Source organism: Vigna unguiculata, chromosome 6 (genome assembly GCF_037176805.1).
Source record: "Vigna unguiculata cultivar grain cowpea cultivar isolate G323 ecotype 2 chromosome 6, ASM3717680v1, whole genome shotgun sequence".
Lineage (NCBI taxonomy): Eukaryota > Viridiplantae > Streptophyta > Magnoliopsida > Fabales > Fabaceae > Vigna > Vigna unguiculata.
In genome coordinates, this window is record NC_140797.1 from 35,688,018 (window position 1) to 35,803,834 (window position 115,817).

The following is a 115,817-nucleotide window of genomic DNA, read 5'->3' on the forward strand; positions in this document are numbered from 1 at the left end:
TATATGGTATGAGCTTGACGTAATTCCATGAGTTTCTTGGGGAGACTTCATGGTTGTGTTTGTAGTGTATGTAATGGAATAAGGATTCAAGCAAGACCACATCCTAACACTTTAATGAATCAGTCAAACTCACATAGAGTATACTAGTTCAAGTGGTGAGAGTAGCAAGAGGTCCTAGTCTTTGACAGGATAATGGCCTTAGATGATCATGGACTAACCTTGTGTGTGGTAGGGTGAAACTCATTGGCAATGGCTCTGCAGAGCAGTAAAGGCCACCACAAGTGCAAACAACTAGTGAATCCGATCTCATTACATGTATCTGGATAATTGAGTTAGAGGATCTTTTATTGGTTGTTATGAAATGCTTTGTGTGCTTACTGATTTGTCGTTTATAATCTATTTAATAAATTGCTTGCTCATTTACATGTGAAAATGATTTTTCTCTAGGTTACCGTTTTTTTTTGTGCTTGTTTCTGTTTGGCTTTCCTTTTTGCAATGATCACCAAATATTTGGTGTGAGCAGATGTGAAAACTTTGGGTGACCGTGCGAATGGTGGAGATACTACTGTTTAGTTAGGCTTCTTGGTTTTTTCTCATTGTTGAGCCTTTCTTCTTATGAACTGTTTATTTAGTAAATCCTTGCTCGGTGAGCAATCCTTTTGGACAATTGTGTTTTATGTCTAAGTTCTGTTTATGGCATTGTTTGGTGTCTTAGTTTTTCTTTTCAGTATAATTTGGGATAAGTGTAATGACTAATCATTTATACTTCATGTCTCGTACTCTACTTTATATTATAATATATGATGTTTTATTTACTAGAATTTATCTAATAAATGGGATGTCAGACCAGTTCAATAGTATATGTATATTCACCAACTCGAGATCTCGATTTCAGGTTAATAAGTGGTTTAGTCATCTAATTTGTTGGTTTGATTTATTTTGATCTCTTATTTTTATTTCTTTTTAATTTAATTCTCTAATTTTTAAAAATTTTCAATTTGATCTTTCAATTACTTAAAAAAGTTCTTCACAAAAATTATCTAATTTCTCTCTCTCTATATATATTTAAATGGCTTTTTGGCATAAAAAAAAAAGAATGAAATGACATTGATTTTGTAACAAATGTGCCAAACTAATAAATTACAGTATTAAATAACTAATTAAACCTACTGATATCTATTGAAGACATTAAATATATTCTAAACACACAATTTCAATTACAAATTTATAAACAATAATCAAAATATTATGAATATTCTAAGAAAGTTCAAAATTTATGCACAAAACTCAAAATTTGTGACAATGTCGTATATACACTTCAGATCATTTGTTCTAATTTACTATTTAATCAATTTCCCTTACTTTTACAACTTAATCAATATTACACGGTAAAATTCACTACTTTTATAAAAAAAAAGTTAAAGAAATTTATACATTAAATATTTTAATCAACAATAAACATAATATCACGTTCCTAAATTAACATAAATTCATCTTTTATCTTCAAAAACCTTACATACAAAATTCTAATTATGCATCCATTTCCATAAAAAAAATGTCTCTTAATTGAAAATATGTGTTTTGCTCTTCACCAAAATATGAACAACTTGAACAAAATAACATATTTTACAAATAAAATTTGAAAAATGTTATTTTTTTTATATGTTTTAGTTAAATTATAAATTATTCATTTAAACCAGTTTTATTTGTAAACAAATTAATTCCATACTTAGTGTTAATAGATTAAACATGTTACAAGGCTGATGCTGATTCATCATTAATTAATAATATATGTATAGATGATTATAGCACTGTGGTGAATGATGGGATCAACCTCGGTGTTTGTGAGGATTAATTTGGGGAGATGGATTATGGATTTGAATGGATTATTAAGTAAAGTTTGTGTTGTTATTTTTAAGAGATTTGAGGAGTGAAAGTGAGTGAATCTAGAAGTAAAGTTTGTGAGTGATTTGATTGATATGATAGATTTCAAATTAAGTTTAATTGAAAAAAAACAAAATTACCAAATTATCTTTTATGTTGAAAGTAATTTTAAATTATATTTAGATGAATTAGATATATTTTATAAAAAATATTTAAATGAATAGATTGAAAAAAAAAATATTTTAATAAAAAAATAATAAAAATATAATATATTTACATATTCATTTTTTTTGTGTGTAACAATTTAGAAATCTATGGTATTAATTGTTGTTAGTTGTTGTAACCGTAATTTTACAATAAACAAGAAACTCACATGCACATGAATAAAAAGTATAAATGAGTTGAGGATATAATGATATTTTATCATTAATCACCCTCAAATAATCCTACATAAGAAAAGATAAAAAATTTGAGAATCTCTCAATTCCTCCCCTTTCTTGCTCTCAAATATCAAGAGATGAACACTTTTGTCATCCTCAGATCATGTCTACCTAATCCTTCTAAACAATAAATCTTTCCAAGTAAACACAATGTTAATCTATTTTATTTTTTAATGGACAAGATGATTATAATATTTTTTTAATAGAATGATGATAATTAATTATTTGTTTGCAAACTTTGGGTTTTGTCTCTCATATTCTCTGCAATATATTACTCACATTGTTATGTGGAGTGCATGCATTCACTTATTGGGGGGAACAAAAGCAAACAAAACTATTTTGTCTCTTGAAAGTTAAATGTTCCACAATTTATTAGCACAGGTACCTCTATCCAACAAAAATGATGATGTTGTTCTTATCAAACATGTAAAAAATAAAACCTCTACCTTTACACCATCTCCAATAATTCATAATATATATACATATAAAATTTGTATTTCAAATTTATTAAGATAACATCAATAAAAGAAATCATCATATTTAGTTATTTATGGTGTTAAAACTCGAAGCCATATTACAATTTTATTTTTTACATGAGAGAAAGATAAAAGAATTCCAAAGGCAATAATTAGAAAGTATAGTAAGTTCTAAGAAATAATGTAAAAAAAAGTAAAGATGATAAAATAATGGTATTTTGGATGATTATTTGTGTTGTAGGCATGTGGAGGAGATAGGGTAGGTGTTGGAAAGAAAGAGAGTCCAGATGAATGGGAATGAAAAAAAAAATAATGAATGTTTTTGGAGAGAATGGAATTAGTAGAAAGAAGAAGAATATTAAAATGAAAGAATGAATAGGATAATGAAGATGTTAGGGCAGTGGGAGGAGGTAGGAACAAATAGTTTCCATAAATGGAAAGATTCCCTTATCGATTGTGGTTTGTATAAAAGTGAGACAGAGTGTGTGCGTTGTGGGGTTTGCTTTTGGTTGGATCTCCGTTATGCGTGTGTGAGTGCATCAACTCATGTGCGCGCGTGCGAATCCAGCCAAAGACGGATTTTTAATTAAACTTTACTTACTTGCACAGTGCATGCAATTTTAATCACCGCATTGCCTAATCAATACTATATTCATTGTATGTAAGTAAGTAAATTACCTAACTTTATTTGTAAATATTTAACTTTTTATGAATATTTATTTGTATAATTGTTTTATTATTTTTTATATGTGATCATATATGAGTTATGAGATGGCTGGGTTAGTAAAAAGGTTGAATAGTTACAATACGATTTTATTGAGTTTGTTCAGGAATTAGGATATGAATTTATCAAACATAAGACGTAATGAGAAATATAAATATTGGAAAAAGTCCTCTTATTTTCTTTTCTAAAATCTCTAAAGGTAGTTCTCATTGTATTAAAATATCTCTTTTTCTTAAGAGTGAGTTGTCTTTTATATCTCCATGTCAAAGAGAAAAACATACGAGGGTTATTTAAATTCATATTATTTTAAGTATATTTAAATAGATTTATCTTAAATTCTAATACGTATTTTTGAATCTTAAATCCAATACATTTAACTAAATTTGTCTTTGATAATATATGAAATAATTAAATATGAAAATTTAAAAGCAAGGTGAATGTATATCATTTCATGTTATAAAGTGGTAAGTGGGCTAGACTTAGTAAGATAGAGTTAGGGTTAGACTCTTGCAAAGTTGAGTCAAGTTGACTAAATTGACTTACGTTCATGTCAAATTAAGTTGGTTCAAATCTAAGTCGAGTTAAATTGACCCAGATCTAGGTCGAGTTGAGTTTAACCAATTATAAGTCAAATCCAAGTCCAAACAAATCAATATAAGTCTAGGTCGAGCTAAGGTCAAATTGAGTTGGCTATGGCCAAAGTCAAGCTGAGTCAACTTAATCCTTAGTCAAGTTAAGTTGGGCCGAGTCTTGGTCAATTCAAGTTGGCCAAGGACTAAGTTAAACCAAGTATGCTCGAGTCCAAGTTGAACTAAGTCAACCCAAACATAGGTCAAGGCTAGTCAACCTAGACGAAGGTCAGGGTGAGTTTTCCCAACTGTAAGCTTAGGTGAGTCGACCATTGCTTGAATCAAGCCGAGTTGGCCCAGGTTCAAATAGAGATGAGTCGATCAAGGCCAATATCAGGTCAAAAGGAATAGGTCCAAGCCTAGGTTGAAATAACTCGATTTAATCCCTAGTCAAACCAAAATCAGTCTAGGCATAGGTTGAGGCAATTGGACCCCATTCGCTTGAGTTGGGATGAGACTATGTTCATTCTAGTTGGGGCCAACCCATGTTCAACCAAGTAGGGCTAAACCCATGTTGTTACTATTTCGATCAAGTCTAAGTCGAGCCTAGCTCGTTCAATACCACTTCAGACCCAACTCAGTAAAGACCAGGTTGAGTTAGGCCCAAGTCGAGCTGAATCATGTTGTAAATATTATGACAGTTTGGTTGTACTAACTATGTTATTGTACTTCCACAATAGAGATTGCCGTACTAACTACATACTCAATATAACCAAACTACTATAATATTTACAATTTCATAACATGTGTAGCAAAGGAAAGCCTAACTAGCAAACTCTACACCTAGCCATCACATCCTTCATTTCACCTATCATCTTCTTTCAATAATTGAGGAAAACTTCAATTTCCTAAGGCAAGTTAAACATCGACATCGCAGACTCAATATCACCTAATAACTTTGAGACATCTTCATTAACTCCATCGACTAAGGTAACCAATTGGGAGAAGCATTTCTTCTAGTGCTCTATGATCCTATCCTATTCAGTCATGCACTAATCCATTTGAGCCAGTACCTCCAGATGTCTCTTCTCTAATTTTTCTTGCTGTTAACACTCTTTATCCATCTTCTCCTCATAAGTTGCCACTATTTCCTTCATTAGTTGTTCAACTTACTGATATTGATTTTTGAGTCGTGCAACCTCTTTAGTTTTTCATTCGTATCACTTTGAAGTTCTCCATACATATGACTTTTTTGGCACCCATGTGATGTTACACATTCGTTTCCCATATTCTCAATGTTAATTATGTATTGGCTGTACTAAGGTCTTGTTTGATTATGAAAACATAATCCTTATCGTCTCTTTGTTTTTTTAACATCTCTTCACACATTTGTGTTTTTTCCTCATTATCCTACCTAAGGTCTAAGGTCTACATATTTGTGTCGGAGACTCTGGAGATCGTTAATTAGCTTAGCATTTTTTTTTAATTTCATCTTGTCCTTTTATTCTTTTAAAACTTTCATTTCCTTAATCTCAATATGTTATGGCTATTCTATAGGAATTGATTATGATTTGAAAGGCAATTTGACCACTTTAACTCTCTCCATAATTTATTGGAGATAAGATACCTTCTCATTAATTACCCACTGTTTTAGATCCTTTCTTGCACGAGTAACATCCCCAAGCACTCCTAATTTGGTGAAGCAACTCAATGGGGGATTCCCTCTTCATATTGTTATAACAATTTGGTTGTACTAATTAACATTCTTATTTTTTTTAATGCATTAAAGAATCACTTATTTTTAAAATACAATGTATCAATACCATTATCAAGGGGGTGTAAAAAATGTTATTCCGCCTTGTTTTTGGCCCACCAAAATCGGGTTGGGCCGGGTCAGACGAGTCCGACATTTGAAAACAGGTTGGGAGCTTGAACCTGCCTTGCAATGGGTGTGTTGGCTCGCCTTTTTTTTACACATTTAGGGTCAAAGTAGAGTCGAAACAGGGTTTAAGCAAGGTCCTCCTACCTGGATCACTCCACAATTGGCATCGTCGATGTCGCAGGCCCACTTAATCACCAACTACAACAGTGTCCTCCGCGTTGTTCTTGGCCACACACAAAACCTCTAGTGATGGCGTGTCACCACCGATAAAGCCACATAGAAGGAGAAGAAGAAATAATTGACGCAGAGGAAAAGGCTTTCTCTTACGCATAATAATGATACGCAATCTGCAATCCGCAAAAATTATGTGCAACCAGAAATCCCCTTTCACAAAATCATCACAACCAAAATTCCCTAATTCACAAAATTTCCAATTTGCAAAGTCCCCAAATCGTAAAATCCCTAATTCTAAAAATTCCTAATTGCTAACAAAATCAAAGAAGAGAAACAAACCTATGTGTGTCATCGTTATGGGGAAGTCGTCGTTGTGAAGAGTCATCGGAGTCACACTCGATCTGGGAGGAAAAAGGCGTTCTTCTCTATGTCACTGACGTGTGGTGGTTTTTGTTGGCGATGAAGAATGAATAAAGAAAATGGGAAAATTATTAAACTTAGTACATGTTGCGGGTTACAGCGGGTTGACTCGTCTTGTGGCTCGACAACCAGACACAGGCTGACATACCAGGAGGGTCAGACTTTTTCGGGCTGATGGATTCAAACATGTAAACCAACCCATTTTTTTCTTGTTGGATTAACGGGTCAACCCGTCAGACCTTATTCATTTTGATACCCTTACATTTATGATAATAAGTGTAAGGAGGTATTTTAACATATTTATAATAATAAGTGTAAGTAGGTATTTTAACATTTGTTACTTACATGGATAAGTATCAGTGAACTATGCTTTGAATGGATAGGTATTAGTCTTTGATATTTAATATATATCTTCGGAAAATGGAATAATTGTAAAGATTGATTATAATTAAAATTTGTCATACTTGCGTTTGACTCTTTAAATAAAGTGGAAAAGGTATTCCATGTTTAATTGTTTTATAATTTTGATGATGATATATTAACATGTGAATAAGAGATGATGTAACTACGAAATTTTTTTAAGCCAGGTGAATCATTTGACAACCTATTTTTAAGAATAAAATAATCGTTTAAAAAGTAAACATTTATATTTATAAATAATATTTAAAAGATAATATAAGATGGATATAAAAAGTTGTTGGGTGTCAAAATATCGTTCTTTAAATTGCAATTGTTTCATGCATTGACTTAAATAATTTAAATATATATATTACAATACATCCTTTAATGTTCAAAGAAAACTAATATAATTGTAGAAAAAAAATTATTATAAAAAACAATCTGCCAAAAAGTTTTTATATATACTATAATTTACTCATAAAGTAATGAAGGTAATATGGATGTTTTAATGCTCATTATATACTCTCTATCTGCATTTATTATTTAATACATGAACTTGAAAATTCCATTTAACTAAAATGTTAGCAATATGTATAAATAATGTTGGTAAATACTTAACATAAATTCGACCATATATACAAATAATGCAGATAAATACATGCACTGATTTCGATTTTTTGTTAGCCTGTATCTTCTTTGGATTCTGGCCCATGAAAAAAAAACTACGCGGTTTGTGATGCTTGGGCCATATTATTTTAAATTTGTCATGTTTTTAAGAAAATATTTTGTTAGGTCTATTTAAAGAATTTTTGTTTAAAAAAGGATTATTTTAAGAAAAAAAAATTACAATTTAATGCAACTACAATTGTAATTTAAAATCGTACACTTTAACAAATAAAAGATAAGACCAGCTATTTTTCTTATAATAACTTTCAAGAATTATAAAAAAAGTTAGATTAAAAGCTATTGTATAGTTTGATACTGACTGATCCAACCGATTTTTATGTAAAACATAATTGCGTTTCGAAATTATTATTTGATGTGACAATAAAGTTGGCCTGATAAAATACTTTCTTATATAATGAAGTAAGTTTCTAACATTTTTCATGAATTAAAACACAAAAAATTAACATTTTATAATATTGAATTAAATTTAACATTTATTTTCTAAAAAATGGTTTTGTAAAATTGAATTGGCTTAATTTTTTAACATTGTATTAGAGTACAATTACGAGCGTTGAAATTTTGACTCACATTTATAAGTATAATTAAAGCCAAAAATATCATTTAAGAAGGAGAAAAATGAGAGTACAAACAATACAAAAAAATGATGAAAAAGGAAAAAAAAAAAAACATGGCAACTGATCCTTTGGTCTTATTCCACTTTGAGCATTTTCTCCTTTGTTTACTCTGTAAAAATCTTGTTATTAGCCTCCATTGTTCTTCCTTTTGGCATACACAATTCTCTTTCTGCTTTCCCTTCCTCATTGTTCATATGAAGTTGGTAATTTTCTCAACACTTGGGAAGATCACTTGGAGGAGGTAACAAAGATTCATTTGGTCCTTTACCATTGTCCACAACAAAAGCCATTTTCAATCCCCATGTTGTATGAATTTCCAAATGACAATGCATGAACCAGACACCTAACAAAACATAACACCATTTATCACACAATCCATAGCAATGAAAAAGAAAAAAAAAAAACTTTGAATCAAAATTAGGGTTTCATATAAGTAGCTTAGGTGATATGAGTAACACTGATAGCTTTACCAGGATTATCAGCTCTGAATCTGATAGCAGTCCACCCTCCAGCAGGAACTCCTACAGTATTTCTTTCCACAGGATCTACAAGGTTAAATTTCTTGGGGTCTTTGATGGGGTTAAAGTTCCCTTGTCCCCTACCAACAACAAAGAAATTGAAGCCATGGAGATGAATGGGATGATTCTCAGGTGTTATCATTCCAGTATCTTGCAAGACTAATTGAACTGTAGAGTTGTAAGCAAGTCTATATAGCCTTGTTCCATTCATGGTATTTAAATTGGATGGTTGTGTTCCTGTGAAGTTATAAACCACAGGAGGATTTCCAGGGAAATCATCAGTGAAAACTCCCTTAATTTTGAAGAAATGTGCTTGGAGAAGAGAGATTTTAGGCATCACAAAGGTGATGTTGTTGATGTCTGCTACCACTCTGCTGTTATTCACACATGTAGCACAAGGGTTGATACCAAGACTAACAGTGAAGAGCAAGTTGTGGTCAATCTTCAAAGGGACTCTGGCCGGATACTTTTTAGAGTTTAAGCTTCTGAGAGAATCAGTGAAAGTGGTAGCAAGAAGAGTGGAATTTGAGGGAGGAATGGAAGTGAGGGTGGTGAGGGTGGAACTAAGGGTTCCTGAATAGTGTAATGTTGCAGTGGCAGTGTTGTTGTCTACAGCAATAGGAGCATCCATGAAAGTAGAGGCTGCAACCAGGTATTTTCCAGCTGCATGTTTTGTTGTTAGAAGCACATTTGTGGTCTGCCCAGGTGCTATCACAATGGTATCAGTTTTGAAGGGTTTTGTGTAGACTGCATCAACTTCAACAACAGTGAGTTCATGGCCAGCAATTTTAAAGAAAAGCTCTTCATTGAGTGCAGCATTGATGATTCTTAGCAGGTAGGTGTTTCCTGGTTGAACATCCAACTTGAATCCTTCTGCACAACAGAGAAAGGTGTTGGTCAATTGCTTGTGAAAATTAAGGATCTGTTTAAGAAATTGCATTTTTGTTTTCAAACATGAAAAATGTTTGATTTTTTAGTTTTCCATTTTTTTATTTCCTTTACCTTGTGAAGCACAGCCTTGGACAGGTCCTGGATGACCATTGATTGTGTGGGCATCAGAGACATTTGGTGCCAAACCAGATTTCAAAGCTTCATTTATCACAGCCTCAGTATCTGATTTCCACCATTCACCTGAATCACAATCAAATATTGTGAGACCAAGCTATTTTCACATCCAAATTTCTTTTTACTTGCATTTAATATGTGTAGCATGAGAAGAAAAAAAGTATAGTGGAACTTACTTAGTATGATAACTTGTTCCATATTAGGTTTGGGAAAAGGGTAAGGAACCCCAAGCTTGGGTAGGATGACGAAGGCTCCATGGAGAGTGGCCCTAAGCCAGAGGATATGTGCATGCCACCAAAGTGTACCTCTCTGGCCTGTAAGTGTAAAGTTGTAGACATAGGCCTGGCCCGGTTGAATTGGGCATTGTGTTATGTATGCAGGCCCATCAGCCCAACCTGATCTCAATTGTCTCACCCCATGCCTGTTCAATTTTAATTCATTCAATAACCTCTAATAATAAACAGAGAGTGGAAGAAGAAAGTGTAGCACACTCACTCACCAGTGGATGCTAACATTGTATTTGACATGGTTGACCACCTTAATGAGAACAGTGTCATCTTCCCTTGCATAAATGGTGGGACCTGGGAACTTTCCATTTATGGTCACAATGGGTTTGGTTGAGCATAATCTTGTGGCATTCTTCACCACCACCTGTCAAGACCACCATCCATTTACTTTTCTGCAACAACTTTCTTGACCAATAATAACAAGGAAATAAAAAACTGCAACTGCAACTTCTACCAAATTTATGTACCTTCACTTGCTAAAAAGTTCACACTCAATTTGCTGTTTGGTAAAGGCATGTTGGCCACAATGTCACATAGGCTAAACTGAACTAGTTGGAAAGATTTTATGACTTGGCTTCACTTATCCTTTCTGGTTTGGTCAACTATACTCAAAACATATTCCATCTTTTTATGTCTTCACCAAAACATGTCTCAACTCTAAATATTACAGGTGATGTCTTAACTACTAGATATTATTAAACCATGGACCTAACTGTCATATCAACTGTTTTAAAAGAAAATGTCAATCCAGCAAATTAAATATTTCAATTAATTAAAACGAAGATTATTATCCCAAAAAAAAATCCAATAAATTTGACTCCATGTGAGTTTGTCTCTTCAGTTGATGAATATCCTGGACACCAGACCCAAGAGAGAAAGTTTTATCACCACACTTTTGTCAACAGAAAATTATGTATCAGAATAATCATTATTATCTTACAATTATATATATATATATATATATATATATATATATATATATTTATATATTATAAAGAAGTTTCTTTTTTATTTTTCTTATAAACAACAAATTAATTTATTAAAATGTTGCTTAGATCCACTGCTAGCTAACAGTAATTTGTATTTATTTATAAATAAGAACGTTAATTGCACTACAAATCATTAGCTTGCACTTCTTTTTTTCACATCTTCAAATTTTGGTCCACCTAAGTTAGCTTACCAAAAATTTATAATTTCAGCAATTAAATCCCAGTTCATTAACATGCTCGACAAATTTTGTCAGAATTCAGACACAAAAAAACTTCAATAGTTTTAAGAAAAAACTGCTGTAACTTCTCGCATTCAAACGTTTGAGCTACATAGTAATTTAAAATTCAATTGAGTGGAAGAACAAAGGAAAAAAAAAACACAAAAGACACTGATCATCATATAGTTTCCAAAACATGTACATTTTCTTTTGCATGCATGGAGACAAATAGATCAATGAAAGTAAAACACATTAAAAAATAAGACGAGATTTGAACTTTCGACAAAACCAGCACGTTATATCTTGTCTTATTGTCGAATGTTATATGATCTATCAAACTTTAAACCTACTATATATGCTTTGCATGAGTATAACATTAACATGAGAAAATAATGCACCTACATTGAACTTGTAGTGGCGAACCAGAGCTTCAACAGATAGTGGAAGCAAGCAAGCTGCAAGCAATAACACGATTCGAATCCCAAACGCTGCCATAGCCACCCCTTTTGAGTTCTCTATTACAGTAGCTTCTCAGTCTTCAAGGCAGTGCAAGATAGAGAAGAAAGGACAACCTTATAAAGAGCTATACCCTCTGCTGTAATGTCCCTTTTAACAAGTTGGTAGAAGGAATACTTAAGAGTTAAGACGTAAGGTCCATATTATAAAGTACACAGAACTCAAAATAAAAAATGAGAAACCATATCCTTAAAAATTTCTGTTATTTTTTCCTTTTTCTTGCGTATTACATAAAGTCCTTATCCATCAACCAAGAACATCTTTTGAAGCTAAGGTAGTTTATTGAGTTTCTGGGGTAATGTCTATTTTCTGTTCCTTTCTACTGCAATGAGTGGTCGGACTCAGATGCTGGTTTGGTCCACCCATATAGGGTAATGTACAACGATTCTCAACAAACATGTGTACCAGTTTTCGAAATTGACATACATTTTCAACTTTACGGCATGACAAATAAAGAATATACATGTAATCCCTTAAGTGTACATAACGTAGCTTCTAGTTTGTCATTGCAAATTTCAGCAATTAGTTTTTTTAAAATGTGTATTTTTTTTTTCTGGTATAAACCAGATACATCATACGTTTATATAAATAGTGATATAGTAAGTTTATCTTTTTAATATATAAGAATGTATGAATGTGATTGTTTAAATCCAGATCAGTTGATTAATGAAGTTTTGATTTGATGACCATATAAATAATTAATTTTCTTGAAAACCTAAGATATTTATTAAGATGAAGTTTATGTGTAATTATTGGGTTAACTAAAGAAAGGTATATTTCATTATTGGTGAACGATTGTTTTCAGCAACTGTTGAACAATGGCTTTCTTCCTCAAGGATAAAAGAAAAGAAGGTTTGAGGAATTGCTTTCTCGTTGATTTTCTTTTTATTTTTTCTCTTTTACATTTACCTCTGAAATCTTTTTCATTTATCTCTCTCCTTTGCGGTTTTACCTACCATCATTAACACATTTTTCAACAACTTTTTTATAAAGTTTACAGGTTTGGATTTATATTGGTTGAGACTACCATATTTAAATGTGAAAAATATGTTTTTATCTTTGTAAGGTATTAGTAAGAAAAACCACTTATAATATGACTTTAAGATGTTAGAGAAAATTGTGAGAATTTAATTAGAAAATATTTTTTCTTTATCTTCTCCACGAACCCAACGCTAAAAAGAAAAAACAGATAACATCATGCCTGATGTCTCCTTCGTTGCATAAACTTATCGATAAACTACTCATTAAAAAAATAATAACATAAAATAATGTAATTACAGAAGTTTATTCATTACTAGAAACTTTTATATTTTTGTTGAATTTTTTTTTTGTAAATTTATTATAAAATTTTACAATAAAAGATTTTATTTGTTATTTGGTAAGATAATTGTTTTTCATGAGTAATTATTTTTTATAAAATTATAAAATTTAAAAGTGTTTTCTATAAGGTTTTTTTTTTTTTTAAACATTTTTAACAAAATATTTTCCAAAAAAGAAGTTGGTAGTAAATTTTTTCAAACCCTTATTTATAGTAAAATTTTCAAGGGTTTCTAAGAAAAAAATTTCAGAAGAAAATTAATTGAAAATATGTATCAATGAAGTTTGTGTTTTCAATCTATGATCATGAAACTCTAAAACTATTTTAATCCATGGACTTTTTCTTATGCAGATCTTCTTTTGTAAGGTATTTCTTTCTCCACCTTTTTTTTTTCTACAACTCCAAAAACCTTAATCCTCAGAATACCCTTAACTAAAATTAGGGAGGGTTTATCCCTGCATCTCCAAAGAGTTCTACTGCACTTCCAAAACAATTTAAATTTCCTATAATACCCCTCTGAACCCTTTGACTATTAAGCGATAAAAGTTAAAAAAGATTTTTCGGTAAAATCCTTAACCGGCTTTCGAAATCCGGTAAAATCCTTAACTGGCTTTCGAAATCCGGTAAAATCCTTAACCGGCTTTTGAAACCCGATAAAATTCTTAACTAGCTTTTCGAAATCCGGTAAAATCCTTAATCGACTTTCGAAATCTGGTAAAAGATTTATTTTCAATTAGATTAATATTACTAAGTTGTTGTTTTGTTGTAATATATTTTATTAATATTTGTTATTTTTTTAGTTATGAACTTGAGTTTTTTATTTATTTTTATTTATTATTTTTGTTTTAATTTGTTATTTTTTTATTCATTTTATTACTTTATTGTTTTATAAATTTTGTTATTTGCAATTTTTTTTATTCATTATTTTCTACACTTTTCTTAAAGTTTTATTTATTTGATGAATGAGTTTTTTATTTGTTTATTTGTAAGTTTTATATATTTGAAATAAATACAAAGAATTTTAAAATCAAAAAATAAGTAAAGCAAAATAAAAATCGGATTTCCATTTTCAGTTTGTATAAAATAAAATCATTGATTATCGTTACGGCTAGAAGTCGGTTTGTATTAAAAACAATTTCAAAATAAAAATTAAAGGCTTCACGAAATTCTTAATTTTTAAAAGTTTGGAAAACAAATATATAAATTAAATAAATATAAAATAATTACAAAAAATATAAAAAAGTTAAAAATTTAAAAATTGAAAAGATTTATTATAACATTATGACTATCGAAACCCGTAACAAGATAAAATGGATATCCAAATCCGTTTTCTGGAAATAAATACAAAGCATTTCAAAATTAAAAGAAAAATTAAAAAAATAAGTATGAAGTTAAAATATAAAAAATATAAAATTAAATAATTAATACATAAATTATAAAATAATTGAAGTTAAATTTTATAAACAAATCAAATAAAAAAATAAGAAAATTAAAATCACCAACATTATTACGAATGTCGCTTGTAAAAAAAAATTGATTTAGACAATTTCATAACCGGATTTCGAATGCCGGTATACAAAGAAAATTAATTTCGAATTTCGTTAAATCACTTAACCGAACTTCAAATGCTGGTTCACAATTTCAAATCTGTTTGACACTATTCACCCGGATTTTGAAAGCTGGTTAAAGATTTTACCGGATTTCGAAAGCTGGTTAAGGATTTTACCGGATTTCGAAAGCCGGTTAAGAATTTTACCGGATTTCGAAAGTCGGTTAAGAATTTTTTTTAACTTTTACCGCTTAATAGTCAAAGGATTCAGAGGGGTATTATAGAAAATTTAAATTCTTTTAGAGGTGTAGTAGAACTCTTTGGAGGTGTAGGGAGAAACCCTCAAAATTAGGTTTAAGCCTTTGACCTTAACCCATTTACCCACGTCAACACTTCACCTCCTCATCCCTCGCAGAGTTCCCATTTTTTCAGCACCTCCACATTCAAGCTTGTGTAGGATAGTTTGGGAAGTATAAATTTTATGTGGTGCAGAAATAAAATCAGGGAGGTGCAGGAATAAACACCCCTTTTATCTTATAAACTTTTTGGTAAAAATATTTTTTTTTTCAATTTTTGTCAAGTTTTATCAGATCAGTCCTATTTTTTTTTCCGTACTCAAATAAGTCCTAATTTTCATTAATTTTATTCAATTTGGTCATTGTTTGCTAACACTATTTAAATCATTAACACAAATGAACATTGACTTTCACGTGTCACTTCGTGATTTTTTTTATTTAATTTTTTTAAATGTCCACATGTCAACCCAATAGTGTGTCACGTGTCAAAGTCAATGTTTTATATTCAATTTGGTTCCTATATTCGTTAATTTTGTTCAATTTAATCCCAAATTTTGTTAACATGTACCAATTTTGTCTCTCTCCAAATTGAAACTAAATTTAATTTTTATACTAAAATTTACATTTTTTATTAAATGTTTTTATAAAATATATTAAAATTCACATCATTATAACTTTTATATAAAAATTAAATTTGGTCTCATATTTGATAGGGATAAAATGGTCAATTTTAAACAAAATTGTGACTAAATTGAACAAAAATAATAAATATAGGGACCAAATTGAATATAAAACATTGACTTTAACACGTGTACGTTGCTGGATTGACACGTGAGTATTTAAAAAAAATTAAAAATAAATAAAAAAACCACGAAGTGACACGTGACAGTCATTGTTCATGATCGTTAATGATTTAAACAGTATTAACAAAAAATGACCAAATTGAACAAAATTGACAAAAATTATGACTCATTTGTACACAACAAAAAAATTAGAAATGATCTAACAAAACTTGACAAAAATTGGGACAAAAAAATATTTTAACCTTTTTATCCTCACCTATATGAGTTAGGATCAAATTACGTCGGATATCAAATTCACACCTCTATTTATATCTTAAGATTTTTATAAATTATATTTCTATAAAGGTTGGTTTGCCAAAAAACACTACTAGAAAACTTGTATTTTTTATTAATTTTGTTTTAATTTTTTTTTCATAGAAAACATTTATAAATTTTCTTATAAAAAAAGAAATTGCAAAAAATTCTACCAATTTTTTTGCAAAATGCATTATATAAAACATTTTTTACAAAAAAATTTATAAAAGATACTTATAAATTTTATAATTTCGTAGAAAATAATTATTCATAAAGGAATTACCTGTCGATTAAATTTTTTATAAAAAATAAAAAAAATATTTTCTTGTAAATTTTTTTAACAAATTTATTAAAATAATATATCATATGAAATATAGTGATGAAATAAATGAAATTCTTTTTAAAAAGTTAAGGATTGCATTGTTTATTATTATTATAAACATTTTATTTTTCTATATTTAGATAAATTGAACTATAATATTTTTTAGGTTTAAATAATGATTTGGTCATAGTATTCGTTTAGCTTTTTCAATTTGCTCATACTTTTTTTTACAATTTGATGGTAATATTTGTCAATTTAATTCAAATTGATCCTTTTCGTTAACACTATTACAATAGTTAACGAATTGTGAACGAGAACTTGTGTCATTTTGTGATTTTTTAAAATTTTTAATTTTTAATTTTTTTTTTTAAATTATTATTTTGTATTTAGAAAAACGTCCACATGTCAAGCTTATATCATGCCACATGTCATTTTTGTAATTTTCTTTGATTTTTTTAAATTATTTTATTTTTAAAAAAATGTTCACATGTCAAGCTAATATCATGCAACGTGTCAAGATCAGTATTTATATTTAATTAATATTCATTATTATTGTTCAATTTAGTCCTAATTTTTTTTAAATTGGGCAATTTTGTCTCTCTTCAAATTGGACAAAATTTAATTTTTATATAAATGTTGGACTGATATTCTTATTAAAATTCATATTTTTATTAAATGTTTTAATTTAGAGTTAGAGTTGGTTTAAAACTAAAATGAAAAAAATTTAAAAGTAGGGAATAACACAATTAATTTAAAATCTTAAGAAGTTAAAATTACTTAATATAGAGAATAACATCATTAATTTTAAATTTTAAGAAGTTAAAAATAACATAAAATATTAAAATTAAAAATAATATGAAGTATTTTTAACCTCTTAAAATTTTAAATTAATGGTGTTATTGTCTACTTTGAAATTTTTTGTTTTAATTTTAAACCAACTCTAACTCTAAATTAAAAATATTTAATAAAGATATGCATTTTAATAAAAATATCCATATAACATTTATATACAAATTAAATTTTGTCTCAAGTTGGAGAGGAACAAAAATGCTAAATTTAAAAAAAAAATTAAGACCAAATAAAAAAAAGAATATTAAGACCAAATTGAATATAAAAAACTGACTCTACATGTGACATGACACGGAGAAGTTAAAAAAAAATCACAAAATGACACATGTCAATGGATATTTTTTTAAATAATAAAATTATTATTTTTAAAAATATTAAAAAAATTATAAAATTATAAAATGACAGTGACAATTACCGTTCCAATCTGTTAACTATTTTAACCGTATTAGAAAAAATAACTAAATTAAATAAAATTAACAAATATTGAAACTAAATTGAAAAAAGAAAAGTAGGGCCAAATTAAAAAGAAACTGAATAAATATTATGACCAAAATCATCAGTTTAAATCATTAGTTAAGCCTATTTTTTATTTTCCAGAGAAAGAAAAATATATTTCTCAAAATAAAAAGGAATTGGTCTCAAACTTCAATTAAAATTAAAATTAAAAATTAAAATATTATTTCAGGAATACAATGCACAAAAGTGCATAACATTACAAACCAACAAACATGCTCTTCAAATATAAAAGTGGGGATAAGATATGTGGTATGGGTCAGGAATTATAACAAATTCAGCGGCCGTTGTGATTTTCCTAGGGTTATGGGTTCACATTATCAAGAATAACTAATTTGATTAATCATGCACTTAACTTTTGTCATTTTATCTTTATAAATAACTATATTTTATTCTTTAAAATGTAAGTTTACAATTCATAAATTTAAATTATTTAAAAAAAAACATATGATGATGTACATGTACATGTAAATAGACATCAATGGTAAGTCAGTAATTTCAGTATATAATAGTTTCATGTATTAATAGTAAAGATAATTAAAATACTTTTGTTTCATATATTAATAGTAAAGATAATAGTAAACAAAAATACTTTTGTTTCGTATTTTTTTTTAAATAAATTTGTAACAGAAATCTAAAGTACGCAAAATTTCAAATATAGTATTAATTCTAACGATATTATTTCAAAATATTTAAAATTAAAATATTAGTCTCCAAATGGTAATGATGATTAAATAATTTTTCAAAATTTTAAATTATGAATATTAAATTTGTTTAATTTATAATTTTATCTTTTATTTAAGTTTATGATCTGTTTGACCATTATATTAGATTTCACTTAATTGATACTCTATTTTTGTAATATGGGATTAATCTTATTTGAAAGTGTTACATGTAAAAATTTAAATCTGTTTATTTCAAAATTTGGATCATCTTCTACCTTTGATTATCTCTGACTTTAATACGTAATACATTGATAACTCAGATTTTAACACGTTCTACATCCAAATTTTAATACATGTCAGATCCAAATTTTAATATATAACACTTCTAAAATGCATTAACACAAATTTAATGAAAAAAATTACACTGAATTTTTTTCTTTTACAAAAATTAGGAGAGTCTTTTAAAAATTTAATATCAAAAACTTAATTGAATTAAAAAAATATAGTACCAAAATGAATCAAAATCAAATATCTAAATGTAGAAATCAAATTACTAGTTAATCTATTAAATTTAAAAAATCATTATCAAAATTAAACAAAATCCAATTAGAATAAAAATAAACAAATTGATATAAAAAACACATCTATATAATAAATGTGTCACTTATATATATTCATCTTTATACTCTCTAGTAGAGATTCGCACCCAACCACCTCCATATTTTCATAGGCTTTGCCACATTTTTTAAAATAAAATACTAAAAAAAATTTACATTAAAATATCATATATAACTTTAAAATTTAGAATAATGAGTTGTTTTTATTCTTACATATTCATTTTTGTTTAACGTAAACTTTCAAATTCACTTAACTTCGTAATAGTATCTCTCTCTATATAATTTGAAATATTTTTTAAGAGAATACTATTATACCAATATTTTTCTCATAATTATCATATATATATATATATATGATAATATTTTAGTTGTTATTACTTTTGTTATTATATAATTAAATTAAATTTGAAAATACATATTACTTTTTTTATTTTACAAAATATTAAATTTATATAATTTTACAAAATGACTAATTTAATGATAAAAATGTTAACATAATAATCTCCAACAACCTTTATGGATTTCCTAAAAGCAAAAAGAAGCATAGAGTGGAAAGCAAAAAGAGACCCAACTCTGCCCCTAAATTTATGTATTAATTAAATTTATTCCCACATGATTGTATCACTATTTGAGTTGAATCCAAGAAGAGTTTAAAATGAATTATTCCTATGACCTACCCAAGTTCATGCTAACAAAGAATATTCAGAGTCTTCTTCTACAAGCATGTGGCCACAGCTTTGTTTGAAGTTTGAGTCTTGTACACATTGTTTTGTTGTCACATGTTGCCTTGTTGTTTTCAAAGTGACGTGTTATCTGTTACTAGCTGAAATTGAAAGTTGAAACCAACCATGTTCACATTAATATCAGTTATAGTGATATTAATAAGTAAATATATTATATACATATATATAAGACATCCACATCCATATACATATGACAAACAAACGTCAAATTATATTTACATTTATCGTCTTTCAAGTCAAAATCATATCCACATCCTATCTTAATCTTACTAATAAAACTTCAAGTTTCTCATAATTTTAATGATATGATAGTGATGCAATTTTTTAAATAGATGTTCTTTTCTTTATGTTTGAAATAAAGTGACATTCACACCTTTTTTTTTCATTTATAAACAATGTATTAATTAAAATTAAAAGAAAAGTGTATGAAAATTAAAAATTAAAAATATAAAACTTACAGGGAAAAAGTTGAATAATTTAACTATAAGAATGGTTACATTATATATTTTTAAAGTTTTCTTTAATAGTATTTACACATTATGAAACTATTCATGTAATGTAAGTATGTTTAAATTTGTGTAAACTTAGTCTAAACCTTAAAAACTCGTTATATAATATTGAAAACAAAATAAAGTTATTATAAAAAATGACATTACGGGGATGATTAGTGACCTCTTATACTATTAATACGGTTCATATTTTCTTATTTTTATTTATAACTATTGAAACCATATATACATATAATGATAAGTAAATAACTACAATTATAAATTTTACAATTATTTATTCATTTTATATTAAAATAATATTTTCTAAAAAATATAATTTGTTATTATATTTTTATAAGAGAATTTCAAATTTACTAAAACATTAATTTTTATAATATATTTAACATGTAATAATAACATAATTCAAGTTTTTGTTTATAGATATAATAATATTCATATTTGTTACTGTTTTAATTTTAAATTTTTGTAATTATTATTTAAATTTAATTAATATGGTATTTTTATGTAAAATAAGGAATATGACATTACTCTTGACTTCATACCTTTTATGATCTTAGCATTTATAATAATAATTTAATATTTTTTATTAATACCAGTCTAAAAAAATCACATTGATTCCTTTTAATAATTATTAAGAACATGTTGAATAAAAAAATATATTACATAATTACTATAAAGGCAAGAATCAAAAGAGATATTAAAAAAAAGTGGATATCTTTTATTAATAGCATAAAATATGAAAATGTTTGATAAAAAAACTAGAAAAAAAATGTGATTATCATTTTTATTAAAAATGCAAGAAAAATACATAAACACCTATTTTAAAACTAGAGGAAACACAAGTACTCGTGCAAATTCTCCTTTTTTAAATCACACGAAAATCATATATGTTTATGTTTTACTTTTATATTTCTATTGACTGAGAACATTAGTTTCCATAATTGTTAACCACCTGTGTTTGTCAATGATGTATATGAGAATATGAATCTTAATGATTTATATTCCAAAGTAATTATTATGGCCACGAGTATTTTTCTTTTAAAAAAGATAACTTTTTACGAACAGTAATGGGAATGCTTATCCAAAAGAAACTTTTTTTTTTTCCCTCAAATTGCTAGCCATTTTTTCTTTGGAGAAGCAAACATTTTGATAATAATATAAACAATAATGGGAATTTTGCTTTGGCTTCTAACACCGTTGCTGTGTGTTCCCACGGAATCTCATCCACATAACGCTTCCCTAGTCAAAATAGAAACCAATTTCCATTTTTCATAACAGATCTGAGATATTATTAGTTGTAGAACAGTTACGCTTGACTCAGCAATAAAAAGTCAAGCTCACAGAAATGGCGAATTTAAGATCCTACTTTGCCTAATTTTTCGCTGCAGAGAACTATGATCTAGCAGCTGAAAGAGGGTAAATCCTAAAATCACATGTTAAAGATTTTTTTTTCATCTTTTTTTTAGTCACATCACACGTGAGACAAGTCAACAGTCTCCAGCAGATTACTTTGTGGCCTATATCTGATGAGGAATAATAGCAATACTCTTAGATACTGATTAACAGAAGTTAAATATTATAAATTGTGTAAATCTCATTTTTTTATTTACTTTTATATGATTTTTAATAGATTTTAACTAACGGTAAAAACAAGAAGACGTGTCACAGGGTGTGTAACCTATCTTTGCTCCATCAAAGTATATATACACATTGTTCTTCAGTATGGTTTGCCCAATGATGGATGATGCTTGATAAAGTTGCCAACTTTTAAGGTTGGAGATGCGCTTCTTTGATTCCGTGCCTTTTGCTTTTGAATTCTGATCTGGGGTTTATCATTATGAGATTTTATCAGCGGTTTGCAGTCAAATTTAAAGTCTTTTTTGTTTTTGTTGTTCTTTTCTTTTAACTTCTACTGATTTATGGATTCGTGTAATTGGAATCTTGAAACTTTCTGTTATTCTTGAATAGAGTGCTCTGTTTTTGAAGTGATTGAATATAACCGAACATTAGAATCAAAAACTGGTTTCTGGAACCTTTTGAGGGAAAGACCAGCAAAGTGTTGAGGCGCAGTTATAACTGAGATTTCTCAAAGAAGTGTCTTTTTCTTTAATTTGAGTTCAATTTTGACCTTTGTTTGTAATTTGTTATTGTTATTCTCCGTTGTTGCTGTTTCAGTTTGTGAATTTCTGTGCTGGTTGGTTGGTTGCAATTGCAAGCGAATAGTGTGGACGAGTGTTGAACCACAATGGCAGAGGATGATATATACACCAAAGATGGAACAGTGGATCACCGTGGAAACCCAGCTAATAAAAAGGAAACTGGAACCTGGAGAGCCTGCCCCTTTATCTTAGGTATTTTTTGGTGTTTGTTTAAGTCCTAGGTGGGATGACATGTGTTTGAATTATGTTGTGTGTGAAATATTTATTTATCATTTTAAGATTCCATTCACAGGAAATGAATGCTGTGAGAGATTGGCTTATTATGGGATGAGCACAAACCTGGTGCTTTATTTTAAGAATCGGCTACATCAGCACAGTGCTACTGCTTCTAACAATGTCTCTAATTGGAGTGGAACATGCTATATCACACCATTGATCGGTGCATTCTTGGCTGATTCCTACCTCGGAAGATATTGGACAATCGCAATTTTCTCAATAATATATGCTATTGTGAGTATGGTCACTTCAACCTGTCTTTACTGGGAAACTTTATTACATGGTCCAGGACTATCATGATCTAGACCAGTTTTCATATGATATGTAATTAAGTTCTATTGATTGTATCTTGTAAATTGAAAATTTTGATTATGTGTTTGGTAGAAATTGGTCGAACCATAGACATATGATGGTTCTAAATCATGTAATAGTTTCTCCCAAACCAGACACCGCATAGAAACTTCAAATAATTTTAGATGCAATTTTATAGCTTTTTACTCTTATGTTTCAAACTTCTTTTATGTCAAAACTAATCAGAATATCACAATAATAAAATATAAACTTTGCTGTTGTACTGCATATATATCTCAACATATTCATATTTCCTTGATCCCCACTACAGCCGCACACAAATGTTTAATAGTTTATTCTGTGAAGTCATTCAACATTAAAGTTTACAATGGTGTGAAAACTGGTCTAACTTTTTTATGAATCTGTGTTGTAGTCTGTTAAACAACATCTAATAAAAGGTAATCTTGTTGATGTATAATAGGGAATGACACTGTTGACATTATCTGCATCAGTTCCTGGCATTAAACCAACATGTCATGGAGGCGAAAAGTGTCATGCTACTACTCTTGAGAGTGCAATCTGCTTCCTAGCTCTTTACCTTATTGCTCTTGGCACTGGAGGGATTAAGCCTTGTGTCTCATCCTATGGAGCAGATCAGTTTGATGACACTGACCCGGTTGAGAAGGAACACAAGAGTTCTTTCTTCAATTGGTTCTATTTCTCAATCAACATCGGTGCTCTTATTGCTTCTTCTCTGTTAGTCTGGATACAAGACAATGTGGGTTGGGGATGGGGCTTTGGAATTCCTGCTGTAACCATGGCCATTGCTGTGGTGAGTTTCTTTTCAGGCACTAGATTGTACAGGAATCAGAAGCCTGGAGGCAGCGCCCTCACTAGAATCTGTCAGGTCATATCAGCATCCATAAGAAAGTACCATGTTCAAGTACCTTCTGACAACTCTCTTCTATATGAGACTAATGATGGTGAATCTGCTATAAAAGGAAGCCGAAAGCTTGATCACACAAATGAGTTAAGGTAAATTAAGCAATAGCAGCAAATTTCTAGACAACCAAGTAGTTCCTTTTTGCTTACTCATAATCAGAAGCAATTTTGATGTCACACTTGCATTATATGGTATACAAGGCAAACCTTCAGTCCAAATTCATGCCATTTAACTTGAAATCATATTACAATATGACAATCTTATGATCAACCAGTTTTGCAATTGTTCCCTAAGAAGTTGAAAACATTATCCTTGCAAGTGTTTCCTTTAGATGCTATATCTTTAAGTGTTTCTGATGCTGTTCTTTAATCTGATATGAGCAAAAATTAGATTTGATTTGATACACTTTTCTTATTCTGTGTAATAGGTTTTTGGACAAAGCAGCAGTGGTTGCACAATCAGATAAAGTGAGAGAATCACCAAACCCTTGGAGACTTTGCACTGTAACTCAAGTGGAAGAACTAAAATCCGTTTTGAGATTACTTCCTGTATGGGCAACTGGAATCATATTTTCCACAGTGTATGGTCAGATGAGCACCTTATTTGTGTTGCAAGGGCAAACCATGAATACTCATGTTGGGAACTCCAGTTTCAAAATCCCACCAGCTTCCCTTTCCATCTTTGACACCCTCAGTGTCATATTTTGGGTGCCAGTGTATGACAGGATCATTGTGCCAGTTGCAAGAAAGTTCACAGGGCACAAAAATGGCCTAACTCAGCTCCAGAGAATGGGAGTTGGCCTCTTCATATCCATATTTTCCATGGTAGCTGCAGCAATATTGGAGCTCATAAGGCTCAAAATGGTGAGAAAGCACAACTACTATCAACTTGAGGAGATACCAATGACAATATTTTGGCAGGTTCCTCAGTATTTTGTCATAGGTTGTGCAGAAGTGTTCTATTTCATTGGTCAGTTGGAGTTCTTCTATGAGCAAGCCCCTGATGCTATGAGAAGTTTTTGTTCTGCTCTATCACTCCTCACAGTGGCTCTTGGACAGTACTTGAGCTCTCTGCTTGTGACAATTGTGACAAAGATTAGTACTAGGAATGGAAGTCCAGGGTGGATACCCGACAACCTAAACTATGGTCATATAGATTATTTCTATTGGCTATTGACACTGCTAAGTGTTCTCAACTTGATAGCATTCCTTATAGTGTCCATGTTTTATACTTACAAAAGACCAGTGGGAACTCTGCGCTGAAAACTTCGTCTAAGTGTTGTACATTGGAAGTAGTTTCATTTCATTATACATCACATTGCAAGTTTCCTTCACTACTAGTCTTCTTCTTTGCCAACACTGTTGGATATCACCAATTTTATTTTCACACTGTAATCTCTGTCAAATCCTTTCAGCTTTTCAAAATTCTGTAAAACTGTTATTATCGCCACTGCTTTAAGAAGATTGCGTTCTGTAAACATTCTCGTCGTTTTTGTGACCTTTACTTTTTTTTTTTTACTTTTTCGTATGTAAAATCCTCACCTTATAATATAAGATATAAGATAATTTTGTAAAATTGAATTAAGATATAAATTGATTTTGGAAAATTGAATTTACTTTAAAGTTTACGATATCTAACATAACATGCAACCTCTAAGTTAACAATCACTGATCTGTTTTGAAATCGAAGGATATAAAATTTTACAATATAACACATTTTTATTCTATTCAAATTTTAATATTTTTCCTATTTTTAGAGTGAACTTAAGAACTAGAGATTTTTACCCATTCTTATTCTCATATAATCCTCGTCATTGAATTATAATACAAATTAAATTATTATTTATTATTTATTATTTAGTATAATCTATATCTAATTATCAAATAGGAGAAACGCAAGTTATAACCATAAAGTGTAAATTTAAAATTTAAAGAAAAATGAATGTGAAAGAATCTATTTAAAACTTAATTCAAATTGTATGTTTATAATTAAATGAACTAAATTTTAAGGAAATGTATGCTCATAATTTTGTGAATCAAACTTTATGAATTAAGTTTCCATTGACAAAGAATAGAAAACACAATAAAAAAGAAGAAAATGATAAAAGAATAGAAAAAGAAAATATAAACGTATTTAGGTTATATATATATATATATATATATATATATATATAAGTAAGATTATTTGAAATGATAATTAAAAAGTATGTTTAACATACAAACTTGATGATAAAGTTGAAAATATTAAACATAACTCTAGATTTAGAATTTTATGAAATTTATTGTTGAAGGAAAAATTGTTACAGATGACATTAGCAGTCCATTATCAAAGACCAAGTGAGTCGAAAATAAAAATTGTGAAATTCAATTAATAAAAATTGTAATCATCTTTTAAAAATTATCAATACTTTTGCACTATTTTCTAGGTCGTTATAAATTATATTATAAAATAAAAAATTTACCCATTCTTAAATTATATTTTAGTTTGTTTTTCTTTCAAATATAATTTAATTTCAATATTTGATTTAATAATTTTACTCAGATTTTAATTTTAACTTTTGATGTTTAACTTTTCCTCCTTTTTAAGAAAATATATTTTATTTCTTTTAATTTTTCTTCTCTTTTTAAGATAAAAACAAAATAAACTATAAAATTTCTCGAAATTCGGTCTTCCGGATTTGGAGATTTCTTTTTTCAAAATATGTTATTTTAAGAAAAAAAAAAATCAAATTTCGACGTGTTTAGTTGTTTGTATTAGATTCATTGTTATATGAAGTTGTCAACCACACCTAAGTATCTTCGTTGTCAGGTTTTGATTCTGAAAGTTACCCTCGACAAATAAACACCCCAAATCGGCACATTCATCAAAATTTAACTATTACAATGTTCCGTAAGCTTTTTCGGGACTCCAAAACAGGTACTTTTTTATGTTGTATTAAGTTTGCAATTTCACTCGAACCCAGGTTTTGCTCGTCAGCTGTTTGATGAAATGTTTGAAACAGAAACTCAAACTTGTCTTTTTGTTACATTGCATATTCTTTATATACTTATCTTCGACTGCAGGTTTTCATCTGCTTAGTTCAATGAATTCCAAGAAATACCTAAAAAACATTGGATTGGAAAGAGAAGACTACTACTTTTTGAAACATGTTGGGAAGGGCTTGCTTTGCACCTATGCTGTGCTTGGGGCTCTGTGGCTCTACACTGAGAAGAATTCCTCACTGGGGTGGGGGAAACTGAAGCCAAGGCTGAAGGAGCACGAAGAAGCATTGAAGGATTTCATAGGCAAAGGAAGGATGATTGGAGACGCTGTTAGTCCAAAAGGGATGAGTGAGAGTGATAAGGATGGGAACTATAACAACCAGAAGGAGACGCAGAACAAGAATTTTGATGAGGAAGCTCAGAAGCTGTGGTTGAGACTGAAGCATGAGGTCGCAACTGAACTAAAGCAGAAGGGTTTTGATGTTGAATAACTGTACGCTTTACACTTAATGAATGCCAGTGTCATTCCCATGATACATGACCTGATTGTGAGGCTGTAGTTGTAGTACATGTTAGGAATCTTATGTATGCTACATGGTAAATAAGTAAGTAGCATTTTGCTGTGTGAAGTATTTGATAAAAACCTGAATGATGATAAAAGGAAGGAATGATCAGTCTGCTTGCTCTTTGTTGAATAACCAGGACACTCTTCCATTACCCAACAACTGAAGTGCTCGTTTGATTGAAGTCTGAAAACTCCTTTTGATCTTTCTTCTCAGTTCAAAATTATTTAATGTTTCGGGGTAGGGACCAAGAGCCTACTGAAAGAATTCCTTCACTTCGTGATACCTTCCTCCTCTCCAATGACTTCAGCCAAATCCACTCCTTAGCTCGATCGGTTGGGATGACGATCGTGGTACCTGTCTAAAATACTCCGATGCTTAAGTCAGAAGGGACCGATCGGGGTGTCAGATTATCCGTTGTAATAAATGCGCAATTAAGATCCTTACCAACTTACCTTTGGGTCCTATTTATAGCTTTTGGCATGGGCCTGTAATTAGGGTTTCTTAATCACGGCCTAATGATCCCTTAATGACGATTATCGACTCGTTTAACCGATAATCGTTGGCTTAAGTTATATGACCGTGCGACCGATGGTCGCTTGGCTGGGTTAAATGACGATGTTTTCGACAAGCTAGTAATGCGTTTTACCGATCGACCGTCTTGTGTTTTTATGAGGTCTGTCGCTGTTGTTTTACCGGTTAACCGATGGACTCTAGAGGTCAGAGGGTCCATCGTTGCTGTTGCACCGATGGACCGATGGACCCTTGAGACAAGAAGGTCCACCGCTGTTAATTTACCGATGGACCGATGGGCGTTCAAGGCTGGAGGGTCCACCGCTACTGTTCTACCGATGAACCGATGGACTCTAGAGGTCAGATAGTCCATCGTTGTTGTTGTACCGATGGACCGATGGACTCTAGAGGTCAGAGGGTCCATCGTTGCTGTTGTACCGATGGACCGATGGACCCTTGAGACGAGAAGGTCCACCGCTGTTGTTATACCGATGAACCGATGGGCATGGGTACAATTAAATCCTTATGTTCGACCGTCTGACCGATGGTCCTTTAATGATGCTACATGGTTGTTCGCTTACCCGTGAGACCGATGATCCCCTGGGGGTCAGTAATGGCCGATTGACCGATTGGACATACTGTACACAAGCCCTCCCAGCCTCGAGCGATAGGAATGAAGCGAAGAAGTTTTATCCAGACCGTGGTGCCGATTGACCGCTGGCGTTTCTCAACGGTTACATTGCCTCGTGGAGCGTGCCTGGCAGTTATGATCTGAAGCGTCGCGAAGCTGGGACCGTCGATCCGAATGTGATCGTAGGGTCCTGGGGCTGCCACGTGTCACATGGTCCCCCCTATAAATAGGTTTGTGTGGCTGTCGTTATTTTCACGCTTTCCTTTCTCTTTCTAGCCGAGCTTCCGATCGTTTTTCTCTATCTGCAGGTAAAAATGTCTTCAAGCGCATCGGGTTCAGAGGGTTTGTCGGGTGGAGCGGTCAGGTATTCTGGGGGCGCTGGGTCAGTTTCCGCCTTGTTTGAGTCGTCTGAGTCGGGAACTTCGCTCGGGGGAGTGTCGAGCGGCACGAGTTCCCTAATTCTCCTAAGCGGCAGTTCTGAGGCCGAGCCCCCGGTCGCGGAGGCGGTGGAGCAGGTCGCTGCTTCTGACGAAAGCGGGGACATCATCGGGATCGACGTTGGCGACGAAGGGGACGAAGTCAATTTGCCGGAAATGTCGGGATATGATTGGGCCCCCTATGAGCCGCGTACGCTCGCGACAAGGTTTCGCTGGGGGAACGACCTGGGGGATCTGGTCGAGCGGACCAGAATATTCAGCGAGGAGGTAGAGGATGGGCACCTTCGGGTCAAGATATGCGCCGGCAACGAGAGAGTGTGCCACGGGAAGGGAGAGGCGAAGCTAGACTTCTTCTTCGTGTATGCCTGCCTTTTCCATGATCTAGGTTTGAACGTGCCGTTTGCCGACTGGCAGATGGCAGTCCTCCGCCAGATCCAGTGTGCACCGACGCAAATCCACCCGAACGCATGAGCGTCTATGCAGGCGTTCGACGTCCTTTGCCGAGCGGCCGGCCTGACGCCCACCATGTCTTTGTTCCTTCATTTCTATAAGACGCGACCGACGACGTCTAAGGGTTGGGTTTCGTTCCTCGGGGCGAACAAGAGCTTGTTCACCCTCTATCTTGCCTCCTACAAGGGTTTCAAGACCGGATTTTTTAAGGTCGCGATTCCCCGCAAGGGAAGGAGATATATCTTTGACGAGCAGGATCGTCCTAAATTTCCACTTTATTGGACGGCGTTCCCACCTCCCACGGATGCTTGGGCTGAAGAACAGTTGACCCCGGCCGAGCGGACTGACCTGGCCGTCCTCAAGACCCTGCCTGACAAGATCCACCCGCGGCCGCTGATCCAATGCATCCGCTCCCCGGACTTATCGAGGGCGGTTTATGGTTAGTTGTTTTGATATTACCGATCGTCAATCTTGGTCGCAGTTTAACTTATTTGCTTTGCTGTTTTGCAGATATAATGGCTCGGACGACCGCTGCTAATGCCGAGTTTGTGGCTCGTGCTAAGGCTCGACGGAGGGGGGAGGATACTGCTGTGGAGGCGGTGCCAATAACGACCGTCCCTGCAGTCCCTCAGGCCGATCGAGCTCCTCCTTCCATCGCCCCTGCCGGGACTTCGGGCGCCGTCTCGCGGCCTCGCCTGATTGTGAAGCGGCCCGGTTCAGGTGCTGGCGCCGCTGCTGCTGGGGACAAAGGGAAAAAGTCTAAGAAAGATGACTCCCCGTCCGACCGACCTCTCAAAAAACAAAAGAAAGGGGAGGCGTCTGGATCCCTGGCCGACGCTTTCCTCGGCGGCGGCGTACGCCTTGATGACGAGGTTTTTCTTCAGTTGGGACCTCGAATGACCGAGGCGCTGAAGGACGTGTCTGAAGAGGATGCCTTTCGGACCGCCGGGGAGCTCACCCTCAGGCTAGCTGCCCTGTACACCAAGTTTCCTCGCCCCGAGCGGAGCAGGATAGAGGATTTGGAGAAGGAACTGGCAACGGCCAAGGCTGAGCTCCACGAAGTGAAAGCGTCGGCGGCTGACCTGAAGGCCCAGTTCGATCGGCTCAACGGTATTAAAGCCGAGCACGCCAAGTGTGTCGGCCTATTGAAGGCTGCAGACGATCGAACGAAAGCGGAGCAAGCGAAAGCAGGTGAAGCCGCTGATGAACTGCGCAAGCTTCAGCGACGCTTCGATGATCTTACTCTGGAGCACATGGCCGCCGCTGGTTCAGCTGCCGACTGGCAGAAGAAGGCGAAGGACTTGGAGGCCGAGCTAGGAGTGGCCGACGAGTAAGTATTTGCTCAATATGAAGCGGGCTTCCAGAGTACCGTCGACCTTGCTGTCTTTTACTACAACTGCTCTCCCGACCGGTTCGATGTTCATATGGGGGTGGTTGATGGGAAGGTCGAGAAAGTGTTCGACCGGCTGGATGAGGTCAACGACCCTCATGTATAGATTTCATTTTTTCTTTTTGATATAACCGATCCAACCCGATCGACCGTTTGATTGATCGCGTTCGCTCGGTTATTAGGTAATTTTTTGATAAACACTTATGTAAATTTTAAATTCCTCTCTATTTATCTCATCTGATAGTTCTTTACTTCTTTCGTTCGCTTATTGCTCCCTGTTGGCGACCGGCCATACCTCTATTGTTGGCTATCGTTGGCGATCGGCCACTTAATTGTTTAACTTGCTAATCTCGCTTAGTTGTGCTTATTGAGCTGATCGATCGACCGGTATGCAAACGTTAAACTTGACATCTTGATTACCTGTTTTATACAGCTGACATGTGCATTTGGTTCGTTTTTTAGATCGTTGGTGTTAAACACCGATCGACCAAGACAGCTCGTGTCACTTGTTTACCCGTAGGGTGATTAGATCTCTAGGATCGGTGCTGACGGAGCGGGGCTTCCTCTTGGAAGTCCCTGTCTCGATCGGTCAGGCTTTGCTTGGGTCCCGCAGGGACGTAGGGTAATTAGATCGCTAGGATAGGTGCTGACGGAGCGAGACTTCCTCTTGGAAGTCCCTGTCTCGATCGGTCAGGCTTTCCTTGGGTCCCGTACGGAGCCCCGTCGGTTAGAATGTTAGATGGAGTTGTATGAAACGCTCATTTTATTCATGATTAACTGTAATACATTTTGAGGTGTGACGCGTTCCATGTGTTGGGTATTCCTTTGCCGCTCAAGTGTTCCAGCCGATAGGCTCCATTCTGCAAGCTCTTGGTCACGCGGAACGGGCCTTCCCAGTTTGGTGCTAACTTTCCCTGTATTGACTTCTTTCGCGCGTCGTTGGTCTTTCTCCAAACTAAATCTCCTCTGACGAAGTTTCTTGGTTTGACCTTGGCGTTATACCTCCTTGCTACCATTCTCTTGCACGCTTCGGCTCGCACGGCTGCTCGCTCTCTTCGCTCGGTCGTCCAGTCTAATTCCTCACGGAGTCGTCCATAATTAACCTTGAGATCCTGCATCTCCCGCCGAAGGGTCGGCTCTCCTACCTCGACTGGCAGCATAGCGTCTGTTCCGTACGTCAGGTTGAAAGGAGATTCCCCGGTCGTCCCGTGTGGCGTGCATCGGTAGGCCCAAAGGACTTGTGGCAGCTCGTCAACCCATGCTCCCTTGGCCTCTCCCAATCTTTTCTTCAACTCAGCCACTATAACTTTGTTCATGGCCTCAGCTTGACCATTGGTTTGGGGATGCTCGACCGAGCTGGTAACATGCCTTATCCCTACCTGTTTATAGAAGTCCTTCAGTTTTTTGTCGATGAACTGACGACCGTTATCCGTGATGATCGTGTGGGGGAGGCCGAAGCGACATATAATGTTGCGCCAGACGAAGGAGTGAACCTGCTGAGCGGTGATATTAGCCAAAGCTTCCGCTTCGACCCACTTAGTGAAGTAATCTACTGCTATGAGTATGAATTTCTTCTGCGCTCGGCCAACCGGGAAAGGTCCAACGATATCCATACCCCATTGGGCGAACGGCCATGGAGCTGTTAAGCTGTGTAATTCGGTCGGTGCCTTCTTCACATCATTTCCATGGGCTTGACATCCTTCGCACCTACGTATCATGGCTTCGCAGTCTTGCTCCATGGTCGGCCAAAAGTATCCCACTCGGAGTATCCTGGCTTTCATGGTTCTCCGACCGGTGTGCATCCCGCAGATGCCGTTATGGACCTCGTTCATGACGTACTCCGCTTCGTCTGCTGAGAGGCACTTCAAGAGCGGCGCTGTGAAGCCTCTCTTGTATAGATCATCTCCGATGATTACGAACCAGAGCGCTTGCCTTCTCTCCGTCGGTCTGATCTCTTCTCCAGCCTCGCACCTCTTTAAGAGCTCCCGTATGTCGCCCATCCAATCGGCCGATCGACCTGCCGCAGCACATTCACCCGCTGAAGGTCTCATTAGGGTTTGCTTGATGATTGTCTTTAATTGACCCTTCTCCTTTCCCTTTGCCAGTTTAGACAGCCTATCGGCTCTGGCGTTCTCCGCTCGGGGAATGTGATGGATGGTAACCTCTTCAAGTTTATTCATGGCTTCAACGGCCTTGTGATAGTACTGAAGCAGCAAATCATCCTTAACCTGGTATTCACCTTGCACCTGCCCGACCACGAGCTTCGAGTCCGTGTTACACTTCAACCTCGTGGCGCCCAAGTCCTTGGCTAGTCTCAACCCGGCGATCAGCGCTTCATACTCTGCCTGGTTATTCGAGGCTTTAAACTTGAACTGCAAAGAGTGCTCCACCGAGAAACCGTTCGGTCCTTTGATGACAATTCCTGCTCCAGCATTTCGTCTGTCCGACGACCCATCAACGAAGAGAATCCATGTTTGCTCGGACGCAGGGGTCAGTCCGTGAAGTTCGGCTGCAAAGTCGGCCAAATGCTGCCCTTTGACAGATCCTCTTGGTTCGTATCTGAGACCGAATTCGGATAACTCAACCGACCACGCGATCATTCTATCGGCTAAGTCAGGCTTCCGGAGTATCTTGGCTATAGGATGATCGGTTCGGACGATCACCTGGTGGCTCTGGAAGTACTGACGTAACCGTCGTGCGGCCGTTAATAGCGCCAAGGCCATCTTCTCTATCAGCTGATACCTTGTTTCTGCACTCTGTAAAACCCGGCTGATGAAGTAAATGGGTCGCTGCTCCGGGACTTCTTGTATTAAGGCCGCACTGATTGTGTCGTCCGATACCGATAGGTATAACTGCAGGGGTAATCCTTCTACCGGCCGGCTCATTATCGGTGGACTGCTGATCATCTCCTTTATTTGCTGGAACGCCACCTCGCACTGATCATCCCACTTCTCCGCTGTCTGCTTCTTCATAATCTTTAGGATCGGCCTAACCTTCTCTGTCAGTTTGGGCAGAAAACGTGCCAGAGAAGTCAGCCGCCCCATTAACCGTTGAACCTCCTTCAAATTTTTTGGACTTCTCATCTCAACGATAGCGGCGCACTTGTCTGGATTCGCCTCTATGCCTCGGGCGGTCAGCATGAAACCTAGAAACTTCCCCGCCGGCACTCCAAAGACACACTTCTCTGGGTTGAGACGCATGTTATACTTGCGTATCTGTTGAAAGACCTCGCCGAGGTCACGTACATGGTCTTCGGCTATCTGCGACTTCACGACCATGTCGTCCACATAGACTTCCATGGACCGACCGATCTGCCCGCGGAAGACCCGATCCATCAACCTCTGATAGGTAGCCCCCGCGTTCTTCAGACCGAACGGCATGACCTCGTAGCAGAAGTTTGCTCGATCTGTGATGAACGCCGTTTTAGACCTGTCCGGGCCGTACATAGGGATTTGGTTATACCTTGAGTATGCGTCCAGAAAGCTCAGGAAGTTGTGCTCCGAGGCCCCGTCTACCAGCCGATCGATGCTAGGCAGGGGGTATGCGTCCTTTGGGCAGGCTTTGTTCAAATTAGTGAAGTCGGTACACATCCTCCACTTCCCGCTCGGCTTCTTCACCATGACCATGTTAGCCAGCCATGTCGTGTACTTGATTTCCCTGATAAAACCAGCTCTTTCTAGCTTTCTGACCTCCTCCTCGACCGCCTTCCTTCTTTCTTCTCCCATCTTTCTTTTCTTCTGAGCGACCGGTCGGGCTTCACGGAAGATGGCTAGCTTATGGTACATCACGTCTGGGTGGACGCCTGGCATGTCGGCGCTCGACCACGCGAATAGATCTTTGTTTTCCAGGATCACGGCGCCGACGAGCTCTTCCTCTTCTGTGCTCAGGGCTCCCCCGATCTTCGTAACCTACCCCGGTTGACTTCCGATTAGGATGTCCTTGATTTCTCCTCCTGGTTGAAGCCGATCCTCTGTATTCGTCCGGGGGTCTAGGTCTGTCATCGCTACCTCCGATCGGTGTTGTTTACGCGGTCGGCTGTGAGGTCTGATCCTCAATCCTGCAGCATAGCACCCCCTAGCGACCTGTTGATCTGCATGCACCGTGCAGATGGTCCCCTTGTCCGACGGGAACTTCATGGCCAGGTGCAGGGTAGACACAATCGCTCCGAAAGCGTTCAAACAGGGTCTCCCTAGCAACACATTGTACGAAGTGTTAGCTTCAACCAGAAGGAATCTAACCCTTACCTCTCGGCCATCCTTCCTCGACCCGATCCTCGTGCGAAGATCTACGTATCCCCTCGTGTCCACCCGTTCGCCCGAGAAACCTACTATCTGCTCGTTGTATGGCACGATCAGGTCTTCGGAGAGGTTCATCCTTTGGAAAGTCTTCCAGTATAAGATGTTGACTGAGCTTCCCTGATCGACCAACACCTTCCCGATCCCATACTCGGCCACTTCTATTGAGATGACCATCGGGTCGTCATGATCAGGATCGGGCGCCTTGAAGTCGTCGTTCGTGAATGTGATGGGAGGCATCGATCGGATCTTCTTCTCAACCAGATGAACCGACTTCAACGCCCGAATGTGCCTTTTTCGCGCAGCGGAGCTTAACCCTCCTCCGGCGAACCCCCAGAGATGGTATTGATGTAACCCCTCAGGGGTCTCTCCTGGCTACGACTGCGACTCCTTCTTGGACTGCGATGTGATCGGGATGGTCCTCTCCTAGGCTTCTCGCGCTCGGGCTCCCTTTTCTTCTCCGATCGGGTTGGGGGGACCCTTCTCCTCGGGCTTTGGTTCCTCGCCGGACTCCGCTGGGGACGATCCTGTCGAATGTATTTCTTCAAGTGTCCCTGTCGGATGAGCTCTTCTATTTTGTCGCGGAGCGTGTGGCACTCCTCGGTGGTATGGCCGATAGTCCGATGATACTGGCAATGCTTACTCTCGTCGGCGTCGGGTGGTGGAGGCTTCTTCCTGATCGCAGGGAGCGAATCGACGCTGAAGGCCTCCTGCAGGATCCTGGCTCGGGGAACAGCCAGGGGAGTGTAGGTCGTGAACTTCGGTGGCTTTCGTTCGGTGGGTCGACTTGCAGGTTTGCTCGGTCTAGAAGCGATCGGCTTCGGGAGCGCAGCATCCTCCTTCTCCCTCTTCTTCACCCTAAACTCCTGCATATCCTCCATCTGTATGAATTTTGCCGCGCGTTCCCTCATCTCCTCCATCATCTGCGGCTTCTTACGGCTTATCTTGTCTGCGAAAACTCCCGGTTGGAGTCCGTAAGAGAAGTGATGTCGCGCAATCTCGTTGCTGAGACCCTTTATCTTGACCGACATTCGATTATACCGGTCGAGGTAACTCCTCAGCGATTCCCCATCCTCCTGTCGGATATTCACCAGATTGTCAACTGTCAGAATGGCCGGCTTCAGGGGCGCGAACTGTGTGCTGAACCTTGCCTTCAAGGTGGCAAACGAGTCGATACAACCGGCCGGTAGCTCGGAGAACCACTCCAGCGCCTCCCCAGTCAGCGAAGTTGAGAAGACTCGGCACCAGATGGGATCGCTGACAGCGTGAAACATCATCTGATGCATGAAGACCCGCATATGATTGTCTGGGTCGGTCGTGCCGTCATATTTGTCAAAGGTCGGCATTTTCCACTTCTCCGGTAGCGGCGTCTCCAAGATATACGAGGTGAAGGGGGAAGACCGCGATGCAGGGATCGGTTGTCGTGATGGGCGGCCCCCGTCGTTTGCTCCCGAACTCTCTGCCACCGTGCGTGATGCATTTCCCCTCGACGCTTGTGTCCTTTCAACTCGAGCAGGTTGTGACTGCTCATGTTCTGTGGGGGGAAGGCGGCTCTCTACCCGTTCGGCGTCCCTGTGCTGCTGCACACGACTTAACCTGTTCGGGTCCGGTACGGTCGGTGTGGAAGGGATTCCGTCCTCCTTCTGCCTTAGCATGGCATTCTCCTCACGTAAAATCTGCATCTGCGCTTCATAGTTCCTCTGCATCTCGTCCATCCTCTGCTGCATCACCCGTATCATCTCCCTAGTATCCGCTTGATCATCTGCTAATCTCCCTCTGTCCATGTTGCTGTTTCGATTCCTCGTGGTCACCATATGGGTATATTTTCCAAGGAGACTGCTCGGCCCCACGGTGGGCGCCAAAAATTTTTCGGGGTAGGGACCAAGAGCCTACTGAAAGAATTCCTTCACTTCGTGATACCTTCCTCCTCTCCAATGACTTCAGCCAAATCCACTCCTTAGCTCGATCGGTTGGGATGACGATCGGGGTACCTGTCTAAAATACTCCGATGCTTAAGTCAGAAGGGACCGATCGGGGTGTCAGATTATCCGTTGTAATAAATGCGCAATTAAGATCCTTACCAACTTACCTTTGGGTCCTATTTATAGCTTTTGGCATGGGCCTGTAATTAAGGTTTCTTAATCACGGCCCAATGATCCCTTAATGACGATTATCGACTCGTTTAACCGATAATCGTTGGCTTAAGTTATATGACCGTGCGACCGATGGTCGCTTGGCTGGGTTAAATGACGATGTTTTCGACAAGCTAGTAATGCGTTTTACCGATCGACCGTCCTGTGTTTTTATGAGATCCGTCGCTGTTGTTTTACCGGTGAACCGATGGACTCTAGAGGTCAGAGGGTCCATCGTTGCTGTTGCACCGATGGACCCTTGAGACAAGAAGGTCCACCGCTGTTAATTTACCGATGGACCGATGGGCGTTCAAGGCTGGAGGGTCCACCGCTACTGTTCTACCGATGAACCGATGGACTCTAGAGGTCAGATAGTCCATCGTTGCTGTTGTACCGATGGACCGATGGACTCTAGAGGTCAGAGGGTCCATCGTTGCTGTTGTACCGATGGACCGATGGACCCTTGAGACGAGAAGGTCCACCGATGTTGTTCTACCGATGAACCGATGGGCATGGGTACAATTAAATCCTTATGTTCGACCGTCTGACCGATGGTCCTTTAATGATACTACATGGTTGTTCGCTTACCCGTGAGACCGATGATCTCCTGGGGGTCAGTAATGGCCGATTGACCGATTGGACATACTGTACATTTAACATCCAATTAACGCATATCTTCTTTTAGAATATATACAATATGATAAGGGGATGCACAATGGATAGTTTTTGGCCGTTCAACATAATGTATACATTAAATTGCATGATTTTATCTTGAATCCCAGTGAAGTAAAATCCGCTTTAACATAAATTATGCCTACAAGTGCAAAGCATTCTATCTGTTCAAATCATTTTATATTTAGTTCATGAATATCTATACTATTGTTTTCATTATCACTGTCACTCGTGCTTTTAAATATAGTTTTACTGTAAAGAATGAACCAGGGATGGAGAAACAAAGATAAGTATTGCAAATCATGAAAAAGACCCGTTGTGAGTGAATATAAAAAATGAAACTTGAGTTCGGCTACGATCCTTCAAATTAAAGTCAAAGCATGCGCTTACAAAGCATTTTTATATCGAGGATATTTCTTTTCAACTTCATTATGGTAGCCTATGACGCATTGCCACAAGACTAGCAAAATGTGAAACAGCTTCACAAATCTGTCAGAAACTTTCCTCACACAACCTGACATCTCATGAAGCCTGAATAAGTAGAGACACATTCACCTGACTGAGATATAGATTACAAAATCCCAACCGTAACAGCAACATGAAAAGTAAAAGCGACCTTGTCCTAAATTCTAGTTTAAGCCCGTTTCCAACCAATATCCAAGCACCATATAAATTCAACGCGAAACGGAATTTAGAACGGAGATGCCATTATAATAATTCAACGACGATGAGTTGCAATAGGGTGAACACCTCTACTCATCTTTTTGCTACGACAATCTATATATATAACAGAAAACCCATATTTATCCTAACCAGTGTTAATTTCCGGTTAATCAGATGTTATAGCAATGAAATATATATCCTGAAACTATCATAATCATCCCTCACTATTACATCAAGAGCTATAAAGTCTTAATCCAATTTATTTATTCTAATCTCAACTTTATATAACAAGAATAAGAACATTTATTCAGTTAAAGCATATAAGTTTAATTTAAAATAAAGAGAAAAGTTACATACTGAAATAGAATAAAGAAATTAGGCTGGTAATCATAGTAGTTATATAGATTTACAAGAGCTTTTACTCCTTCATGCATCCACAGAAATTGCATGGTTGAACCACAAATTGGCGGAAAAAGATTAATACTCTCTGCTATCTGAGAGGCTTAACAAACTTTACCTACATCTTGTCGACATTTAAAAGCAGACTACCTTATTCACAAGGGTGATGAAGTCAAAAATTACTGTAACATTAGTACTATAAATGTTTTATTCTTCTACCAGCATCATGAGAACAACTACTACAACAAGTCTGATTATCTTTCCAATGTTATGTTTTCCAACAATGTGAAGTACTTTGTATCAAGGACAAGAATCAATTTCATTATATATGTTTTTACAGCCCAGATACACTTCAATTAGTTACCGCCTCAGAAGAAACTTCTGGCCGTTGAATTTGAATTCTTTAAGCTACCCTTTGCAGACCTGCTTCGCCTATAGCTTTTCAACGGTGTCAAATAGAACCTTAACAAGCCACTGTCAACATTACTTGGTGAATACCTAACACTCCGGTTTTTCTGAAGCATAAACTTCTGCCTTCCATTCAAAACATGGCCTTTAGTCTCAGAACCCCCAAAGCCATTGACTAAACCCGAAGTTCTACAAGGATCTCTACAACTAACACTATAGCTACGAATAAGCTTCTGGCTAACTGACTCACTCGCTTGACCGTTAACCACCCTCCTCAGCTTCTGCCAAGACTCTGCAAGTGGCTTGTTAACCGCATCGCCACCACCGTAATCACCTTCTCCCAACATATCTTCCCTTCTCCTCTGCAATAACCCCAACTTACTCCATAACCTACCCCACTTGTGAAACTTGTTCAATCCCTGTTGACCATCTTCAATTGCAACATCACAAGCATCAACCTTGGAACCGGACCCCATTACACTATCAGACGATTTCAAATTCACATCCCTCAAACCGTTCTCAGTGATCAACACCTTCGCCCCATAGAACAACTCGGTTGTGGCTGGAGAAACCTTAGCATTAGATATCACTCTCAATTCATCAACGTCTCCCATAATCGACTTCCTACGAGAATTTGATCTATCAAAACTCCTCCTCCTCCTATGCCAATCGGAATAGTAATGCTTCGTCTGAGCAGAACCACCAGGACAGCATTCTTCGCCATTCTCCAAACTCACGTCTCCCTCTTCTTCTTCCTCGACCAAAACCTTATCACCAACACGAACCATGGGGGAAACCCTAGGGTATGCTTTCCCAATCAAATAACCATCCCAGGAAGCTCGAGGAGCTTCGAACGAAAACCGCGAATCATCAATGGATAACCTCGGATCAGTGTCACACGATCTTCTACCCAACGCGAAACCGTATTCTCCAACCTCCGATTGCGTCTCCCGCAACGACTTAAACCCTAGCTTTTCGACGGAACAAACGTCGGCGCCGGCGACGTCGCTGTGGCGGTGGTTTCTCTTCGGATTCAGCTTCCGTTTCCATTTCATCAATCGCTTGCTGAATTCGGAAGCCGCGCCGCGAAAACTCGCCGCGATATCTTTGAAATCTCTCCCCGCGCCCTTCCTGCTCCGCAATTCGAGATCTATGAACTCTTTCATCGTCTTCCCCTCCCCGTCTTCATCGCCAGAAACCCTAACTGCGTCGCCGCGCTCGCTCTCACCGATTTCTACGCCAGCACTGCCGGAACGGATCTCGGCGTGCCGATTCGTTGGCTTCTTGCTCTTGTAGTCGCGGTTGAAGAGGTCCGACAGCGAGCCACCCGGTGGCGGCAGTCGGACCTCGCAGGACCTGCGGCGGGGCTCCGGGGCCGCGGAGGAGGAGACAGCGCCGGCTGTACGGTCGGAGAAGGACTTAGTGCGGCGGAGGTCCGGCAAGGAGGAGGAGGAATCGATGCCGGCGAGGCGTTCGCGGAGACAGGAGGCACAGAAACCGGTGACAGGTGTGGAGGGGTGACGGTGACAGGTAGTGAAACGGTGCGTTTTGGTAGTCATGAGTGAGTGTGAAAAAAGTGTAGAAGGAATTGTGGTGGGATCATGTTAGGTTAGTTATGGTACCGCGAAAAGTGAAAGCCACTCACCCTGCGTTTCCCACCTTTCACTCATACTATATAATCTTAGATATTAATGTTTTCGACCCTTTTTTTTATTAATTTAACTAGATTTCATACCTATATTAGATTTTCGAATCCTATTAAGTATAATTACTCAATATCTAATGTTCTAATATTTAAAATCATGAAATAGTATACAAATTGACCTACTTAGCTTTAAAATAGATTTATTTTTGTTACGAGTAACTTTTTATTTTTCACTCCTCGTAATAAAAATGAGACTTATAATGTTTATTTACTTTTTTTTCATTTAATGTAGTATAAACGGATGCTTTTTTGGATCAAGTGGTCTATTTTTAAAATATTAAATGAAAATATTTTATATCTAAGGTTAATATAAAAATATTTTTTCTTTTTTTTCGTTTTTCTCTGCCGGACTTTATTCCCTTTTCATCTTTCCTTTTATTTTAATTTTCATACCATACCTTAGTGAAATTGAGTAGTGAAGAAGTATTTTGAATTGATTGAATTTTAAAATAAACGAAGTTCAATTTTTATATGATTTTTTTAATTATTCGTTTTCCACCTTGCATGTAGTCTTTTTTTAGTTACATTTTTTTCTACCTTTTAGATGATATTTTATTCATTTGTAATCTTATTTTTATTTGGGTCCTATTATGTGTGTGGAAATAACAAATTAAATAAAAGAAATCTTGTAATGGATGATTTGTTTTAGGAACTCGAACTAAGGCAAGGAAAGCTAATTATTTCATCAATTTGTGATTTGTATTTGTAATTATATGAATGAAAATTTATGATTGAAAATCTATGATAAATGCATTATGATTGAGAATTAATAGATTTAATTTTTGATTGTGATCGAAAGATTGAAGGTATATAGAATTGTTTGCAGGTGAAATTCATAAAGAGAAAAGAAAAACTAATGTAAGAATTGTGAAATTGAGGAAAGAAGAGAAATTTTGTTTTGGTTTTTTAGTAAGTAATGTGATTAAGTACAATAGAAATGGTACGGAGAAGATTAAGTTATGGTTGTATATATTTCTTCATAAAGATTGAGTCTTTGAGTAGTTTGATGTATTTGAATTGCTCTTTGATATCTGAATTTAATGTACTGTAAAAATAAAAATGGTATTGAGAGGATTGGATTATAGTTAATCTAATCCTCCAAAAGGTTGAGTCATGAGTAGTTTAATGTATTTAAATTGTTTTGTGATATTTGAATTGATTTGAGAATCATTATAAAATAGTTTAAAATGCTAAAAAATTGATATTATTATTAAATTTAAATTAAGACAATTCAAGAAATAAATAATTTAAAAAGAATAAACCATAACTAAGGGTAACAAAAGAAATGAAAGGAATATAAAGTTAACCATTTTAAAATATAATTTGTGAGATTAATGTTACATTAATATAAGAAAAAAACATTGGAAAAAGAAAGGACCATCAACTATGGGACATCATTTGCACCTCCACGCTGTCTAATGCGTGGGAGCCATAATGCTTTGGAACCATCGTTAATTTGAATAAGCACAAGAGAAAGAAGATAACATATAAAAACAAAACAAGAAATTATTGGAAATCTACGAGGTATACCACATTTCCCAAACACCTTTTGGAAATTAGATTATTGGATATTGTGTACATAATGCTCCAATTCTCCCGCTCAATTCTTTTCTTCTATCTTAAGGACAACATTAATTTACTTTTAACAAATCATAGGTTTTGTATTTAAGAATTGTGGGAATGAGAAAAGATGAAAAAATAAAGAGAAAAGGAGTAAAAATTATATTATTTGGATTAACATAAAAACAGTCAAAACAAAGAAAATTGAAGAAAAAAAGTTAATAAAAATAAACTATTCATCACAAAATTACTCCTGATCAATATATAACACTATAACTCTGCATTAACTAATCTTATCCTTTTTTTTATAGAAGTACCAAATTCATTCAACATACATATTTTAGACTAACCATTTCATCGCACTCATCTAATTTCATTTTCCTAAAACCATCACATTATTTCCATCAACCATGGATTGATATTTCAATCGAGATATTGGAATCTAATATTAATGTTTTGTCTCGTTCTTGAATTGATTGGAAAAGACAACAAATTTCAAGTACTCGCTTGCTTAGCATGGTACTATCTTTTTCTTAAAAAAATATCAACATTAAATCACGTCAAAAATTAAAGAATGGAAATAAAAAATAGAATCATAAAATAAATTTTTTTCTTTTATTTCTAAGTTATATTATATCTTTATTTCATTTATTAAGATAATGCTACGTGTGTGGTTAAAAGTTTGTTAGTAAAACTTGTCATAAATGATTTTCCTGATTATAATGGATCCCTCTCTCATTGTTTTTTGAATTTTTGTACAAAAATCTTGAAACAGACCCAGGTTGATCGGCGAGTTTTCGTCTCGTCAATAATATTTTAATAGAAACAAAATAACATGCAAAATTTATTTCATTTAAGTTTAATACAATTTAGGTTTGAAAAATAAAAATAACGTGTACAAGGATATATTTTTTTCATATACTTCTTGTATTGTTTAACCTGTAAATAAAAAAGGATTAGCTTAAGATAATATAAAATATTTTATTAGGTAGAATGAGTTAATTAAGTATGATCCAGCTTATTAAAGAATCCATCTATATGAAAAAGTATTTATAAATCAAATAAAAAAATATAGTACACCATTCATTCTTTTGGAGAGACCTATCCTATAGTTTTGTATAATTTTGTGAAGAAGTTAGAGGAAGTATAAACAGTGTTTGAATTTGTATGCTTAAATGCCTATATATCTCAAGAGATAACAAATGCTTATTATTATAGGCACGTTAAAAAGTTGAGTTTATATTTTCATTAAAAAACACGCAGAAAAAATATAAAAAATGACATACAATGGTTGAAAGCCCTATCAACCATAACAACAACAACCTTGCATAGCCTAAAACACATAAACAACGTAATACTAGGAGAATCTTAGAATTGACAATTCAAAACTCAAAACTCTTCATTCATTGCTAATTGTATCTGGTTTAAATAGAAGGAGTATTCCTGCACGTGTGACCAAACTCCCATTTCTTGCCACAAATGTAGCAGAAATCGCACCCACACCTGAAAACATAACAGTGGAGATAGTAACATAATCTCTTACCTTCATATTTCATGATATATATACAAAGATTGCAAGTCAAAAACCAATGATAACACAATAACCTGCATGTAATGTGTTCACATCCACCAGTACTTTCGACAAAGACGGTGCAATGGGGACATGTCTGCCACTTTTTCTCTATAGCCAACCTCAAAAGCTTCTCATCCAACTCTATTATATCCATCAGTTTTCGGGACACTCTTCTTTGCTTTGTTATCGTGCAACTCTTGATGATGCAGTGAATATATATAATAAGTTGCAAGTCTGTTTACATTCTATTCATAATCCTGCTACGCATTCATTCATTGTTATAGGTTAAACAAAGGATAAATCAAGCTTTGTGATGCGTGCAACATAACATTCTATATCACCCTTTATCTTCTTCAACCTCGGAAACAAAATCACAATATATGTAGTTACCAATGCATTTAAGAAACTCAATTACCAATTACCAACACGCTTTCAAAAGTTTATATCTAACAATTTATATAAGCCTGATTCGGCATAGATTGAAACAACAGAAACATAAATATGCATCCTCATAGATACTATTTTATTTCTTGTCAAATACCACCAATTCATCGTCAACGGCATATATGTCCATACCAATACGCCACCCCACAACCGTAGCAAATTTCGCATCCACACCTGCAAAGACAGAATTTAAGCATATACATATATACCTCCATTGTTACAGTAATGTGGAAACTAATTCCGTAGAGTACTAAAAGTGAAAAGCTGTTAAGTAAGATGGAAAGATTAAGGCTTCAATTCCACAACAGAATTAGGGTCTGGACAAGTCATATTGAGCATATTTCGGTGTATTCGACTTTCCACATGCTTGGATAAGCAGTGAGTGCAAAATGAGTGTTTGTAAAACCTACAATTGCCATCTTTGAAACGCTCAGAGACTGGCTTGGATTCCAAGCATATGCCACAGATGAAATCATCATAACCCCTTTCCATTATGGAGTGGAGGTGGATCTGTAAGGTTGAGACCCCTAAATAATGAAATATATAGTACTGTTATCAACTTTACCTTCTCTTCAAACTGTTTCGTCTTCATCAGTCAACACAGAAAAAAGTAAAATTCAATGTATTTCAAAGGAAAATTATATTTGGACAAAGTTTTATTAACAAACATGTGATAAAGCATATGTGGTAATACTTTAACAGGTAAAATAAATGTTTGATATGAGTTAGAAAGACAAAAAAAAATGTTTGGTCTATGTTAGAAAACAAATTTTGTCCAACTTTGTTAAAAACAAAGTTTGTTAAAGGAATATAATCCTGTTTGAAATATGGAAAAAAGTTGTTTGAAATATGAAAAAAAGTTATTTGACACAATTTGAGGACTATTTGACCACTTGTATAAAGGTAAAATAGTCTTAACAAAAATTAACTTTTATATTTTTAGAAAAAAGAGAAAGTAAATAGTAGTGAAGGGTAATGTTAAATGGTAGTAAAAAAATATTAGTGTCCTTGAAATATAATCGATCAACACCTTCTCTCATCATTCTACGGATACGATATATGTATTACATATGACATGTCAATAATTCGTTTATTTTAAAAATAGGATATGATACGTGGTATATGAATATTGGAAAATATACAATAATTTTTTAAAAACATAATAAATATATGATTGTTATTGTATGAATCCAAATTAAAACTTTTGTAGTTAATGTTAGTGACAAATTTAGAAACCAATTTATAATATAAACTCTTTAAGTTATCAATTTAGAGATCAATTATAATTTTTTGAATTATTTTAGTTGTCAATAATGTTTAGTTTATAAATTCATATAATTAATTAATTATTTTTTGTCACTAAAATTAATAATTATTTAAATATTTTGTTGTAGTCTAATACGAATTCATAAAATAGATACTTCATTAATAAGTATTGATAAAATATTCTAAAATAGAGGACACTGATACGTGTCGAACACAAATACATAATCCAAATTAAAATATCAGTGTATCATAACTAATAACAAATTGTTTACTTTTAAGATAAAAATTAAAAAGTCAATTCAAAAGAACAATAATGGGCACAAGCTGCAACATATTGATTATTTAAAAAATAATTCTATGAGCTGGACTCAGTATTTTGAGTCGAATAGCTAGTTGAGCACATTATTAATATCTATACTTATTAATTTTATAATTTTATATAAAATTATAAAATACAAAAATATAAAATTATAAAATTATGAGATCGTAAAATTATAAAATTATAAAATTATTAAATAAAAAATTTATAAAAATATAAAGTTATAGAAGTATACAACTATAATATAATAAAAATACATGTAATGAGAACTTAACAATAACGCACTAATCACATGTCAATCAATTTGAAAGTAACAAAATTTGTGAAAAACTTAAAATAATAATTAAACCTAAATAAATTGAATGGTAAGAAAGTGTAGACGTGTAGATATAGAATATAACACTGATTTCAGTAGCATATTTATTAGTGGGGTGGTCTTAACAATTTTCCTGTGATATACTTTTACTGATGAAATTTTAATTATAAACATAAATAATATTTATGTTCCAGAATTTTTTATTATTATTTATTTAATTTAAAAAAAATTAGTTTAGAAAAGAGTTAAATAAGAAAAAGAACAAAATGTAGAAACAAATGTGATACCATAATCCTCTTACAGCGAAACTAATCCCAATGCACGCATGCTTCCAAATCAATATCTGACCGTTAAAACTTCTTTATCGACGTCCTTAAATGTCTATTTATCAGTCCATGGATAATGGAGAGGAACCGTCGATTAATATACAATCCAACGGCAGAGATATAATTCCAAAGCAAGCTAACACACCCTTCCCGCTCCCATAAATACTCAATCTCCCTCCAAGTTTCTATAGCATTTCAAATCTGAAACCTCAAATCCCTAAATTGTAGTCGGTAGCAAAGTTTTCCCCAGAAAATGTCAGGTCGTGGAAAAGGTGGCAAGGGATTGGGGAAAGGAGGCGCCAAGAGGCACAGAAAGGTGCTACGAGATAACATTCAGGGCATTACCAAACCTGCAATTCGTAGATTGGCCAGAAGAGGTGGCGTGAAGAGAATTAGCGGTTTGATATATGAAGAAACCAGAGGGGTGCTCAAGATATTTTTGGAGAACGTGATCCGTGATGCTGTGACTTACACCGAGCATGCTAGAAGAAAGACTGTTACAGCAATGGATGTTGTTTATGCTCTTAAGAGACAGGGAAGGACTCTCTATGGTTTCGGAGGCTGAACAATTGCTTAGTTTGTTTTCTTATTATGTACTTCTTTTGAAAGCTTTTACTTCCATGGAAACTTGTTTAGTTTAATCTTTAAGATACATGTGATACTTTTGAGATTTTATAGATTAGGTTTTACCTGGATTGGGAATTACTGTGTTGCAACAATATTTTGTTGTGTATTTAACTGGTATGGGAATCCCACAATGCTTAACTTGATACTGTGACTTTTGTTAGATGAAAAGTGGTCTGATTTGATTGCTTCAGGTGGAGGTTGGAAACCATGTGGAAAATATCAATTGTGGTGCACTTGATTTTTTTTTATCTAATATTTAACTTAGTGGTATTTTTAGTGTTTATATTTGTGCTTTTTATAAGTTAGCTTTTGTAATTTTTAACGAGGAAATTGCGTTTTCATTTTAACTTTTTTTGGGTCATTTTAATTAATTAAAAACATATAAATTAACTTAATTTTATTTTAAGTCTCACCAAATGTAATTTAATTAATTAAAATGTATAGAAAAATTTATGCAAAAATATAAATTAGATATAAATCACTACTTATTAAAATTTGGAGGAATATGTAAACAAATAATGGGAAAAAATAAGTAAGATGTAAAAAGAAAAGAGCATATGAAATTTGAAAACATTAAGAATGGGTTTAATTTACAAAATATTTTATTATAATATTTATGCCCATTTTTATTTTAATTCATTTACTTAATACATATGTTTAACATAAAATATGCAACAAATTACTTACTATATATTATAGTGCTGTGTGAGATTTTTCTGTAATGCAGAATTGTGTTATTTATTTACTCCTTTTTAATATTTTGAAGTTAATGTTCAATTTTTTTTTTTATAAATTGTTTTTAAAATATGAATAAGCATTTACTGTGAATAAGTTATTTTACTAATATCTTAAAATTCTAGTCAATGTATAAAATTATGTACACTAATTGATATTTGATAAAGTAGTGTTCTTCGATGCTTATTCGATAAAGTAGTGTTCTTCAGTACTTATGGAACTAAATGTAATTATTTTTTATTTATTATATCTTTTTAATTAAAACGAGTTAAAGTTAGGTTATTTTATTTGTTTTATTTTTAAAATTTGAATTAATTAAATTTTTAATAAATTTTTTTGGTCTAAATACTAAAATATTATATATTTTAATTGCATATGCCGAAAATCATGATTCACAAATTAAATCTTGGTTGTACATCACTCATGGGCATTTTGATCGTACATCACTCATGGGCATGTGAGCAACAAATATGATCTTCTCTGCAAATCTAAGAGCATTTCGCCACACATAACTACACTCCCTTCAAAGGCATAAGACACAAAGTTGATTCCGGTAAGTATGTCAAACTTCTTCTCTTTCTCTTTCTCCCTTTATAAGAAACCTTTGGCCAGAACCTCAACTCTCATATCACTACTGGAAAATCACGCATTACAAAAAAATAATTTCTTCAAGCGGAAAGATATTCACAAATAAGAACAAAAAAATATAAATGAAAACACACTAAAAATTTACGTGGTTCGACACCTCAAGACTTACATCCAGATATACTCAACAAGAAACGTTATCACTCAAATATAATTTTTGAACAAAAATTGTAAACCTTCGCATAATTTTTTATGGATAAAAAACTGCAAACTCTTAATAATACAATCTTTGTAAACAAAAATTGCAAACTCTTCCTTCAGTTTTTGTAGACAAAAATCGTAAATCATTCATTCTTAATATGAGACTTTGATGAATGCTCACTTAAGAACCAACATCTATTAACAACTCTTACCAGAAAATTGAATACTTTCAAAATAATCAAATTAAACCATGATTTAATGGGCTAGAGTCAATATTTTGAGTCGAGGATACACAGTTGTTAATATATGATATAATATAGAAGTGTCTTTAATTACATCAAGATAGGTATAATTCAAGTTCAGTGGTTCGTATTGTGGGAAGGAATATTGTTTATTTTATAATACAAGTATATTTATCTTTTTAAGTGAATTTTTTTTCTTATTCTTAAAGCATGATAAAAGAGGGTGTTAATTATATTTTAAATAGATTGAATGTTAGGGTGCTGTCTTCGTTCAATTCAAAATTATCAAGACAAAGTCAATGAAGTGAAGGTAGGTAGAGAATATAGGAATATAGCACTATTATTACATTTATTATTAAGGTGTCTTAAAAGTTTTCTCTGCATGAAATTATTATTATAAAAATAAATATAAATATTTTATTTATTTTTTTAATTTATTAAATAACTAATTTAAAAAATAATTAAATAAGAAAAAAGAACAAAGTTTTTTAAAAAATAGACTTAATTACTTTGTTTTGATCACCTAATTTATTGGTTTAATTTATTTTTATTATTTTATTATTTTTTGATTTGATTTAACTTTTCGATTCTTTAAAATAGTTCAATTTTATCTGGCTTGAGTTAACATTAACACCAAATACATGTCATGTGTATTTTCAAAAATTTTCAATTTATTTTTATATTTTTTGATTTTTTTTAACTTTGTCATAAACTCAAAGCTTAATTAAAATTAAAAAATTACAAAAAGTGATGCCACAGAAATCAGCAAAAGAAAGTCGCAATCCGCGTAGCGCTTTAGAATGCGAAATCTGAACGTTGAAATAACTTATCGACGGTCCTTACTTGTTGATTTATAGTCCCACGGATCGCAAGCGGAACCGTCGATTAATTCAAAATCCGACGTCAGAGATCAGATTTCAAAAACACATCAGATTCCTCTTCCCGCTTTAATAAATATCCCTAATTTCCCTCTAGTCACATATCGCAATTGAATTCGAAACAATAATTTCCAAATCTGAGTTTGGCAAGTTTGGATTGAGAAGATGTCAGGTCGTGGAAAAGGTGGCAAAGGTTTGGGAAAGGGAGGTGCTAAGAGGCACAGAAAAGTGCTTCGTGATAACATTCAAGGCATAACCAAGCCTGCCATTCGTAGATTGGCGAGAAGAGGTGGCGTTAAGAGGATCAGCGGTTTGATCTATGAGGAAACAAGAGGTGTTCTCAAAATTTTCTTGGAGAATGTGATTCGTGATGCTGTTACTTACACCGAGCATGCTAGGAGGAAAACTGTTACTGCTATGGATGTTGTTTATGCCCTCAAAAGACAGGGAAGAACTCTCTACGGTTTTGGAGGCTGAAGATTGTTGACTTCTGTTCAATTGTACTTTAGAGTTCATCTTACTCTTCTTTTGATTTGATTCCATGTTTAGTTTTATGGATATCTGTTGTAAAGTATGCTGGCATATTTTATGCAACTTCAATTGAAATTAATCTATGGATATGATTTTCTGGTTTATGTTATTCTGTAAACATTTATTTTTTATATCTTTAGATCTTTAAAATGAAAGCACAGTATGAAGCTAATTTTTCTGAGTTTTTTTATATAACTTGGTTAATTTACTATTTAATTAAACTAGGTATAACAGAGTTAATTTAATTTTGAAAAACCACGTGTAGGTCTAAGTTGTGCTTTTTGTTGACATGAATTTATTGTAAAATTGTTGTGAAAATCACCTACAACTAGTAGAAGTTGTGGCATGGATGAACGACTTCAACCCAAAATAAAGTCGTAGTACCTATGTTTGACATCTTTCAAAATAATGTATAACTAAGCTGCGAAACATCACGGAAGTCGTGTATAAGGAAAATGACTTCTGCAACAAAAATTAACTCCCGAAGAAACCATGTATGTTAGAAGTGATTTCTGCAAAAAATAAATCGAAGAGAAAACATTTATTTAAGTTAAAATATATAGAAATATCAAAGACATTTTTAATCACGTTATATCATAAATTATTTGCAGGTACCGCTTCCTACATTCACGATTTTAGTCAGTTCTTACAGAAGTCGTTTCCGACTTCAGTATAAATTGTTTTGATTCTTCTAAATGTTTCACGACTTTAATGACTTTAATTTTACATTATTTGGAAGATGTCGTCCATAATTTTTACGATTTGTTTTTATATCATGTCACGACTTCTGTTTAATTACGAATTTTCATTGTAAGATTAATTAACCGATTGAAGTCGTGCAAACAAAACACGATTTAGTCCTATCTATAATTTTATTATTTTTTAAATTGACTCACATACATAATTTAAAAAGTAAATTAATCCCGTAGAAAAACAAAATTTTCTGCTACCTATTAAACATTTAATATGCCTCGATTATTTGAGGTGGTGGTGAAGGTACATTATAGGTAGAAATGATTTGTTCAAGAATGTTTGATTAATCTTAGAACTTAAGATTTCGGTTTAGGGTTTTTGGGCCGGTCCATATTTCGTGTGGCTCATCTATTTTATGTTCCAGTTTTATCCTTCTGGCCTGTTGGGTCATAGTAAAGTGTTTTTGTGTTTTTCTTGAAATTAATGAGTAGGACCAGGAAAAAAAAAATATATATATATATATATATATATATATATATATATATATAATTTTTTTTTCTTAAAATTCCTAAAGTATCGGGGTTTGCAGAATTATTTATAACAATAGAAAATGTTCTAAACTAATTTTTTATTATTACCTGTGCTTAGAATATAAATTTTAATTTAATTTAATCCACCAAAAGCGATTTACAAGTGAACTTGTAAATTGTAATTTTAAACTATCTGAACATAGAACAATGAACAAAGTTGTTTGGCTTGAAGACTAAATTAAATAATTTGCCTATTAATTAAAATAATGATAATTATTATAAGACCAGTCAAAGTAGCAAAGAAAAGTCAAACAAAAGCGAGATTCCATTTCCCCCTAACGTTACGTTGAAGTTAATGAAGATAATAGATAGGTCTAAATCAATATATTGTCTTCTTCGTGTTTTCTTCACACATATTTTAATATATTCATTCGTTATATTATACTTTCTGATTAGTTAATTTTTCTAAAATTAACATAACTTAAGTAGGATATGAACTTATCAAATAAGGGAAGAGGCCTGCAAACATATGGTTTTTCTGTAATTTTAATAATTTTGAATAATTAGAAACGTACTAATAAAAATATGTTAGAAAATGTAGTGTTAATAACATTTTTTCTTGAAACTGAGTGAGTAGGTTCACACATGGGTCATAGGTCAATCATGGCAATAACATAGTTTCAGATATTTTTCAGATATGCGCGTTCAAATTGTTGTGTTTTATTTTTGTTTCCTTAGATATGATGATACCTTATAAAACTGGTATAAAACAAACATGAAGATGAAGTCTTGTATCTCCACAATCTTCAAATCTTCGGTCATTCTCTCTCAGAAATAATGTGAATACAAGTTGTTAGTGAGTGACTTTTTCTGTTTTATAAATCACACGCACTTAGAAAGAACAATTTTGTTTGAATCAGAAGCATATTCAACACTACAATTCAAAAACAGTAATGATCTAGTTACTGTTTCGATGACCCTCTTTCGTATATTGACATTGTAAATCAATCGCATGTCATTCTCATGGTCTTCTGCTTCACTTCCGCGAATGTTTTTTCTTCTTCTTACCTAGAATTTCTTTGTCAGTTTCCAGGAATCCTCAAACAATGTCTTTTCTTCCATCACAAGATAAAGAACAAATCGAGACATGTTCTTATTTTCTGACTGACAGCTATGGATCAAACACATAGTATTTTCTTGGTCGCAGTTTTTTCATTTTGGAAAAAAAAAAAAATCATAGTCAACATCATTATTTTCATATGAACAAAATTATCAATAACAAAAAAAACACCAGTAGTAACTATTACACCTTCACATGAAACATCTGCTACTAGTTCATTACCTTCTCCCACTTTCCATTCACAGTTTAAATTGCTTAAATTCTAACTTTTGCTGACTTGACCCATTTGTATAAACAGTGACCCATTTCAAAATATTTGCACTTTAGAAGAAATAAAGGTTGATTACTCATTTCTCAATCATTAAAATCTCATTCAAATACTTAACAGAACCACTTTTCAGAATAAAAAAAAACAGATCCACTCTTAAACATTTGTTTATACTAAAAGTTCGTTTGATCATAATCAGTAACTTGTGTCTTTCATGATACCTCAAAAAAAGACATTAGGAAGGACCCTAGGAAAACCGCGTGCTGACTATGACTGGCACATTCCGGTCAAACTCCAGCTGGCCATGGACCTGGAATGGTTTTAATGCATTTTTTTTCTTAGCTGGTGATCTTTTGACCTGTGGGATGCAAAAGGTAGGACTTTTAGTTATAAAATAATAACTTCAACTTGCAGGAAGCAAATTCACATTGGAAGAACAAAACGCATGAAATGGAAGCCTTTGAGATCATCTTTCTTTTGATATTTGGTGGTTACAAGAGATGATATGCAATAGCATTAGCTTATGCAAATGAAGAAAACACCAGTTCACAGTTTGCATCAATCTAATCAAGGAAAAAGGAACGTTGGTGTCCAAGATAGAGGTGCAGGCAATGGCACCCACAAGCGCAGTGTTGAGAACCATTCTGTTCTGACATATTTCAATTCTGTGAAGAATTTTTTTTCATTTTTTCTATCTGGGAAAAGAAAATTTGCCTCAGAATCCCCTCAGAGTGAAGATGGAAAGACCACACACAAGGTCGGAGGGGTATCGTGTAAGTTTCTTGAATAAAGATCTGTGCTTTCTTCTCTGCAATTTGGTTATGTGAGTTGATTTCATACTGTATCTGTTCATTGTCAAGTCAACCCTTTTTTATCTAAAGATTGTCAATGCTTTTAGGGTATTGTACTTAGCCTAGGGCATATCATGTGTTTGTGAGATTGCGTTGTGATGGGTTTTCCCAAAACTAATTTTTTTTTTTTTGTAATTTGCAGCTTCAGCAGATGTATCGTCTGATAGTTCTAGGAGTTCATCAAAATATGTATTCTCTCAATCCTCTACATCATCTGGCACTTCAAGTAGCCACCTTGGAGTTGGGAACTTCACCTTTGAGGAAATTTACAAGGCAACAGCAAAATTCTCTCCAGACAATAAGATTGGGGAAGGTGCGTTTGGAACAGTGTATAAGGGAAGGCTTTATGATGGATCCCTCGTTGCTGTGAAGCGTGCCAAGAAGGTATGACATAACATAATGATGTTCATCTTTCTAGACTCTTTTCAATTGAAGTTGAAGTGAGAGAAGCATATTCATAATATGTGAGACTGATCATATTTTAGTTTTAGCTTTTATCAATGAGCCTGATATAGGAAAATTTTGTTGGCAGGATTTACAGAACAAGAACTTAGCTGAGTTCAAGAATGAAATAAACACCTTGTCAAAAATTGAGCACAGGAACCTTGTAAGGTGGCGTGGGTATTTGGAGCATGGAGATGAAAAGATTCTTGTTGTTGAATATGTTAGTAATGGAACTCTTCGAGAACATTTAGATGGTGAGCATGTTTATAAAGAAACTCTAATGATTTCAGCAATCCCTCATAGTCTATGTACTGCCCTGTTGTACAGTTATCAAATAGTGGATGCTCCAAACCAGTTTGAAGAATAAACTCAATTTTGTGACATGTTTGGTTGTGTTCAAAGGTCAATTTTTGTCTAAAAGTAGTTTTTGTATAAGCAAAACATGAACTAAGTTTGCAAACTTTAATCCAAACAGATGTGTCCTATATTGACATACAGAAAATTGTCACTTGTTAATGCAGGTGTTCGGGGAAATGGACTAGAAATTGGTGAGCGTCTGGACATAGCCATTGATGTAGCTCATGGAATTACTTACCTTCACATGTACACAGGTATGTGTCATTATAATTAGGTTACAAAATAAGAAATGTGTTAGAACAAATTTTGGATGGCTTAATTATTACTCTGTATCTGCAACTGTTCCTGATAATGTAATAATTTAGTCTTGTTTGTGGTCTTAATCTAGAATGTATGTGTTTGATTCACAGATCATCCAATTATTCATAGGGATATCAAAGCATCAAATATCTTGATCACTGATAAACTAAGGGCCAAAGTAGCAGACTTTGGTTTTGCTCGGTTGGGTTCAGAAGACCCTGCTGCAACCCATATTTCAACTCAAATCAAAGGAACAGCTGGGTACATAGATCCTGATTACATGCGAACGCACCATCTATCTGAAAAAAGTGATGTCTATTCCTTTGGTGTGTTGCTTGTTGAATTGATCACAGGACGACATGCAGTTGAACCAAAGAGACCTCTCAGTGAGAGAGTTACGATAAAATGGGTAAGTTGGTCCAATCTACCTAATGCATATAGAAGAACCGTTTGATACATTTTAGTCTCCAAACTTCAAAAATAAATGAATATAGTTCTTTTAACTTTTTTGACACGTCAAACACGTTTTATGTTAGTATATGAGTTGGTTACACTGTTTGATACGTTCTTGCTTCAATGTTAGCTGAGAGCGTGTTAGCTAAGAAACGCGTTTGGAGACCAAAATATATCAAATTCAATCTCGCGTTAAATTTGTTTAGCAAGTTGAATTAGATTTGCAAACTGTTGGGTTATTTTTTTTTCATATTCTTTGGTTATAGTCATTGAGAGATTGTGGTCGACATATATATGATATTAGTCTTACATATATAAGGTATTTGACACCACTTTTATCCCAAAACTTTAAAGTAATGGTGTCATGAGTCTTTATTTTTATATAATGTTTAACTTTGTCTATTTTATCCAATGTGAGACTTTTGACTCACACTTACTATTCCCAACACAAACAGCATAAAATGCAGAGCACACCAAGCGACTTGTTTTGTGTTTTATAATGACCATTGCAATGAAATTGTGAGAACATGGTACACTTCAATGAAGTCTTAGCTTATATAATTTGCATGGCATGCAGGCAATGCAGTTGTTGAAACAAGGAGAAATAGTGATTGCCATGGATCCAAGACTAAAGAGAAATCCAGTATCAAACAAAGCAGTGCAAAAGGTTCTGAAGCTAGCTTTCCAGTGCCTTGCACCGGTGAGGCGATCACGGCCATCTATGCAGAGTTGTGCAGAGGTTCTGTGGGAAATCCGCAAAGACTATACAGATAGATCATCTTCTCATACTCATAATGGTTCTCACCATTCTGCAAATTTCCCTCAAAGAGATGGCAGAAAGAACAGGCATAAGACATATGGTATTGAAGATGGTAAAGGCTATAAATTTGTATCTGCATAACCAATTTCACATTGGAAGTTTGTTCATTGATTGTTCAAATAGTGAACACTTGTCCACTACAGCTCTTGTTTGTATAATGTTCCTTACTTGAAGCTGTTAGTTTCACAAGGTTTTCCCTCTTCCATTTTGAAATTCTCAAGGTTTTAGATTGTTGAGACTGGAAGGTATGATCTGTTTGTAACCCAAATGGGTAAGATTGCCAAGTTAAGGGACACTCATCAGCTTGAATTTCAGGATATGCTAGCTTTTGTAAAGTCTTTTGTTGTAAACAATAAACAGTGAATTATTTTTTTTTATAGAAGTAAGAATCTATTATTTGACTTTAATAATATGATTGTAATGTAATACCAGATTCTTAAGAAAAGAATTTAAATTAGTACGTTTTTGGTATAGTTGTTAGTTTTGGTTTTCAATTATAATTTTTAAAATAAAATGTCTTAAAAAATGTGCTTGAAATGATTTTTTAATATTGTTTTATACACTTTTGCATTTATTTAAAAAAATTTCGTGAATTTGATATCTTTTTCAAATTACACGTCAATATCTTGAGTCACCGTCATATATACCTTTAAAGTGGTCTTAATAAGATAGAGAATGTTTAAATTTTGGGAGTAGATGTTGCAACTACATTGAATGAATATTTAATTTTTTTAATTCTTATATATTACTTTCATTGCCTAAAATATTATCTTCATCAAATTATAATTTTTGTTCAGTAACTTTTGTAGATAATGTGATAGGAGATAATAGAAGTACTTTGAACAAGACAATTTTTTTTAAACAATTTTTTTATCTTCATCAAATTATAATTTTTGTTCAGTAACTTTTGCAAATAATGTCCTAGGAGACAATGAAAGTAATTTGAACAAGATAATATTTTTAAAACATTTTTTTTATTAATTTTATGTATATTTCAAACATATGGTTGACCATAAAATCTTGTATTATAGATGTCAAAATAGATTTTAATTTTGAGTTGAGAAAAATTAAATTTTTTCAAAAATAAATTGACTCACTTAATCCACCAACATTCTTTTACAATTTTTTTATAATTATTTACTATTTCTAATTGTATAGGTTAACAATTTCATATTTTTAAATGCTAAATATTGTTCAATAATATTTAAATAGTTTAATTATTTAATTAAGTTGATTGTTAAGTTATATATGTTAATACTTTAATATTTAATTGTTATCTTTATAATAAATTACTCAAACAATCATCTTATAGACAAAATCTTCTTCTAAATTAGCATGACAAAAAATATGTAGTTTTTTCATTTATACTTTGTTGAATAACATGACAAAAACCGTGTAATATTAGTCATGTTTTCTTGAACTATATAAACACTTTATTTAAAACAAGTTATCATATATTGGTAGTCGGTATGATGAAGATATTGGTTCTTAATTTTATTTTGATTGTCATCTCATAGATTACTTCAAAAATTATTCAAATATTTGAATCTTTAAAAATATTTTTTTTTCTTTTTTACGTGAGTTAGTGAGTCAACCCACTTAATCCACCAATCCGTAGAGGATTGAGCCGGATTGTAAAATTTTTTGCTCACCATAAAGTGAGTCGAATTGGACTCTTATTTTTAACCCGGCTAGTGACCAGATTGGCTCACTTTTAACATATCTACTTGTCTTATCACCATTCAAACGTATTATTAAAGTGATTATAGTAAGATTTTTTTAACTAATCTATTTCAAAAATATACAATAGAAGAAGAACAAACAAATCTTGAAAACCAAAATCACCCTAAAGTAAACGCTAAATGTAAAAATAGCAATGATACTTAATTTGATCGTACATCAAAATACTCTTAAAATCATTCACGTCTTTTAGTCTTCTAAATAATATAAAAAGTATGGAATACTGATTATGCCAATTTTATCTAATAACTTATTTTATTATTTTGTTCAATAAAAAAATTCGTATAAGATATTATTACTTTTGTTATTTGTAAAATTAATAAGTTAGAAAGTATCAAAATATAAATATAGAAGTTTAATATTTTATTCTTAATATTTTACATCTTATATCTATATCCATCTTTATACGATATTTTTTTTGTCTATAATTGTTTTTCTATTTTATCCTTTAAATAAAAGGTTTTTTAAAATAAAATAATTATTTTATCAATTTTATCTTTTAAATATATTTTTTTAATTTGAATGTTTTATAAAAGTTAACTATTTTTAATTAAAAAATTATGTACAATATAAATAAAAATTATTTACAATAAAATTATAAAAATTATTTATATTTAATTTTACAATTAAAATAATAATAAAAATAATTTTATTAGTTTCTATTTTCATAGGAAAAAGTGGACAAAGATAAGGTACATGTCTTTTGAGTAATACAAGTAAAAAGAGTAAGAGATTCACGTAAAGTTAATTTTCAAATTAATAATTTTGTAGTTTTTTTAAATAACAGAAAAATATGAGACATTGAATAAGTCACAATTTTTAAATTAATAATATATTCAAATTTTTTGAGAGTAAGATAAGTCAAAATATCAATATCTATTTAAATTATCCCCTTTTATTTAAAAGAAAAACAACAAAGCTTTGAGATGCATATCATATAAATTTTAATCAACAAGATATTTTAATCTTTGGTAAATATTTGAAATATTATTCATGCTGATTTCAAAATTAATGATTTATTATGATATAATAAATATATGCATTTTGACCTCCACTTTCACATATATAAAGTTTTCTAGGAAACATGTTTTCTTTCTCAAAATTTAACAAAATTAAACTTAAATGTACGCCATAAATTAAAATATTTAAAAGATAATAAAACATAAAATCAAATGCAAATTTGGTTATCAATTCATCAGGATTTTGTGCGGTACTTATAATAGATACAATAATAACTCTTTTTAAAATAATATTTTAGTTCTACTTTTATTTTTTATCAGAAAAATCTTTTGGTTCTGTTACAGCTATTCAAATTTTAATATTTAATAATGAACAAAAAGAATTCTGTTCAATGCAACGTAATTCAAGTAAGTACTAATATTTTGAATTTTTGAACTCAAATGGTTGAGTAATGTCTCTATAAATAGATGTTGTTGGATGAGCACTAATATGACCTAATGGTAACACAAGATTCCTCAACCCTTTCTCCTATCTCAAAGGAGTTTCTGAAAGTAGCATGCTCTCTCTCTCTCTCTCTTTCATCTTCTGCCAATATAAAAAGTTCCATTAAGAAAGCATCCTTCAACAAGATAGATGGAATGGAAGATGGAGGCAAATCACCGTTATTGTGAAATAGGTATTTTTGAGCATGACTGGCAATATGTAATATCATATTTCATGAATGAATGATTTGCTAGTCATGTTCAAAATTACCTATTTTTCAAAGTAATGTATTAAATAAGATGTATAAAATGTTTTTTTTGTGATGATATTATTTATATTTGGAAGAGTATGATTTTATGTGTTTATGAGTATGGTAAGTGTAAGTTTAAATTTTACATTGAATGAGTATGGTTATGTGTTTATGAGTATGGTCTTGAAAATTCAAAAATGAGTTTAAGTTTCACATCCGATGAAAACCTATAAATCTTTTATGTTAAAGTTCTTGGTTGGAAGTAATATTAATCTCTTATGTAAATTGAGTTTAGGTCACATAGTATTGAGTCTATCCGGAAAGACCCACCCATCATATGGTTTAATTTGATTCCATAATTTTGTAAATTTTTTATTTCTTAATGTTGATCTTCATAATGATATTTAATATTATTGTAGGTGGCATAATCAATTGTCTCGTGATTGAGGCCAAGTGTGTCGGGTCACAATGGAATAATGACGCTAGGACTTGTGTGTTACACTCTTAAGTAAAAAAAGTTGTGTCTTAACTAATAGCTATAAATTTTGGTACCTAGTGGTAAGTGCTCGATTCTAATAATTGGTATCAGAACCAAGGTCACGAGTTTAATTCCTGGTGAGCTGTGTTCTGACTAATAGTTATAACTTTTCTCCTAGTGGTAAGTGTTCCAATTGGGTTTTGATAAATAAATAGTTATTCTTTAAGATTTTACTCTGTTTTTTCTCCTCTTTGGAGGATTTATCAAGGGAATATCGGTATAATGTTTGATTTTGAGAAGATTATATGGATGGTTATGAGATTCCTAAAAGTGCTTAGGAAAATTTAGACATATATTATAATTCAAATAAACGAGAGTTAATATTCACCTCTATTGAATAAATTATTTACATAAGTGTGTTGTGATTGAATATATTTTTAAATGATATGCTACATGTTAAAGTTTGTTACTCATTTTCAATTTATGAAATTTTATAAAAAAAAAAAATACAAAGCATGAAAACTACACTAAATTTATAATGTCAAGAGGTGACCTTTATTCCAAATTCAATCTAACAAAATTGGATTGTAAGGTATAGGTTTATACCTACTTATATATGAGGCACACTTTAGAGTTCTTTTTGGATTTTCTTCTTGATCAATTTGATAACTACGACATTATCATCATACCATCATATTGAATTATTATACCGTTGTTATGTTTTAGTTGTTTACAAGTACGTACTGCTTGTTTGATTACCACAACAACAATGTCACCAATATAAACATATTGTCGATTACTAGTTCCTAGGATTTGAGTACAACAATATCACCAATATAAACATATTGTCGATTACTAGTTCCTAGGATTTGAGTACACTGAAATTCATGTGCTATGTGATTTGAGATTGAATCATACATGAAATTAAACATAGATATGCGAAATTAAATATAAATAGGTGGATCCATAACGTGTGGAATAATACATCTAATAAAAAATAAAATATTAAACTACTTATACTTCCTATAAATAAAAATCAAATTAACTAACTTATTAATCAGATAGTTCTCATTAAAAAAATATAAAACACTTTGAACTATATTATTAAAAACATACTTTTTTTTTGTTTTATTAAAAAAATATTGACATAGTGTTTGATTTAAGAAAATTGTATGGATTGTTATTGAAAGTGCTAAGAAAAATATAAACATGCTTCGATCTAAGCTCAATATAAATAAGAAGAATTAATATTGATTTATATTGAATGAATTGGTTATTTACAAACGTGTTTATTTATAAGTTAAAACAAATGACTTTTATTATTAGTTTAATTAATAATATATTAGATCATCAGTCTTCTTTATAACTTCTATGACCTATCACAAAGTTAATCAAAATAATTAAATGAAAGGAATCGATTAAATTTTTTAAAATGTTAAAATAAAACATAAATTACAAATATTTAAATTGATAAAATATTTAAACTTAACTAAATTTAAACAATATTACAAAAGTATATTTATCAAGTTTAATTATGAGAAAATTTATAATTAAAGTATAAAAAGGATAAATTATCTTATTTATAAGTTAAAATGAATTTATGTACACCCTAAAAATAATATCTTTTGTAAATTAATATTTATACACATTATTTTAATTTATAAAATATTATTATGTTTCTTATATTTTCTTTTTAAAATTAAAGTTTTGTAACATATATACGGAAGCAACTAGGGATTTTGGGAGAGATTAAACAGGCCATTATACCTCCCAATTTTTTTTAAATTAATATATTTATATATTTGAAATTTTTAAATGTTTTAAAAAATTTTAAATTATATGTAATATACAAATAATAATTAATAAAAATTAAATTAAATTTTTTTATTTCTTTTATAACACAACATTTAATGTTAATAAATAATAGAATATAAAATAAATTATAAAAAAGAGTAAAAATATTTATATATTTTTTATTATCTATTGTGTTTATCACATATTGTACTCATTCCACTCTCATATATTTTCTTTTTGTATATGAAGAAAAAAGTAAGTTATACACAAATTCACTATTTTTATTTTTTCTTTAGTTTACTTTCATTTTTGAAGAAAAAAAATTAATTCCTTTTTGTATCACTTAATAATAAAAATATTAGTTTAATATTTAGCATTATTTTTTTAATCTCATGAGACTTTGTATATTATTTTTTATAAATATAAAAAATAATAATATACTATATTTTTTCATAATCGATTTTTGATTGTGACTTTAGTTATCATAAATTTATCTTCTAATAATTGCGCCTTTGAATTTTTTTAATTTGATTATTATAAATTATTTTTTAATCTTAAAATTAAAAAAATATTTGAATGAAAAATAAAGAACAGATTTATTTTTTAAAAGAATATATTCAACTTCTTTACATATTTGGAAGCATGATATTAATAATGTAATTGTTCCATTAGAGAACTCATTTCTTGAGGTTAAAAGAATAATTACAGATCATATTTATTTTTTGGAACATGTGACATGAGAAAACGTCTTCAAATATGCAATTGAAAGCACAGATTAGCAGATAATCACCACCTATTCCATCTCGCTTGAGCGACGAGATTTTTGAATGATAAGTACACTCTTGCAATAACATCCCTTGTTTAACTCACATTATGAGTGGTGTTATTATGCTTCAACCCTTTCACTTGACATAGGGGTCATGGCCCCCTCCCCAAATTTTTTTATATCTATATATTTTTTTATATAATTTTTTTTTAATTTTGATATTTTTAATATATTTTATATTCTATTTTTTTCGTACATCTATATTTTTTCATTTTTATCTTTTAAATACTTTTAAAATTAAAATAATTATTTTATTAATATTATGTTTTAAGTGATTTTTTTTAATTTAACCATTTTTTGTTTGACTATTTTCTAAATTTAATCATTATAAATGAAAATCAATTATAGTAAAATTATAAAATTATTTGTATTTAATTTTATAATTATAATAATAACAATAATTATAATTTTTTTATTTTTTATTATCATAAAAAAAGTAAATACAATGTTTTTATTAGTATATATATAAAATTTGGATATTACTTTTTTGGTTCCTATTTTTGTTCAAAAATATTAAATTCGTCTTCTAGTGTTTTTAGTCTTAATATGATTCCAATTTTTTAAAAAATGATGCAATTTAATCGTTTTTTGTTAATTTTTTTTTATTAAATCAAAATTTTTTCATCAAAATTGAAGTTTGAAATAATGATAATTTTCTTGTTGGTGTAATTAACATAATCCTAATATCATGAAGACCTGCCACGAATTACATGATTATTGACGAAAAACCCCGTAGAAACAAGGATGGGATGGATTGTGCGCATCCATGGTGGCCAAGGCGGCGGAAAGGTGGCTGTGGAATGCCATGGAAGAATGCCTGTGTGAATTGGAGTGTTGGAAATCGATTCTTAGTTTGTTGGAATCGATTCTTTAAGAGCAATGCATACGTGTGTTTTTGAAACTTTAAAAAATGTCTAAAAACAATAATAATAAAAATAAAAACATAACTTTTACGATTATTATTAAAATGAAAATTAATACAGAATTAAACCAGCATGTCAATAAATTTTTAACCATAATAATAATAATTAGTATCTAAATATCTTTTATACCAAATTAATTGTATTATTTATTTATTACTATTATTATTTTTTTCAAAACTATTCATTAACAGATTTATTTTTAAATTATTTTAACTGATCCAAAAATCATTTATATTACTTTTAACATAAAAAACAATTTTGTAATAATTTTTTTTATCTATTACATCACTTAAATTATTTAAAAACTTCCAAAATCAGCCGGTGATAGATTTAAATTCCTCAAAAGAAAAAAAATACATATTTTACTTTCAAATTCAATTAAATTTGTCAATTTACCCGCTCTCCTTCAAATTCAACCTATTAGTTATAAAGGGCTAAAGTAGCATTCAATCAAATAGAAACTAAAAATTTAAATATTGATGAACTAATTTAACAAAGACATAAACAAAACCAATATAATATTTATTTAGAATAAACAATAACCTTTTACATTTATATTAAAATGTTGAGGTAAAGGTATATGATTTGTTAGTGCAAGTGCCTTTCACTTTCACAATGGAGCGACTTCTGGTCCATCAAAATCCAAACAAGGAATATGCTATTGAACAACAAAATGTTCCATTCTTTGAAATATAAAAGAAAAATAATTAAAGAAAATTTTGTATTTTATTCAACAAGTCACCTCATGTCTAAACCCACCTCTTATAAATATACATCAATGACCAATTGGTTGAAAGGGTTATTCATGCGCAAACAAACTTTCACAATACTATAATACAAATGCCACTACCATATGACCAAACTATTCAAATTTGACTAATTCAAAAACAATAAATAAATAAAAAACAATACCATCTAACAAACTCTTTTTCATGTATATTTTAATATTAATTGAAATTTATTAAAAATGTATTTTTTAAAATTTTAATTGATAATAAAATGCATGTTCAAAGGAGGAGCATTTTAGAATAGTAGGAAGATTTATTTTATAAAATAGGTCATGAGTATTCTTCAAACACAAAAATAACTCGTACTAATATAATAAAGTTTAGGGTTAAATATGTTTTTATCCTTCAAGTTTTATGAATTTTAGAATTAGTTTCTTATTGAAATTTTATACTAATTTAGTCCTTCATCTTTAAAAATGCGTGAATTTAGTTCTTCATTTTTAAAAATGCGTGGATTTAGACCTTCTTACCAAAGTTTGTTAAGTCTATTTGACATTTTAAATTCATTTTATAATAATATTTGAGTTAACATTGAAACAAAAATGTGTCAAACGGTGTAAACAATTAAAATACTATCATCAAATGCGCTTCAAACGTCCAATAAATTTAACAAAATTTGGTTAAAAAAACTAAATTTACACACTTTTAAAAATAGAGGACTAAATTAGTTAAAATTTTTGGAGAGGAACTAATTCCAAATTTTACTAAAATTTGAGGGATAAAAACATATTTAACCTAAAAATTAATTTGAATACTCTATTCTGCTACTAATACGTAACTTGTACACGAATTATAAAAAAAACGTATTAGATTGTCTTATTTTATTTAAGAATTTAATGAATATTGAAATACTTATATATTTATATTCATTAATTTCTTGTTGACTTATTTTAAAAAGTTTTACTTAAAGGGTCTAGGTTTACGTTTCTAAAAAGGACACGCGTATTAATTAGAATTAAGAAGTAGGGTGATGTGACTTTATAAAACTCAATGTAGTCCAAATTAAACTACAATTTCAGTGCTTTGGAAATAATATTTATTTTTAAATAATCAATTTGGTAATGAGACTTTCTAAAGAGCTGATGATGATGTAAATTTGGAAGATTAAACTAAGATTTATTTTTCCGACATTATTGAAATGTTAAATCTTGGTCGGTTGAACTATTCCTCTTATTTTGCACAAAAAAGTGCCTATTTTTATAACATTACACAACAGTATCACACATGATCAAATTATTTTTTACAGAAATTTCAATTTATACATTTTATTTATTTATTTCAAAGATTGGCGGCATACCTTATCAACTAAATATCTGGAGTTGAATTAGGTCCCTTTTTACCGAACCCTAACAGCGCCAACGATGACTCATTTTTTCTTTTTCGTTTTCTTAACGAAATTTGAATATTTTTTTTCTACACCCATACTTCATTTCATTTCACATATTTTTTCAACATCCAAACAATTATAAATTCAACAAATTATTTTGAATTCAAAAAACTAAACCTAAATTTCATTTCAAGATTATTAATGCATCATTGTCATCTCCTTTTTTTTATTATTTTTCTCTTGAATTTGAAATAAGACTTGAGTAATCTTTTTTTTCACAAAACAACAAAACTACGATGGTCATCACATAATTTTTCCAAGAATGTATTGTTTTCGATTACGCAAGTTACTCTCTTTTCACATCTGTCATATTTTTTTCTTTTATAAAAAAGTAAAAATAAAATTAATAAACAGATAACATCTCATTCAGTTTTAAAAAAAAAGCTCCACAGCTTTGGGTGTTTCGTAGAAAAGCAAAAGACAAAGACAGGAACAAAAGATCCTAAATTTGAAAGCACATCCAATGCAGTGTCGTCTTTTACTTTATTACCCCTCACTCACCTCTTAATTAAGTAACTTAACAGCAACTCCTTTATGACCTCAACTACTATAACTTTTTCTTTCACTGTTTTCTAACTCCGTTCACCGGAGATGGGTCTCCGGCGGGTATCCATGTCTCTTTTCCTTCTCTTCCTCCTCGTCTCCGTCAGCGTCGGAAAGAAGCACAAATTCTCCGGTCCGATCAAAACCGTGGTGGTGATAGTGATGGAGAACCGCTCCTTTGACCACGTCCTTGGGTGGCTCAAACCCTCGCGCCCGGACATCGACGGCCTCACCGGCACCGAATCGAACCCTCTCTCCGTGGAGGACCCCGCATCCCCCGCCGTCACCGTCTCCGACGACGCTCTCTTCATCGACGTCGACCCCGGCCACTCCTTCCAAGCCATTCGCGAGCAAATCTTCGGATCGAACGAGACAACCCTAAATCCGGCCCCTATGAACGGCTTCGCGCAGCAAGCCGAGACCATCCTCCCCGGCATGGCCAAAACCGTCATGAGCGGCTTCAAACCGGAAACCCTCCCCGTCTATACGAGACTGGCCACCGAGTTCGCCGTTTTCGACAAGTGGTTCGCTTCGGTTCCGGCCTCGACCCAACCGAACCGGTTCTACATCCACTCCGCCACCTCCCACGGCGCCATGAGCAACGTCCGGAAGAACCTCGTCCTCGGCTTCCCCCAGAAAACCATCTTCGACTCCCTCAACGAGAACGGCCTCACCTTCGGCATCTACTACCAGAACATCCCCGCCACGCTCTTCTTCAAGAGCCTCCGCAAGATCAAGAACGCGGTGAAGTTCCACGACTACGCCCTCAAGTTCAAGAAGCACGCCCAGAGGGGGAATCTCCCAAACTATGTGGTGGTGGAACAGAGGTACTTCGACGTGGAGGTTTTGCCGGCCAACGACGACCACCCCTCGCATGACGTGGCGGAGGGGCAGATGTTTGTTAAGGAAGTGTATGAGATTTTGAGGAAGAGTCCTCAGTGGAAGGAGATGGCAGTGTTGATTACGTATGATGAGCATGGAGGGTTTTACGATCATGTGGCTACGCCGGTGGAGGGTGTCCCTAACCCTGATGGGATCATTGGAGCTCCACCCTATTACTTTGGGTTTGATAGGTTGGGTGTGAGGGTGCCCACTTTTCTTATCTCGCCTTGGATCGAGAAGGGTACTGGTATGTGATCGAAAGTTTTGACCTTTTTCAAGTTTTGTTGCTTCATTCAGATTTGAAATGATTGGGGTTTGCCTGAAAAACTGATTTTTTTTTTTTTATAATGATTTTCATGCAAACTTGAAAATTGCTTTGTTCATCTGTTCTAGTGTTCAGGGAACAACGTTTATTGAAATTTTTGAGCTTTTGTGGTTGCATTGGAAATTGAGATGATTTGGGTTTTGTCTGACTTTAAAGAGCTGTTTTTTAAATTATATTTTGAATACTATTTCTAGAAGGAGTGTTTTAAAAATCCGAAAAACGGAAATGGGTAGATTTTTTTCGTCTTGTTTTCAGGGAACAAATGTTAAGAAAATATATATGTGATTGTGGGACAAAACTTTCAGATGTGGATCTGATTTACTCAAAACTAGATGAAATCTCAGCCATTTTTTTTTAATTTAATAATTTTAATATATAAAAGTTTGTAAATGTGTTGAGACAAACAAATTTTAGAAAACAGTAGTCAAACAAGGTCTTGTGCTGTTAATGAGTTCTGTTTTGGTTTTATGGATTCAGTTTGTTGAATGTGCTTTGGCTTTGTTGGGTTGCCAGGGGATTTTGACTTCGTGCCGAGTGTGTTTTTGTTGTTGGACTTGGAATTTCAGTGCAGTTTTTATAGAGTACATGCCCGTGTTGATGTCATTTTGGGTCTTGACATAGAGTTAATTGGCCAGTAGGTGGGTACTGATATTGGAGTTTTGAGACATAATTTTATGAATATACTCACTTTTGCACTTGATGGAGTTATGTGTGTGTACCGTTATCAGTATTAACGGGAATTTTTTTTGTATTACTTCAAACTGATGTACTAAATTATGCTCCTGTGTGTACTTGTGTAATATGCTGAAAACTGGTTTTGGTAATCTTTGTGTATACTGTAGTTCTCACTTCTCAGACAATCTATGCTTGTAGACTTGTGAGTTGTAAGATAATTAGCTTATTGCTTGAGGCCAAATTTTGCAGTGATTCATGAAGCAGAGGGTCCAACCCCATATTCTCAGTATGAACATTCATCTATTCCCGCCACAGTAAAGAAGCTTTTCAATTTAAAATCCAATTTCTTGACAAAGAGAGATGCATGGGCTGGTACCTTTGAAAAGTACTTTCACATTCGTGACACTCCTCGTAACGATTGTCCAGGTTTTCATCTACTTCTTCGATAGTTACATTACGTCTGATTCCAGCATTCTTGGAACTCTGTTATGGTAGCAATCAATGCACTTTGAACTAATATATGCTTTGGGGAATTCATTTGTATTCAAAAGCTTTTCCAAGCATCCAAATTAAGCAGCCTTTTCCTGACCAGAAATGATTGTGTGTGAAAATTTGGTCTATCACCAAAACCTAACTTCATATTAGTATATAAAAGCTTCATAATTTGGTGTTCTTTTGACAAGCAAGCCATGCTTGAATGCAGTGTTGGAAATTTCCTATGTCTTTCATGGTAACTGCATTGAGAAAAACCTAGTAAGTTGCCACTTTTGTCTGTATGTAAACCAGATTTGGAAGTATATTGAAACACCAACCATGTGCATCCAAAATAGAGAACACAGTTTTTTTTAATCTGTTATTTCGCATTAAGAACTGTTTGATGCAAATGATATGCTTATTTCATGCATTATGTTTTTAACATTATTTCCATTATGGTTATATTTTTATACAGAAACTCTTCCGGATATCAAGACACTAAGGGATCATGGACCAAGAGAAGACTCGAGTCTTTCAGAATTCCAAGTGGAACTGATCCAGCTTGCATCACAGCTGAATGGTGATTATGTACTGAACTCTTACCCGAACATTGGTAAAACTATGACTGTGAAAGAAGCAAACAAGTACGCAGAAGATGCAGTGAAGAGGTTTGTGGAAGCTGCAAAAGCTGCTCTTAAAGCTGGGGCTAATGAATCATCGATTGTCACAATGAGGCCTTCCCTCACAAGCAGAGTTGCAGTGGGAGATAACCCAAAACATGTAGAATCATACTGATTCTTTCACACACCACTGTAAATATAGTATATATATATTTAGCTTATTCAATATAAGGTGTAAGAAAAATAATATTGAAATTATTAGAAGTATTTTCAGTTCAAGAACAATTAGCCAGATAATTCATAGATTCTGTTCATCATGAACAGTAAGTCAGTTATTGATCACCAGTTGATTGTTCTTAGTTGAAAAGAATTTTACCTAGAATAGTTGTATTTCCTGTAAACTATTTTTAAATATGTACTAATACTTATAAAGAGGAATCCTAGCACTAATACTTTATATATATATTCTTAATCTGTTACCAAAAATCTATTGGAAGTTACAACTTTTTGTTATTTTTTGTCTTTTTTTATATATTTCATGATTTCATTTTTTCACTCCAATTTTTTAAAATGATTAATTTATCTTTTCTATTTTATAAAATTGGAGGTTTAATTTTTCTTAGATTGTTCAAAAGTTTTTCAAATTGAAGAATCTAAAATAATAATTCAAGTTTCAGTAATAAAATATGTAATCTCTCAGATTTTATAATCCATTTTAAGAACTAAATAAACTTCAAAATGAACGATCTATGAAATTGAGTTTCTTTTTTGTTTTGTTTATTTCTTTTGTAAAAGAATTTGTTTTCTCGTAAGTTTGTGCCTAAAAATTTAGTTTGATCCTCTATGTTTTTATTTTTTATTTTTTAATAAATTATTTTAAGTGATGACATATAATTATTAAATTTTGAATGTCAATCCAACTAAAATGTCATATCTTATAATGATCCTTAATATGATTATTTTTAAAGTTTCAAATTGAGAAATCTATCAACATAATTAAAAATTGTAAGTTTGATAATTTAGTATCTTTTTTAATTTTTGAATTTGGTCACTGGAATATTAATTAAATAAGCAATCAATTCTACTCTTTTTTTACAACTTTGGGCACGTGTATAGAGATTTTTTTTTTGTTAAATTATGGTTGTGTTCTCTAACAAAATATCAATCACGTCTTTTTGGTAACGAATATGATCCTTGTCATGGAAAATTTAATGCAATAATGTCATTCTCATTGGTACTGGACTAACAACTTTAAAAATATATGTATTTATTTGTGATTTTTAATTTTTTAATTTTTTTAAAATTAAGAAAAAAATTGTCATGTATCAAATTGATATTGTATTTTGTGATAATTGTCAATGTCACGTCAAATGTCAATTATCTTAGTATTAATTTGTTTCCTGTATTTTTATTTTATCTCAAAATTTTAAAATATAAATTAATTTCATCACTCTCAAAATTAAAATTAAATTTAATTTTTATATAAATATTATATAAATATTTTTATTAAAATTATTATTCTTATTAGTTTTTTTCTCTCCTTATATTTTACACACTCATTAATATTCACCTCTCACACTTTAGGGAATAAAACACGAAAATATCAGATTTTGAAATCCGGTAATTTTGAAATATGATTTATGTAGATTTCACATCTCGAAATTCAATTAAGAAAATTATCGAATTTCGAAATATAATTAAAAAAATTTTAAATTTTAAAATCCGATTAAGATAATTATTGAATTTTGAAATCCGATCAAGATCATTATCGAATTTTGAAATTCGATAAACGGATTCCAATAAGATGATTACAGAATTTCAAATTTTATATATGTATATATATATATATATAATTTTGATTTTATATAATGTATTAAAAGAATAAAAAAAATATGATTAAAAAAATTAATACTAAATAAATTAAAATTATATATATATATATATATATATATATATATATATATATATATATATATATATTTATTTATTTATTTTATTTTTATATAAGATATGAAGAAACCTCCTTTTTCTCTTTGAATTGTTGCATATAATAAAAACTGATGCGATTAATAATTGTTATTTATAGATAATCCTTCATGTGCACAACTTTCACTCTGACTTCAACGTATATCGTTACATGACAAAAGTAAAATCATTCATTATTTTGTTATTATTATTATTATTATTACATTATAAATAATCCTCATAACAGACACCATTTTGTCAGCGAAAACTTGATTCTTAAAATCACATTAACACGGAGATACAGAAATGGCAAAAGCTTCAGCATTGTTTCCTTGTTTGATAGTTTTATTTCTCATGACATTTGGAACAGGTATTCCTCTTGTTTAATTTTCTTTATTCATTATTTTCTTTAAGAAATCATTAGGGTTCTAATAAAGGGTGAACAAATTTTGCAGAGTTTGCTGATGCATGCGACTTTAAGTGCAACACTGCAGATGATTGTGGAAATTTACACTGCTTGTTACCATGCTGCCTTTGCAAAAAGAGATGCGAGAATAATTGCTGCTTTTGCGATTGTATGGCAAAACCTGGTCAAAATGTGTTGAGAGAAACTTGAATTCACTTTCAGATGTTGTTTTTATTGTGAAATATGAATGAGATGTTGGCTTATTTTATATGTGAGTAAGTGTGTTTATTGGCCTTTTGAAAATATAAGTAACATTTTATGCTATTTATTCTCTAAATAAGATTTAGCATCATTAAATATATTACAATTCAAATAATTTAATTTTATACTTTAGAACAAGTATTAAAATTTTGAAACCTTACTAAAATTCTAATGGCTAAGCTAAGCCTATGTTTGGATCTATATATTCAGTATTAAAATGGGACGATAATAATAAATTTGCATAATTGTATATGTGTTTGGTTTTGAAAATTTGTGACGGTGAGTTGTATGACAAGAAAGGTCCAAGAAATGCACGATGAATTAGAAAACACTTAAACCCTATTCTAAAATAATTAAAAGAACTTTGATTTTATATTTGTAGAGGTAGACTAGTCTAATAACAACATAAGGGTTCAAATGAGTGGACGTGATAGGAATGGTGAAAGTGACGATGAATGGCCCATTGGTGATATTGTGGTGGAACTCTTAGAAAGTGTTAGGAGGGTTTATCCTTATCTTCTAAAACTCACCGTATTGTATAGTTTTACACGTCCATATTTCATTGCGTACTCAGAAAATGAAGCTTGTATTAAGGTAGAAATTTTTTCAATGACAAAAAACTATATATAAATGATTTTTGTTTATGTATTAAAATTATATTTAAACGTATATTTTAAAATTTTTATTAATTAATTAATATTTTAATTAGACAAATTAAAATATTTATTATATTTACATATTGAATTATTTTAGTATAATTAATAATCGAAATTTAATTTGCAAAAGTTAATTATTTACTTTACAATATTATTGTATAATTTTATTTTTAAAATTATATATATATATTAAGGTTATTTTTAATCATATAAATATTTTTAAATTTTAATTTATTAATTAATATATTTATTTAAAAATTAAAATAATTATTACATTTACGTATTAAATTATTTTATTATAATTAATAATTGCAATTTAATTTGTAAGAATTAATTGTTTATTTTATAATATTATTGTATATTTGACTCCTTAAAAGAGTATAATATAGAAAACTTAGACTTTTAAAATCTTTTATTTTAACTTTTAATTTAATCATGTAAAAATTTTAATTATTTTTTTACTATAACATCCATTTTAGTAACATGAAGCTAATAATGAGATATTTCACGATAATATTCATGATAAATAATTCAGAGTGTAAAGTATATTAATATAATTCTACAAAAGATAAGACTGTAGAAATATAACATTTATATAACCATACTAAACCAACAAAACTCTTTACAAAAATTAACCACTACTTATGCTCCCAAGGCCTCCCATAACTCTAACTGATGGCTCCTTATCATCTGTAAACTTGCAACTTCATATGTTCACACTAATAAGGTGATCATTGCAAAAAGAAATATACAAACACACATAAGACAAACAACACAAGATGGTAAGCTAATTTGCAAAAGAAACATCATATATTTATAAAACATGTTATATCACAAAACAATGCAATCGAAACAATCCACTATATATAAACCATATAATCAAATACTTTCCTAGACTCAATTATCCGAATACGTGCATTGATATCATATCCACTGGAGGGTGCACTTATGGTGGCATCTACTACTCTACAAAGCCCTTGCAAATGGGTTTCACCCTACCACACAAGAGGTTAATCCCTTTCGCGCCTTAGGCCAAACAAAGCTCATAGACTAGGACCTTTTACTACTCTTCTCTAAATAACACATTCTACTATATTTGAGTGTGAATGATTATTAGAACGTCAGAATATCTCCTTACTTCAATCCATACATCAATTCATAAACTACAAGAACGTCACTATATAATCTTTACACGAGATTCCTGGAATTATGCCAAACACATACAATGCTCATATCCATTAACAAGCCCACAGAACAAACAACAACACAGACACTCAATGGTGGCGCTCAATGCTAAAGCTTTTGCAAAAACTGATGCTCAACGGCACCTTATGGCGCTCAACGCCAAAGCATTCGCAAGAAGTGACACTTAGTGCAATGGCGGAACATCATATTGACGTAGGAGAGCCACGGCTCCCCCAAAATTTTTTTGAAATTCTTTTTTTATATATATTTAAATATTTTTTAAATTATAATTATATATTATTTATATTAAATTTATATTATGGAAAATAATAATAATAAATAAAATAAAAATTTAATGGAAACATTGATTTATAAAAGAGATTAGGGTTTTGTTTTTACTATAAGATCTTTTTGTCATGTAAGTTATTATGAAAGTATATGAAGAGAAAAAAAATACAAAGAGATAGACGGGGAAATAGAAATTGGAGAACACATAGATTGAGATTGAAATATACATTTTTGCCTAATCTTTCACATATCAACGTTAGTATCTTATAATGATTTATGTATGTTAGATTTATGATTCTTCTTAGTATGTTTATCCCAAATTAGTATAAACCTTATTATGATTTCAGGGATTCTTTTATGTATGGACCTTAATTATAATTTTTCCCAAATTAGTATAACCATTAATTATGAAATTTAGGGATTTTGTGTTTTCTTGCCTATGGTAAATTTTTTAAAGTTTTGAATTTATACATTGTTGTTTATTTAATTAAAGTGGTATGAGTTTTTTTATATTTTGCAATGTGATAATTATGAGTTGTGAATATAAATTTATCATTTTCTAAATAGTTGAAAGGTGATAAATTTATATTAGAAAGATTATGATAAATGGTAAAATAATTGATTCTTTTTTTAAGGAGGAAGGTTTGTCGTAAAGATGAAAAAATGCATTAATTAACTAAACTTGAAAATTTTCATGAGAACCAAGAATAAGACAATGAAAAACAAATCTCTAAAGTTCTTAGAGTTACATATAATGAATTTAAAAATTCATTAGAATGTGATCCTGGAAAAACGTCCTTAAATTTCTCAATACCCACCAAATCAAATTGATGAGATACGAAGGACTTATCTAAAATGGTATTCATGGTTTGGTATCATGATATAATAACGAATGATAGACATTTTTTTTAATTCTACTATTATATGTGTTTGTTTTAAGCAGAAGAAATAAAAAGAGAACATGAAGAACTTTTTTTTAACTAAAAAAAAATTATATATAAAAATTATAATTTGGCATCCCTAAATTTTTTGTCTAAGTTCCGCCACTCACTCAACGGTACTTGATGCTCATCGTCCTAGAACTAAAATGCTTCCATACCTAATTAATGGAACTAGTGCTCAATGTCATTTTGTTGTTGCTCAATGTTGTATCAGAAACCAAAAAAAAATGTTGTGATAAATGGAATTTGATCTATTCAATTGATCAATTTAATACTTAGTGTTTTAGTTTAAAACAATTTCACATACAATGAGACTTGTACCAACTTGCTTAATATAGAAAAACGAATTAAAATCAATCACAATCACTCAAACATATAGTTGTCAATCTAATTCACACAATACCACATCAATTTTACATACCAAACCAGATTTCGCAGAAAAAGCCATTTTTATCTGCAATTCATTCTAGAAACACATGGAAATTAAAGCTAATAATTACAACATATAAAGAGTGCATATTTGGTTTCCCTCACCCGACCAAATAGCTTTAAGACAATTCAACATTTTCAAATTCACATATGCTCTATCTACACACAAAAATATCAAAAGAACGATCAAGACTTATCATTATGATTACCACTCAACAGAGCCTCGTATAGAAGACTAAAGCAAAACAAGCAAGCAAAAGAAAGCTCACATGCAAGAGAAAATAAATTGGGCTTAAGAAAATTGAAGAATTCCCCATGAGGATCACTGATATGGTCTCAGATCTTCAATCAAACGAACAGAGGGTGGCAAATCCTATAAAGAAGGCAAAGAACTATATAAAAGTGATTTTTAGAGAAATAATGTATTTTAGAATAATGAAACTTGTTGATAAAACTTCCTATTTATATAAAAAAATTTAATATTAAAATAACTAAATCTCTTTATTTTTAAACAACTATCAATTCTAAAATATCATTTTCTAGGTCCTCACATTCATCATAATAAATACTCCACCATAATATCATAGTGATCCAGTTTTTCTAACTCAACTGTTGCATTTAATGAAAAAACTTATGCAATTAATTATTCTCATAAATGATCCTTAATATGCACAATGAATTATTATTATTTCATTATCATTGCATTATAAATAGGGTCCTGCTAACCCGTACCCTTAGAGCAGTGGTTAAAAATAATTCATAAGTATTGAATTTTACAAAAGTTTAAAAATTTATAGTTAAGTGTGATATTAAATGAATTTTGAGTTAACCATTAATGAGTTTTATTTTATTTAAAGGAGAATGCTAACCAATGGACACTAGTTAAGGAGTAGTTAATGTGCATTGGTCTCATTATTGTTACATTGAAAGTTAAAATTATTAAATACATTAACTAAAATTACATAAATGCATATAACAAATTTTATAAAGACAAAAATACCTTTTTAAACTTTTAGACAATAACTTTATGATACAAAATAAGGAGTTCGGAATTTGTAAGGTCTCAACTAAAAAGCGAGAAAAACTTTTTGACACTTCAAGAGTTTATCACTTAAAGCTTCAGATTTTTTTTTTTATATAAACTTTTTTATATATTTAACACTATATTTTTGTTAATTTAATTTTTTATGTTTAATTATAATAATTTTTAGAAACATTAAAATATAGTTATTTTATTATTTAATTGTTTTTTAAATTTTATTGGTGAGCATTAAATAAATTATGAAACACACTTGTACAACACTTATGAGCATTTTTGTTCTTTAAATAAAATAAAATAAAATTGCATTAATGGTTATTAAGTCAGATTTCATTTATTATCACACTTAACTATGCACTTTTGTAAGATTCAATGTATATTAATTATCCTTAACCAATTCCCTACGAACACTGGTTAGCTAGACCCTTAATTAAATGATAAAAATGTCCATAAGTGTTGTACAACTATATTTAATATTTTATTTAATGATTACCAAAAAAAGTTAAAAAATAATAAAATAACTATATTTTAATGTTGTTAAAAATTAAATTATAATTAAACATAAAAAAAGTTTAAATTAGAAGAAAAATAAGAAAAAAATAGTATTAAACATCTAAAAAGTTTATAAAAAAAAAAACTCAATTAAAATATGAATTTGAGACTTCAGTAAGTTTTCTTTATCTTATTTTTTTGATATCTTTTGCAACAATTCCTCTTAATTTAAAAAAAAATCTCGTATTAAGAAAACAAAATATTTTAATATTTGAAATTATTAATTATAAATACATAAATATATAGCAATATAAATAATTTAATTACTAAACTTTTAAGTGAAACACAAAATTTAAATTTGGATCTTAAGTGTGAGAGTGATTTTTTTGTTTTTCAATAGAGACCTTAGAAATGAAATTTCAAAATGCTTATGTTATAGAGAGATATTGTTTAGAAATTTCAAAAGATATATTTGTATTTATAAAAACTGTTATATGAATTTATATTATTTTAATTAATAAAATTAATTATTCCAGATCAGAATGTAGAAATAATAAAATTAATTATATTAATTATATTTTAACGAGTGTTTTAAGGAACAGTTATAATTCTCTTTATAAATAATCCTCATAAACAGACACCACTTTGCCAGGAAAATTTTGATTCCTAAGACAATTTCAAGAGAGATACAGAAATACAGAAATGGCAAAAGCTTCGGTACTGTTTCCTTGTTTGATAGTTTTATTTCTCATAACATTAGGAACAGGTATTCCTCTTTGTTTAATTTTCTTTACTTATTAATTTCTTTAACAATTAGGGTTTTAATAATTAAGGGTGAATAAATTTTGCAGATTGTGCTGATACAAAGTGCCAGAATTTTAAAGAATGTAGTCATATACAGTGCATATACCCTGGCTGCGCAAGGGCATGCGTCGCTGGGCGCTGCCTTTGCAGTTGCCGTGAAACACCTGGGGAAAATGTTTTACCATGAATTCATGATAACAAAAGAATAAAGTTTAGGTTTCAAGGTTCTAATAAATTAAGATGAAAATATACCATTCCTTTGCTGTGGAATTTGTGTCATGAAACTGTTGAATGATAGCTTCTTTGTTTTTCCATAAACAATATTTGTTTATCTTCATTTGAGTTTTTATTATTGCCTTTTGGTGTTTTATATGTTCCGAAATAATTCCTAAGTAGTTCCTTGTTATTACAAATTAGTAACCAGCATAAACACATGCCCTATCGTGTATGCATTTTTTAAATATTTGTGATATTATATCAGTAGGTAATAATATTATAATATTATTAAATTAATATATAAACTAAAATTATATTTATTAAAAATAAAGTGAAATATATCAGAACAGACGAAAGAATAACCATTGATAAATAAAGAAGAAGAGAAAAAGCAGAGCGATTTTTTAAAAATTTAATAAATTATTATATTTAAAGGGTAAAATTGGTATTTTGAAATGTGTACACAAAAAGGAGAATTCCCTTGATATATTGTTATAGACTAAATTATATTTATTAAAAATAAAGTGAAATATATCAAAACAGATGAAAGAATAACCATTGATAAATAAAGAAGAAGAGAAAAAGCAGAGATGGTCGATTTTATAATAAACTTGTAAAAGTAACGGTCAATTTTTAAAAATTTAATAAATTATTATATTTAAAGGGTAAAATTGGTATTTTGAAATGTGTACAAAAAAATAGAATCCACTTTATATATTGTTATAGATTCTGCTGGCGAACGTTGTCATTCAGTGGACACTACTAGTCTTCTTTGTTCAAATATCCAGGGATAAGAAACAAAGAAAAATTAATTTTAATTAATATTTATAGAGTATAATTTTCGTATGCACAAATTCTTATTATTATACATTTAAATAATTATTTTTTTAAATTAAAATAACTATTAATAATAAAAAATTAGTAATGCATGTAATGTATATCTCATTAGTCAATTAACAAAGAAAATTTTCTTTATAAGATTTTTTTAATCAAAATTTTCTTTTTACACAATTCTTTATCGATTTTCTCTATTAGTATTGGAGTTGTCAAGACAAGTTATCCCGTCCAATTTAGTCAGGCCCACTACGAGTTGGTTACTTAGTGAAGCAATCCAACCTGACTCACTTATTAGCAAGCCAAAAAAAAAAATTCGAACCCAACCTAAATCACACAGGTTGCTAGAATATACAGGTTTGCTCACTTAATTAAAAAAATATAAATTTTTTTTCTTTGGTCACAAAAAACCTAAATTATAATTATGATTAAAATCTAAATTAATTTCAATACAATCCAAAATGATGTTAAATTTCAAATACAAACCAAAATCACAAAAATACAAATTAATATATAACAACAAATTAAAGACGACCCAACTCGACCCAAATGCAAAGCCCAACATAATAAAAAAACATATGAGTGACCAACCCGACTCACCACAGGTTCAACCTGGGTGAGTTGGGTTCTTAGTGTGGGCCGAGTTAAAAATTAACCCATTTTCTGATATTTGTAAAAAAATTTTAACCCAACCCAACCCGCACCTATGGTGGGTCGGGTTGACTCATAGGTTCTAACCCATTTTGACAGCTCTTATCTCATTTTATTATTTTTAATGTTTAGATTTTATAACTATTAATTTAAACACAATTGATATGTAGTCTCTAATTTTAAATTAAAGACTAATTTAGACAATAAATATTTGATACTCATTTTAGATTATAATTCACATACCAATTATAATCTTTTATTTATAGTAAAGGCTATTTTGGGCACTAATTTTTAGTTCATAAATTGGTATATAAATTAATTATTATAGTGACTAATTATTTTTTGCCTCTAAAATTAGTTATTATTTAATAATTTTCTTATATTGGATTTACAAACGAACTTACGAATCATAAAATCAAGGTAGGTTCATCATAATTCAAGATGCACACATACATATGTTAGAGTGTGTCACCATGTATATCTTAGTTTGTATGACCTTTTTAAACAATGGTTCACACATCATCCGAGACGTATCACCTAAAATTCATACAATTCTCACAGACGTATCACCTAAAATCCATACAATTCTCACAATCTCAACAATCATTTTCATATAATATACAAATCCCACCGTGTTATATAATATAACTCATTTAAATAAAACCATTAATCAATTATGAATTGCTCAAACATCATTTTTTATTCATTTCAAATCAATCTTTGTCCTTTAAGCTCATATCATTTTCGTAAACTATTATAAAAAAATATAGAAATGTACACTTATTATTTAAAGGTATAATTAGTCGTATAGTACCCAGTTTGGGGCTAGAGTATCAAATAGGTATCCAGTTTAAAAAAATGTCAATTGCATCCCACCTTTTGAAAAAATGCTTCAATTAGGTCCCTTTTAGACAGAGTTGACTAATGCCGTTAGTCAACGTGCCACGTGTCAGTCTGTGGTTTTTTTTTTTTTTTAATATTAGTATAACATTTATATAAATAATAAATTTGGTCTGAAATTGAGAGGAATAATATAAATATTGGTACTTAATTTTGTAAAAATATTTATACTTAATTATTTTTAATCTTATAAAAAATGGATTACAAAAATATTTTAATTATTAAAAAAAATTGGGACAAAATTGAATCAGATACACATACTTAGGTACTAAATTGAAACAAAAAGACATATATGGGGACTAAATCGAAATCGACACAATGACATCTGATAGTGACACTGACACATGACATTACAATGCCACGTGGCATTGACAATGCCACGTGTCACACACAGGGACTTGACACGTGGCATTTTTTTTAATTTTTTTTCAAATATTTTCTTAAAAAAAAATTTAAAAATTAAAAAAAAACCCACAGACTGACAGGTGGCACGTTGACTAACGTCGTTAGTCAACTCTGTCTGAAAGGGACCTAATTGAAGCACTTTTTCAAAAGTTGGGATGCAATTGACATTTTTTTAAACCGAGTACCTATTTGACACCCTATCCCAAAACTGGGTACTATATGACTAATTATACCTTATTTAAATTATATTCAAAACTCAATTCACAAAAATTCTATAATTTGCATACATAATTTTGTTATCAGATCAACATGCCAATAAGAATATTCAATTCAAAACATCTTAAATAACCATCTATCATACAAACGCAACAACATTTAAGTTCAAACATTTAAATATTTTCTTAACCAACTATAATTTTTGCAAACTAAAATCTAGTTACCAAGTCTCTTTCACATAGAGATTGTCTATTAGGCTGTGTTAAAAAAAAACATTAAATAGCTTCCCCTTATATGAAATCCTTTATTTTAGTTAAATCTTTGATTCAAATGTGAACTTACTGAAAATCTAAGAACGTCAAACAAAGTATCTAATCATAACCAAATTTCTAAATTTCAGTATTATCAATTATCCTACTAATATTAATGGTGAAAACATAATAAAAAGTAAGAACAAAAAATATTTATAATAAATTAAAATTAAAAAAAAAAATTGATCGGTTAGAATTAATCTTTATGTCATCCATTCCGACGATGTGCGATCAAATTTTGAAATAGATAAAATTTAGAAGAAAAAAAATTACAAATATATGAAAGAAGAAAAGGCAACTTACACTCACCATTATAATCATAAGTACGACTTATATTAAAAGTATTATTTATAATATAAAAACTTATATTTAATATAATATTAAATATGTTTTATGTAGTTTATTTTAAAAAATACTGTAGAGATGTGATTGAGTCGAAAATAATGCAAAACATCAATGTCTTGTTTGCTTAAAGACCCAAAAGTTAAAGAAATTAAAAGAATATATAAAAATAAGAAATAAGTAAGCTAACAATCGTAAGAATTGAGTAACATTAAGTGTGTTAAAATTGTTGCGTAGATGTGAATAAATTTACAGGAAGGGCTTACAATTATCAGAATTAGTGGGTGAATTCAGTATGTAATAATCCTGTTTATTACATAAGGATTAAATATGCATGTAATTTGCGGGTAATTTTCCCAAGGTAGTTTCTATATCTCTTGTAGTAAATTATATTATAAGACATAATCAATTATGTATATAATTAATATTTATGTTTTTTATTGTAATAAAAAAATTATTAAAATAAAAGAAAAAATATGACTCATAAACAAATATACATCTTATTTTACTCATTTTTATTTAATTTTCTTTTTAATTAAAATAATCTCATTTTTTTTATCATTTTTTACGATCTCACTTTGTCATCAAATCCAAAAAAAGGTGATCGCGAGTTAATTTTGTTTAGCTTTAATTATACAGAAGGTATCCATTTTAGTATAAGTGTGTCAATCTGATACTCGTTTTATAAAAAATGTCAATTGCATCTTACCTTTTGAAAAAATCTTCAATCAAGTTCCTTTCAGACGAAGTTGACTAACGCTGTTAACGACGTGCCACGTGTAAGTGTAAGTCTGTGGTTTTTTTTAATTTCTTTAATTTTTTTTAATTTTTATTTTAATTTTAATTTTTTTAATTTAAATAAAATAAAAATAAAAATGTCATGTGTCAGGTCCCTGTGTGTGACACGTGGCATTGCAATGCCACGTGTCAATGTCACTATCATATGTTATTGTGTTGATTTCGATTTAGTTCTCATATATATCTTTTTGTTTCAATGTAGTACTTTCTTTTGTGTATTGATTCAATTTTGTGCCAATTTTTTTTAATAATTAAAATATTTTTGTAATCCACTTTTTATAAGATTAAAACTAATGAAGTATAAATATTTTTACAAAATTAAGTACTAATATTTATATTGTTTGTCTCAATTTCAGACTAAATTTATTATTTGTATAAATGTTATACTAATATTTTTTATTAAAAACAACTTTTTAACATATTACTTTATTAATTACCTTTTTATTAAGTATTCATGTTTTGTTAATTTTTTTTTTCCAAAATAGAATAATATTGTCTCTTATTAATTTTAAACCAAAATTTCTATTTGTATGAATGTTATACTAATTTTTTTTATTAAAAATGACTTAATAAATTGACTTTTACCACTAAATTTTAATATAAATTTCAAATACTTAATTTTTGTAATAATTTTATACTTAATTACTTTTAATTTTATAAAAAAATAGATTTTAATTATTAAAAAAATTAGATCAAAATTGAATCAGATAGACATAAGTAGATACTAAATTGAAACAAAAAGATATATATGGGACTAAATCGAAATCAACACAATGACGTCTGATAATGACACTGACACGTGGCACTGATAATGCCACGTGTCACACACAGGGACCTGACATGTGACATTTTTTTTTTCAAAAGATTTAAAAAATTTTAAAAAATCACATATTGACACGTGGCACGTTAAAGGTATTAGTCAACTCCGTCTCAAAGGGACATGATTAAAGTACTTCTTCAAAAACGGATACCAGATTTGACACACTTATATCAAAATGGATATCATACGAGTAATTACACATTTTGTTTACATATAAAAATAAAGTACAACGATCTAGATATATACCAACATTGAGTATACTTTTAATATTAACTAATTAACGGATTCATGAATGACACTATTTGGTAAAAAATTTATATCAATATTATAATTAATATATATATATATATATATATATATATATTAGCATTTTTTATTTTTATTCATATATTGTTAGTCATATACGAAGATTAGATGCTTATAAATATATTTGAAACATAAAACGCATGTATACAGTGACATATTTTCAAACTATACTTTAGAGATATTAAAATTTTGGTTAAATTATTTTCTTAACTCTTTTTTATTTAAAAATGTCAAGTTAATCTTTCAATTTTTTAATTTTAATTTGGTCACAACTTTTTAAAAAATTATGCAATTTATTTTTTTTATTAAATTTTTTAAGCAAGTCAAAAATTAAACCTGTATTAAATTTTCAAAAATCAAAATTAAATTGAAATTAAAATAAAATTGAAATATTAATTTAATATTTTTGGACGAAAATAAAAATTAAAATAACAATTAAACCCAAAATAACTTTTATATAAAAAAATAAAAATATTGTACTTAATATTTTTATGATAATAAAAAATAAAAAATTATTATTATTGTCATTCTTATAATTATAAAATAAAATAAAAATAATTTTATAATTTTATTGTAATTAGTTTTCATTTATTATGATTATGTTAAAAAACTAATTAAATTAAACAATTGGCCACTTAAAAAATTAACAATAATTATTTTAATTTTAAAAAAATAATTTAAAAGGTAAAATTGAAAAGGAAAGACTAGAAGAAAATAAATATAAATAAAAATATATAAAAAAATTTTCAAAAAATATCAAATATATAAAATATATTGAAAAGATACTAAATTTTTAAAAGAAATATTTGAAATTATATATTAAATTATATAAATATTTTGTAAACGATGGTCAATATTAGAGAAAAAATGTGGTATTTTATAATTCGAATAAATTTAATTATATATTTTCTTTGTATGCCCTTATTAAATCATGATGTGTTACCATTAAATAATTGAAAGAGATTTGTGAATCAGTAATCAATAAATTGTTTTTGTATGTTGTAATATATTAGTTTAGAATTTATACCCTTATTTACAATTAACTAATTTAACAGTATTTAATAAAGATAAAAATGAAAATTAGTAAATATGTCCGACAATTTTTTTTTTTTATCTATTAAATTTTATCCCAAATCTTTTATAGTAGTGATAGTGGAGGGAGTAATAAGTAGAGGGCGGAACCATCACATTGAAAACTTGCAAAATAATTTTCAAAACTCTACCTTTTAACGTATATTTTTGTCTCTTATAATTTAATGATCTTTATTATTACCATTAATATATTTATTGTTATCATTATTATTATCATTAAGGTCTTAAATGATGTTATTAAGACACTAGTTAAGAATAATTAATACGCATTGAATCTTATAAAATTTTATAATTAATTGTGATATTAAATTAAATCTGATCTAATAATCATTAATACAATTTTATTTTATTTAAAGGACAAAAATGTTTATAAGTGTTGTACAATTGTGTTTAATATTTTATTTAATGTTCACTAATTAAATTTAAATTATATTTTAAGATTGCTAAAAATTAAAATATAATTAAACATAAAAAATTTAAATTAATAGAAAATCAACAAAAAATAGTATTAAATATCTAAAAAGTTAAAAAAAGCAATTAAAATATTAATTTGGAACTTTATTGAGTTTCGTTTCTCTACCTTCTCGATAATTTTTTGCTATTAGCTTATCAAAATATCTTATATTAAAAAATAGAATATTTCAATTATTAATTATAAATATAATATGTCAGAGAAATATTTTTTTCTACTTTTTAGTAGAGACCTTAAAATTTTCAAAATGCTTATTTTGTATTATAAAGTTATTGTTTAAAAATTTTAAAGGATATTTTTGTCTTTATAAAATCTATTATATGCATTTATATTATTTTAATTAATGAAGTTAATTATTCCAGCTTTTAACATAAAAATGATGAACAATGTGCATTAATTATTTCTTAATCAGTGCTCTTAGGGCACTAATTAGCATTCTCCTTATCATTATAAATAATCTTTAGAGACGCAACTTTGTAATTTGAAAAATTATTCTAAAAATCCTTAAACACAGACACACACCAATGGCAAAAGTTGTATTGTTTCCTTGCTTGATGGTTTTATTTCTCGTGATATTTGCACCAGGTATGGTCCACTTTTTTCTTTTATACAATTATCTATATTATTTTATGGATTAAATATATTTTTGATATTTTAACTTTTGGTAAAAATTGAAATTAATTTCAAATACGTTTCTCAGTTAATATTAAAACGAAAATATATGAAATCGTGTAAACAACTTAAATATTATTAAAAAACACGTTTAAAACATCAAATAAACTTAACAAACTTTGTTTTAAATGATTAAATTTACACATTTATAAAGTAGAAAAACTAAGTTTGACCAAAAATTCAAAAAATAAATAATTTTAAAGTAAAAGTGAAGGAACAAAAACATACTTACCATTTTTTTTATTGCGAATTTAAGTAGAAAACTAAATTTTATTGAATCAAAATGAAAACTAAATATTATATAAAAATATATAAACTTATTATTTTAAATTTTATTTTAGAAGTGATGTATTATGAATTAAATTGATACGTGATTAATGTGATTTTTGTAGGGTTTGCGAATGCTTGTAACTACCCGTGCCATGACCCAAGTGCTTGTGCTAAATTACGCTGTGATCCCCCCGGTTGCGTAAAGCGATGCCGCAACTCTTGCTGCATTTGTCAATGTCTTGAAAATGAAAAAGCTCAAATAAACATGTAACAATTCCATGACATTGTCGTGGAATATATAAGTAATAAGACAAGTTGAAGTAATAACATTGTTCATTATTCCCTATCGGACCTAGTCCTAGATTTCAGCGTGAGAGAAGTATGTTTGAAGTTCAAAATATTTCATAAATGGTGTGTTTGGTGTTGATACGTATTAGGAACCAACACATGTATGATATTCGTAGGATACACAAATTGGTAAAGTGTTAAATTTGAAAGATATTTTTTTTTTTCTAACATGATTTTGACATGACGCCAACAAAAAGTTAATAAGCACAAATCCAATGATATTCTAAAAAAACTCATAAACTTGTAAACTTACGATATAAGTTTCTATTATGATTACATAAATAAGAAACAAATATTATATAATCACTATATTTTGTTTTCTGGATTTTAGATCAATAGATTAAATTTATTTTTTATTATGTGACAATGTGTTTAAATTATTATATTTGACTAATCTTTTTTATAAATGATTTTGAAGATGTGAATACATAATGATCTAATATATGGATTTGTATCCATGTGTCCTACATTTTGGAGCCTACATGTGTCGAAGTATTAGTGTTCATGTCGTGTCTAGTGTTCATGTCAGTGTCATAGCTACATATTGACTAGTGATAATACTCATTTTAAGTATATAAGTGAGTGCAAATCTCACCTTACAAGTCGATTTTATGGAGTGAGTTAGTCTTAAAGTCCACTTCTTAACATGGTATTAGAGTCTATCCTAGCGAGATTTGTTGTTTCTTAGCCCTCTATTGTTTTACCCGCTAGTGCATTGGCGCCTTCTGTGGGGAAAAAATGATTTCCCTTAGCCCTCCATTGGGGCATAAACCCTCATTCCCCTTATATATCAACTGCGGGACTTATGTTTTGGTACACCCAATAGTCCCACATTGCTTAGGAGTCGTGACCAATAGAAGTTTAAATACTCCTTCCTCATTCCACTCTCGGAGACGCCTTTTAAGGACAAAACCGCGAAGGAGCTTTAGACTCCAAAGTGTACAATATCTCAAATGTGATGATTGAAATTAGCGATGTTATCTCATCGGACTTGAGATAGGAACATTGATATTGTCTGTGGATAATACGTCGAATGTGGTGATTGACTCTAACGATGTCACTTGACGGACTTAGGGACAAAAACAAATTCCCTTAGCTCCATTTGGACAAGAACTCAAATGCGGTGAATGACCCTAATAATTTCCCTCGACAGACTTGGGATTGGAACATATAATGCACTACCATGTATTGCGGGGTACAAAATCCCATGGCTTTACCTCCAAGAAGTTAGGAGCATATTTGAAGCGAGTATTTTGATGGTTGTGATAACAAACGATGGAGGGGGTAGTTTCGAATTTTGAACATTAACATAAGCATTTGGCATAAGCGATGAAGCATGTGTTATAATTACTATAGTGATGGGTTATCTTTATGCATGGTGATGATAGTATAAAATGTGGAGGTAGGAAAAAGTTTTGCCTGAGCCCCATGGTGGATGCCTATTGTTTTTATCGGCATCCAGAGCATGTGGACCTTTAGACAAGTGTTAAGATCCAAGAGGTGGTTTAAATGCTTCTAATGTCTAGAATCAAATCCCTTGTTGGCCAGATGGGAAAGATCCACAGGCAAAAGAATCTCCAACGCTTAAGTTGGTCAGTTAGAAAGTTTTAGGATCTATGAATATAATAGTGAGTATGAAAGCGTGATTATACTCTCTAGGAAAATACCACATATATTTATAGGATTTATGGGCCCCACAATGGACGCCAAATGTTCTTATCAGGATTCAGAGCATGTGGACCTTTAACAGGTGGTAAGATCCAAGTGGTGGTTTGAATGCTTCTAATGACTGGAATTGAATCCCTTATTGGCCAAAAGGGAATAAGATCCATAAGAAAAAAAGACTTTGTGACTCTCAAGTCAATTAGTAAGAAAGTTTTAAGATATATGAGTATAGTAATGAATATGAGACTGTGACTATACTCGCTATAACACGAATATTATAAGGTTTATGGAATTTATAAAATATATTAAAATATAAGAGATAATAAAAACTTACCATCGCATTTATGATAAAGTAGTATGATAAAGTAGTATGATAATTACAGTAATATTTCATATAACCACCATATCTTTTGTTGATATATGATACGAAAATATATTTATGATGTAATCAAACAACTAATATTTTGTTAATATAGTATTAAATGTTGAAACTGTATAACTTAATCTTTTCAAATAATGAAAAGTTTCATTTAGTCATAAATTCCTTTAACTTCTTTAAGTGTTTATTTTTTTCAAGGATACTTAATATATTCAAATACTTTGAATGAGTAATGTCTTTTTCCGTTATTTTTAATTTGATTAATGTCACGCTATTTTCATTCAGTAATGTATATTTTAAAAAAAAAATAGCAACATATTTTAGTGATTATATTTTAGTGATTAAAAGTAAATTATAAAAACTAATTTAGATACTAAATTATAAACTAAAAGTTATTGGTATCTAAAACAATCTCTATTATAAATATAAAATCATAATTGGTTTGTAAATTAGAGATCAAATTGGTCTCTAATGTTAGATATCAAGATTTTAACTACTAAAGAATTAGTTTTTAAATTAATTTTTAATTTTAAATAATTAGTCATTATAAAAGCTAATTTAAACATTAATTCTTTCATGACTTAAACTTTGGTAGCTAATGTTAAAAACCAATTTAGACTCTAATACACAAACCAATTATAATTTAGTATTCATAATAGAGAGTATTTTAGATACTAACAATTTTTACTTTATAAATTAGTATCTAACTTAGTCACAATAGTGACTAATTATTTTTTATCTCTAAAATTAGTTGTTGTCTAATATTTTCTTCTCCTGATTATCTGATTTTTAATTTAATTATTATTTAAGAGATAATTAAATAATAATTAAATCTTAATAAAAAGATATCAGCTTATATATATATATATATAATTTACATTTATAATTTCTTTAATTTTATAATTTTGATATTTGTAATACGTACATAAGACGAAGAAATTTTATTAATTTACTAATCCTCTTTTTGCTAATACTCTTATTAATTCTTATATTACTCGTGGAAACATTTTAATAAGATGGTTGATATGTGTAGGGATACATAGAAAGTGATCATAATTAGTGATTTTAAAATTATAAGTTCGTTCATTTGGGGCTCATACAGAAGTAAGGCGGAAAAAATGTCACGTAATTATTAACCAAAATTGTATTCCAAAATATTGTTGTAATCATTGCCAAAAAAAATGGTTTGGGATATTTAACACCTCCTTTTATTTAAAGTGGAATTTTTAAATTTATTTTTCATACAAAAAAAAAAGATAAGTGAGAAAAACATCACATAAAATCATGACAATGGAGAAGATTAGTAAATTTTGTACTTTCTTCATGACTGAATTGATTGTTTCGGTTAAATTTGTTACCTAGGTTAAAAAAAACGGAAAAGTGTGCTTTGTCAGGAAAAAAAAAAAGAGTCAACAAGGATGTAACAATCACATTGAAAACTTTCTAAATAATCTATAATGCTTCAACTTCAACTTTAACTAATATCTTTATGTCTTAAAATTTATTTAATTGGAAAACTATATTTTGATTACTATTTTTTTATAACTTTTCTTACTATCATCTTATTTGGAACAAAAATAACATTTTTGTAATTTATATTTTTATTTCCATGTTGGTGTTTCTCTTTCTGTCCTTCTAAGTAAAGAAATAAGAATTCAATTATGAATAAATGGACCTAACATAAATATGGAAATAAAAATAAAAATTAAAAATATTATTTTTGTGCCAATACAAATATAAGGTAGTAAGAGAATTTGTAAAAAAATGATAACAAAATATCATTTTCCTTATTGATATTATTTTTTCCATCATTGTAACTTTTGTTATCACTATTATTATCATTATAAATAATCCTCAAAGACACAACTACGTAACTTGAAAAATTATTCTAAAATTCTCTTTAAATACATACACACCAATGGCAAAAGCTTCATTATTGTTTTCTTGCTTGACGGTTTTAATTCTAGTAATATTTGCATCAGGTACGCTCCATTATGTCATTTTATACATTTATCTATATTTATTTTGTTTTTATTCAGAATTTAAGTACAAATCCAAATTTGACCGAATAAAATTGAAATCTAAATATTATATAGAAAATTTATAAAATTATTATTTGAAGATTTTATTTTAGAAGAAATGTATATTGAATTAAATTGCTATGATTTTGTAGGGTTTGTGAATGGTTTGAATGGTTGTCGAAACCCTTGCGGTGAGTCAAGTTCTTGTGCTGGTCTTACTACTCTGCTCTGTGATTCCCCTGGTTGCGTAAAGGAATGCCGCAGCAATTGTTGTCGTTGTGTTTGTCCTGGAAATGAAAAAACTCAAATAAACGTGTAACAATTCCATGTTTTTGTTGTGGAAGTTATCGAAGTCGAAATAATAACATAGTTCTTTCTTCTTCATCAATTGCATTTCATATATCTCATTCTCAAATTGCATAAAACTAAAACAATTATATTTTCCTTCCAATAATTTCATATTGTTTAGAGATTAATAATCATAGTAAAAAATATGTTACTTAAAACATTTTTTTATACATATATTACTTTTATTAGTTAGTAGTGAAAACAAGTGTATTCACTTTTTTTTATCATGATAAAAAAAAATTAAAAATATCTTATAATTTTTATATTAGAAATAGTTGATTGAGTTTTAAAAGTATTTACAGAACTTAAAAGATAAAATAATACAATAAAATATATTAATAAAGTAAAATTAATAATGAATTGTGTATACTGAAATAACAGTTACAAAATGGTTATAAAAGTAAATTAAAAAGTATTTACAAAATTTTAAAAATGAAATAACAAAATAAAATAGACTAATAAAAGGTAAAATGGACATAGAATGGTATACTTCGAAACAACAGTTATTAAAGTGAATTATCTTCGTACATAGTTGTAGATAAATTTAATTATTTAAGTGATTTATTTAAGATAAATTATTATGATCGTTATTTAATAACATAAAAGCATATAAACTTTTGATCTTTTAAAATGCCGACGACATCTCTCTGTATTAACATGATATAAAATTTAAAATTTTGACTATATATTTATAAAAATAAAAAATGAAAAAATTATTTTAACAACGTCAACAATCAAATAAAACAGTAGAATAAAAATTATAACCAAATCTTAAAAATAATCTGACATATTAAATTCAAAAAATAAATTAAGTTTTATAATAAAAATCATGTTATGTGATATGAAAAATGGTCAGTCGAACATCATGTACAACCTTCATTAAATTTAGAGATATCATGCATATTATAAATTTACAGTATTAAATGTTGAATAATTTAAAAGCAGTGTTAAAGGTCGAAACTGTAGAATTTAATCTTTCAAATGATGCAAATTTTCATTCAATCATAATTTCCTTTAACTTCTTTAACTGGTTTTTTTTTTCTTTTATAATAAATTATTCTTTTCATCTTTCTATTTATCAAGTAATGTTAGTTTGATTCTCAAGTTTTTGTTTTCTGTCCCAATTTGATCCTTATTTTCTAAAAAATATTTAATTTAGTCCTTATGGTTAATTTGACCAGATGGGGTTAAAGTCAATGTCAAGTGTCAATTTTTTGTTTTTTGAATTTTTTGAATTTTTTTTTAAATTTTTTGAATTTTTTTAAAATTTTTTACACGTGTCACTTCACGGTTGTGTCACATGTCAAAATGATTCAATTTGGTCCCTATATTTGTTTTTAGTTTCAATTTAGTCCTAATTTTTGTAAAAATGAAGCAATATTGTCTCTCGTTAAATTGACACTCAATTTACTTTTTTGTAAATCTTATGGTGATATTCTTACTAAAATTAACGTTTTTATTAAATATTTCTAGAAATATTTAAAATTAAATTTAAATTCAATATAAAATATTAGAAATTTAGTTCCTAAACTTATGTGTGACAATTTATTTAATTTTTAATTTTCACTAAGTTTATATAATATGGTACACTTGATGCCTTTATATATGATGACAAAATTGTTAATTGTTGAAATTAAGTTTGGGCTTTAACTTTGTTTAATAATAAAACTAAATAAAAAAAAAGCTTGTTTAAAAATATTTATACAAATATTTAATAAAAATGTCAATTTTAGTAAGAATATCATCATAAGATCTATACAAAAGTAGATTGGGTGTCAATTTAAGGAGAGACAATATTGTTTCAGTTTTACAAAAAATGGGACAAAATTGAAACTAAAAACAAATATAGAAACCAAATTGAATGATTGTGACACGTGGCACAACTGTGAAATGAATCTGTAAAAACTAAACAAATTCAAAAGAGGAGAGTGTGTGTGTATGGCACTGATTACATAACTGATGCCTTTGCAAAGAGCACTGGTTACGTAACCGGTGTGGTGTGTGTGTTGTTTTTTTTTTTACTTTTTTTTAACTATTTTTGTATAACTTTTTTTTAAAAATTTAATTGTCTAACTTTTTTCTAAAATTTAATTGTATAAATTTGTTTATATTCATAAAATTTTAATTTTTTTATTTTAAAATTTCATATAATTTTAATATATTTTTTAATTTGTATTAATTATTTATAATTATTTTTATAAAATCAAATTACAAATTTATTTTTTTTCCATCAAAGGTATTTTGGTAACTTTCTAATTCTATCTATTTTTATAATTTATTTTATCTATTACATCAATCAAATTTTTCACTAACTTTCATAAAACTTATCTCTAAATCCACTCACTTTATCCTCTAAATTCACTCAAAAGAACACACAAATTCATCTACTCAAATCTATTTTCAGACTCTCCCAAATCCATACTCCCAAAGGAACACACCCTAAAAGAATCCATAGAAGTTCACTTTAATATTAATATTCCTTATTCCTAACTTGGGAACTTACAGTAATTTTATAAATCATTCCATTAATCCATGCTTAAATACATTTTTTTCCATTAATAATCTTCTTTTACAACAATTATTTAACTTGATATACAGCTTTCGTAAACCACCCATATTAACGATGACTTAATTCATTCTGAAAAGCATACATACCCATATTGTGTTATTAGTGCACTTAATTTGAAAAGACAAAAGCTTTTATTCCGAAACTTCAATGCACTTAATTATTATTACTATCATAAATAATTCCAAGAGACACACACCTCCACAAGTGAGAAAAATTTATTACAAAAAAAATATATATATCACCTTTTCAACACAGACATACACAAAAAATGGCAAAAGCTTCACTGTTGTTTTCTTGTTTGATGGTTTTGTTTCTGATAGCACTTGAAACAGGTATTTTCCTCTCTGGTTTTCTTTTGTTTGTATACAATTATCTACATCAGTGTAAGTTTTGTGAAATGAGTATGTGCTTCATAAAACACCATTTTTTTTAAATGAAGGTTTTGACAAGGATAAACAAATTTTGCAGGTTGTGTGAATGCATGTCAATACAAGTGCCAATCCGTGGGGGCAAGTGATTGCAAAAGTTTACAATGCTTTCGGCCTGGTTGCAAAAAGTATTGTCTCAAAGGATGTTGCCTTTGTGGTTGTAATGGAAATGGAAATGTTTGATAAAGAATTAATGATAATGAAATAAATTTGAGGTTTCATGGTTCAAATAAATATGTAACAATTTCATGCCATCTTGTGGAATTTATATAAGAGAAGAAATAAATCATGATTTTCCTTCGATAACATTCCATAAACACTTGGGGAGTTTTATAGGAGTTAAAATCTTGAAATAAATTTTGAAGAGTCATAATATCTATATTATTGTATAAAAAAGTTTTTTTTATATACACATTTGTTTTTTCAATTTTGCATTTTATGTTAAGAAAACTGATATTTTAAATTAATATAAGTATGTTATTGATTTTATCTTTTAATTTTTAATTTTAACTTTTAAATGATATTTTTAAACTTAATTATTTATTTTATTTGACTGATCTTTCTACATTTAATTTGTTTAAACTGAAATAATTACTCGTAACAAAATAAATAAATAAAAACTATCTATATAAAAGTTATTTATGTAAAATATTAGAAAATAGTGTTTTAGAAGTGATAGTGGTTTAAAAATTGTGAGACTTAATTAATTTAATATTAAAAAGGTTTTAGTATAAATAGAATTATTATAAACGAGTTTCATTATTTTAAAACACATCATCTCTCTAAAAACCACTTTTCTAGAATTCTCTGACTTCTCTCTATAAGTTCTGTCTTTCTGGTCGTCTGATTGAAAAATCGAGACTGTAGGATTGATCCTCTCGGTGAGCTCTTCAAATTGGACCAATCAGTTTTCCGTTCGCGTAAGTTAAGTTTCCGCTATCTTTTTTGTTTTTTGTTGCATGTAAGTCCTTTTTCGCTTGTATGCGTCATTTTATTTATCAGTATCAGTGATCATAATGGTATGTCTTGATCGTTCTTTTGATGTTTCTATGTGTAGATAGAATATCCTATGGAGTTAGAGACGTCTGACGTTTATAGAGTTGTTTAAGCAAGATATCAAGTAAGGGAAGCTAATGTCTCTTATGTCTCATAAACCTGTTAGGAATGTTATTATATGAATATTCTGTAATTGACTGATGTGTTTGATATGAGAATTGGGTTGTGATGTTTGAAAACGATAAATACTTATGTTTTATCTGTTGTTTGAGAATAATCGTATGTTATGGGTGCAATTAGATGAAATTGGTGTGAATATTTTGATAGAATTAATGTTTGATACTCGAATGGTCTTTGGTGGAGGTTTTGGAGTTGTATGGATTAGTTGAATAGGTATAATTTTGCTTAAATTAGTTTCAGTAGAATTATACAAATTTGCTTACTCGTTGGGCAAGCCCAATCGCTGGGTGAATGAGTTGATCTGCAGAATTATATATGCAGAACACTGATATGTAGAATTATGCAGATTCGCATACTCATTGGGCGAATTTCCAAGTCAGGAACTTCCAAACCTGGAATAGTGGTACTAGCTGGGCGAGAATGGGCCAGTGGCTGGGTGAATGCTACTCGTTGGGCGAGTGAGTCAGAACTTGAAACTTGTTTTATTGAGTTAAATTTGGGTGATATTTTAGTTATCATATAAGCTTTGTAATTATTATGAATAATGAGTATATGATATGAGATTGTTTATATGAGACTGAGTTGAGATTGGTTGGTGCTAACCCAAGGAGAATTAGCAGTGATTGTGGTAGTGTATGCATTTATGTAGAGATTGTCTTGGTAGTTATCATGATGTTCTAATAACCATTCAAATTCTCAAGTAGAGAGGAATGGGGTATGTGGTGAGAGGAGTAGGAGGTCCTAGCCTATGGGTTTTTCCTTAACCAATAGGTGTTAACGGACTGACATTGTATGTGGTGTAGTTTTGACTATTAATCTGTCACTCTGTAGAGCATGAGATGCCACTATAAGTGCAGAACTGACTGGATCCGACCTCAATGCATGTATCCGAATTAGTTGAGTCGTAGTTTAGAAATATGTGTATGTGAATATCTGCTTGACTTTAGTTGTTAGATATATCAATATTATATGGTTTAAGAAAATTCTTTAAAAGTCATTAGCTTATCCTTCTTCTGTGTTTATGTGTTGTGTTGTATGTTTTCTTTTTGCGATGATCACCTATTCGGTGGAAGCAGTGGTGGTTGCAGTTTCAGAGACACCTCTAGAGATTGAGGAGTCATCTTTTAGGTCAGATGGAGATCTTAGTGAGAAGTTGTTGTAAGAGGTTAGCTTGTATTTAGAGTTAAACATGTTTGGTATGTATAATTGATATATTTATATAGTCTGATCATTTGTAAGACTGTATTAATATATTTTATACATTTGTTTTATCTGTTTTGAATACTAAGGTGGAACATCCTATTTTATTAGTTTTAAACTGCTAAAATTGAGATGTTACAATTTATATTTATTTTATAATAATAATAATTTTTTTAATTTTTTTATTAATATATATACATATATATATATATATATATATATATATACTTCTTTTGACTACTTAAAAAATTCCTTTATTTATATTATTTTCAGATTTTGTTTTTCTTTTATTATGTTTATGTAATTATGAAATTCCGTTATGTAATAATTCCTCTGTAGTTTTTCTTTTTAAAAAATTACGTAAAGTATATATATATATATATATATATATATATATATATATATATATATATATATATATATATATATATATATATATACTAGCATAAACACAGGCGCTATTGCGTCTGTGTGTATACATTTTTTAAATATGCATGATATTATATTAGTAGATGATAATATTGTAATGTTATTAAGTTAATATATAAACTAAATTTATATTTATTAAAAATAGAGTGAAATATATCAAAATAGATGAAAGAATAATCATTGATAAATAAAGAAGAAGAGAAGAAGTAGAGACATCCGATTTTATAAAAAACTTGTAAAAGTAACGGTCAATTTTTAAAAATTTAATAAATTATTATATTTAAAGGATAAAATTGATATTTTGAAATGTGGACACAAGAAGGGAAATCTCCTTTATTTATATATATATATATATATATATATATATATATATATATGTGTGTGTGTGGTTAAATACATCGATAGTTTCAATTTTGTTGATTTTGATTTTCATTTTGTTGAAACATCGAAAAATGTACTATTTTTTGTAAATATTGATTTATTTGGTCTTTTTCTTAATCATGTTTAAATTAGTAATAAAGTACTATACATGCTGATACTATTTGCACCGCTGTGTTTTATCTTTTATTACGTGATCCGTTTGGGTGCTATATGAGATGTATAAATACGTTTTAATTGAAATTAGGGAGCAAATCGTAGTTAGGGTTTTGAATTACATTGTAGTGGTTGGGTTAGTGGTTTAATTTTGTCGGTTTGTATTGTGTTTTTTTTTTTAATGTTTTCATGTTTAAGGTTTTCATTAGTGAGTTTGAGAGTTTGGAGTCTTCAGAATGTTGTGATTTTGTGTTTGGCATATTGTTAATCGTATCATTTTGTGTTGTTTTTATCTATGGGTGACCTATTAATAATGAAATGTCCTGTTTTGATAGTATTGTACTATTAAAATGAAATATTACGATATTTATTAAAATATATAATATTATATAATTATATAATTTGGTATTAAATTTTCTAAACTTCAATTATATTCATTTAATTTTTTATTTGGTTTCTATTAATATTATATATAATTTTAACACGTGTCACTATAATGTCAACTGTCATTTTTCTATTCTCAATTTTGTCTCAATTTTATCCCAATTTTTTAAAAAATTGTGCAATTTTGTCTCTTTCCAAATTTAAATCAAATTAATATTTTTAACAAGATTAAGTTTATTTTAATTTATATTTTATATTAAACTTTATTTAAAATGGTTTTAGAGTTGTTAATAGAAAATAATGCTAAAAAAAAACATAAATTATATTGATATTTTATTTGAATTTGTATTTTAAATAATTGCATATTTTTAAAATGTGTAAAATTCAATAATTTCTATACAAATGTTTTAGTTGGTGTAAAATTTAAGAAAAATTAACTAGTTTATGTAACAATAAAAAACAAATAAATTTAAAATTTGAAAAACAATTTTAAATAAAATTGAATGTGAAACAAATTTAAATAAACTTAGTTTTGTTGAAAATATATAATAAAAATATCAATTTGAATAAAAAAATTAAATTTAATAAAAATATATGTATAACATTTATAAAAGTTGATTTTTGTTTCAATTTAGAGGGGACGAAATTGCACAACTTTAAAAATTGGAACTAAATTGAGACAAAAATTAAAATACAGGAACCAAATTAAGAATAGGAAAATGACAACTGGCATAATTGTGACACGTGACACTGTCACGGCCGCATGGCACAATGTCAGCTTGACACGTGACAAATTTTTATATTTTTTTAAATTAAAAAAATAATTCAAAAATAAATAAATAAATAATTCAAAAAATTCTGAAACTGATATATGGTATCTCATTTAACACCGTCACTACATTACTAACATAAAGGACTTGATTGTATCAAATCTCCCAAAATAGGGATCAAATTGAGATAAAAAAAATTGAGGGACCAAATTGATATTTTGCTACGAAAATGGGAACTAAACGAATAATTTAACCTAAATAATATTATATAATATTTAATTTGGTATTGAAGTTGCGTTCATTTGGACAAATTAGATGAATATTGAGTTTGTTCTGTGTTCCATAGCAATGATTTAAGAGAAAATGCAGAGATGAATTTGTGAAATTGCACCGAAATTATCTCTTCAAAACTGAAAAGATTTGCAAGTGGACATTTTACAATTATATTCCTTTGCTTATAGAGCTAAGTAGGAATAAAACTTGTTCATGGTTTTTTAGTAGAAGAAAAAAATAATAATTCTAAAACAAATTTTGCAAAGAAAATGAATTATCACTTCCATTTTTTTACTTTCACCTTTTAAAGAAAAAAAATAATGATACACTAATTAATAATTTGCACTAAATCACGTTAGGTAAACAAGGACAAGAATAAAAAATGAGAATTATAATATATTTTTTATTTTATAATGAATTCATATATATATATATATATATATATATATATAAAATAAATCATATTTTTATTATATTTAATTTTATGTTTTATTATTTATTAACACTAGATATTATATTTTATAAAAAAATAAAAATATCTAATTTAATTTTCACTAAATTTAATATATTACTACCTAATTTAAAAAAATTGAAAATATACATAATTTTAAAAAAAAATTAACACATAAAATTTAAAAAATTTGTGGGGCGGCGCCCCACCTATTCCTTAATGGTAATACATATATTATATTTATGTAATTAATTTTGTTTAATACAATTATGAATTTTTTAAAATAATTGAATAATTATATTAATCTGCATGTTATGATAAAGGATGTAATCAATAAAACTTTTTAAATAATCAATATATTTGTGTCTCAGAATTTAAGGTACTTTATTGTTACAATGGTTATCTTTATAATTTATCTTTATTATTTTATTATTATCAACATTATAAATAATCTTCAGAGACACAAACTCTATAATTTGAAAAATTATTCTAAAAGTCCCTCTAAACACAGAGACACACCAATGGCAAAGGCAAAAGTCTCAGTATTATTTCCTTGTATGATGGTTTTATTTCTCGTAATATTTGCCGCAGGTACGTTGTACTTTTTTTTTTTCTTACACAGTTATCTATATATTTTATTTATTAAGAATTTATGTACGAATCTAAATTTTACTGAATAAAAATGAAAAAATTTTGTAGGTACGGTGAATGGTTGTAACTACCCGTGCCATGGCCCACATGATGGTTGTCCTAATCTGCACTGTCCTGGTTGTGTAAAGAAGTGCGTCAACTCTTGCTGCCTGTGTGACTGCAGTGGAAATCAAAAACCAGAAATAAAGATGTAACAATTTCATGTCTTTGTTAGTGAGATTTATTGGTAATAAATAAGAGAAGTTTAATTCTCCTTCATCCATTGCATTCCATATGACTCATTCTCAAACTGAACTAAAACAAATATAATTTTTCCTCTAATAATTTTATATTGCTTATAGATAAATATACTTATTGAAGTAATTTATTTAAAATAAATCATTAAAGGTGTTATTTAATAATGTAAAAGCATATATTTTACTTGTTGGAACTTTGTAATTTAATCCTTTTGAAATGCTAACACATCTATATATTAACATGCTATAAAATTTTAAAGTTTTGATTATGTATATAAAAATAAATTGTATTTTGACAACGTCAGTAATCGAATAAAATAGTGGAAAATAATTATAAGCAGATCATCAAAATAATCAGATATATTATATTCACAAAATAAATTAAGTTTTATAATAAAGATAATGTTATGTAATATGAAAATTGGTCGGTCAAACATAACATACAACCTTCATTAAATTTAGAGGTATCATGCATATCAAATTTAGAGTATTAATTGTTGAATAATTTTAAAACAGTATTAAATGTTGAAAAGTCAGAGTGTTAAGAGCAACCGCGGATCTTTTAAGGGGTTAGAGGCCATGGCCCCATTTTTTTTTTAATTAATATATTTATAAATTTGAAATTTGTAAAATTCTTTAGAATATTTAAAATATATGTAATATATATATATATATATATAAATAAAAAAGTAGCATAAAGTTTATTACTAATAATAATATATTAAAAAAAAAGTTAAAGTTATCTTTTCGAGATCACATTCTAAAGCATTTCTAAATTCATTATATATATAACTTAGAATATTAAAGAGTTGTTTTTCATTTTTTTCAATTTTTAGATTCTCATAAAGTTTATCAAGTTTATATGACATAGATGTACTTTTTTTATCTTCATCACAAGCCTTCCACTTGAAAAAATTAATTAATTATTTTACTCTTTACCATAATTTTTTTAATATAAATTTGTCACCTCTCACCTATTTAGAAAAATATTAAATTATGAATATCCTAACTTAAATCTTAAAACCAAAAGTCAATATTCTAAAAAAACTAATAACTTCTATATTATTACATTCTCTTACCTTAAAGATTACTAATTTTGTTCTTTCCTTACACGACTTCAAAGCTTAAAATAGCTTTATCCACACAAAGAAGAGTTTAATCAATAATCAAAGCATGATTTTATGATCTCTAACAGAATGCCTATAGCGTAAAAAAAGGCACATATTGCTTCGGAAAAAAGAAAGTAAAAAATTAATTTACTCAAAAGAAAAAATTGTTGAGTACAAAATTTTCCTTAACTCCTCAATTTTTTCCTTGTGCACTTTGATTTCAAAATAATAAGAAATTGATGATAAAGATTGAGATGGAAATAAAAAAGAAGAAAGAGATAGAGACACGAAAAAGAAAAACCAAATAAAGAAGTAACAAAAATTACAATAAAAAAGAAAAACATGATTTTTAAATTTAAAAAATATTTTTTAAACTAAATTAATATAAATAAAATAATAAAATATAAAATATTTTTTAAAAATATATAGAAAATTAGAAAAAAAAAAGTGTTGGGGAGTCATTGCTCTCCTATGTTAACACTATGTTCTGCCTTTATATATATATATATATATATATATATATATATATATATATATATATATATATATATATATATATATTGCTTCGAAAAAAAAAGAGTAAAAAATTAATTTACTCAAAAGAAGAAATTGTTAAGTCCAAAATTTTTCTTAATTCTTCAATTTTTTCCTTGTGCACTTTGATTTTAAAAATAATAAGAAATTGATGATGAAGATTGAGATGGAAATAAAAAAGAAGAAAGAGATGGAGACACGAAAAAAAGAAAAACCAAATAAAGAAGTAAAAAAAATTATAATAAAAAAAAACATGATTTTTAAATTTAAAAAAGGTTTTTCAAACTAAATTAATATAAATAAAATAATAAAATATAAAATATTTTTTAAAAATATATAAAAAATTAGAAAAAAAAAGTGTTGGAAGTCATTGCTCCCGTTGGTCAACACTATGTTATGTTCCGCCTTTATATATATAACACAATATTTAATAATAAATAATAAAACATAAAATAAAGTATAATAAAGAATAAAAATATTTATTAAAATATTTATTTATTGTTTTATTATGTAAGGAGTTTATTATATTTATGCATTTTTTATTCTCACATGATTATTTTTCTTTTCTGAGGAAAAAGTAAGTTAAAGACAAGATCAATACTTTTACTCTGATCTTTTATTTGTTTTCTTCCGTTTTTGAAGAAAAATAAAATAATTCTTATTTTTCTCACTTAACAGTAAAGTATTAGTTTAATGTTAGCATTATCTTTTTAAATAATCCCATAAGCCGATGTATATTCATTTTGTATGAATATAAAAGTAAAAATATTATAATGTGTTATTTCATAACCGATATTTAATTGTGATTTGTTTATCATAAATTTTACTTGTAGTGATTGTCTATTTAGATTTTTTATTTGATTATGATAAATTATTTTTTAATCTTAAACTAAAAAAAATATATTGATGAAAAATAAAATAATAGATTTATTTTTTAAAAGAATATATTCAACCTCTTTATTTATTAGAAAATGTAGCTCTTTCTCTAATGTTCCAAAATTAATTACATGTGAAGATTTTATATTGATTTTTTGGAACGTGATATGAAAAAACCTCTTCAAATATATATTCGTATAATTTTTTTTTGTAGTTACAGTTTTCTTTGGAGGTGTATTTTTTTATTATTATATTAATGACAATAAATAAATATATAAATATTGAGTGTATTATTTTTGACTCTCTTACTATCATTGATGAAGATCTGTCAAGGAATGTCATCACCTCATTCTTATTATTAAATATTAAATACAATAATGTTGCAGAAACATTCATACGTTACACAATTACAAAGACTTATAAATGACAAATAAACTCGTCCATGTAAGTATTACTTAAAAACGTGAAAAAACGTGTTGTGCCTCTGCTAGTTTATTTGAACGAGGCCATTTTAGTATTACAATTTAAATAAATATATTTAAGGCTTAATTACTCGGATCATACCCATTTTAGTTTGAAAATTTCAAAATGGTACCCACTTTGAACTTTGTCTCAATTTAGTACCCAATTTTGATTATTGCATCAATGTAGTACCCTTTGTTAAGTCTTCACAAACGGCGTTAACTACCTTGCCACGTGTCAGCCTCTGGATATTTTAATTTTTTTAATTTTTTTTTAATTTTTTTTAATTTTTAAAATTTTTTTTAATTTTTTTAAAAATTTTTTAATTTTTTTTTAATTTTTTTTTGATTTTTTTTTTAATTTTTTTTTTGTCACGTGTCAAATCCTTGATGTGACACGTGGCAAGGTATCGCCACGTGTCAAGGTACCTGACAAGTGTCATTGTCTTCATTTCAACTTAGTCCCCACATGTGTCTATTTGTTTCAATTTAGTACCCATATATATTTATTGATTTCAATTTAGTACCCAATTTATTTGTTTTAATTTTGTCTGAATATTTTTTTATAAAATAGAGAAATATTATGTATCCCTTAAGACCAAATTTATTATTTATATAAATGTTATATTTATATTTGTTATTAAAAATGACTTACAAATATGTTATTCATGACTTTTATCATTAACTTTAATATAAATTTCAATACTTAATTTTATAACTCACTTTTAGTAATAAATATCAATATAACATTTATATAAATAATAAATTTTGTCTTAAAAGAGATACAATATTTCTCCATTTAAAAAAATATATTTGAATAAAATTCAAACAAATAAATTGGGTACTAAATTGAAACAAATAAACATATATGGGTACTAAATTAAAACAAATAGACACATGTGGGGACTAAGTTGAAATGAAGACAATGACAATTGTCAAGTACCTTGACACGTGGCGATACCTTGCCATGTGTCACTGACAATGCCACGTGTTACATCAAGGATTTAACACGTGGCAATTTTTTTTTTTTTAAAAAAAATTTAAAAAAAAATTAAAAATTTAAAAAAATTTAAAAAAAATTTAAAAAAAATTTAAAAATCCAGAGGCTGACACGTGGCAAGGTAGTTAATGCCGTTTGTGAAGACTTAACGGAGGGTACTACATTGATGTAATAATCAAAATTGGGTACTAAATTGAGACAAAGTTCAAAGTGGGTACTATTTTGAAATTTTCGAACCAAAATAGGTATGATCCGAGTAATTAAACCTATATTTAATGTGGTTAAACATCAGTGTTTTGGTCATCACTTCAATGTTATAAAAGTTGTTTATGAGAATAACAGTGGTGCGCACAAACAGTGTTTTGGTGGTTTTTTTTTTTTTTGTAGAAATCCTCTGATGAATGAAACAGTGGTTCTAAAGAAATTTATTGTCTTCAAAGTTTAAAATAACATTTCTTTTAAAAAATTTCTTCAAACTTTATTTTTGACAAATGTAAATAATTTCGAAATATAAAAAATTATAAGGGTAAAATAAAAAAGTAATAACTTGAATATTTAGGTGGAGTGATTTAATGTATAAATTCAAAAAAAATATTTTAATATGTATATATAAATTGTAATTAAGTTTGTATACTGATTTGGTCTCAAATGGGAGAAGACAAAATTAGATCGTTTAAAAGATAAAAATACTAAAGTGAACCAAAAATTTAGATAAAAGAATAAATTGAATACAACTATTATCACGTGTCACGATCGTAAATTGTCATGTGACATGTGTCATGTACGGATTTTAACTTAATAGAGAAGATCAAATTAAACCTTTTTTAAATAATTGAAGAACTAAATTGAACCAACAAAAAATAAAAAGACCAAATTAACTCAAACAAAAGATTAGATGGCTAAATTAATAATTAAAACTAAAGTTAATATATTATTAAATTAAGAAAAAATTGAAAGGGGAAACTCCAAAACACTGTTACTTTCAATGAAGAATTTTTATAACATTAAAGTGATGACCACAACAGTTTAACCACTAAAAATATTTAAATCGTAGCAGTGAAACGGTGTCGTTCGACATGGTTCAAATAAGCCAGTGTAGGCACAACACGCTTTCTCAAAGTAGAAAATATAACTCTAAAAGAAAATTTTCAACTTTCTTAACTGGGTATTATGAAAATGTAAATATCTCCGTTATAATATATGTTTCCCTCATATTTCTATTTTTATTTAAATTATTAAAATATTTATGAGTAATCAAGTAACTCCATATATATATATATATATATATATATATATATATATATATATATATATATATATATATATATACACGTTTTATTTTTTTCTTCCAATTAATTGGTTTGTCATAAAACTCATTCGCATATCCAATATATTTTCATTTTATTATAACTTTATGTAATTATGTTAAATAATGTATGTCAATTAAAAAAAAAATCATATTTTACATTTAAATATTTCTATTATTTTTTATATTTTTATTTATATTTTTCTTTCACATGAGAATATTTAATACTCTCAATTTAAGTGTTTAATAACATAAATCTTTCATTTACTAGGTGATATAAATTTTTTTTACTTATTATTATTAATTTTTGTTTCATTTGAAGATCTATTTTGATTCGCTAAAAAAATTTTCTTTAAATCTCAACTATTGAGTATATATATATATATATATATATATATATATATATATATATATATATATATATATATATATATATGTTGATATTTGATAAGTTTTCTTATATCTCTAAGGTATTTTTCATCTTATCATACCCTTAATTATACATTTTTTTTCTTTGTGCGATTTCTTTCAATAGTTTCTCAAATTGTTTCTAAGAAACACATTTGTTAATTTTTTAATATTTTTATTTGTTATTTATTTTCATCATGTACAATATATTTCAATATATTTTATCTAATTATTTTTATTTTCTAACTCATTATCAATCATATTGTAATTTTCACTATAATTGTATAAATAACTTTTATTTATTCCAATATAAAAATTTAATGTAATCGTCATGAATATTTTTTTATCACCATCCAACATATATTGGAGTTCAAAAGATACAAGATCTATGTTAAGATTTTATTATTATGTTTATTATTTGTTCTTTGTGTCATTTTGATAAAAGATCTAGTGATGTATTATCAGTGTATAAAAAAAGATTCATTAAATTTTAACAAATTGAAGTAAACAAATATTTAAAATATATTTTAATTAGAATATTTGTTTTCCTTTTATATTTTCTTAAAAATATTTTTAAATTTTATTAACTAGGATTCATTAATGTTGCACTTTGCAAATTTAATAAATGTTTTGATTCTCATGAAATTTTATTTGGTATTTTAATCTAAATATAAATAATTATATTTTATTTCAAATTATTTGATATCGAAGAAACAACTATCCTCCTAATATTGAATATTTGATAATATTATGTTTTCTTTACCGTAATTTTTATTATTTTATAAAAATTAATTGAAATTAATATTGAAGTAGTAAAAATACGGGTACAAATATGAATACGAGATTATATCCATTACCCGATAAGAATGAGGATGAAACAAAAGTTTGTTGCATGTTGAGTTTAGATATAAAGATATAGATAAATTTTTTTCTATGAGGATGAGTATGAGATAACAAAACTTGTTCCCGTCTCGTTGTTATTTATATGTTAGTAAAGAACCGTAATACATATATTATATTTACGTAATTAATTTTGTTTAATACAATTATGAAATGTTTTAATTAATAGAATAGTTATATTAATCTGCATGTCATGATAAAGGATGTAATCAATAAAACTTTTTAAATAATCAACTTTAACGTATATATTTGTGTCTCAGAATTTAAGGTACTTTATTGTTACAATGGTTGTCATTATTATTTTATTATTATCATCATTATAAATAATCTTCATAGAGACAACTCTGTAATTTGAAAATTCAATGACAAGAGTTTCAGTGTTGTTTCCTTGCGTCCTGGTTTTATTTCTTGTAGTATTTGCATCAGGTATCTTCCACTCATTTTCTTTATACAATTATCTGTATTTTTTATTTATTAAGAATTTATGTACGAATCTAAATTTTACTGAATAAAACAGAAAACTAATATTATATAAAAAAATTTATAATCTTTTAATTTTAAGATTTTATATCAGAAGGGACGTATGATAAAAATTAAATAAAAATGTGATTGATGGGAGTTTTGTGAAAAAAATAATGGATAAAACACCAATTTGATTCAGAAAAATGATGAGATCCTTATTATTTTTACTATTTGTATAATTACTAATTGGAGGAAGATGAGAAATTTGTGTAGGTATGGTGAATGGTTGTAACTACCCATGCCATGGCCCACATGATCCTTGTGGTAATCTGCACTGTCCTGGTTGCGTAAAGCAATGCGTGAAGTCATGCTGCCTTTGTAATTGCAATGGAAATGAAACACCAGAAATAAACATGTAAACATTTAATGTCTTTGATGTGAGATTTATGAGTAATAAATAAGAGAAGTTTAATTCTACTTCATCCGTTGCATTTCATATAACTCATTCTCAAACTGAACTAAAACAAATATATTTTTCCTCTAATAATCTCATACTGCTTATAAATTAATCATAATAACAATAATAATAGTAAATATGTTACTTAAAACATTTATTTTCATTTCAACGACTCTTTTGTTTCGTTAATTTTTTTTATTATATATATATATATATATATATTTTATATTTGAATTTTTTTTTAAATCTCTAAGGTATTTTTCATTTATCATATCCTTAATCATACATTTCGTTTGTGCGATTTCTTTCAATAGTTTCTCAAATTATTTCTAAGACACACATTTGTTAATTTTTTTTATATTTTTATTTGTTGTTTATTTTTATCATGTAGAATACTATTTTGATATATTTTCTAATTTTTTTTTCTGACTCATTGTCAATCATACTGTAATTTTTTCACTATAATTGTATAAAAAAAATTATTTATTATAATATAAAAATTTAATGTAATTACCATGAATATTTTTTTATCACCATCCAACATATATTAGAGTTCAGAAGATACAAGATCTATGTTAAAATTTTATTATTATGTTTATTATTTGTTCTTTGCGTCATTTTGATCAAGGATGGATCAAGTGATGTATTATTAGTGTATAAAAAAGAGATTCATTAAATTTTAACAATTTGAAGTAAATAAACATTTAAAATATATTTTAATTAGAATATTTGTTTTTGTTTTATTTTTTTTTAAATATTTTTAAATTTTATCAATTAGGTTTCATTAATGTTTGCAGTTTGCAAATTTAATAAATGTTTTGGTTTACATGAAATTTTATTTGGTATTTTAATCTAAATATAAATAATTATAATTTATTTCAAAGTATTTCATATCGAATAAACAACTATCCTCCTAATATTAAATATTTGATAATATTATGATTCCTTTGCCATAATTTTTTATTATTTTATAAAATTAATTAAAATTAATAGTAAAAAAACGGGTAGAGGTATGAGTACGAGATTATAATCGTTATCTGATGGGGATGAAGATGAGACAAAAGTTTGTTACACATTGAGTTTGGATATAGAAATGAGAATAAATTTTATCTAAAAAGGTGGATATGAAATAGCGAGACTTGTTCCCATCCTGCCTCGTTACTATTTATATGTGAGTAAAGAGATGTAATACATATATTATATTTATGTAAGTAATTTTGTTTAACACAATTATGAAATGTTTTAATTAATAGAATAGTTATATTAATATGCATGTCATGATAAAGGATGCAATAGTTAAAACTTTTTAAACAATCAACTTTAACGTATATCTTTGTGTCTTAGAATTTATGGTACTTTATTGTTACAATGGTTGTCATTATTATTTTATTATTATCATCATTATAAATAATCTTCATAGAGACAACTCTGTAATTTGAAAAATCATTCTGTAATCCCTTTAAACACAGAGGCATATCAATGACAAGAGTTTCAGTGTTGTTTCCTTGCGTTCTGGTTTTATTTCTCGTAATATTTGCATCAGGTATCTTCCACTCATTTTTTTTAATACAATTATCTGTATTTTTTTATTTATTAAGAATTTATGTGCGAATCGAAATTTTAATGAATAAAAATGAAAACTAATATTATATAAAAGATTTATAATCTTTTTATTTTAAGATTTTATATCAGAAGGGACGTATGATAAATTAAATCGAAATGTGATTGATGTGAGTTTTGTGAGAAAATAATGGATGAAACACTAATTTTATTCAGGAAAATGATATAATTCTGATATTTTTTTCTGACATTATATAATTTAGTGTGAATTACTCATTTTTTTAAAATAAAAAATAATAATAATACACTAATCAATTATCTACGTTAAATCACGATAAAATGAAAAATTAAAGTTATGAAATATAATATATATTGTATAATTATTGATTGGACGAAGATGAGAAATTTTTGTAGGCATGGTGAATGGTTGTAACTACCCGTGCCGTGGCCCACGTGATCTTTGTCGTAATCTGCACTGTCCTGGTTGCGTAAAGGAATGCGTCAAGTCTTGCTGCCTTTGTAACTGCAATGGAAATGGAAAACCAGAAATAAAGATGTAACAATTTTATGTCTTTGATGTGAGATTTATCAGTAATAAATAAGAGAAGTTTCATATAACTCATTCTCAAACTGAAGTAAAACAAATATATTTCTCCTCTAATAATTTCATATTGCTTAGAGATTAATAATAATAACAACAATAATAATAGTAAATATGTTACTTAAAACATTTTTTCATACATATTAATTTTATTGATTAGCAGCGGAAATGTTTGCTTACGTGTAAGTATATATATATATATATATATATATATATATATATATATATATATATATATATATATATATATTTATCATGATAAAAGAAAATTATCATATGATTTTTATATTAAAAATATTTAATTGAGTTTAGAAAATATTAATAGAACTTAAAAATAGTGTAATAAAATGAAATATATTAATAGTAAATTTGAGGAAGAGTTGTGTATACTAAAACAACAGTTACAAAATGTTATAAAAGTAAATTAAAAAAATATTTAGAAAATTTAAAAGATAAAAAAAAAATTATTATAGACAGAGAACAAAAAACGTATATTGTTATATATAGTTATAGATAAATATCTATGATGCAACGATACTTCAACTTGGGTCACGTATCTGAATCTGTATCGTGTCCGATACTTTAGGATACTTTATCGATACTTATCAATGAAGTATCTAATTTATAAAGTAATAGTATACTACAAGTAAATCTTTGAATAATGAACAATTTTAGTGACAAAAAATATTAGTCACTATATAGTGATCAAATTAACAACTAAAATAGTTCCAAAAAATTATAATTAATTTCTAAATTGATGATTAAAATAGTTTCAATTATGAATTGGTTTCTAAATTGGTTACTAAAATTAGCTGTCAAATTTTAGCTACCAAAATAATTAGTCTCTAAATTGGTCTCTAGCATATTTTTGATTACTAAAATTGATCATTATTTAAGAGTTTTCTTTAAATAGTATTTCTACGATGACAATAATTTGTATTGTTATTTTGACAACTTTAGTATATATAGTTTTAATTTTGATTCACATAAAAACAATCCTATATTTATTATGTTTTTAAGAATTATTGTATATTTTTCAATATTCATATACCACGTATATCTCACGTATCATATCCTATTATTTTGAAAATAAACGTAACTGACATATCAGATACGTGTCGTATCCGATACACATATAGTATCTGTGCATCATAGATAAATATAATTATTGAAGTAATTTATTTAAAATAAACGATTAAAAGTGTTATTTAATAATATAAAAGCATATATTTTACTTGTTGGAACTTTGTAATTTAATCCTTTTGAAATGCTAACGACATCTCTGTATTAACATGCTATAAAATTTAAAATTTTGATTATGCATATAAAAAATAAATAAATAAATAAATTGTATTTTGACAACGTCAATAATCGAATAAAATAGTAGAAAAAAATTATAAGCAGATCATCAAAATAATCAGACATATTATATTCACAAAATAAATTAAGTTTTATAATAAAGATAATGTTATGTAATATGAAATTTGGTCAGTCAAACATAACGTACAACCTTCATTAAATTTAGAGTATTAATTGTTGAATAATTTTAAAACAGTATTAAATGTTGAAACTGTAGAATTAATCTTTTAAATTATACATAACCTCCTTTAGGACATTTGGAGTGAAAAAAAAATGAATTTATAGATAAAATTTGTAAAAATATGGTGGATGAATTGAATAATATGATAGATAAAAAATAAAATTTTAATATATTAAAGTATAATATTACAATTTTATTCTTATATTTAAAATAAATATTATATTAATATTTTATTTTATTTTTATTATTAACATTATTATTATTTAAAAATATTAGTTATTATATATAAACACAAACCCAATGGAATCGGTTCAACATTATTGGAATCGATTCCTACCACCAAAAACTCAATATTACTATTATTATTATTAATTATTTTTATTATTATTATTATTATTATTATTATTATTGTACAAACTTTCAAAACCGTGGAATCAGATCTAGTAGACGGGAAATCAGATCCAATTATATTTATTTAATTATTTTTTTGTTTCTAGTAATATTATTAATTATTAATATTATAAATTAATTAAGTATTGGTTTTTTATTACTTAATCATATTATCTATAATTACTTTATATATTATTATTTTTCTACTAAATTGTAATTAAAGTTAATATTACTATATAATTAATTTAAAATTTGTTAGTTCACATCGACAATATGATAAAATTATAATATTAAAACATGGTATAATAGAAAGTTAGTGTGTTTAAAGGTCTCCACCTCATTTTTATCATTAAATATTAAATATTGTTGAAAAAAGTTACCCATATACTAAACGGGTACAAAGATTAGTGTAAACAAATAAGGTTATGTATTATTTTTTTGCTTAATTTCAATTGTGAAATGTTTTAATTAATAGAGTAATTATATTAACTTGGATGTTATGTAACAATTAAGACTTTATAAATAATCTTCAAAGCTCCAACTTCAACTTTAACCTATATCTTTGTCTCTTATAATTTAATGCACTTTATTATTATTATTATTATTATTATTATTATTATTATTATTATTATTGTTATAATTATAAATAGGGTTAAATATGGTTTGGTTTCTTAATTTTAAGTGAATTTTGAAATTAATTCATTTGAAACTTTGGACCAATTTAATTATTTTTTGAAATACGTGAATTTAGTCATTTTAATCAAATTTTGTTAAGTTTATTTGACATTTCAAACGCGTTTCACATTAGTATTTGACTTAACATTAAAAAAAATGTATTAAACAATATAAACAACTCAAATACAATCCTGAAATGCGTACCAAAACATCAAATAAACCTAATAAAATTTAATTAAAATGACTAAATCCACGTATTTCAAAAGATGAAAAACTAAATTGGTCCAAACTTTCGAAATAAACTAATTTCACTGAAAGTTAAGGGACAAAAATATATTTAACTCTTATAAATAATTTGAGACACACACAATTCTCTAACTTGCAAAACTATTCTAAAAATTCCTTCAAACACAGATACACACCAATGACAAGAGCTTCAGTCTTGTTTCCTTATTTAATGATTTTATTTCTCGTAATATTTACCATAAGTATGTTCCATTCTCTTCGTTTATAAAGTTATCTACATTTTATTTTATTTTTATTGAGAATTTATATGTGAATCTAAATTTTATTGCGTAAAAATTAAAACTGAATATTACGTAAAAGAAGGTTATATATTTTTATTATTATTAGATTTTATATTAGAAGTGATGTATGATGAATTGAATTGATATGTGATTGATGTGAGTTTTGTGAAATGGATGAAAAATTTTTGTAGGTTTTGTGAATGGTTGTTACTACCCGTGCCATGGCCTACATGCTTGTGGTAATCTGCACTGCCCTGGTTGCACCAAGCAATGCGTCAACTTTTGCTGTCTCTGTACCTGTAGTGGAAATGAAAAACCTCAATTAAACGTAACAATTTAATGTCTTTCTTGTAAAATTTATCGGTAATAAATAAGAGAAGTTCAATTCTTCTTCATCAATTGCATTCCACATAACTCGTTCTCAAATTGTATAAAACTAAAACAAATATATTTCTTCTCTAATAATTTCATATTATTTATAGATTAATAATAAGAATAATAAGTATGTTATCATTTTTTTATACATATATTAATTTTATTGATTATTAGCGGAAACATGTGCTTACGTTATAATATATATAATGAGATTAGAAGATCATCTAATTATAAAAGAAATAAGTAAAATAGATAAAATAATATATGTTTCTCAAAATAAAAAAAATGTACGTAAATCAACTCTTTTTATCATCTCCTCAATCATTTTCTTTTTTTTGGTTAAATATGTTTTTGGTCCCTCTTCAAAACTTGATACCAATTTAGTCCTTCATCTTTAAAAATGTGTGAATCTACACATTTCTAAAAATAGAAGACTAAATTGGTAAATTTAAAAAAAAAACTAATTTTAAAATTCACTAAAACTTGATGGACCAAAACATATTTAACCTTTTTTTTTCCTTGTATACGTGTACACGAACACTTAATGAAATCGGTACATCAAATTACCCGTAGGGAACACAATCCCGTTCAAAAATACCTTTGAACTTACAACAATTCAGTTTTTTTTTTTTCTTTAGAACTTTGTTTTCTCCCAGGTCTATCTATGTATATGTATATACGAATGTCGGTATCGGTTTATTTTATATTATTTTAATTTATTTTATTAAAATTTTATATATCCTATATTATTTTAATTAAATAAAAAATATTTTTGTAATTAACAAATAACATAATTTTAATATATAGTATATAAAAAATATTACACTATAAATCTTTGAATGTTAAAAAAATATGATTGTAAAATGAAATATAATTCCTCTAAAAGTGAATTTGTGAGAAAATATTGTATAATAAAATAGAAGTATTATGTTACTATATATATATATATATATATATATATATATATATATATATATATTATAACTGTCTTTTTTCGTTTATTTATAATAGCGATGATGTAAAAAAAACTCGTTAAATTTTGATGACATGAAAAACATAATTTGGTAATAAAAAATTAAAATTTTAATTTGTTTGGTTCTGGTATCATTGGATTCCAAATTTTGAAGCTTCAATAAACATATAATTTGTTGGAATTGTAGTTCTCTACTATTTTTTTACATTTCTTAGAAGTTGAGATATATTTGTTGAAATTTTATAAAAAAACTCCTTATATTAATTTTTGTTTATATTAACTTAAATTTTTATAATTGGATTTATAGTTGTTATTAGAGCACATTATTAGACCCACATTTTCTTCAATACTTAGAGTTCATATAATGCCCAATCGTGCTTAAAATAAGTTGACAAAAATCATTTTTTTAAATTTTCAAACTCTTTTTTTTTTGTCTTCTCAACTTTTTTTGGTTGTATTTCTGTTTTACAATAATAGATAACTCAACTCAACCTTTGAGGATCAGCGAATGGAAACAAGATTAAACAAATCGAATGGAGTTTTGTACTAATCATTCATCATTCTAAGTTTGTTTTTCTTTTTTCTAATTTTCTTTTTTTTTCTTTGTAATATCACATTGTGTATCTGAAATTTGAATTCAAATTAGAAATCTAATGAATTTTGATAATTAAATACGAATGAGATGGAATGACATTTAATTTGTATAATCGTTTTATTTGATTAATTATTCATACTTGGATATGAATCTTTAGAGATCTATGAAATTTTGGTTGTTTAATTCTTGCATTTGTTGTTGATCTGTTTTTGTTTTCTACAATTTTCACATTTGATATTTGAATTTGTTTTCCAATTTACATTTTGTCTTTTTCAATTACTAAGCTCTCAAATTTATTTATACCGAAAAAATACAAAAAACTGAATACAATTCTTGGAGAATTAATTTAGTTGTCCTCTATATTGCAAAATTAAAAAAAAAAACTTAGTATCTTGAATTTTATTGGACATTGAAAATCACTTTTGTTAGGCCAAGTTGGGTTAGACCCATGTTGGTAAAGACTATGTGTATTTGAGTTAGTCTAAGGTAAAGATGGACAAGACTCTGTTGGATTGAAGTCAAGTCGATTGATCCCAAGTCAAGATGGATAAGGTTGAGTCACACCTAGATCAAACCGAATTGAGTTTTTCCTGAGTTGGG

General features: G+C 29.4%; 9 protein-coding genes and 6 long non-coding RNA genes across 17 annotated transcripts; 11 read left to right on the forward strand and 4 right to left on the reverse strand.

The window, feature by feature from the left end:
* Nucleotides 1–3,825: 3,825 nt before the first annotated feature.
* LOC114187009 (uncharacterized) lies at nt 3,826–6,917 on the reverse strand. The gene is made up of 2 exons (XR_003605181.2): nt 6,489–6,917; nt 3,826–6,322 (listed from the first exon to the last, which is right to left on the reverse strand). It is a non-coding gene; the product is annotated as an uncharacterized LOC114187009 (long non-coding RNA).
* Nucleotides 6,918–8,223: 1,306 nt separating this feature from the next.
* Nucleotides 8,224–11,906, reverse strand: LOC114187132 (laccase-4-like). Its single transcript, XM_028075264.2, has 6 exons — nt 11,749–11,906; nt 10,352–10,503; nt 10,029–10,273; nt 9,790–9,918; nt 8,740–9,660; nt 8,224–8,612 (listed from the first exon to the last, which is right to left on the reverse strand). The coding sequence occupies exons 1-6, from the start codon at nt 11,839–11,841 to the stop codon at nt 8,482–8,484; spliced, it is 1,671 nt and encodes a 556-aa protein (XP_027931065.1). The 5' UTR covers nt 11,842–11,906; the 3' UTR covers nt 8,224–8,481.
* Nucleotides 11,907–21,628: 9,722 nt separating this feature from the next.
* Nucleotides 21,629–25,486, forward strand: LOC114188245 (protein NRT1/ PTR FAMILY 8.1). Of its 3 annotated transcripts, none has more exons than XM_028076816.2 (5): nt 21,629–21,756; nt 22,516–22,691; nt 22,792–23,009; nt 23,548–24,101; nt 24,437–25,486. In XM_028076816.2, exons 2-5 carry the CDS (start codon nt 22,586–22,588, stop codon nt 25,269–25,271), a joined length of 1,713 nt encoding a protein of 570 aa, XP_027932617.1. In that variant the 5' UTR covers nt 21,629–21,756; nt 22,516–22,585; the 3' UTR covers nt 25,272–25,486. The 3 variants fall into 3 exon arrangements, with proteins under 3 accessions (XP_027932617.1, XP_027932616.1, XP_085531328.1); XM_028076815.2 differs by lacking the exon at nt 21,629–21,756 and adding an exon at nt 21,954–22,112; XM_085675202.1 differs by lacking the exon at nt 21,629–21,756 and having other exon boundaries at nt 22,213–22,691.
* Nucleotides 25,487–26,760: 1,274 nt separating this feature from the next.
* Nucleotides 26,761–27,688, forward strand: LOC114188863 (uncharacterized). The gene is made up of 2 exons (XM_028077521.1): nt 26,761–26,925; nt 27,072–27,688. Exons 1-2 carry the CDS (start codon nt 26,892–26,894, stop codon nt 27,479–27,481), a joined length of 444 nt encoding a protein of 147 aa, XP_027933322.1. The 5' UTR covers nt 26,761–26,891; the 3' UTR covers nt 27,482–27,688.
* An 11,402-nt stretch (nt 27,689–39,090) lies between these two features.
* Nucleotides 39,091–41,200, reverse strand: LOC114188879 (protein OCTOPUS-like). Its single transcript, XM_028077538.2, has one exon. The coding sequence runs from the start codon at nt 41,100–41,102 to the stop codon at nt 39,504–39,506; it is 1,599 nt and encodes a 532-aa protein (XP_027933339.2). The 5' UTR covers nt 41,103–41,200; the 3' UTR covers nt 39,091–39,503.
* A 3,032-nt stretch (nt 41,201–44,232) lies between these two features.
* Nucleotides 44,233–45,317, reverse strand: LOC146885836 (uncharacterized). The gene is made up of 4 exons (XM_085675110.1): nt 45,118–45,317; nt 44,941–44,999; nt 44,414–44,522; nt 44,233–44,311 (listed from the first exon to the last, which is right to left on the reverse strand). Exons 1-4 carry the CDS (start codon nt 45,315–45,317, stop codon nt 44,233–44,235), a joined length of 447 nt encoding a protein of 148 aa, XP_085531236.1.
* Nucleotides 45,318–47,234: 1,917 nt separating this feature from the next.
* LOC146885837 (histone H4) lies at nt 47,235–47,962 on the forward strand. Its single transcript, XM_085674559.1, has one exon. It carries the CDS (start codon nt 47,306–47,308, stop codon nt 47,615–47,617), a length of 312 nt encoding a protein of 103 aa, XP_085530685.1. The 5' UTR covers nt 47,235–47,305; the 3' UTR covers nt 47,618–47,962.
* A 2,448-nt stretch (nt 47,963–50,410) lies between these two features.
* Nucleotides 50,411–50,955, forward strand: LOC114188504 (histone H4). The gene has a single exon (XM_028077077.2). The coding sequence runs from the start codon at nt 50,486–50,488 to the stop codon at nt 50,795–50,797; it is 312 nt and encodes a 103-aa protein (XP_027932878.2). The 5' UTR covers nt 50,411–50,485; the 3' UTR covers nt 50,798–50,955.
* Nucleotides 50,956–53,824: 2,869 nt separating this feature from the next.
* On the forward strand, nt 53,825–57,031 carry LOC114188647 (calmodulin-binding receptor-like cytoplasmic kinase 2). The gene is made up of 6 exons (XM_028077216.2): nt 53,825–54,235; nt 54,456–54,697; nt 54,846–55,011; nt 55,279–55,368; nt 55,525–55,823; nt 56,445–57,031. Exons 1-6 carry the CDS (start codon nt 53,986–53,988, stop codon nt 56,766–56,768), a joined length of 1,371 nt encoding a protein of 456 aa, XP_027933017.1. The 5' UTR covers nt 53,825–53,985; the 3' UTR covers nt 56,769–57,031.
* A 9,761-nt stretch (nt 57,032–66,792) lies between these two features.
* Nucleotides 66,793–70,298, forward strand: NPC1 (non-specific phospholipase C1). Its single transcript, XM_028076243.2, has 3 exons — nt 66,793–67,988; nt 68,991–69,167; nt 69,691–70,298. Exons 1-3 carry the CDS (start codon nt 66,908–66,910, stop codon nt 70,008–70,010), a joined length of 1,578 nt encoding a protein of 525 aa, XP_027932044.1. The 5' UTR covers nt 66,793–66,907; the 3' UTR covers nt 70,011–70,298.
* Nucleotides 70,299–78,150: 7,852 nt separating this feature from the next.
* LOC114187863 (uncharacterized) lies at nt 78,151–78,638 on the forward strand. The gene is made up of 2 exons (XR_003605358.2): nt 78,151–78,263; nt 78,349–78,638. It is a non-coding gene; the product is annotated as an uncharacterized LOC114187863 (long non-coding RNA).
* Nucleotides 78,639–86,079: 7,441 nt separating this feature from the next.
* LOC114187860 (uncharacterized) lies at nt 86,080–86,950 on the forward strand. The gene is made up of 2 exons (XR_003605355.2): nt 86,080–86,249; nt 86,729–86,950. It is a non-coding gene; the product is annotated as an uncharacterized LOC114187860 (long non-coding RNA).
* Nucleotides 86,951–100,045: 13,095 nt separating this feature from the next.
* LOC114187865 (uncharacterized) lies at nt 100,046–100,490 on the forward strand. The gene is made up of 2 exons (XR_003605360.2): nt 100,046–100,172; nt 100,281–100,490. It is a non-coding gene; the product is annotated as an uncharacterized LOC114187865 (long non-coding RNA).
* A 6,890-nt stretch (nt 100,491–107,380) lies between these two features.
* On the forward strand, nt 107,381–108,006 carry LOC114187862 (uncharacterized). Its single transcript, XR_003605357.2, has 2 exons — nt 107,381–107,488; nt 107,798–108,006. It is a non-coding gene; the product is annotated as an uncharacterized LOC114187862 (long non-coding RNA).
* Nucleotides 108,007–113,108: 5,102 nt separating this feature from the next.
* LOC114187861 (uncharacterized) lies at nt 113,109–113,669 on the forward strand. Its single transcript, XR_003605356.2, has 2 exons — nt 113,109–113,235; nt 113,466–113,669. It is a non-coding gene; the product is annotated as an uncharacterized LOC114187861 (long non-coding RNA).
* The last annotated feature ends 2,148 nt before the right edge of the window (nt 113,670–115,817 follow it).

Coding starts and splice junctions, on each gene's coding strand:
- LOC114187132 (XM_028075264.2), bottom strand. CDS start 11,841: ATGGCAGCGTTTGGGATTCGAATCGTGTTATTGCTTGCAGCTTGCTTG. Junction 10,504..11,748: donor TTCGCCACTACAAGTTCAAT/GTAGGTGCATTA, acceptor TGGTCTTGACAG/GTGGTGGTGAAGAATGCCAC. Junction 9,919..10,028: donor GGAACAAGTTATCATACTAA/GTAAGTTCCACT, acceptor ATTGTGATTCAG/GTGAATGGTGGAAATCAGAT.
- LOC114188245 (XM_028076816.2), top strand. CDS start 22,586: ATGGCAGAGGATGATATATACACCAAAGATGGAACAGTGGATCACCGT. Junction 22,692..22,791: donor AGCCTGCCCCTTTATCTTAG/GTATTTTTTGGT, acceptor TTCCATTCACAG/GAAATGAATGCTGTGAGAGA. Junction 24,102..24,436: donor GATCACACAAATGAGTTAAG/GTAAATTAAGCA, acceptor TCTGTGTAATAG/GTTTTTGGACAAAGCAGCAG.
- LOC114188863 (XM_028077521.1), top strand. CDS start 26,892: ATGTTCCGTAAGCTTTTTCGGGACTCCAAAACAG. Junction 26,926..27,071: donor TTTTCGGGACTCCAAAACAG/GTACTTTTTTAT, acceptor CTTCGACTGCAG/GTTTTCATCTGCTTAGTTCA.
- LOC114188879 (XM_028077538.2), bottom strand. CDS start 41,102: ATGACTACCAAAACGCACCGTTTCACTACCTGTCACCGTCACCCCTCC.
- LOC146885836 (XM_085675110.1), bottom strand. CDS start 45,317: ATGGAAAGGGGTTATGATGATTTCATCTGTGGCATATGCTTGGAATCC. Junction 45,000..45,117: donor AATTCTGTTGTGGAATTGAA/GCCTTAATCTTT, acceptor CTGTCTTTGCAG/GTGTGGATGCGAAATTTGCT. Junction 44,523..44,940: donor TTGGTATGGACATATATGCC/GTTGACGATGAA, acceptor TGGATATAATAG/AGTTGGATGAGAAGCTTTTG.
- LOC146885837 (XM_085674559.1), top strand. CDS start 47,306: ATGTCAGGTCGTGGAAAAGGTGGCAAGGGATTGGGGAAAGGAGGCGCC.
- LOC114188504 (XM_028077077.2), top strand. CDS start 50,486: ATGTCAGGTCGTGGAAAAGGTGGCAAAGGTTTGGGAAAGGGAGGTGCT.
- LOC114188647 (XM_028077216.2), top strand. CDS start 53,986: ATGCAAATGAAGAAAACACCAGTTCACAGTTTGCATCAATCTAATCAA. Junction 55,012..55,278: donor TCTTCGAGAACATTTAGATG/GTGAGCATGTTT, acceptor TTGTTAATGCAG/GTGTTCGGGGAAATGGACTA. Junction 55,824..56,444: donor AGAGAGTTACGATAAAATGG/GTAAGTTGGTCC, acceptor CATGGCATGCAG/GCAATGCAGTTGTTGAAACA.
- NPC1 (XM_028076243.2), top strand. CDS start 66,908: ATGGGTCTCCGGCGGGTATCCATGTCTCTTTTCCTTCTCTTCCTCCTC. Junction 67,989..68,990: donor TTGGATCGAGAAGGGTACTG/GTATGTGATCGA, acceptor CAAATTTTGCAG/TGATTCATGAAGCAGAGGGT. Junction 69,168..69,690: donor TCCTCGTAACGATTGTCCAG/GTTTTCATCTAC, acceptor ATTTTTATACAG/AAACTCTTCCGGATATCAAG.